Raw genomic sequence first — 144,179 nt, forward strand, 5'->3', positions numbered from 1 at the left:
AATTAATGCCCCTAGTTTTGTTACATTGTTAGAAATAAATACGATAACGTCTTTTTAGTTCTTTCATGATTCGCTGTTTCTTCTGCACGTCTGAAATATTTTGAACAATTATGGCACATAACAGAGCAGTAGTAAAATATTATTTCTAGAATGGCGCAGACGCAAGAAATTCATTACAAGCATTGTGCTGTTATTGATTTCTTGTTTGCTGAAAACAACATGCTACAGATCCATAGCCTAAACGATTTTGAACTGTGTTTGGTAAAGATGCTGTTGTTAGGGAAGTATTTTTGGGTGATGCGGAAGAGCATTCAAGCGTCAGAAACTGCAGAAACTGACCTCCATGTTCGGCCACGTTCTGGACGTGTTGTCAGAGCCACTGCTACTGACAGCCCGAGAGCTTTTACCAGCAGGGCCTACATGCTCTTACACGACACGGGTGAATGTAAATAGAACATTTTAAGGTCCACGTTATCATGCAGTCGTGCTTGGTGTAGCACGATACCCTGCCTGAGTTCCCTCAGCGTACTACTGTCATTATTCTTGCCGGAATACAGACATTTCAGAAGCTTATTACCGCTAAAGCAGCGCGGGACAAGCCTGTTCATGCTACACTGGACTGTTAGTAAGGATAAAGGTAGATGGGTTTTTGAGGTGCGATCACTGTCCACTACAACCCTGAAAACTACAGTTCTTTTCACTAATATCCCTCTTTCTGATACCTGGTATCATTTTCGTAGAGGCTGTTTCATATCCTTTGATCGTCCTAAAATTATTCATCACGATTATTTACTTTTCATTGACTAACTGTTGTACGATCTAAACTTCTAGATTAAACACTAGGATCTGCCATCGCTGGTTCCGTTAACCCTCGCTGGGATGTAAATAACGGTACATCTTACAGTTATCAGTAGTTCAATCTTTAGCATTTTCTAGATTTTAGATCGCATAATGAATTTAAATGCGTCACATGTATCATTATGTATTATAATGTATCACAATGAACGTGCTGGTACAGCATTAATCATCCGTATGGCATTGAAGAGCCTGTATTCCTTTCTAATTGTGTTACGAAAAATTAAAAAAAGTGAATAACACGAGGAAACACATGGGACAAATCTCTTCTCCGATTAAAATTGAGACAAATGTAGGACAGTGTGATGGTCATTCGCCAGTCGCATTCGATTGTGTCCAACAAAGACTCGGATCTGCTGAGTTGTACACTGAAGTGCCATAAAAACCGGTAGACATTTGTATTCAAATACAGAGATATGTAAACAGGCAGAATATTGTGCTGCTTTCAGCAACGCCTATTTCAGACAAGTGTCTGTCGCAGTTGTTAGATGGGTTACTATTGCTACAATGGCAGCATAGTCGGCGCACAAGCTGTGGGACACAGCATCTCCGATGTAGCGATAAAGATTGATTCTTCCGTGTGACCATTTCACGAGTGTACCGTGAATGTCAGAAATTCCGTAAAATATCAAATCTCTAACAGCGCTGCGGTCGGAAAAAGATCCTACAAGAACGGGAACAACAAGGACTGAAGAGAATCGTTCAACGTGACAAAAGTGCAGCCCTTCTGTAAATTACTGAAGATTTACATGCTGGGCCACCAACAAGGGTCAGCGTGCGAAACATACAACAAAGCATCATCGGTCATATTCGTGTAGCCATAATGACTGCACGACACTAAGCTTTACGCCTCGCCTGGGCCCGTCCAGTCCGACACTGGCCTGTTGATGACTCGAATCATGTTACATGGTCGGGCGAGTATCGTTTCAAATTTTATCGAGCAGATGGACGTGTGCGGGTATGGAGATAAACTTACGAAACCATGTACCCTGTATGTCAGCAAGGGACTGTTGAAGTTGATGGAGGTTCTGTAATGCCGTGGGGCGTATGCAGTAAGAGAGATATGGGATCCCAGATACTAGATACTACTCTGACAGGTGACACGTACGTAAGTATCCTGTCTGATGAACATCTATTCAAGTCCATTGTGCTTTCGGACGGGCAATTCCAGCATGACTATGCGACGCACCACACGTCCAGAATTGCTACAGAGTGGCTCCGGGAAATGGACATTTTTGAGCATATCTGGGATACCTTGCAACGTCGTGTCCAGAAGAGATCTTCATCACGTCGTACTCTTACTGATTTATGGGTGGGTGTCCTGAAGGATTCATGATGTCATTTCTCTCCAGCACTACTTCATACATTAGTCTAATCCATGCCACGTAGAGTTGCGGTACTTCTGCGTGCTGACAGGGGCTCTACACGATATTAGGCAGGCGTACCAGTTTCTTTGGCACTGTAGTGTAAACTCAGTCTTCTGAGGAAGAAGGACATGGGGAACTGAAGTGAACTATCTTTCGTTAGCTGATTATTACGCCGCAGTATCAATTCAGAAAAAGCAATCATATACATCAGGCTCTTCAAAAACGTAGCCAGCCAAAATGGGACTCGGGATCTCAACTGAACTAAACCAGCGACAAACGAATACGGTGAAAAACAATTCCTTGAAATATGTATGGGATGCAGTGAAATCGACTACATAAGTAAAGATCAGAGAAAGCAACATTATAGTGGAATTACCATACTGATTGACGAAAAATTTCTGCATTATACGTTGCATCTTCTGGAATGTCAAAGTAAGGCATTACCGAACAGAGTATCTGTATGAGAGTGAAGGACTCACCGTGAACTAAACCCGGGAAGAGTTAGAGGTTTAGGAAAGGAGAATTATAAGGAAATCATGGACGCAGTTAGCACTGAAAACGGATGGAAAGTGGGAAGCAACGTGAAAGTTACCAGAACGTGGGAAGAGTTTCGGCGACAATGTAGGAGAGGTTGCTCACATGTCGAGTACAACAATACACAACGAAAATAAATTAACTAGGGAGGTATTCCACTATCTGTAGACAAAAAAAATGGATTAAGGAATACAACGAATCATAATACTACAGAAGCGATTGTATTATGGACAGAAGCACAAGATATGGAAATGTATTATCAGTGAATATTATGTGGTGGTAGAGAGAGGAGGCAGCCAGAGGCAGGGGTGTAGCTCAGCCACCGGGAATGCGCAGGCCGTAACGCGCGGACGTTTTTACAGGCGACGTGCACCGACTGCAGGTGCGGCAGCGGGCAGCGGCTTCTCTCGCTGCTGTCAGTCCCACAACCTCGCCTATCTTCTGTGTCGGCAAAGCGGATCATTATTCATTATTATAATTCAGTCTCTTGTGATAAAGACAGAGAAGACAATGAAAATCAAATTTCCTTGGGAAACCTTTAGAGGCCGGCTGTTGCGGCCGAGCGGTTCTAGGCACTTCAGTCTGGAACCGCGCGACTGCTACGGTCGTAGGTTCGAATCCTGCCTCGGGCATGGATGTGTGTGATGTCCGTATGTTAGTTAGGTTTAAGTAGTTCTAAGTTCTAAGGGACCGATGACCTCAGATGTTAAGGAGGAGGAGGAGATTAGTGTTTAACGTCCTGTCGACAACGAGGTCATTAGAGACGGAGCGCTAGATCGGGTGAGGGAAGGATGGGGAAGGAAATCGGCCGTGCCCTTTCAAAGGAACAATCCCGGCATTTGCCTGAAGCGATTTAGGGAAATCACGGAAAACCTAAATCAGAATGGCCGGAGACGGGATTGAACCGTCGTCCTCCCGAATGCGAGTCCAGTGTGCTAACCACTGCGCCACCTCACTCGGTCTCAGATGTTAAGTCCCGTAGTGCCCACAGCCATTTGAAACCTTTAGAAACATGTACTGTGGGCGTCAAATCTGATTCTCGCATAGGCGTCAGCTAGCCACTGCTCTTACAAAATTGGCGGACGTACTAAGTTAACCTATAGACAAAGACAGACGTCATTGAAGCGCCATTTGGAGTTCGGTGCAGCTTTCTATAGTGACTACTATGACATTCTACTTCCTTAACTCACAAGTCAAAACTTTCACGGTATGTTGAAAGTTTCTCGGGTACTCAGGCGGGTAGCGTCATCCAAGTGGCGCGATATTTCGGCAAGCCGACTTCTTGCAATCTTCAGGCGTTCTTGGGTTCTGATGGGTCTCTGACGCTGACGCTTTACAAACGGGCCTTGGCCTTGGCCCGAGGTGTAGGAGTTTTGACTTATTACAGTCTTTCCTCCCGTTCCTGATGATGCGATGATGATGTGGCCTCACGGTATGGTTTGTCCTCTCGTTGTCCGGTGTCTGTCCTGTCCTGGCTACTAGCAGGCAGGCATACTAATGGACTTTGATGTTTTAGGTCTTCTTTGTCTCGCGAGAGACGTTCTGCAGCGCTGTCTGCAGGTCTGCGGACAGCTTCCTCGTGCCGTCGAGAACCTCGTTCCTCAGCCGCACGACTGCGTTCTGTAGGATGTATTCCCAGTCGCGGGACGTGAAGACCGGGTTCGCGTTGATGGTGTTGAGATCTTTCTTGGTGACGAACTCGAGCAGAATTGCCCGATGCCCGCCACGTATCTCAAACGGCCTGTGTAGGTGCGACGGCTTCCGTACCCCTTCCGCCTGGGCGAAGAGGTACGGGTTCTTCTTGACATTGAAGCACCCATCCCGTACCATGGTGGCAACCATCTTCAGCACGTTTGGCATGTTCGTGCTGTCCGGGAAGGGTATGTCTGTGCGAAGATTGCCATCCTCTTCTTGCTTCCCCTTCTGTGTTGCCTTCCCGCGTGGAGTTGGAGAAGGGGAGGACGGTGCTACGTCCACGGGCGTCTCCCCGGTCTCCTGTATTGCTTCAGGTTCCGGGGCGACGTCCGTCTGAGTGGCCACTTCCATCTGCGACGGTAGGTCCGTCTGCGTGACGGCGTCCACCCCCCACCGCAGGGGAGGTGGGCGAGGGGGCGGGAACCATCTTCTTATTCAGAACCCGCAGCTACTCGCGCAGCTGCTGGAGCTGCCGATGAACTGCGACAAGTTCTTCTTTGAGCGCGGCCCGTTCTGCCGCGAAGGCGGCTTGGAGGCCGGCCATGGCGTCGTCAGTGGCGGCTTCGTGTCGCACCCCTCGCCGGAGCGGGGGGGGGGGGGGGGGAGGCGTCCGTTGTGGCGCTAACACCGCCGCAGGGCGTGGTGCGGCGGGCTGACGGCGTGACTCCTTGAGGGAGCCGCAGCAACGTGAGTTGGCGGCGTGTGGCCCGCCGCAGTCCGCGCAGCTGCTGGCCACCCAACGAGGCTTCGTACAACTGCGCGTGTCGTGAGCCGCCGCGCACTTCAAGCACGCGACGACGAATCTCCACCGCCTCTTTGAGGATATAGTCGCAGAAGGTTTTCGATTGCTGTAACACCTTTGTGCCATCGTAGTTCATGTCATGTCCATGTGAGAATCAGTGCTCTGCGACGGTGGACTTGGTTGACTATGCGTTGTCTATGTGGCGTTTATGTTCACTACATCTCTCGTGTAGCGTCCGGATGGTCTGGCCTACATACATTTTCCCGCACTGGCAAGGAATGCTGTAATCTCCCGGTTTCCGGAGCCCTAAGTCGTTCTTGACTGATCGTAATAATGTTTTCGTTTTGGATGGAGGGCAGAACACCCACCTGACATCGTATTTTCTGAGTATTCTGCCAATTTTTGCCGATGTGTTCCCGACGTATGATATAATCGCCGTCGCAACCGGTTTGTCTTCGTCCTTGGAGGGCTCCGGTCTCGGCTTCTTCGTTCTTAAGGCGCGTTTTATCTGCCGGTCGTTGTAACCGTTCGTGCGGAATACGGCCTGCAAGTGCCGCAATTCAGCTGCTAGGCTGTCACAGTCCGAGACTTCGCGTGCTCTGTGCACCAGTGTGCTCGGAACACCCTCTCCTTGTGAAGAAGCATGACAGCTGGAGGCATGCAGGTATAAATGTGTATTGGTCGGCTTACGGCAGAAATGTATCCTAGTGTGCCATCTGGTCTTCGCTTGACGAGCACATCCAGAAATGGATGCTTGTTGTTTTCTTCTACCTCCATCGTGAACTTGATATTCGGGTGCAGCGATTTCGGATGCTGCAGGAAGTCTTGGAGGCGTTGTCATCCGTGCGGCCAGATTACGAATGTATCGTCTATATATCGAAAAAAGCAAGAGAGCTTGTAGACTGCCGACTCGAGAGCTTCTTCTTCAAAAGCCTCCATAAACATATTGACCACTACTGGAGATAGCGGACAGCCCATCACTACTCCATCTGTTTGTTCGTAGTAGTTCGCATCGAACAGAAAGTATGTTGACGTAAGTACGAATTCGAAAACTTTCGTTACTGTTGGGCCCAATTTTTCTCCTATTAGGCTTCAGGAATCTCTTAGAGGTACCCTAATAGACAGGGATACCACGTCAAAGCTCAGCATGTGGTCTTCTTGGCCCAATCGCAAGTTCTGGAGCTGATGGACGAAATGCTCGGAGTTTCTGTTGTGGTGCTGACATTTGCCCACAAAGAGACTGAGCATCGACGTCAGGTGTTCTGCTAATTCATATATTGGTGCTCCAGTGTTGCTTACAATCGGGCAGAGAGGCAATCCATCTTCATGGATTTTAGGTAGTCCGTAAAGTGTAGGAGGTGCAGCTGCTCGTGAACAAAGTTCCTTCACTGCCTTCTTATCTTCGAAGGTGTGCTGGAAATGAAAGTCTTCCTGTTCACTCTGTTGGTAGGATCGTCTTCTATTCTTCAGTAGGTGTCGTCTTCTGATAGGTCATACAATTTTTCCTTGTATACATTACATGGTAGTAGAACCGTGCAATTCCCTTTATCTGCTGCGAGGACGACAATCTCGGCAACTTCTCGGAGCCGCTTCAGTGCTTTCCTGTCTTCCTTGGAGATGTTTGGCTTCGGGGAAGCCGTCCTGGTGAGTACACGGCATGTTTCCCGTCGTAATTCCTCTGCAGCGTCACGTGGAAGTGCAAGAGCGGCCTGTTACACTGAAACGTCCCCTTTGAACAATTATAAATGACTGTGCTTAAACTGACACACAATATTTTTAGCGCAACGCAATCTGACTTTCAATAATCCCTACAAAGGAATAGCCCCGACTAACATTAACCTATACCTTTCACAAATCACTTACCTCATAAAAATCTTCGCTACTCTAAATACTGCAATACAGCGAGCGCCACTACTGCCAGCTAAATAAAAGATTCAAACTACTGAAGGCACTAACTACTGATAGGCATAGTTAGCAAATGAAAGATTTTAATAGAGAACAAACAATGTATTTACTTTAATAGTGTTGAAAAATCATAATATACATAGCAGTTCATGACATCCAGTGTTACAAATTTCAACACTCCGCCATTTCTCTCCCCACATCCACCACTGCTGGCGGCTCACCTCCAACTGCGCAACGCTACCCGCTGTTCACATCCAGCTGCCGCTGCCCAACACTGCAATGGCAGACAACAATGCAAACTAGCCACAGACTGCACACGGCACAGCCAATGATTTTCATACAGAGCGCTACGTGGCGTTACCAATAACAAAACCTAGACAGCCTACTTACAACACCTCACTGATGAACTGTTCTGTTGGTAATGTTGTCGGTATTCGTGTGAAATTGAGCCCCTTTTCAAGTACGTATAAGCTACCATAGTCATTTACTTTCCATGAACAATAGATATAGTTCTCTGTGGTCCTTCTTGCGGTGGTTTGGCTGCAAGGCTTTTGTATTTGGCAGTTTGTCTGCAGGTGCCCGATTGCCAAACACTGTTGGCTTGAGACCAACTAACTGCAAAATGGTTGAATTGACTCGAAGCACTATGGAACTAACTGCATCTACCCACTCCCATGAGTCAGGGGAGAGAGTCCAGGCGAGCTGCAAGTGGAGTGAGAAGAGTTCTCTAGACGTCTCGTCGAGTCTGCGCAGTGTGTACCGGATCCTCTTCCCGACCAGGTTTCCCCTAGCTCTTCCTGTGATCCGGTTGCCGGCTGCTGTTCTGATATGTTGAGTGACCTTCGAAAAAAATTGTATGATTCGGTCCTCTCGGCATCTCAGTAGAAAGACAAGGAAGGCCAAAAGGCACTCCTTCCAGTTACGAAGCTTGTGCTGGTTCTTGATTTTGCTGTGCCTCTCCTCCCCGTAGAGGTATTTGATGTGTGATCTGAGGTTTTCCCGGCGTACAGAAATCTTGAAAATTTCTCGGGTATTCAGCCGGGGCCGGCCGCGGTGGTCTCGCGGTTAAGGCGTTCAGTCCGGAACCGCGCGACTGCTACGGTCGCAGGTTCGAATCCTGCCTCGGGCATGGATGTGTGTGATGGCCTTAGGTTAGTTAGGTTTAAGTAGTTCTAAGTTCTAGGGGACTGATGACCACAGATGTTAAGTCCCATAGTGCACAGAGCCATATTCAGCCGGGTAGCGTCATTCAAATAGCGCGATATTTCGGCTAGCCGACTTCTTGCCATCTTCAGGCGTTCTTGGAGTCTGATTGATCTCTGATGGATGCCGATATATAGTATTTCCTCTTACCTTAAATCCTGCCAACGACATGTAGCGATCAAAAGGAACCAAGTCACCACGGTGAGATGCATTATAAAGATTTGTGTAGGCATCGGTACAGGCTTGAGTACTTTATGGCTATATGTAAATTATTTGTCACCTCTTCTCACAAACTGCAAGTATCACTAATTTTCTGATGACAATTACTTAATCATAAGTCCAACAAACCTCTGAATAGCCATTTAACATAAGAAAACGCGGACTAACCGACCTTACGACAGAGGACACTGAACATACACACACCAAAAAAGGTTTGCATCACCCCGGTTCCCAAAACTCCTGAAGATAAACGTTGGCTGTGGATATTGTATCACGAACATAGTTACTTTGACTGTTCAGATATGTCACTAAACTCGCCCAAAGATGTAAACAACCATGCATGAGCAGCGCTTATTAAACGGAGGGCGTCCGACGGCCGATTAGTTACAGTCATTCCACCGAGAAGGAGGTACACGGCTCGGGTTGTCTGTAGTTCAACAATACCGCGGTTCAACTGCGTCCTGAATGTTACTTTGTGCCAGGGCAGGCGCTCAACAAAGGAAGCGTACAGGCATATCGGAGTGAATCAAAGCAAAATGTAGGACATACAGAGGGATAGGAACCGTCGATGACATGCCTCGCTCAGGCCGCCTAAGGGCTACTACTGAAGTGGATAACCGATAACTACGGTTTATGGCTCGGAGGAACCCTGATAGCAACGCCACCATGTTGAATAATGTTTTTCGAGGAGTCACAGGACTATGTGTTACGACTGAAATTGTGCGCATGCAGTGCGATGGAGATGGGCACAACAGCATGCCGAATAGACCGCTCAAGATTGGCATCACGTTCTCTTCACCGATTAGTGTCGCATATGCCTTCAACCAGACATTCGTAGAAGACGTGTTTGGAGGCAATCCGGTCAGACTGAACACCTTAGACACACTGTCCAGCGAGTGCAGCAATGTAGAGGTTCCCTGCTGTTTTTGGGATGGCGTTATGTGGGGCCGCCGTACGCCTCAGGTGGTCATGGAAGGCGCCGTAATGGCGTGAATGCCATCCTCCGACTTATAGTGCAACCATATTAGCAGCATATTGGCGAGGGATTCGCCTTCATGGTCGACTACTCACGGCTCCATCGTGCACATCTTGTGACCAACCTCCTTCAGGACATCGCTCGACTAGAATGGCCAGCATGTTCTCCAGACGTGAACCCTAGCGAACATGCCTGGGATAGATTGAGAAGGGTGTAAGTAAGCTGTTTAGGTTTTTATGTTGGTAACGCCACGTAGCGGTCTGTATGAAAATCATTGGCTGTGCTGTGTGCAGTCTGTGGCTGGTTGCATTGTTGTTCGCCATTGTAGTGTTGGGCAGTTACATGTTAACAGCGCGCAGCGTTGCGCAGTTGGAGGTGAGCCGCCAGCAGTGGTGGATGTGGGGAGAGAGATGGCGGAATTTTGAGAGCGGACGATCTGGACATGTGTCCATCAGAAAAAGTAAATTTGTAATATTGGATATCATGGACTGATATATATATATATATTATGACTTTTGAACAATATTAATGTAAATACATTGTTTGTTCTGTATCAAAATCTTTCATTTGCTAACTATGCCTATCAGTCGTTAGTGCCTTCAGTAGTTTGAATCTTTTATTTAGCTGGCAGTAGTGGCGCTCGCTGTATTGCAGTAGTTCGAGTACTGAAGATTTTTGTGAGGTAAGCGATTCATGAAATGTACAGGTTATTGCTAGTCAGGGCCATTCTTTTGTAGGGATTATTAAAAGTCAGATTGCGTTGTGCTAAAACTGTTGTGTGTCAGTCTAGTGATGATCAGAATAAGCAAAGAGAAATGTCTGAGTTCGTTCAGTTTTGCTCAGCTGTTTGAAAATCAAATAATGTAAGAGGTTTATCAGCACAGTCATTCCTTAATTTTTCTAAGGGGACGTTTCATATGTCGACTCTTAGCCGAGGATACCTCACTGGAATCTTCTGATTTTTTCCTGTAGTTTCTGTAATTAGTGTAACTATTGTTTATTGCTAGCGCGTAATTATAGAGAGAATTTCCTTTGTAGTTGTAGTTTTTCATTGTTGTACAGTAAAACAGTTGTGGCATGCATGTAAATTTGCACCAAGTATTTCGCAGCTGCGCTTCGAACTAACGAGATATAAATTTCAATGTTGTGTTAATGTGTTTCCCTGTTTTGTTCTTCAAATTGTGCTTTTCTGTGTTATCATGTGGAATATTGTGACAATTATGGCGTGTGAAAAACGCAATGCTAGGCTCCAAAGTAAACTAAGAAATTACAGTGAAGACGAAAGCAGTGTGTTAGCGCCACCACGTAATGAATTAACTAATGTTCAATGGAGTAATTTGGTAATTCTGCGTAGGGAAATGAAGCGGGCTGCAAATAATGGTGTAGACAGTGAAACAATTAGTGAACAGGGAAACATTATCGATCGATCGGTCGGCAACCGCTCGCCTCAGGAATCCGAAACGACAGGACACAATCTTGAAAATACAGTAGATTCAGGTTTTGCGTCCTCACCGTTTTCTCAAATAAGTCAAGACACATTTTCTGCTTTTCAAAATGCTAATATTGCCTGTTGAAATGCTCTGCCGGATAGCACTGAGGAACATGTTTCAGACACCAGTGCATTGTTATTACAGTTAATGCAACAAATCGGACAAAGGCTACAAAAGTTAGACCCAACTCTTGAACAAACACGTGAAGATTTAACTACTGAGTTACATAACATCGAATCGAAATGTCAAAAAGTCTGTAATGACGTGAAAACACAAATTTGTGAACATTTTCAACCTAATTTTTCGTGGCATGAAAATGCATTACAGAACCACGAAGCAGCCATAAAAGAAGTGCAAACTATTGTTCACGAAAATCATGAGACCTTGCGGGCCAAAACTGACTCAGTTGCATCCACAGATTCGGTTACGCTACTTGCAAAAACTAACGAAAACTTAAAGGACACAGCAGATACTCTGAAAATTGGTTCAGAAAGACACATGGAGGAAATTAGCTCATTATCAGAGAAAGTAGTCGAACTTTCGGACCAGCTAAATAATTTATCTACGAAGGTAGATGATAATCTGAATGAAACAAGACCGGTAGTCTTTAATGACACAGAAGAATGCGAACAAATTAGGAAATTCAAACAAAATCAGAATTAAATTAATACGCAACACAAAAGAGAAATCCGGGAAGTACAAGATCTGTTGACACAGGTAAAACAAGAATTACATGTTTTAGGGGACACTTGCGCTCCAATACGGGAAGAGTGACTTAGAAATACGGAAAAGCCACAAAATCATAACACAGGGCATTTCGGAACTTATAAAAGAAAATGGCAAGGTGCACCGAATTTTGAGATGGAACCGTCGACACAACGTAACAATGACACAATGATTTTGACTATATGCTGTTCATTACTACACGTAAATTCAAAACGTTTAAGAATTTTGGCAACGACATTCATCCACAAGCGTGGATTGTTGTGTCCCTCTCATTGTTTTCCTCCCAACTTGTCATTAGAGCACAGATTAGAATTTATGTGTGGCTACTTAGAGAATGGACCAGCTGTAAGAATGCGATCGGTCATTCACGATTGTCACAGTGAAGGTGAATTTTATCATGCCTTCCTCTCAGCATATTGGTCTCAAGCTACACAAGACCGAGTAAAACATAGCATCATAATGATGAAACGTTTCGAACAATCTGAATTTTCCAGTCTTCTCAAATATTTCGAAGACATGTTACGTAAGAATCAGTATCTTTAAAGCCCATACAGCGCCTCAGAACTCATCCGCATTTGCTTAATCAAATTGCCTGATAATTTACGACATATTATTTTGGCAGCACGTTGCAAAGACGACATTGAAGCTTTTCAGGGACTGTTACAAGAATTGGAAATTGACACTGACAATCGCGGAACGCGAAAACAGGAACACAACAATTACAGGTCACATTCGTCACAATTCCGCGATGACAGAAATAATAACTGGGCACGACAAGGCTATTCTTACAACGCAGATCGTGACCAAAACAGACACCACCCGTATGACAACCGTTGGCAGAGTAGTAATAATTACAGAGAAAGATCGCATTTCCATAGTAATGAATGTGACAGAGACAACCATAGAAACAGACAATATGGGAACCAAAACAATTATTATGAAGGGAGACTGAATAACTTCAGACACAACGGTCCACCGCGCAGATACGACTCAGGGAGAAGTTCTTTACCACGTGACCGACAAGAAATTAATTACAGAAATTACCGACATACACAACATGATAACTGCTTTGAAGTTGAAACTCTGCGTACTAGAAAGAGTAAAGGATTGCACCACATTTCACATGTAAAACGGTTTATTGAGAGATAATATGTTTTTTAACTTAGTCTTTGCCATAAGATTTTTCACTTCACGCTACTAGTACAATTTGTCACACTGAGAAACTGCTAACATGCAACAATGTTTGGAGTTAAATATCCAGTCAAGAGCCAAGAGAACTTATTTAAACAGAAATTACGAATGCATTGTTATAGTGAACAGACGACGCAGTGTTGTTATTTGTACATTATTCCTTGTTAGTTGCAAGATTACGTAACGAATATACGGATTACATACTTAGAACATACACTGCTAATGAGATTTTACTGCAATATTTTGGTTTAATTGAAAATACATTATGGATTTAAAGTGCTTTCTGAGAGATACCAGATGACACAGTAAATAGTTTATTTGACAGCTACACGACAATATCACGACGCTATTAATGTGAGATACAATTTACATTGTTGCTTTTGCGGTGTATCTGTTTTATATCTGCACAGTTTTTCTGAATTCTTCTGGAAAGTAAAACACGTTTTAGTAGTAACTTTTGTGCTATAGCTGCAATGAGACAGCCTTTTCCGTAGCACAACAATACGTTACAGTACAGTACTTTCTTCATCACGGCAATAAGCGTAGTATCAACGATATCTATACGCAAAGCATTTCACTTTTGTTTATGATGAGGTGAGTACATTGATTTCTGCAGAACTTTGCTTACAGAGGACGAAACCTATGACACTTCGACAGAGTTATCTTACAAGACGCACAGTTTAGCGCTACAGTACACGTATTTGAGTGATTAATTGTGTGCTTAAAACATTTATTTTTTAAGATTTTTGAATCACAATGATACAAAGAATGCTTTCGGTGATACATTTCTTTAGATTGCTGTAATCTGTAACACCTGAGGGTATAATTACATTAAACCTCAGGGGAGTACACGATTAGTTTGTGTACCATGTGTTTGGCAAGCACAAGGAGCCCTAGCTAATATGGTATTTGCTTATACAACTTTACACATCGGTACCATATTTCTCTAACACAAAATTACACAGCTATCTGAATATTTAACAAAGAAACAAAATATTTCTTACTACGTTAGTGACAGATGTTTACGCAATTACACAGTTGGATAACTTCACACTTAACAAACTGTAGTTTGTCTGTACGTTGTGAACTGTTAATATTTTTTCGGAACCATTGTGATACTATGAGAGCTTTGAATGACGTATTTGGTAAGGGATCATGATTTTGGAAGTACGTTTGAGGTAGATGATTTTATTGAAGGTTTTGAAATTATTGCAGAAACCTACGACGTTTTTGAGATTTGGCTGAGGTTTTATGATATTATTACGATGACGATGTGTATTATGCTGTTGAGATATGTTTATGATCAATAAGCTGAAAATTTGATTATGCTACATATTTACTACGATGAAATATTGAAGAAGTGTAGACGAATATGTATATGTGTAATAAGGTAAGGAATAATGAGTAGTGGTTAGGAACTCTGATTTGTGAAAAAGGATGTTGGAAACCAAGAATCGTACTTTAAGAGTTATTAAATGTGTGTATATGCGTGAATGTATCACAATGCCGTAGAAAATTGTTTCTACACATTTGTAACGCAAATTCTCAACCTGTGAATTTTTTTTTTTTAAATGAGACTGTCACTGCTGACGTAAATATTTCGGTAAGAAAGTTAAGTGACCTTCATGTAATGCATCGTGGGCGCCCAGCTGTGCCACCTGCCTGGAGAAAAAGGCATTAGGTGGAGAGAAAGGAGGCCATTATCCTCACTATTGACATTTCTTTCTAGAAAGCATCACATATACGACACGCTCAAACTTTAAAACACATGATTACACTATGGAGCTCTTAATTTATGATATTTACTAAAATGCCTAATTAAATAATGAGTAACATTTTACATCTATTGTCTTTCTAATTGAGAGATTTTTTTACTGCCTATTTTGTTTAATATCTAGTTTCTAGCTGCACTGCAGCATTCGTTAAAATAAAATTTAATAGATATACTAATGACAAATATTTTCTGTCTACAGATCCATTAAACAATAATTTTATGATCTACTATCTTAAAAAAAAGGGAACACAAATAGACATTTCCCTTCACAGGAATTGCATAAAAATTTCTTTTACGATTTGGTAACTTGTCTGCTAGAGTAAGTTATCGTGATGCATCACCTTAGTGGTAAAATGTGACATAGGTATTAAACATGGCCATTTTTAGTGTACTATTATTTCTGCTTGTGGGTTTGTCATGTTTAGATATAAGTTATTGCATTTCCTGCTGCTGTTTTCCAGGCGTAGTGCTACTGAATTTCACTTTGTATTACTCTGTTAAGCCAGTTTTACTACTGATTTATTTTTCTTGTTTGCAACACATTGCCTTATATTAGTGATAATGTTGCATTTGCTTTGCTAATTTATATTTATTGCTGCTTGCTTCGCCAATTTGCATTTTTGTCGTTGCTGTTTGTGTTAATTGTTTTGTGCTGCTGCATTGCCTTGTCCCTTAGTTTAGGATCTGAGCTAAGTAGATTTAAGTTACCTTAAGAGGGGGTAGGCTATATAATGGATTGAGTTGTGATGAATTGGAAGAAATGCATTGACAAGTTATAAAAAAAGTGAAATTAGAGGGAACATCTATGAACTGAAGTTTTGGGTTGGACTGCAGTACCAAACGTCTCACTGAAAACAAATCCTGTCCTGTCCTGTGTTATTCCACTATGTGTCTGTGTACCTTGTGTATCTGTGTTCTTCCTGTCTTCATATTTGTCTCTGATAAGAGATATGTTTTAGAATTTTTATAATAATGTGTTATTTACTTTGTAAAGTTGTTTAGACATTATTTATTCTGTTCTGTTTCAATGCTCATGTGTGAAATTATTGTTTCGAAAACTATTCTCATTATTTTATTTATTTATGTCATAATTCCTATAACACTGATGTACATGTTTATTTCTATTCTTTTGTAAAGCCTGTATAACTACAAATGTTATCTGTATTTTTATGTTTTTAATGATGTTTTCTGTACCTTTGTGATTGTATTCTCATGTTGTAAAATTGTAATGGACACCAGTTCATCAAATTAAGTAACTTGTAAGCATACATTTCACTACACACGTTTCTGTTGGTCTTAGTATATGCACGATATATGAAAAAAAGGGACTTTTAGTGCTCGCACGTGTGTTGATAATTCAGCAAGGGACTGGTTAACAGCAAAAAGTTTGTGAGTGCACAAGTGGTGGTTTATGGACTTGCTATATAGTAAAAGACTCTTCGATGGTGATTGTGCACCTGCACAGTCGCAACTGATGGCTGCTGGCCGTCTCTACAAGGCCTACAGTGGGTCTGCACGAGGCCCACCAATACCATAGTCTCTACCAGGACTACAGTGGGTCTGCTCTGTGATGACCTACCTACCAATGTTCTTCAAAACTTCGACTGACTCTGCTGTAGGTTTGCTCTGTTGTTGCCCATTACCTGTCTGCATGTCAAGAGTCGGCACTGTCTTTCCGTTGGAAGGACAACACTACTTCTTCAAGACTGCATGGAAATCCACTACTTCCGTGTTCATTTTCTTTTACTGCTCAGACTTTGAGAAAAAGAAAAACCACTGCGATTTTACTGTGATGAATGATCGGGACTGTCTTAATGGATTGTGAGAAAATTGTAGCTTTTGACCAACAGTGTATCAGTAAGTGTGTGCATTTGATTTCTTTGTTATTGTAATTATATAAAAGAATTCTAATATGTATTGGCCACTGCCCAAGACAATTTGTAAAAATTTTTGTGGGCAGCATGGGGGGGGGGCAATGTAAGTAGGCTGTTTAGGTTTTTATGTTGGTAACGTCACGTAGCACTCTGTATGAAAACCACTGGCTGTGCTGTGTGCAATCTGTGGTTGGTTGCATTGTTGTTCGCCATTGTAGTGTTGGGCAGTTACATGTTAACAGCGCGTAGCGTTGCGCAGTTGGAGGTCAGCCGCCAGCTGCGGTGGATGTGGGGAGAGAGATGGCGGAATTTTGAGAGCGGACGATCTGGACGTGTGTCCATCAGAAAGAGTAAATTTGTAATATTGGATAACATGGACTGAAATATATATATTATGACTTTTGAACACTATTGAGGTAAATACATTGTTTGTTCTGTATCAAAATCTTTCATTTGCTAACTATGCCTATTAGTAGTTAGTGCCTTCAGTAGTTTGAATCTTTTATTTAGCTGGCAGTAGTGGCGCTCGCTGTATTGCTGTAGTTTGAATAATGAAGATTATTGTGAGGTAAGTGATTCATGAAAGGTATAGGTTATTGTTAGTCAGGGCCATTCTTTTGTAGGGATTATTAAAAGTCAGATTGCGTTGCGCTAAAACTGTTGTGTGTCAGTTTAGTGATGATCAGAATAAGCAAAGAGAGAAATGTCTGAGTACGTTCAGTTTTGCTCAGCTGTTTGAAAATCAAATAATGTAAGAGGTTTATCAGCACAGCCATTCATTAATTGTTCTAACGGGACGTTTCAAGGGGTGTTTATGGACGACGTAACCCACCAACCACTCTGAGGGATCTACGCCGAACTGCCGTTGATTTGATCAACATGTGGATAGTATGCCACGACGAACGCAGCCATGCATCTATGCATGAATCCTTTCTTCGTCGAGTGTTTGGCTCTGTTACACTTCTAATATAATTTGCTCCTCAGAACACTTTCCAGGTGTTTCATTTCGCGTCTGAGGTGCTGTGGCTCACACACTCGACCTGCTCGCGTTACGAGCGTATTAATCTTGCCTCATTTCTGGCTTGCGTGGTGGTTTGATAGTTTGTGCTGGTATTGGTTTGTGTGTGTCGGTTTTCTATACACGCTGTGTCCCAGGTTTTCGCCATCCCTTGTGACCAGTACACCTAGAAATGGCAGTTTTTTGTCCTTTTTTACTTCCATGGTAAATTTTATGTTTGTATGGAGGCTGTTCAAATCTCTCAGGAAGTCAGCGAGCTGATCTTCACCATGGCTCCACACAACGGAAGTATCATTGACGTATCTGTACCACACCTTAGTTTTGCAAGTCGTCAGGTCCAGTGCCTGTGCTTCGAATTGTTTCATGAAGATGTTGGCCACCTCTGCACTAAAGAGGACTACCCATGGCGACGCCTTCCAGCTGTTCGTAGAGACCGCCATTCCACGCGAAATAGCTCGTGGTGAGACATGCATGGAAGAAAGTTTCCTTTAATTTACGTCTATGGCCACAAACATTTTGTTAACAGATTACAATTTTCGGTCTTTAACGACCATCATCAGATCTGCAGCAAAATGGGAAAAACGTACATACACTCGCAAACTGTATACAGCTTAAGAACAATACGTAGACCATAATCAAAAGTAGTACTGACAAAATTTACATTTGTGCTCTTTTAATATGAAGAGGCATACCTGTCTCATAAAAGCAAAGTCCTAATGTACTGCAGCCATAGTGCATCGTCAAATGTTAAATGCGGAATCAGCACCAGCATTGTCAAATACATATAAGTAGGCCTAACAACACATGGGCGATTCATGTTGGCAGTAGTACTACTGTTTAAAACAAGCTGCCGTACAGTACCCACAAGATGTTTGTGTTGTAAGTTCACTAGATATCGGTAATGTCAGCATACACTAGTTTTCAGTAATTAATTGAAACAGCGAAAATAAAGGGGGAAAAATAGTTGAAGTCTTTAACAAGCTTATAACGTATAAAAGGCATTACAGTAATAAAAGGCAATAAAAATAAGAACACGCCTAAAGTAATATTGTTAAAAATGGGAAGAGTTAAGAAACAATGGTTGGCATGTGCTCTAGTGCCAATATTCTAGATAATGACATAAATATTAAACACCGTTGATAGTGCACCGGGTAATATTAAACAACCATAAAACAAATCCCTAAAGGAGCCACAAGTGAAAGAAAACATGGTGCTGCACATAATCAGCGCCCTTTTTTTTTTTGCGTTAACGCCAGAATTCCGCACAGGCGGGAAGTAGTTGGAGGAACGTGTCCAGCAGAGGGCCCCTCGTACCCAGCGGTACTCCGTTGCAAGAAAAGAATGATAAAATTCCCTAACAGTGGATGAACCACATTATCTGATTAATGCATTCTATGAAATGAATAGAAAAGGAACAAGAACATATTTGAGTCATGCCAAAACCGTATGAAAACGAAGTAAATATGTGATGCACTCAATACTAGGTGAACTTATCAACACACTACATGTAACAGAGGCGTGCAGTGATTAGACTAAATTATTGTTAAATAAAGCAAAGTAGGCATTCGGCACAAAATCATTTTGCCAGTTAAGCAGCTCAGTTGGTTTTCTATTTTTGGCTTTATAAATTTCAAGCTCCTATAACAAATTAAGAGCTCGGCATTGGTACATATAGTCTGCGGACTCGATCTCGGCTCCAGTTCACCACCGGCAATGGAGGGTGAAGCTTTGACAATGCCAGCCACTCTTGTTGGCGAAACGTTAGTAAAATCATCAGATGAACGTCGGCCGAAGACCCGGGACAGAAGCCAACAGGCAGACTGTCAACAAGAGGCCACGGAAGCCTTATCAGTTTAATAGCTCGCTCTGTTCCTCCATAATACCCATAGTAACGTATAAAAAGGCGCTCAAGTTGACGCCGAATTACTTGACTGCAGGAGACTTATCAAACCGTCCCGCACTGCGGTTTAGTGAATGAAAATATGTGCTTACCGAATACCGGACCATATTTACAGCGAGAGTCAACACTTCCTTGCCGACAGAATTCAACATTCGCTCTTAAAGGAACGAACTCGAGAGCTATAAAGATAACTTCCGGTGTATCCCAAGAACGTGTGATGAAGCCGTTACTCTATACAATGTGAAGAAGTGATACAGTAAAAATGTCGGAAAATTTTAAAATTAGTCTCAGAAGATGCTGTTCCTTACAAGAAAGTAGCAACGCCATAATACATCATAGATTTGCAGAATAACCTGCAGAGTACTAATGAATGGCGCAGGCTCTGGTATTTGACCGTTAACATCACTAAATATAACATATGGCGAGTACATAGGAAGAGAGATCTACTACCGTATAATTACAATGTTGGTGACAAATTACTGGAAAGAGTATCTCGCGTAAAATATCTAGATTTGAATGTCCAGAGCGAACTTAAGTGGAATGAGCGCATAAAACAAATAGTGAGAAAGGCAGATCCCAAACAGATTCATAGGAAGAATATTCAGGAAATTTAACTCATCCACAGAATATGTGTGTTAAAAGACGCTTGTTCGACTGATTCTTGAGTGTTATTCATCAATCTGGGACTCTTACATGGAGGGATCAATTGAAAAGGTACAGAATATCGAACAAAAACTTCCACGTTCCGTCATGGGGGAGAGCATTACACAGATATTCGAAAAACTCCAGTGGCAGACACTATAAGAGAGGTGTTGTCCATTATGTAGATATGTACTATTGAAATTTTGAGGAAGTAATTTCCGGTAAGAACTGGACTTCGAATTACTTGATCCTACATACACCTCACGAAATACCCAAGACGAGAAAATTCGTTATATTAAAGCTAATACAGAGGTCTACCGTCAATCATATTTCCCACGCGCCATTCGCACGTGGGACAGGGTAGGGGGGAATGAGTTATCGGTACCAGAAATACCCTCCCACACGAGTACTGAGTACTGATAGAGATGTAAATGTAGAAAAGGGGCTAGTATATGGCAGCATGTCTACGGCAAAGCTTAAGGTTTTGAAGGGGCTAAAGGCTCTCCGGCGGAAATTACAACTGCTAAAATTAGAATAGCTACGATAGTCTCTCTCTCAGAAACGTTAAAACCAGGAACCGAACGTCTTAAAAGGCTCTCACAAAATGCCGTTGGGGGCTGGAGCAAAGTAGAAGAAGAAGAACAAGAACAAGAAGATGCAGAAGGAGGAGGAGGAAGAGCAGGTAGAGGAAACATTGTTACCGATTACATTAACGAACACAATGATAAAGAGATACCATATACTGCGTCAGCAACGATGTGCCATATATGCTAGGTAGTCATCCTACATGTTTTGTATTTAATTATTTACTCGTCAAGTTCTGTAGGACCAAATTGAGGAGCAAATCTCCAAGGTCAGGACCGTGTCAGTACTTGAAATTACAACATAAACCTAATAGCAGGTAAAATTAAATGTTCATGAACCTTAACAAAGTCAGTCCATAAGTTTAAGTAAACGCTATCAGCAATACAATAAAAATCAGCTTAATTTTTCAAGGAATTCCTCGACAAAATAGAAGGAGTGACCTATGAGGAAACGCTTCAGTTTCTATTTGAAAGTGCGTGGATCACTGCAAAGATTTTTTGAATTCGATGGGGAGCTTATTGAAAATGGATGCTGCAGTATACTGCACACCTTTTTGCATAGGAGTTAAGGAAGTCCGATCCAAATGCAGGGGCTGCCAGCCGATGTGGCCGTGCGGTTCTAGGCGCTTCAGTCTGGAACCACGTGACCGCTACGGTCACAGGTTCGAATCTTGCCTCGGGCATGGATGTGTGTGATGTCCTCAAACCTTTTAAGTAGTTCCAAGTTCTAGGGGACTGATGACCACAGATGTTAATTCAAATAGTCCTCAAAGCCATTTGAACCATTTTTTTTAACCAAATGCCGGTTTGATTTCAGCCGAATATTAACCGAGTGAAAGTTGCTTATTCTTGGGAATAAACTAATATTGGTAACACGAAACGACAATCAGGAATTTACGTATTGAGAGGCCAATGTCAAAATACCCAGGCTCGTGAACAGAGGTCGACAAGAGGTTCGTGAACTAACACAACTTACTGCCCGAACCGCCCGTTTCTGAGCCAAAAATATCCTTTATGAATGGGAAAAGTTACCCCAAAATATAATACCATATGACAATAGTGAATCAAAATAAGCAAAGTAGACTAATTTTCGCGCCGAACGATCACTCACTTCTGACACCGTTCGAATACTAGAAATGGCAGTATTAAGTCTTTGAACAAGATCCTGAACGTGGGCTTTCCACGACAGCTTACTATCTATCTGAACACCTAGAAATTTGAAATGTTCAGTTTCACTGATCAGATACCCATTCTGTGAAATTAAAACGTTAGGTTTTGTTGAATTGTGTGTTATAAACTGTAAAAACTGAGTCTTACAGTGATTTAGCGTTAGTTTATTTTCTACAAACCATGAACTGAGGTCATGTATTGCACTATTTGAAACCGAGCCAATGTTGCCCAAAACATCCTTTACTACCAAGCTAGTGTCATCAGCAAACAGAAATATTTTAGTGTTACTCGTAATACTAGAGGGCATATCATTTGTATAACTAAGGAACAGGAGTGGCCCCAACACTGATCGCTGGGGCACCCCCACTTGACAGTACCCCACTCAGACCCCACACCACAGCCGTTATCAACCTTGTGAATAATGACCTTTTGCCGCCTGTTGCTAAAGTAAGAGATGAACTAATTGGGAGCTACTCCCCGCGTTCCGTAATGGTCCAACTTCTGGAGACATATTTTGTGATCAACACAATCAAATGCCTTAGATAAATAAAAAAAATATGGCAAGCGTTCGAAACCTTTTGTTTAGCCCATCCAGTACCTCACAGAGAAAGGAATATAGCAAAGAAATGGTTCAAATGGCTCTGAGCTCTATGGGAATTAACATCTGAGGTCATCAGTCCCCTAGAACTTAGAACAACTTAAACCTAACTAACCTAAGGACATCACACACATCCATACCCGAGGCAGGATTCGAACCTGCGACCGTAGCGGTCACGCGGTTCCAGACTGAAGCGCCTAGAACCACTCGGTCACACCGGCCGGCAGAATATAGCATTTTCAGTTGTTAAATGACATATAAAGCAGAACTGTACATTTGATAGCAAATCGTGTGATATAAAGTGTGGTGTCACCGCCAGACACCACACTTGCTAGGTGGTTGCTTAAATCGGCCGCGGTCCATTTAGTACATGTCGGACCCGCGTGTCGCCACTGTGTGATCGCAGACCGAGCGCCACCACAAGGCAGGTCTCGAGATACGGAATAGCACTCGCCCCAGTTGTACGACGACTCTAATAGCGACTACACTGACGAGCTTTTCTCTCATTTGCCGAGAGACAGTTAGAATAGCCTTCAGCTAAGTCCATGGCTACGACCTAGCAAGGCGCCATTAGCCTTACATAGTTTGATAGTGATCGTATGAAATGTCTCATCAAGAACGTTGTATTCACAACATAAAGTGATCAATTATCCGTACACACACAGCCTTTTCAATAACTATTGCAAACACTGATGGCATAGAAATAGGTCTACAATTATCTACATTATCCCTTTCTCCCTTTTCATAAAGCGGCTTTACTACTGAGTACCTTAATCGCTCAGGAAACTGACCATTCCTAAAGGAAAAATTACAAATATGGCTAAATATAGGGCTAATATGTGCAGCACAGTACTTCATTATTCTGCTTACACTCCATCATAACCATGAGAGTCCTTAGTCTTCAAAGATTTAATTATTGACTGAATCTCCCTCTTGTCTGTATCACAGGAGTATTTCAGACATAAGTCTCGTAAAGGGAATTTGCCAAGAAAGTTATATGATTTCTTGTAGAAGTTAAATTTGTTTAATTCACCAGCAATGATCAGAAAATGAGTGTTAAATACTGTACCTATTTCTGATTTATCAGTAACGGAAATATTTTTACTGCGAACTGACTTTATATCGTCGACCTTTTGCTGCTGACCAGACACTTCTTTCACAACTGACCATATGTTTTTAATTTTATCCTGTTAATTAGCTGTTCTATTTGCATACCACATACTCTTTGCCTTCCTGATAACATTTTTAAACAACTTACAATACTGTTTGTAATGGGCTACTGTAGCTTGATTGTGACTACTAACATTTTTATATAATTCCCTCTTTGTTCTACATGATATCCTTATCCTACTAATCAGCCATCCAGGCTGCTCATTACTGCTAGTAACCCGTTTAGAATGTTCTAATGGAAAGCAACTCTCAAAGGGCATGAGAAATGTGTTAAGGAATGCATTGTATTTATCATCTATGTTATCGGCACAATAAACATCCTGTCACTCTTGTTATTTTAGAAGGTTTAAAAAACTCTATTGCTGTTGAATTAACGTTCCTACATATTTTGTAATTAAATATGACATTGGTTTGAGTACAAAAGCCTTTTAGTTTTAAAGTTTGTGAATCATGGTATGAAAGGCCATTCACGCTTTTACTAACAGAATGCCCATCTAGTAAAGAAGAATGAATAGAAATATTGTCTATGGCTGTGTTACTGTTCCCCTGCACTCTAGTTGGAAAAAACAGAGTTTGCATCAGATCATATGAATTTAGGAGATCTACCAACATCCATTTTCTTGTACCATCATATAAAAAAATTATATTGAAGTCACCACATATAACTAGTTTCTGGTACTTCCTACAAAGTGAATCAAGAACCCTTTCGGCCTTGAGCAGAAATGCTCTGAATTCGGAGTTAGGGGACCTATAAACAACAATAATTAGAAGTTAAGTTGCACTAAATTCAACTACTGCTGCACAACAATCAAATATCTGCTCAGTGTAGTGTCGTGATACGTCTATGGACTCAAATGGACTACTGAATTTTACGTACAGAGCCACTCCTCCACCCCGCAACGAACTCCTTGAGAAACAGCCAGCTAATCTGTAGCCTGGTAAAGGAATCCTCTGAATTGCCAAATTATTTAAGTGGTGCTCTGGCATACCAATAATATCATAGTCAAAATCTATCAGCAGTTCACTAACGTTATCTCTAATACCTCATATTTTGATGAAATATACTAACTCCTTCTCTACTTGGAAACATTACATCCTCGGAAGGTGAGCCCTTAGTTAGAGGGACTTCCTTTAAGCACGTATACCTACCAGCTGAATTCAATTTGATAAAGCTGCACCTCTAACACCAACTACTACAGGAATTTTTCCGTGAGTGATAGCACCACCACCCACTACACTGTCATCTATAAGCTTAGCGAGCATCCCTTTCCTATACCTATTGAGGTGCAGGCCTTGCCTAGTGAAACCCGATCTACTGATGCACCCAACTGGCACCACAGAGATGTGACCCATGCCCTCTGCCATCAACGTCCTCCCCAGCCGCACGTTAACGCGCCTAACAGCCGCATTAAGGTGAGGTCGATCATGACGCTGAAACAGTTGCACGAAATGCACATTAGAGCCACCAGTTTGAGTAGCTATTTTAACCAGGTCACCACCTACATCATATTCCCTGTCCCTATCGAGACTGTTCGCTGCTCCACCTACTATCACTACCTGATCCTCCTCCGTAAAATTCTTACATAACTCCCCTACGCTGTCAGTCACGTGAGCCTACCCTGCACTAGGCTTCAGAGTGCTGGTGACCTGGTACTCACTCCCCAACACTTCCTGCGACTGATGTCTCACACCTCAACCGTGAGAACTACCTAGCAGCAGAACCTCCTTCCTTCTGATAGACGTTGCAACTAACCTAGGCCTCCTAATTGCTGAGGACTGCTGCGTGTTCCCTACATCCTCAACTACACGAGGCTCCTCTCCACTCAACTCTGACAGTTGGTCATATCTATTGCATATAAGCAAAGCAAAACTGTCTGCACACCTCCTCTTCTTAGCTGCCTTCTTGCCAACTGCCAATTCCCATTCCCCACCACTCATCACCCTCCTCAACCTATGTAGTTCCTCCTCCGCGTATTGTAACGGAACCTGAAGGGCACAGATCTCACGCTCCTGCTCCTCTATCAATTTATTTCTACTACAGATTCTGCACTCCCAGGAGAGGATCTCACTAAAATGACCTCTGGCCTCCCCACTGCATTCTCTCCAATGAAAATACTTTGAACAAATGCCACACCTTAACCCACTACTCACAGACATACGACAGAGCCCACACTTAACACTCACGGTAAAATTTTACAGTTACTGAAAAAACTATATGTCTACATTACCAGCCGGCCGCGGGGGCTCGCGGTTCTAGGCGCGCAGTCCGGAACCGTGCGACTGCTACGGTCGCATGTTCGAATCCTGCCTCGGGCATGGATGTGTGTGATGTCCTTAGGTTAGTTAGGTTTAAGTAGTTCTAAGTTCTAGGGGACTGATGACCACAGCAGTTGAGTCCCATAGTGCTCAGAGCCATTTTTTTTCTACATTACCAAAGTTCAGTTACAGCAGAAGAACGATTTAAGAACTAACAATAATAGTCTCGAAATTCTCTGCCTATTAAGAAAGCCACTACTCGTATTAATACTACTACACCACAGCTAATACCAATAAAATTTCACAGAATTATTAGGTAAAACCAAGAAATTGAAACGGCCACTGGAACACTAAGTTAAGTTAAACACTGAATGAAAATGTTACTGAAATATTTCACTAGAAACAGTAATAAACATCAGTTGAAAACTGAAGCAGGAAATTTAGTAAACGACTTCGACGCACAGAAAATCACAGCGAGCGAACGATTACAAAAGTTTGTTAACTCGTTATTTCGCCACAAACGGCACACAACACCGCTGAAAACTATTAAATTTAATAACCGTATTACAGAGCACAAATAATTTTGTCAGTACTTAGCTTTATAACCGCTACAGCTGCAGTGCACGCCGCAAAATGTAAACACACTACTGAGGCGCAAGGCTTAGAGGAACGACGCAAGCACACTCACGATAATAGACCACTCTAGTCAATAATACAGGAAGAAAGACTGAGATTAATGAAAATCCACTAATAAGTTACTTTTATGGCAAATATTAACTCAAATAAACTTTAAAATAACTAAACGAAGTCTAAAATTTTATAAAATACTAACGAGCAATTTGAACAGCAGTGTAGCACACGTGACGTCACACCGAAGATTGTACTGGCAATTCGAACGTTCTTACAACACAACATTTATTTACGTGAATCTACATGGAAATGACTGAATAACAACGAAAAGTCACAATCACAATGCCAGTAAGAACTTCCTACTAGAGGCAACAAAAGATATCTTCTAAGTTTCCGACAAGATTCTGTTGTAACACACATACACTAAATTCCAAGTCCTATTCCGATGGTGAAGGCATAGTCTTTCGTCGTGATGTCCTTGAGGTCGATATTCGGCGTGAACTGACGTCCGGTGATGGTTCTAGCCTTTAAATAGTATTTTTCAGCCAATCAGTAGTGAGTGTAGTAATACTACCCGCTGGCCATCTCGAACTCCCTATGCAGGAAGTAGTATGCGAAATGTCTGTTTCCAAAACAGCCAATGTTTACCATTGCTTACGCCTTTGAGCATAGGCGACCTCGGTCCTGTGTCGTGTTAGATGTGTTGCCGGCCCGCAGTGGCTACCTTGGCGACGGCGTAAAACCCCTAGCCTCTGGGAAGAGCTGGAGCGGCACGGGCGACCACGGGGGAGAGGAGCACCAATGTAGCCCGTTGCTATGTGCTGATCGGCAGCTAAGTCGTCCTGAAGGAGGCGGTGGAAACCAGCTGCCGGTGAAAACGGCGCCGCTTTCCGCGAGGTGCAGAGGGAACGTCGAAGTGGTGGTGGTTACGAGGCGATGGTGGGCTGGGCAAGCGGCATGGGAACGTCCGTGTCGTCCAACCGGGGCGGCGCCGAAGAGGGGCAGGGAAGGGGATCCCGGAGAAGGTCCCAGGGCTACCCCAACGCCAGAGGAGGCGACGGCGGCGCATGGCTAGCAGGCAGTGGCTGTTGGCCATTTCCTGGAAGATCCCCTCCCCCCCCAACTAAGGTGAGGGCCGCAACATAGGTCTCACGGAATGGGGCAGGTGCCACCCGTGGCAGGAGGAGATGAAGCAGGGTCGGAGGCTGGCGACCATGGAGTAGTTTGGCTGGACTTTTGTCACCAATAGACGTGGTACAGGAATACTGAGAAATAACGTAAGAGCCTCTTCTGGAGAACGGCCCTAAAATGGTTCAAATGGCTCTGAGCACTATGGGACTTAACATCTATGGTCATCAGTCCCCTAGAACTTAGAACTACTTAAATCTAACTAACCTAAGGACATCACACAACACCCAGTCATCACGAGGGAGAGAAAATCCCTGACCCAGCCGGGAATCGAACCCGGGAACCCGGGCGTGGGAAGCGAGAACGCTACCGCATGACCATGATCTGCGGACAGAACGGTCCTCCGTGTTCTTCTGTGTATGAGTTTTAAATGTGCGAACAAGGTGCTCAGTCTCTCCATTGGATAGTGGATGAAACGTTGGGGTAATGACATGGAGGATACCATTATCGTGGCTGAATTTTACGAACTCTTGACTGCGAAGTTGTGGGCCATTGTAAGTAGTTAAGGGGACGGGAAGGCCTTCAATGGAAAATATTTTGGACAGGGCCATGATAGTACTCTCTGTGGTGATAGAGGATCATCGGACAATGAAAGGGAAGTGGAAGTAGGCATCCATTACGAGCAACTAGTAAGTGCCGAGGAGTAGTCCCGCAAAATCCACATGGATGCGTTCCCATGCGATGGAAGCGGCCGGCCGGGATTGCAAGGACTGCTGCGGAGCGGGAAGGGCCTGGCTACAATGCTGACAACCCTGGTCCATGTGATCCACATCTGCCGTCATGCCCACCCAAAGGACATGGCGACATGCGAGGGTTTTCATCCGGGCAATACCCCAGTGACCTTGATGTAAGACGTTGAGAATCAAGGACCGCTGGGAAGTTGGTTCGATGACTCGTGGAGTGATATCATGTTCTGCATGGAGGAGCACCCCGTTGACTGCCACCAATTGATGGCGGATGGAGAAGAAGAATCAGATGCCAGCCTGGGCGCGAGGTGGAGGAAGCGTCAGCCAGCAGTGTTGAAGATAGCGGTGCACCAGCTGGAGGAGCGTATCGGCGGTCGTCACTGTGGCCACCCTCTCAGCTGTGACTAGAAATGCAGCCAACGCATCCTGTATGTCGTCATCGACCTGAAAAATTAGTAGGTCAGATGAATCGAATGCCAAATCCTGGCTGGAGGGGAGCCGAGACAAGGCATCAGTATTGGCATGATGGGAAGTGGGCCGGAATTGGATGGTGTACCTAAAACGCGAAAGGAATAGTGCCCATCGGTGCAGGCGGTGGGAAGTCTTCGTGGGTATCTGGGCTGACGGAGAAAATATGGCCACGAGAGGCTTATGATTAGTGATTAAGCGAAAATACCTACCGTAAAGGTACGGGAGGAATTTGGTACAGGCAAACACGATGGCTAGGGTCTCCTTCTCAATTTGAGAATATTTCAGTTGAGTCTCGGTAAGGGATTTAGATATGTACGCCATGGGGCGTTCTGATCCCTCGGGTACACGGTGCGAAAGGACAGCTCCAAACTATGGTCTGATTCGTCCGTAGCCAAGAGGACAGGAAGAGAGGGGTTATATGGCATGAGACACTCCGCAGAGTGCAACTTCCGCTTTAAGGTTTGGAAAGCCGATTCACAAGCCGGGGACCAATGAAAAGGCACGTTCTTTCGGCGTAGGTGATGGAGGGGCACCGCAATGTAGGTGGCGGAGGGAATGAACTTTCGATTGTAAGCAATTTTACCCAGGAAAGACCTCAATTGGTGGACGTCGCGCGGACTAGGAAGTATTACACTAATTCCCATTCTGTGTTGATCTGGATCTTCTTAGTAATATAGCTTTTCTTGTAAACAGCCTGCGTTGATACACCGACAAAGAACGTAAGTTCATTCTCTGTGCTGCATTGCACACCAGACACAGTAGCTGCTTTCTGCTATTGCATCACGTTTCCACGTAGGTTTCTTGTTTTGTCGCTACGTTTTCAACTGACGATTGCTGCTTTACTTTACTTGGACTGTGAAATATTCCTGGTCAGAGTTGACGTTAGATAATGGCGAAATAATCTGTGATTAACGTTAATACTCTCGCGTATTTCCGAATTCTGCTTGGTCCCATTTTTGTGCTAACCAGAGGTCAACAGCTTTATATTAGGCCCTTACAGAATCAAACCACAAACGGTTTCGTTCGCACAGTTTCTTCATCTTCGTCCTGGTACTGATACGGCTGCTGTAAACTTATTTCCCAACACGGCTTCTGCGTCAACACTTCTAGAGTTTTACATCGATTCGGGAACTGCACTTCTGCCGCCCTGATATCCATTTTCGCAATCGATATTCGCTTCTATACAAACGTTCTCCCGTATTTGTCAAGCTCACCGGTCACTCCACTACGCACCCACAGCTGAATCGCTAAGCCTTTGAGATGGCACAGCGATCGAGTCACTTGCTGATCTGCGCGGGCATTGCCTCTAAAAGAGAATAAGGCAGTAGCAGTCAGCGAGACAACGACGTTTCAAGTGGCCATTGTTCGTAAACGTGGATAAATGTAAGGAAGTGACAGAATGTCAAAAATGGGCACTTATGTTTGAACGTACAACTTACTTGATACTTAGCTGGATATTGCGTTAACTGTTGTAGTATTTCTCTCTTCTAGTTGGAAAGTCTTTTGCGCTAGTTAATAGATAATGGAAAATCATTTGCTAATGCAGTGTGCAGGAAAGTCTTGTTACTGAGTCGTAAGTTTTGTAACTATTCAATGTAACGGACACGTTGGAAAACTATAATTTTGCAGCAGAGACTTTGCACTTTTTTCTACTACGTACTTAATTTAGGTGGGCTAATAAAACAAGTTCCAAAGAATTAATTTTCATGAATTACATTTTTAAACACCTCTACTTTCACAAGGTGCTGCTCCTCACAGTATCGTCGGCACCAGTAAAGAAATAGTGCTATCTCTTTGTTAAAACTATTACGAAGGTATTTATAGCCTCCATTCGCTACATACACTAACAACTGATTTACATAATCATTCAAGTAATGTACTGACGTTCAGAAAACCCGTATTAGATTGAGCTATCAATATCTAATCAAATCCAAGATGTAAGCAAAACAGTACAAAATAATTCCCGAAAGTCGTTTTTTGTCTTGGGAGTCTGTTTCACAAGTAAATGTGCTGAGTGACACGTGGCTGCCGCAATGCTCTGCGGACGCCCAGGAGACGTCAAACGGGGAGCATCGCGCTGTGGGTGGGGGCTCTCTTTGTTAATCAGAGGGCTGCTCTCATTACTACAAAGCGCCATTAAGAGAACATCTCCGGCCGTCAGCTCAATATTTTTGTTTATAGATGGCTCTCAGGCACTCGCTGAATCCCTCACAACTTGCCATTAACTGGAAACTATTTCAATGCTTTGAAGAGTATCTTTCAAGTTTTGAAATATTAATTACATACGTAACATTCGTGATCATACGATAAATAGTTCGTACTGGTTTCAAGATGTCAAAAAAATCGGCAAATAATACGAGATGTGCGATAAATATTTTTCTGTATGATTTATTAACTAAAGAGATACGGAAGAAATTATGTTCATTTAAACGTGATGTGACTATTCTTTTAAAGAAGTTTGAGAGCTCTTCTGGCTGATGTAATCTTTTTAAGACTGACACAAGTTTAAAGAGATGCCAAATTAAGCACATGGTTAGGACCCGGCTTCAGTCTCAAAGGATGCTGCCTTTACACAAAAAAGGGTTTCTGCCTTATTTTTTTAAGAACTTCGCTTATCATTAACAACTGTCATGTACCTCTATTTCTCTTTGCAAAAGCTGAAAAAGTGTGTTAAAACTGCATTTTAAAACATTTTTATAAGAGTGTTAGTTGGAGACAATCGCATTTGAACATTAGTTCCGATCAAATGTAATGATCTTCTTTAGTTCTAAAAATAAAATAAAATAATACATTAACAAACAACTAGTTCTGTAGATAATACAGATGGAAAATATTTAAAAACCAAAAAATTTCTAAATAACACCTGAGTAAAAAGACGACATAGATTGAAACTGTCCAAAATTCCAAAATTCAAAATCGTACCTCATTAATCGAAAGTCGTGAAATGTCGAGTTCTTTAAAGAGAACGTAGTACAAACTTCGGATAAAGAGAATGGCACAATAGTACACCCGTTACAGCGTTCTGTGGCATGTAACATCTTACTAAGTAACAATATGCATCATATATCGTGGATGATGAGTTGCTGACGGAGGAAGAACGGAGGCGGAGAGAAAAAGCACTGAAATTGTGCTGTCAAAATGTAACAAATGGCAGTCTAAAAGACGTAGAAACATTACTTTAAAAATGAGAGAGAATTTAAAATGATATATGTATTATTAGTACATGATATGCTTTTTAATATTTATCATTAAATGTTAACGTTTATCTAGAACATTAAGCGTTCCCAGTTTGCAACAGTGGGCGTCTGAGGTGTGTTATGCTTGTGTGCATTGTGCTCAGTCTGCCTGCGGCCACACTGCCCCTTTTTCTTCGTTTGTTCCATTTCGGGCTTCGAGAAAAGTGACCACAATGATTTGACTTATCACCACTCAAAAGCTTTCACCATCTTCCCCAGAAGTCATTCAGTGAAGCTTAACTTCAAGTTTTTTATTTTAGTTAAACAATAATTTTTTCTTGTAAGAGAAAAGCTCTTTTTTCTTTTAATCCTTCATTGTGTTGATTTTCAAACAAAATTAATCTTCTTCCTTAATATTTGAAGGTTTGATGGTGCAAAACCTAACTAAATGAGACGTCATTCATCTTCTTTCAACGTGAACGTAAGATTTTAGTTTATAACTACAGTAAAGTGTCCATCTATTTTCTGAAATTAATGCGGAAAACTTTCTCTGTCCCTTCTGGTGAACGAGATCGAAAACCGGTTTTTGTTCATAACTGCTTAAAAGGGAAAAATTACTGCTTCTAATCTCAAATCTTCATGGCGAGTTCATGTCAAGACAATGTTCTTATCATCCCTTTTTGTTAGAAGTGTTCTGAAACGTTTCACATGCAAGAAAAATTTTAGTTTTTTTAGTTTATTTGCTTTTGTTTATTGTGGTAGAGAATTTATGGTGCCTTCTGTCTGTGTTATCTACAGAAATTTTTATTTCTTAGTTTATTATTTTATTTTATTTTTCGATGTGAAGGTGGTAACTAAAAGTGACCGAAACTAGTTACCAACTGTGACTATTTGGCACTGAGACTTTAAAGGATTTAAACAGTTGCCGAACCTTTCGTGGCAGTATGGCATACATTATTACAGGGGCGGGAAAATGTTGCACTCGGCTCATGAGCGCACAACGCTGCACGTGTGCTGCTCGCTTGCAATCGTCGACCGTGGTAGTCGCGACAGCCGGCAGGTTGCGTCAATGTAGTACCAGGCTAAGCTGCGGACATTGATGCGAAGCGACCACTACGTAGTGAACGTTGTATTTCAAGAACCGGAAAATGCAGAGTGAATCAAGGAAACGGAGAAGTGGAGATTGGCTATCTTTTAAAAAGGAATGGGAGAATCATTTTTTCTTTGAGCAAAAACGTGAAAATTCTAAATGTTTAATGTGTGGCAGTATTCCCGCTGGTCAGCGGAAGTTTAGTATTGAACGCCATTATAATAAATATCACAAGGACGTGTACAATTTATTGTCGGATTCTGAGTGGATGGGAAAATTGACTGGCCTTAAAAAGAGCGATCTGACGATACTAGATGAATCTGACGTAAGTTACTGTTGTCACGAGAGATCTGCGACTTTCTTTCGACATGTCTCTCATCTAACTGATTTAAAATTTTATGGAACACTGTTTAAAATTTTTCAGGACGACAACAATGATAGCCCGGCGGTACGTGCAAGTTATAAGATTGCGCTTAATATAGCGAGAGCTGGAAAACCACTTGCTGAAGGTGAGTTTATAAAGGAGTGCATCAATGACGCTGCTGATTTACTTTGCCCACTGAATAAAAATCAGTTTCGAGCTATCACTCTTTCTCAGCGGACTGTAAGTCGTCGTATAAGTGCCATGGCAGGTGACGTTTACCGTCAATTAAGGAGTACAGTGCAGAACTTTATTGCATTTTCCATCGCACTTGATGAGTCCACATATATTTCAGACATCACACAATTAGTGATTTATTTCCGCCGCGTGGACATCGCTCTGCACATAACAGAGGATTTTTTAGATATGACATCTTTAAAAAGCACGACTACCGGCGCAGACATCCTAAAAGCCGTTGAAGGAGCTGACGATTCAGCTGGCTTAAACTGGGAACGTTTGGTGTCAGTGACATCAGACAGAGCACCTGCAATGAAAGGGGAACAAATGGGATTTGTTAGACTGCTAAGAAAAAAGCCTCAGCCTACAGAAGAGTCATTGTACAGCATCCTCCGCATTTTGCTCCAACACGTACTCTGTGCAAAAGCAGCAAAACTGGGGTACGTCTTGCAGTTGGTTAATCGGGCAGTCAATTATTTGAGATACCACGGTATTACACATAGTTTCACACATATTTAGCTGAAATTGGAGAAGAGTTCGGTGACATACAATACCATACTGAAGGCCGCTGACTTAGGTTCGGTAACGTACTCAAAAGATTTTTTGAGCAGACAGTACCAATAAATCAGTTTTTAAACGACAAAGGAAGGTACGATCCCAAGTTAGAAGATCCAGAGTGGGTTGCCAACCTTACATTTATAGTAGACATTGCCGGACACGTGAATGTGTTGAACACAAGTTTGCATGGAGAAGATCAGCTAATTTGTGAAATGGCTGAAAAGCTGCAAGCTTTCACTAGCAAGCTTGAGCTGTGGGAACAACAGCTCTCGTCAGGGAACGAACTGCATTTCCCTTCTCTGTCTACTGTGCGAGAATAGAATCGCAAGGAATATGTTTCCGTACTTAGTGCAATAAAAGAGGAATTTCTCAAGCAATTGGGAGATTATCATATTTATCCCAACTTCTGAATGATTCTCAAGACCACTTGCTGTTTCTATAGATGATATTCATCATAATTTGCAAATGGAATTAATAGATCTACAGTGTAATTCTCGTCTGAGAGACAAGTTCCGTTTGGCAAGACATGTAATAGACTCTTATCAAGACTTTCTACAGCAAGAGTTTCCTCCTCTCCATTGTGAAGCCGCGAAGATAATGTCAATGTATGCTTAGACATAAGTTTCAGAAAAATTTTGTCTGTTATGAAAATTAATAAGTCTCGGTCAGGAGCAAACATCAGTGATGAAAATTTGCCTAACTGTTTGCGTTTGTCTGTATGTAGAAATTTTGCTCCAGACATTAAACGTATTGTACATTCCACCTGTGATAAGTAAAACGTATCGTAGGTAATAGGTACTCTTTCAAAGCATGATTTCTTTCAAGCACTCCTACAAACGTTATGCCTTATTCAATAAAGCAAGCTCGGAACAAAACGCATTACACAGGAAGGAGCGGTGAGACGGTATGGCGGGGAGGGGAGAGAAGGGGGTGGCCAGCTTGCCCCTGTATGCACCCAGAACACCTATTAACTGCACACGAGCGAGTGCACCGCGCACATGCAGGATTCCTGCCCTCCCCTACATTTTTAGTATTATTTGATTCCGTGATAATGCACCATTGTTACGATATCTCGCTAGTTACAGAAAAATGATTTACCCTGATGAGCATCTTTCTGCATTTAAGCTTACTACCGAAGCAATTAAACCCATGTTTGTACAGAATTAACTGCCATGTTTCCACGCGTATAAATTGATCAGCAAAAATACGAGAATCAACTGTATCTATACTTCCTCTGATGCTATTATTTTGCAGTAAAACGTAAATTTTTGGAGCTAGTCAGACACAATGGCGGTAAACGAAGCAACGCGAACTTCTGAACAAGTTTAAGATAAAGTTTTAACACTTGGTGTTTTTCCTTCAGTTGTTTTCCGCGGATTTATGTCTGATTCATACGAATGGTTGGCTTTCCTTGTGGCACGTTTATTGGAATGTGGAGCTGCTACCTAAGTGGATAACTTTTTATGCTTTATTTCTTCAGTTATCACACCAAATTTTTTTCGAAGGTGCTGTTTGCCAGGATTTCTGATATCCAGGTCTGCAGAGTTCGCAGTCTTCTAGTAGAACTTCACTGAAGTTTCTCGATATTGTTCTTTTAGCCGCAGTACATCAGTCATTAGGTGCAATTTCCGTGATGGGTCCTCCCGAGAAAGGTTGAGCTCTAGTCGCAGAGCTCTCTTCTGAATTCGGTGCAGACGTCGGATGCGGGTGTCGGCAGCACTGCCCCGAGGAACTGCTGCATATTCAAGGGGAAGTTGTATGAGGCACTAATAGATAGTAAAATCAGTGTGGGTGGGGAGAGTAGAATCTAGGCTGAGAACTGAATATAGGTCCCTGAGTCGTCCGAGGACCTTGAAGCTGCTTCTGCGCGTTGGTGCCACGTGTGTCCATCGTGACTCCAAGATGTCGGGCACATTTTGTCCAGTTCACGGCTGTTCCTCTGACGATGACGGGTAACAGAGTTGCTGGCACCGCCTCTTCGCAGAGATGATGGCCTCCGCCTTGTTGGGTTGAAAGTTGGCAGCCATTTTGCCTCTAAGTCGTCACGTTGATTTATCTCCGTCTGAAGGTTCCGTTGGAAACTCCGTGAATTAAGGCTTTTAGTGCACAAGGCGGTGGCATCAGCATATAAGGCTACCTACACCCGTGGTGTTGTGGTGATATCTGATGTGTACAGCGTATGTAGGATTGGGCCAAGCACCGACCCTTGCGGTATACCGGTGGTGAAGGTACGACGTGATGATTCTCCGTCGTTAGCACGGACATGAGAGGTACGTTCATCCAGATAGCTGCGCAGCAGTCTCCCATGTGTTGTTGGGACTCGATGTTTTAGAAACTTATACAGTAATCTCTCACTTTACACAAAGCCGACAGCTCTCGTGACATCGAGTAACAGGGCTCAAAAGAACTCGTGGTGGTGAATGGCCTCCATTGCTTACTCCGCAAACCGCAGTACTTGGTAGGTTGTAGGATGCCCTTTCCGAAATGCGAGTTGGACATCGGCAAAAATATTTTCAGCTTCTACATGGTCGAGGAGGTCACGGAGGAAGAGACGCTCGAACACCATGGATACACCAGAGAGTAGATTCATCGACCAAAAACACTGCGGGGAGCGGCCGTCTTTCCCGGCTAGGGTATGGCTACAATCTCCGTGTGCTTCCGTACTGCGGGGAAGTTGACAGCCCCCTTTGTTGCGTTGAAAAGAGCCGCCAGGTGGTTAACATACAGTGGTGGCAGGTAGAGAGGCATGCTATTGGAGATGAGGTCCGTGCCTCCAGCCTTTCTTGGTGTTTGGGCGGTGCAGCTGTCATCGGACCTTTTGGCAGTAATATGTTCTAAGTCTTGTTTCTTTACTTGTGCTTCCAGGGAAGTTTGCAGCGTTTTGTGAACCAGATTGACATGTGCTTAGTCGATCAGATCGTCGACTAACCGGAAATTGTCTGCAGAGCCATTTTCATTAATTACGGCTGACAGATCGGCTGATAGTCGACGTGTTGTTGTTGCTGTTGGTTTCGTCCCGGCGGCGAGGTCTCCTTGACAGAGTCCAAGACAGTGATTGAAAAAATGCGGCAGCGCTGTATGAACTTCTTCCTCTGTTGGGTCAGAAAATTTTGAGAGGTCTGCCGAGAGACGTTCTTGAAATATATCCCAGTTGGTGTACTTTGGGTCAATGCCCATCCTTGGGTCTGGCTTCGTCGTCGAGACAAAAAATTACCTCTAAATCGTTCGATGCATACTGATGGCAAAGCAGTCGCATTCACTTCATACAATGGTAGAGCAAAGCAAGTACCTATTAGTAGACGACAAATTATGGAGGAAAAAATTTAAGACAGGTCAATCGCAACTCTTCTGTGAAGCATGTTGTTCCACAAATTCTGATCGGCAAGCGGACAGTACCTTTGTCGTGGTGTGTTCACTGTTGTCTCTGTCGGACCACATATTTTGTCAAGATCAAAACTGTCTCACAAATAATTAAATCCTTCGTTTAACGTGTCCCAGTAATTTCCGAAAGAAGAAACAAATGTTATTCTCTGCACGTTTTCGTGGCCCATAGCGTAGTTTTCCTGAATAAAGTGCTCGGCCACGGCTGATTTATCAGATCCTTACCCATCTTTCATGGTGGATATCCATTATCCTCCGCCACACACCGTTGGGTGGCTTGCGGAGTATCAATGTAGATGTATCCTCAGATGGTTTTGCAAAATTTGCATGTGTTTTCTGCAGATGACAGTATCAGTAATCATATATGCCCTATCTACATATTTAGTCTGGACACCATTGGTCTGTGAAGGATCATTACGGCTGTTCTGTCAGAGCTACATATGTTCTGGCGTCGACTTTCAAAAGACACCATGTCCTACGGTGCTGCCGGTTTTAGATGAACCATTGTCTTGACAGTACTCACGACTCCAGAGAGCACCGCACCACAATCGATAAGCCACGCTCGAAACACTCGTAGCGCAGTAGCTGTATGGGTTAGCAATACGAACTGTACCGAGGTCCGCCAGGGGCCGCAGCTGCCAACCCATGAGAATCACGTTTGTCGACAGAAATTGGTCAATGCCTCGTTAAATACCGGACCATTCAGCTACGGTGGAAAGTTCTCTTCAGTGCGCCGAATCGTGTATTGTCTCCAGTTACCGCCGAGTCTACAAGTGTCCATCCGTCATCTCCGAGGCTTAGGCCCCGTAGACATCGTAGGTTAGTTCTAGTCTCTACGTAGGCATCACTCAAAGGCACAGTGACTGGACATTAATATTTTAGAGAACTTGAAATAATTCCAAACGCATAATTGAGCTGGACATTTTATATGGAGAAGCATCATATAATTTGAGTATTACTTCATATTTAATAAATATCATTTTATTACCTAATGTACTGAATATCTTTGACTGAAGGTAACCTATGCCGTCCTCCTGCATTCTCAACAACTATCGCATCCAGGAAAGGTACACATTCGTCCTTTTCCATATCTATGGTAATTTGTATGAAGTTCAGACGGACCAAGATTTGTATAAGGTTCTTCTCACTATGGGGCAACATAACGGGAGTAGTATACACTTTCCTCCAAAAGATATCAGGCTTAAAACCTACACACTATAACGCCTCCTCCTCAAAATCCATTGAACATTTCTTTGGGTGAGGACGACGCATTTAGGAGTAGTTCTAAGGCTCTTTATTGACTTTTCGGTGTATGGAAGCGTCCAACTCGCAAGCAGCCACTGTCCTTTTCATAGTTTCGTCTATTGACTGACAGAGACCGCCAACAGTTGAAGAGGGACGTAATGTGTAATAGGCAGACATGTACCCAGACCATCACACAGGAATTCCAAACTGCATCAGGATCCATTGCAAGTACTATGAGAGTTAGGTGGGAGGTGAGAAAACTTGGATTTCATGGTAGAGCGGCTGCTCATAAGCCAAACATCACCCCGGTAAATGCCAAACGACACCTCGCTTGGTGTAAGGAGCGTAAACATTGGACGATCCAGCAGTGGAAAAACGTTGTGTGGAGTGATGAATCATGGTGCACAGTGTGACGATCCGATGGCAGGGTGTGGGTATGGCGAATGCCCGGTGAACGTCATCTGCCAGGGTGTGTAGTGCCAACAGTAAAATTCGGAGGTGATAGTGTTATGGTGTGGTCGTGTTTTTCATGGAGGAGGCTTGCACCCATTGTTGTTTTGCGTGGCAGCGTCACAGAACCGGCCTACATTGATGTTTTAAGCACCTCCTTGCTTCCCATTGTAGAAGAGCAATTCGGGGACGGTGACTGCATCTTTAAACACGATCGAGCACCTGTTCATAATGCGCGGCCTGTGACGGAGTGGTTACACGGCAGTAACATTCCTGTCATGGACTTGCCTGTACAGAGCCCTGACCTGAATCCTATAGAACCCTTTGGGATGTTTTGGAACGCCGCATTCATGCCAAGGTCTCATCGACCGACATCGATATCTCTCCACAGTGCATCACTCCGTGAAGAAAGGTCTGCCATTCCCCAAGAAATCTTCCAGCACCTTACTGAACGTATGCCTGCGATAGTGGAAGCTGTCATCATAGCTAAGGGTGGGCGGACACCAAATTAAAATCCAGCATTACCGACGGAGAGGACCACGAACTTGTAAGTCATTTTCAGCCAAGTGTCCGGGAATTTCTGAGCACATAGTGTATTCTTCATTCTCTGATTGATGTCTACCGGTGTGTGTCCTTCGGCAGCCACGGAAAGAGTAAATGCACCTTAGTCGTGTTTGTATGCTTTTCGTAATAACGTCGCCATAGTTTATGTTTCCGCATTAATAACACGCACGTTGGAAAGACACCAATGCCACACTACTCTTTTGCCTGCATGTAGGTGCTTGCACACCGGACTCTGAGTCGCGCTATGTTGCCTATGCGCTATGGGTGGCTAGGCTGTACGGAAGAGTCTTCTTGGTATGGAATGGGTGGTAGCTGTCGAAGTGGAGGTATTGCTGGTGGTTAATAGGTTTGATGCGGCTGGAGGTACGGATGTAACCACTATTAATAAATGTTCCATAATACCCACATAATTGTAGCCTACGCGATTCACATCGAATTTGAAATGTAATTTCCGTGCGATGAATAGACAATAACTGAGATGTACAACATATGTAACGATGTCGAGACACTGTTTGTTAGTTTGTGTAGTCGATTTCCAAGATAAATAATTAAAATTGTATACGTACATAAAACTATTAAAATCAATTATCGGTCCTGATGACCTCTTATTGTATACGTCCACACAATTCAACCATCAGTCTCTATGTATTTTCCTTAATTCCATCGAAGATACTGGTTTGGATCCCACATCATCCAATTTTTGTATACACAGTGTGTAGCAGTTCCGCTGGGACTGTCGCTATGAAATGGAGGTGTCATGGATTATCTTCACGTATAAACGTCGTAGATTATGTTCAGAAAATCACTATAATAATTCAAAATAGTCTACGTGCATCAAAACACACATGAAATAAATTAAAATTTTTTTGAAACAGTCATTGTAATCCGTGTTTGGGGTTGCATTTAGTACTGCAGTACAGTTTTCTTACACTTCCGTAAGTGCGTCATAACGGTGTCCTTTCATTGCCAACTTCAATTTGGTGAACAACCAGAAGTCGTACGAGGCCAAATCAGGCGCATATGGTGGGGGATCCAAGACTGCGTTCCACTTTCCGTTCAAGAACTCGTACACAAACTTGGGTTTGTGGGCTGGGGTGTCATCACGGAGGAGAATCCAGAAACCTTCTTCTCGGTATTCGGGTCGAATTCATAGAATTCAACCCGAATCTGGACGACTCAAACAATCTGATGTTATCTCATTACTCTACTGACTTTTCCGAAGAATGTCAGACAAGTACAGTTACATTTGCTGCCAGGATGCCGGCTGCAGCAATACCAACGCTTTGACTTTCTACTGAGCTGTTTTCGAAACTTCAAGGATCAAAGCACCACAGCTCGTCAGAAGCAGTTCTTACGCAGCTAGGACACAGTGTGTATGTGTAGAGCAAGTACTGGAATGCCATTCTGCAAAGCAATACGATCAAAAAGTATACCAACAGCAAATGCTTCTTGGTGATGACAATTATTCATACAAGTAGCGAGAACCTTTGGGTAAACGATTGTGAAAACACACGTGATCCATTACCATTAAATAATCACCGAGCGAGGTGGCGCAATGGTTAGCACACTGGACTCGCATTCGGGAGGACAACGGTTCAATCCCGTCTCCGGCCATCCTGATTTAGGTTTTCTGTGATTTCCCTAAATCCTTTCAGGCAAATGCCGGGATGGTTCCTTTGAAAGGGCACGGCCGATTTCCTTATCCGTCCTTCCCTAACCCGAGCTTGCGCTCCGTATCTAATGACCTCGTTGTCGACGGGACGTTAAACACTAATCTCCTCCTCCTCCTCCATTAAATAATCTTGAGCTAAAACGAGCATCCAAGCATGTACAAGGATTAGTGAAGTCGGGGTTGACACACCGAGTCAGAATATAGTAACTCCCAAATCCACCAAAAATAAACGAAAAATGTATCTATTCAGAAAGCAGATAAAAATTCACTTGACGCCTCCCTGAGAGAGGATCTCCACTCCTTCCAAATTAACATTGTAAGTGAAAACTAGATGTGGCTTGAATTCAGAGAAATAGTCTCGACAGAAATTGAGAGATTTACACCAAATAAATTAATAAACGATGGAGCTGATCCTCCATAGTGCACAAAACAGGTCAGGACACTGTTGCAGGAACAACGAAAAAGCTTCAGAAATTTAAAAGGACGCAAAATCCTCACGATTGGTGACCTTTTACAGGAACTCGAAACTTTGCGTGGACTTCAAAGCGAGATGCTTCCAATAGTTTGCACAACAAAACATTGTCTCTAAACCTGGCAGAAAGTCCAAAGAGATTCGGGTCCTATGTAAAGTACGCTAGCGGCAAAAAATAGTCAATGCTTTCTGGATGCCATAGCAGTGGATACACTATCGGTGAAAGTGCTGCAGAAGCCGAATTACTAAACACAACGTTCCGAAACTCCTTCACCAAAGAAGACGAAGTAAATATTCCAGAAATTCAATCAAGAACAGCTGCCAATGTGAGTAATATAGCAGTAGATATTCTCGGAATAGTGAAGCAGCTTATATCACGTAATAAAACCCAGACTTCTGGTCCACATTTATATCAATTAGGTTCCTTTCAGAGTATGCTGATGCAATAGCTCCATACCCAACAATCATACACAACCACTCGTTCGAGGAAAGGTCGGTACCCAAAGACTGGAAAGTTGCACAGGTCACACCAAGGTTCGAGAAAGGCTATAGGAGTAATCGACTAAACTACAGGTCCATTATCATTAACGTTGATATGAAGCAGGATGCCGGCCGCGGTGGTCTCGCGGTTCTAGGCGCGCAGTCAGGAACCGTGCGAGTGCTACGGTCGCAGGTTCGAATCCTGCCTCGGGCATGGATGTGTGTGATGTCCTTAGGTTAGTTAGGTTTAAGTAGTTCTAAGTTCTAGGGGACTAATGACCACAGCAGTTGAGTCCCATAGTGCTCAGAGCAATTTTTTTGAAGCAGGATTTTGGAAGGTAAACACTGATCAGACAGAACGTTATTACCACCTAACTAACAGCCGGTATGTCCACCTTTAGCACGGATAACAGCGGAGACACGTCGAGCCATGGAAGCAGTGAAGTCTTGGCAGGTCGCTGGAGTGAGTTAGCACCACATCTGTACACATAATTCGCCTAATTCCCGTAAATTCCGGGGAGAGCGGCGATGAGCTCTGACGCCACATTCAGTCACGTCTCAGATGTGTTGGATCAGGTTCAGATCTGGCGAGCTGGGTAACTAGCACATCAATTATAGCTCGCCACTGTGTTCCTCGAACCATTCCATATCACTCCTGACATTGTGATATGGCGCATTATCTTGCTAAAATTGCCACTGCCATAGGGAAACATGGTAGTCATGAAGGGGTATACGTGGTCTGCAAGCACTGTGCAATACAGCTTTGCCCTCTTGGTGCCTTGCACGTGCTCTAATGAACTTATGGTTGCCTACGTGAATATACCCCGGAACATTAGGGAGCCGCCGCCAGCTTGCTCCTTCCTGCTATGCTGCTGTGAAGGAACTGTTCCCCTGGACGACGACGCATTCGCTCCAAACCGTCGCATGATGAAAAACTTATCGGAATTCATCAGACAACGCTGCGCTATGTAATTGCGCTAACGTCCGGTGCCGAAGGTCACGAGCCCAGTTCAGTTGCTGTTGACGATGTCGTTGTGTTAACATTGGTACATGCATGGGTCATCGGATGCGGTGGCACATCGTCAGTAGTGTTCGGTGCCCTGTGTGTTTAGAGACACTTGAACTCCGCCCATCATTAAAGTCTGATGGTAGTACAGTCACAGTTCGCCGCCTGCCCTGTTTTTATCACTCTTCAAAGTCTAGGACGTCGGATATCTGTAATGGGAGGTGACCACCAAACCCCACGTCGTCTGGACGTGGTTTCACCTTGGTTTCGCAACGTGCAGAATACACTCACCACAGGGCTCCTCGAATACCCAACAAGTTGTGCACTTTCCGAAATGCTCGTTCCGAGCCTCCGGGCCATGACAATCTACTCTCACTCAAACATAGGTAGATTGCGCGCCTTCATCCCCATGGATAGCACGCTCTCTGATACCACATTCACCGTGTGCGTGTTTGACTACCATTCACTTCTCGCCAGGTGACGCTGCTATCGTCTGGATTGGTTTATATCAATAGTAGGTTGGTCTAAACGACTCTGAGCACTATGGGACTTAATATTTGAGGTCATCAGTCACCTAGACCTAGAACTACTCAAACATGACTAACCTAAGGACATCATACACATCCCTGCCCGAAGCAGGATTCGAACCTGCGACCGTAGCAGCAGCGCGGTTCCGGACTGATGCGTCTAGAACAACTCGGCCACAACGGCCGGTTAGGTTGGTCCCATAATTTTCTGACTGATGAGTGTATTGTGTTCGAACATTGTGAATATCCTCGAACAGAACGGCAATTGTGACACACTCAACACGGATTTAGAAAGCACAGTTCTTGTGAAATGCAATTATCTCTTTACTCAGACGAACGGTTGACTGCTATCAACGAGGGATTTCAAATTGATTCCGTATTCGTAGGTTGCCAGAAGGCTTTTGACGCCGTACCTCTCAAGGGGCTTGCAATGAAATTGCGTGCTTATTGAACATAGTTAAGTTATGCTACTGCATTCGTGATTTCCTGCCAGATAGATCACAGTTTGTTCTCACTGACCAAAAGTCATCGAATAAAACCGAAGTGATTTCTGGCGTTCTCAAAGTTAGTGTTATAGACCCTATGCTCTTTCTTTTTTATATGAACGATTTAGGAGACACTCTGAGCAGCCGTCTTACGTTTTTTACAGATGATGCTCCTGTTTATCGTCCGGAAAGGTCTTGAGGAGATCAAAGCAAATTGCAAAACGATTTAGGCAAAATATCTGTATTGTGGCAAAATTGACAATCCACCCCAAATAATAACAAATGTGGGATCATACACATTAATGTTAAACGGAATCTGTTAAACTTCGGTTACCCGATAAATCAATCAAATCTAAAGGCAGTAAATTTAACTAAACACCTATGAATTACAATTACAAGCTACCTAAATAGGTAAGAACACATAGCACATGTCGTGAAGGAGGAGAACCATACTCCGTGTTTTATTGGCAGAAAACGTTGAAGATGCAACAGATCTACTAAAGCGACTGCCTACACTCGCACGAAAAGATATAGGTGTTCGTTTGTTCCACCCGCTGTTATATGGTGGAATGACAGAGAATTGTAGAAACAATAGTGCAGCAAGTATAATTGAGAATTAATGTGAAGACGGTTCTGTGAACCGTCCACCAGGCACTTAAGTGAGATTTGCGCAGAATCCTTGTAGATGTAGCTGCAAATGGGTAAAGACTCTGATAATAACAAGTCTGGTCAGATGACCTTCTGGTCAGACCTCCTAAATTTCATTAATCCATTTGTGAACTCCTTGCCCTATTACAGTGTTTTGTGTGCACTGTGACGCGGTTACCGAAGGACTAGGAATAGGTTGCGGGAGTGGATCCAGCAATGACAATGAATATGCATAATTGTTTTAACGCAGAGTGTTAATCTATGCAGTTAAACACAGACTAAGAGAGGAAATCTAACGGTGTATATTTATTAAAGTACCAGCTGGGATGGCTATAAAATGCGAGATGCCAACCCCAAACAAACAGTACTGCCCTGCCAAGACAACTGTGAGGAAGATCATGGTAACAATGGAAGTTATCCTAATGTGGAGGGTTTTCATAATGTATGATTGACTTTGTTGTCATTTTGTATAGAACGAAGACGTATGTGTTGACAAAGTAATATAGACAATTAAGACTTTGGCTTTCAACCCTTACCTAACAGCGCTTAAACATTTTCTGTGTTAGTAAACATCTCAGAATACGTTATTTGACATGAGTACACCGAAAGTATGAGCTTAAACTACGTATTTCACCAGTTATTTTAACGAAACTATGCCGCCAATGGGTAATACATTCATCATCTACATTAATCTGTTAATTATTCGACTAGAACTCTCTATTTTTAAAGTAGGTCAGTTGTATTTTATAACTAGAGAGTATTTGTTCACTTAAAAAAGTAATAATGCTTGAGTATAAAATGGAGAACATTAAAAGCCGCGGGGTAAGGACAAACGTTCATCGGACCTCAGATAACGTTGCCAGGCAGCCCTGATGGTGCTAGGTCTAATCTCCCCCATAGCAGCGATAACATACGGATGGTATTCGCACTGAACTCATCGACAGCAGTTTCCCACAATGGGCATTAGCTATCCTACAAACAACAATCGAAATAAGTAGTCTAAATTGTTATAAAGGGCTTAAAAAGGTATAAAAACCTCGAGACATAATGTTAGTTGTTAATGTTGATAAAATGTATGCTGCCCGTGTTGCGCATAGTGTCCTGTTACCCTGTACGAGCGAACATCTCGTGATTTCGTCTATAGTAATTTCAACTCCAATCCACTTGTGTTGCTTTCCTTTTATGGAATCGCGCCACCTTACACTGCATCCACAACATTCGTAAACCAAATAAAGGTTGTCTCACCAATCACACTCCACCGTAATAAATCGACTTAAGCTGCGAGTACTTAGTACATGTCAGCAAACTTTTATAACACTACAATGTTGTTTCTAGAATTAGCAGTTTAGCTACATAATGGATAACTTCCAGCCTATGCCACAGTCGAATCTTGCACTTGGAACCAACTGTAAAAATACTGCTAAGTAATTTGAAATATAAAATTTTCATACCTATAATGTGGACTGGGAATAAAATTACCGTTTCCTCATCCACACAGAACTAGTTGGAATATGACAATGTCCTTTAGTCGCAATGTGTCTCTAGAATGTACTGCCTTTCCCCTATTACAGGTTACGGGTACGTGATGTCATTCGTTCTCCTACATCTCAGTCGTTACGTTAAGGACCTACAGCCACTTTCAATAGAATATTTCGATTACTTCATCTGTATAATGTATTTTTATTTCTAAGTGCATATACCAAGTCATTTCTCTGCTATACACACGTTGTTGCAAGCGACACCGACAAACTTGTATGCTCTGTGAAGGGTGTATTGAGTAACAAACTGATGATAGCAAACCGTGTCCGGAAACGTCATCCAAGGACGCTACAGAACGTAGAAATTATGGGCGTCGACACCTGCTGTTAGGTCACCAGTTCTGCAGCAAACTTGAGTTTTTGCGCTAACGAACTACAAGCGGAACGTTGGACATGTGTTATTTGTTATTCAGTGATCCCGACTGATCGCTGCGATCGCCGTTGGAGAATATGTAGCTAGCTGCTGCGGATACTGGCCTTGTCTCCTATGAAGGCGATGATCCCTCTGGTCCGTGGCTGACGGTTTCAGACAAGAATTTCCATCCGCAATTTATGTTTCTCGTAGAACCCACTAAAATCTTTCATGTTTTTCTGTATAGAGAACGTAAGAGAAAGATGCCGACAGCGTCGAAATTACGAAGGCAAACAGCTGCCTATGCAGCAGCATTTCCCATTTACACCGTTAGAGTTTGTGGCAATCAGTTGCGTTCAATGAATACCGACAAAGTTCTCGAAAATTCGGTGCATTTATTTAATGTAAAGGAGAGAAAATGTCATTGAAAGGAAACGAGGGAGAAACATACAGGGTGTTTCAAAAATGACCGCTATATTTGAAACGGCAATAAAAACTAAACGAGCAGCGATAGAAATACACCGTTTGTTGCAATATGCTTGGGACAACAGTACATTTTCAGGCGGACAAACTTTCGAAATTACAGTAGTTACAATTTTCAACAACAGATGGCGCTGCATGTGATGTGAAAGATATAGAAGACAACGCAGTCTGTGGGTGCGCCATTCTGTACGTCGTCTTTCTGCTGTAAGCGTGTGCTGTTCACAACGTGCAAGTGTGCTGTAGACAACATGGTTTATTACTTAGAACAGAGGATTTTTCTGGTGTTGGAATTCCACCGCCTAGAACACAGTGTTGTTGCAACAAGACGAAGTTTTCAACGGAGGTTTAATGTAACCAAAGGACCGAAAAGCGATACAATAAAGGATCTGTTTGAAAAATTTCAACAGACTGGGAACGTGACGGATGAACGTGCTGGAAAGGTAGGGCGACCGCGTACGGCAACCACAGAGGGCAACGCGCAGCTAGTGCAGCAGGTGATCCAACAGCGGCCTCGGGTTTCCGTTCGCCGTGTTGCAGCTGCGGTCCAAATGACGCCAACGTCCACGTATCGTCTCATGCGCCAGAGTTAACACCTCTATCCATACAAAATTCAACCGCGGCAACCCCTCAGCGCCGCTACCATTGCTGCACGAGAGACAGTCGCTAACCATACAGTGCACAGGATTGATGACGGCGATATGCATGTGGGCAGCATTTGGTTTACTGACGAAGCTTATTTTTACCTGGACGGCTTCGTCAATAAACAGAACTGGCGCATATGGGGAACCGAAAAGCCCCATGTTTTGCAGTCCCATCGTCCCTGCATCCTCAAAAAGTACTAGTCTGGGCCGCCATTTCTTCCAAAGGAATCGTTGGCCCATTTTTCAGATCCGAAACGATTACTGCATCACGCTATCTGGACATTCTTCGTGAATTTGTGGCGGTACAAACTGCCTTAGACGACACTGCGAACACCTCGTGGTTTATGCAAGATGGTGCCCTCCCACATCGCACGGCCGACGTCTTTAATTTCCTGAATGAATATTTCGATGATCGTGTGATTGCTTTGGGCTATCCGAAACATACAGGAGGCGGCGTGGATTGGCCTCCCTATTCGCCAGACATGAACCCCTGTGACTTCTTTCTGTGGGGACACTTGAAAGACCAGGTGTACCGCCAGAATCCAGAAACAATTGAACAGCTGAAGCAGTACATCTCATCTGCATGTGAAGCCATTCCGCCAGACACGTTGTCAAAGGTTTCGGGTAATTTCATTCAGAGACTACGCCATATTATTGCTACGCATGGTGGATATGTGGAAAATATCGTACTATAGAGTTTCCCAGACCACAGCGCCACCTGTTGTCGAAAATTGTAACTACTGTAATTTCGAAAGTTTGTCCGCCTGAAAATGTACTGTTGTCCCAAGCATATTGCAACAAACGGTGTATTTCTATCGCTGCTCGTTTAGTTTTTATTGCCGTTTGAAATATACCGGTCATTTTTGAAACACCCTGTAAGAGTATTTTCTTTAACAGACAACAGGAAACAAATGTCAAGCAGCAAATATTACTACTTATTCTGTTGTTAAAAGGAAGTAAATAAAGAAAGTGTTCAAAATGCCTGTCTTCAGCATTGCAGCATTCCTGGTATCTGTATACTACTGACTGACGCACTCGGTCAAAGATACCGGGCATGGTGCGAACAACTTCACACGCTGCATGTATTCTTGCAAATAAGAGTTCCGTTGACTACACAGGGGTATCATACACGACATTCGTCAGATGATTCCACAAGAAGAAGTCCAGCGTGCTGACATCGAGCAACCATGGCGCCAAAATTTCAAGGTCACCTCCACCAGTCCTGTGATCTGTTCGATCGGGATTCTGGCGCTTAGACTGACGTGTGTGATTGCCCCATCGTGCAGGAACCACGTATTTTGACGGACAGTATGTGGCACCTGCTCCAGTAATTCGAGCAGAACTTCTCAAACGAACGTTGCATAGCTATATCTTGTGTCTCGAGGAGGAAGCATGATGAAGTAATCCTGTACCACGCTAGCCCACAAATTTATAGTCTGTTGTTCTTGATGACTTCGTTCGTAGGCTGCGTGGGGATTCTCTTCCGTCCAAATACAACAATGGAGAGCACTGAAACACCCTCACGGTAGAAGCACACCTCGTCCGTGGGCCAAACACAAGCAGCGTTCTACGGCTAGGTGGTGCAACGCTGCAACAACCACTGTCCAGACTCCACACACGGAGCAAAATCGTGTAGCTTTCAGCGCATATGCTTTCTGAAAATGGAATGAATGCGTTTCCTCCTAATGCATCATATTCCAAACCACAATGTGGTTGCTTTGCAATACGTGTACCACATGACTGACTGCGGATGGGTCTGCGTCGAATCCCTTTAATACGTCCGTTTCAAATGGTAGCGTGCATACGCTCAGCACTCCATCTCCGCTACTTTGACGTCCATTGGAACCATCTGTTTCACCCAGGCGCTAATGAATAGCAGCAAACGGAGATTGGTTTGCCTGACGCATGTCTGGATATCTTCGTTTGCAGATGTGTACAGCATCCTGCCCATTTCCAATCGCCTCTCCATAAACGAAATGCATATCGTTCTGCTTATACCAAGTGAAGTTCTCTATGATATGGCGCAACAGCAAGAGGCAAATTATCGCATAGGTTTATCTTTTCCCTCTGTCGCCAATGTCGTAAGTTTTCTGTACACTGCTGTTGGGACAGGCGTGGAAGCGTTCCACGCTATCAGACTTCCAGAAAGTTGTCAGGAACGTTGTGAAACGTCCCCTCATCATTATTTCAGGGGCCCGCATCTCGTGGTCGTGCGGTAGCGTTCTCGCTTCCCACGCCCGGGTTCCCGGGTTCGATTCACGGCGGGGTCAGGGATTTTCTCTGCCTCGTGATGGCTGGGTGTTGTGTGATGTCCTTAGGTTAGTTAGGTTTAAGTAGTTCTAAGTTCTAGGGGACTGATGACCATAGATGTTAAGTCCCATAGTGCTCAGAGCCATCAGTATTTCAGGGTACAAAGTCGCATTTCCTATCGAAGGTGTGGCCTAGTGGCAGGGCGCTGGCATCTACAATTCAATGCCATCTCTCTCTCTTTAGTACAGTAAGTGTAGATATTTTAGATACTTTCGTCTGCAGTTGTCATTCCATACCAGACTGGAAGCGTGTACTGATGCTGGCAATGGATCTTTTGAACACAGCTTGTGGTGGTCAGTGATTTCGTTACTGGTCAGAATGTATACAGCTAGTGTAAGAACGTGTTATTTAGTGTGTGGTAGCACAGGTTTTGTACAAGTATCGGTGAGGGAACTTTTCAAAATACGATATCTCGTGGATAAAAGGCTCTAGAATTCTGTAACAGACACCACTGACATTTTAATTTACCCTACATCTAGTTTTTAATGTCAACAGCTAGCCACACGAACCGTACAGAAACGAAATGCATTCTTCTTACTCTCTCCATACAACATGAGCATGTCAACTATTTCTGCATTGGTAAATCCTATCGTACACTCACGACCTATTACTTGGATGGACACACACTAACGCACTAGCAACTCGCAGTGTACTCAGCGAACACACAAGTACAGCATAAGCAAATATAAGAAAATGGTTCAAATGGCTCTGAGCACTATGGGACTCAACTGCTGTGGTCATAAGTCCCCTAGAACTTAGAACTACTTAAACCTAACTAACCTAAGGACAGCACACAACACCCAGCCATCACGAGGCAGAGAAAATCCCTGACTCCGCCGGGAATCGAACCCGGGAACCCGGGCGTGGGAGCAAATATAAGAACATCCTACCTAGCAACTACACAGTTTAAATGGAGCAAAGAAGCGTCGGTGCGGAAACTTTTCAAAGTATGATATCCCATAAACAACTCGCACAGCAATCTTGCAACAGACACCACTGACATTCTAATCTATCCTAATTTTAGTTTATTGATGGTGATGGGCACTGTTCTGTTAAAAAATGCGTAGGTCCACACAAAATATACAATTTCTAAACATTATTACCATTTGTTTATTGCCTAAAAAACGCGCTTATTGCCTAACAACGTGAGCCCCTGACTACCAATTCATTGTGTGAAATCCGCTCTTCAGTATTACTTTCCATTCTCGTAGATTTTGCGGTAAAAGTTTTAGGTGATCTGTAAAAGGTGGCAAATGTCGACTAGTTTCTCTGTATTAATTAAAAAACCTCCACATTTTTTCAGGTGGCCTGAAACATTCCTCAATTCTTGGTGCAGTTCTTGTAGTCATTTTTGGAGAAGATGGTGCTCTGGTACTAATAGTTCATTTCCTTGGAACGAAAGCTTTAGCTTTCTAGGAAGGTATCCAGTAAATCTCTAGAAAGTTTAATCTAGAACTTACGATACAACAAATTACGATTACTTCCACTGTATTACCATTTCGTAACCGGATTTTACCGTATTATACACATTTCTTCCATTAACTCCATGATTACTCATTACATGTCACATGTTTTTTACGTTGGTTAGTACCTCCAAGTACATGTACCAAGAGCAAATCTCACTTTCCCTGAGCTGCCGGTGAGGTGTTGAAATGTGGACATATGGGTGAAAAACAGTTAGTCTATACTGACAGGCGCAATAATCTGTGACAGTGTGTGCCAGTACTCCGTTCTGAGCCTTCTGACGAAGAAAAATCACAACCACAGATTTGGAGATTTGGTACGATGTAACTTAAATTTTTTACCGCTATTTATGTATGTAGGCTCCAGTAGCTTACATTTCGAGATATCGGTTGCTATTTCTACCATCCAGCTGTGATACAGAAACATAACCCTGCCAGATTATGTACACACGTGGAGTCCTGTATGGGGTGGACCCAGCGAAGCTCGAAAAGTTTATTGGGTGGAACCAGCGACGTTATGTCTGAGGTAATACCCGAAGGTGGATCCACGACCATTATGCCCAGTAAATCGTTTGGGGTGGATCCAGATGCACTGCATCGGGGGTAGAGTCCAAACATGGATCCACATGCGTTACGTCCAGTGGGGCATCCAAGTGTTGAATCATTCTGTGGTAAGTCTAAGGTATTGATAGAAGATTAATCCAGTGGCGCCAAGCCCAAGGTAGTGTCCGGAAGTTGAATCACCCACACATGAACTAAGACAGCTTCCAAATGTGGATTCACCTGCAGTACGTCAGGAGGGGGGGGTGGAGGGGAGAGGGGGAGCGGGGACGGGGGAGGACGGGGTGGCTGCTTGATCTTTAGTGTTTACTAACACGTGTAGTCCGTTTTTCTGCACAGTTTGAAAATGCGAATACAATATTTGTACTGATAAAAAATTAAGGTGTCGTTTAGGGCATCTCCAGATCTGCGGCTACGATTTTTTTTTCAGAGGTCTTGGAACGGAGTACAGGTGCATACTATCATGAAACAGGTAGTAAATATACATCCCCCGTTAAGGAGAGCGCTAAAACTCAATCCATTTTCATGACTTTTTTTCTGTCTCTTCCTTCTTTTATTCCCAAAAGCCTCTCATATATCCACAATGTTTCTTCTTCCTCTCTTTTGTCCTCCTCTTTTCTGTTTTCTTCTCTTTGGGCGTTTACTGAAATTCCTGTTTTCTGATTTTTCTACGTGTACTTTTCCCCGTAGCTATGTCTTTTGTGGATATGTTTAGTTTCTTGAGATCTTCCACGGTTTCCTTGAAGTAGTTGGTTTTTATTGTATTAGTTGTCACTACGTTAAAAATTTTATTGCTAAATTTGTTTTGGTTCATCCGATTATGTGTCCGTAGAACTTTGCTCATCTTTTCCTGATATTGCTTGTAATCGTCTCTGTCTGTTCCTACAGTTCTTTTTTCTGGCTGCTTCTCCAGAGCCCTTCTTCCAGAACTGGCTCGTAGATCTTTCTCAGTATTTTCCTCTCTTGTTTTTCCGTCTCCTTAATTTTCGTTCTTCCCTTGGTTACTGAGGCATACAAAATGGTTCAAATGGCTCTGAGCACTATGGGTCTTAACTTCTGAGGTCATCAGTCCTCTAGAACTTAGCACTACTTTAACCTAACTAACCTAAGGGCATCACACACATCCATGCCCGAGGCAGGATTCAAACCTGCGACCGTAGTTGTCGCGCGGTTGAGGCATACAAGGCCTCTGGTAAGACCACTGTACTGTAGTGTCTTAATTTAGCATTGATGAAAATTTTTCTTTTGTTCTAATGGTTCTATGTTAATTTGTATACTTTTTGTAGTTTTGTGATCCTTTCTTCATTGGGTGTTGCGTTCAGTCGTGTTTTCTGTATAATTTCTCCAGGGTATTTGAAATTATCTACTTCTGTTATCTTTCCATACTTTGTTACCAGTGGGTGTCTGTCTACGGATTTTGTGTCCATGTACTTCCTTTTCCCATATGAGATTTGTACTCCTGTTTTGGCTGATATTTCTTTTTGTGTTTCTAGAGCTTCCTTGTCTTCTTTTCTGTTATTTGGTATGATCGCTATATCATCGGCAAAGCCCAGAAATTCTATGTCGATGGTTCTATACTTGTGTCTCACCATCCTTATCACACTGACTCCTCCGTCCCATGTCATGATTCGGCGGGGTCAGGGATTTTCTCTGCCTCGTGATGACTGGGTGTTGTGTGCTGTCCTTAGGTTAGTTAGGTTTAAGTAGTTGTAAGTTCTAGGGGACTGATGACCATAGATGTTAAGTCCCATAGTGCTCAGAGCCATTTGAACCACCTTTATTTCTTCAAGTGTGTTCAATAATGGTTTTCAATCTCTGGAGTCGTAGGCCTTCTTGAAGTGGGCGTATCTTATCGTGACGTTCCTGGACTTTGTTGTTGCCAATAGTTTTGTCAGACACCAGATTTGTTCACTGCATGATCTTCGCTTTCTGAACCCTCCTCGGTGTACTCCTATCTCTGGATCTATTTGAGGCTCTACCGATTAAGCATCCTTTTGACAAAATTTTCCATGTCACAGGCAGTAGTGAAATTCCTCTGTTGTTGATTGGCGACTCCATAGTGTCCTGTGCACTACGACCAGATAATGGGTATACTTGGAAGGTTCAAATGGTTCAAATGACTCTGAGCACTATGGGACTCAACTGCTGTGGTCATAAGTCCCCTAGAACTTAGAACTACTTAAACCTAACTAACCTAAGGACATCACACACATCCATGCCCGAGGCAGGATTCGAACCTGCGACCGTCGCGGTCGTGCGGTTCCAGACTGTAGCGCCTTTAACCGCTCGGCCACTCCGGCCGGCATACTTGGAAGGAGTGACAGCATTGGTCGTATATTTTTGTTTATTATCGCTAAATCGATTTTCGGTCACTTAGTGACCATCTTCAGTGCTGTAATTATAACTCAAATTAGTAAGCACTGGTGTCAATAAGCTTACGGCGATCACATAGAGTCTATGCCGTAAGCTTATTGACACCAGTGCTTACTAATTTAAGTTATAATTACAGCACTGAAGATGGTCACAAAGTGACCGAAAATCGATTTTGCGATAATAAACAAAAATATACGACCAATGCTGTCTCTCCTTCCAAGTGTCCTCTGTTGTTATTAGGTCTGTTTTGTCTCCTTCCTTGTGGAGCGAGTATATTATCGCTCACTTCCATCCTTCTGGTACCTTTTCTGTTTCCCAGATGTTTTTGATTATTTTGTGTATTTTGGGTGTTATGTGTTTGTGATCCGATTTCCATATATGCTGAAGCGACAAAGAAACTGGTATACACATGCTAAAAACAGAGATATGTAAACAGGTAGAATAAAGCGCTGCGGTCGGCAACGCTTATATAAGACAACAAATTTCTGGCGCAGTTGTTTGAGCGGTTACTGCTGGTACTGGCAGGTTATCAAGATTTAAGTGGGTTGAACGTGGTGTTATTGTGGGCGCACGAGCGATAGGACACAGTATCACTGAGGTAGCGATGAAGTGGGGATTTTCCCGTACGACCATTTCTCGAATGTAGTCTTGATATCAGGAATCCGATAAAACATCCAATCTCCGACATCGCTGCGGCCGGAAATAGATGCCTCGTTTAAAATTGTATCGAGCGAATGGACGCGTACGGGTATGGAGATAACCTCATGAATCTATGGACTCTGCATGCCAGCAGGTGACTGTTCAAGCTGATGTAGGCTCTGTAATGTTGTGGACAGTGTGCAGTTCGATGGATACGGGACCCCTGATACGTCTAAATACGACTCTGACTGGTGACACGTACGTAAGCATCCTGTGTGATCACCAGCATCCATTCATCTCCATTGTGCATTCCGACGAACGTTGGCAACTCCAGCAGGACAATTCTACAACCCACACGTCCATAATTTCTACAGCGTGGCTCCAGCAACACGTTTTTGAGTTTAAACACCTCCGCTGGCCACCAAACTCCCCAGACATGAACATTGTTGAACATTGCTGTTCAGAATAGATCTCCACCCCCTCGTACTCTTACAGACTTATGGACAGACCTGCAGGATTAATGGCGTTAATTCCCTACAGCATGACTTCAGACATTAGTCGAGTCCATGTCACGTCGTGTTGTGGCACTTATTCAGCGTATATAATGTAGATTAACGAAACTTTGGGAATACGTTTGTATAGGTAACATATGTGTGTGATTAACATTGCAAGATCACAGGTTAATTTTACTACTACATAATCCACTACAAATGTGAAATGCTGGTACATTAATAACCCGTGTAACTAACAGAAAGTTGAGAATGTTGAATACGAACATGCAAATAGGAGCTAAGTGCGTTGTATAGGTGCCGCATGTCAGTTTTTGGGATGGGGTTCCATGCCTGTTGCACTTGGTCAGTCAATACAGGGATCGTTAATGCTGGTTTTGGATGACACTGGAGTTGCCATCGGATGATGTCCCATATGTAGTCGACTAAAGACATATCTGGTGATTGGACAGGACAAGACAACATGTCAACATTCTGTAGAGCATGTTAGGTTGCAACAGCGGAATAAGGATGTGCTTTCTCCTGTCGGAAAAGACACCCAGGAATGATATTCCTGAATGGCAGCAGAACAGTTCGAATCGTCAGACTGACGTCCAGATTTGAAGTCAGGGTTTGAGGAATAACCACGAGAGTCTTTCTGCTCTCTTACGGAATCGCAGGAACGGCTATAGCTCGAGGTGGAGGTCCAGTGTGTCTAGCACGAAGACAGGCGTTGAATTGGCCTCCTTCTAACCACCACACGACCATCACTGGCACTGGGGCACAACCAGCTTCCATCAGAAAACACAACAGACCTCCATCCTGCCCTTCAATGAGCTTTCGCTTGACACTACTGAACCCGCAGGTCGAGGTGGTCTGGGGTCAATGGAATGCACGCTAGAGTGCGTCTGACTTGGAGCTGTTCTTGACATAACCAGTTTGTAACAGTTCGTTGTGTCACTGTGATGTCAACTATTGCTTAGATTGCTGTTGCAGATGCAGCATAATGCGCCAGAGCTCGATGCCAAACATTTTGCTCTTCCTTCTTGGTAGCGCCCTATGGCCATCCGGAGCCCGGTTCTCTTGCGACCGAATATTCCCGTCACCATTGGTGAAAGGAATGATGTAGAGTGGCTGCATTCCTGCCACATGTTTCTGCAATATTGCAGAAGGAACATGCAGCTTCTTGTAACCCTATTCTAAGACCTCATTCAAACTCTGTGGGGTGTTGATAATGGAGCCTTTGTCGATCTAAAGGCATTCTTAACTGACAACAGCTAGCGACGTCGAATCTCCGAGGTAATTAACGTTCACAACTGTTACAAAGCGCATTTGAAACAAACCTGATCTGCATCCTCGTAGTGGCACTACTAGCTCTACTCTCATGTGACTGGTGCGAAATTTGAATAGACATCATCTTCTATCTATGTCGCACAAATCCCTCTTCGTGTTGCGATTTTTTCTGTCATTATATATATGAAAAAAAAACAAGTTGTTGACGTGTTATGTGTCCTCTTATCACGAGTCGTTTCATTGCTGTGTAGTATGATTTCTAAAATACCCTTTAAGTGGATTATGAATACTGTGGTATTCAGTCTCAGCACATGCGGGCTGCAACTCATATGTACTTGGATTCATAAAATGTTTGAATGTAATGTAAAGTGGCATGATTACACTAATCGAAACAATGCACATGGAAAACACACTGATGCTACTGTGGATGAAATCACTTGAAGTTAGCTGATGCAGGATAAAAGTGCTCTGTGCCCAACACAGATAACATAAATTTTATCTGCGTGACTTAGATCAACTATATGATACTTTTGCTAGGCGTCTGCCCCACTTTTTAAGCCATTTTAACCACTTTTCTGGTTGCTCTGTCCGGCTATCTCAGAGGTGCGTAATTTAGTGCTCTCGACACATATACAGTTGACTGATTCCGAGGAGAGTTAGTGCACGTAGGGGGAGATGGCCAGCGATGTGATTAGCGTGATTGCCCTTCCTACTATACTGCTGCTGTGTTGAAGGTTAGGCCCATCGCCGCTCATTCGTCAGGGCCGCCTGGCAGCATTATCTGACGTCCTATAAGCGCCTATCGTGGTCCCACGGTTTTTATTGTTCTACATTTTTCCACTCACGTGTTATGATTTTTTTAATGAACAAAGATGCTCTTGATGTAAAGTGGAACTGGTCTACACTGAAATAAATGAGTGTTCCAATGGAATAGGGTAACAACTTCCTGTAGACGGTACACGTATTACCCGTAAGTTACATACACACATTTTAGGCTCTGTCTACACCACATCTCTTTTCATCAGGCAGTTACTGATCATGAGTTAATTGTGTTTGACAGATGGGGATCTAATACATACTACACTCCTGGAAATGGAAAAAAGAACACATTGACACCGGTGTGTCAGACCCACCATACTTGCTCCGGACACTGCGAGAGGGCTGTACAAGCAATGATCACACGCACGGCACAGCGGACACACCAGGAACCGCGGTGTTGGCCGTCGAATGGCGCTAGCTGCGCAGCATTTGTGCACCGCCGCCGTCAGTGTCAGCCAGTTTGCCGTGGCATACGGAGCTCCATCGCAGTCTTTAACACTGGTAGCATGCCGCGACAGCGTGGACGTGAACCGTATGTGCAGTTGACGGACTTTGAGCGAGGGCGTATAGTGGGCATGCGGGAGGCCGGGTGGACGTACCGCCGAATTGCTCAACACGTGGGGCGTGAGGTCTGCACAGTACATCGATGTTGTCGCCAGTGGTCGGCGTAAGGTGCACGCGCCCGTCGACCTGGGACCGGACCGCAGCGACGCACGGATGCACGCCAAGACCGTAGGATCCTACGCAGTGCCATAGGGGACCGCACCGCCACTTCCCAGCATATTAGGGACACTGTTGCTCCTGGGGTATCGGCGAGGACCATTCGCAACCGTCTCCATGAAGCTGGGCTACGGTCCCGCACACCGTTAGGCCGTCTTCCGCTCACGCCCCAACATCGTGCTGCCCGCCTCCAGTGGTGTCGCGACAGGCGTGAATGGAGGGACGAATGGAGACGTGTCGTCTTCAGCGATGAGAGTCGCTTCTGCCTTGGTGCCAATGATGGTCGTATGCGTGTTTGGCGCCGTGCAGCTGAGCGCCACAATCAGGACTGCATACGACCGAGGCACACAGGGCCAACACCCGGCATCATGGTGTGGGGAGCGATCTCCTACACTGGCCGTACACCACTGGTGATCGTCGAGGGGACACTGAATAGTGCACGGTACATCCAAACCGTCATCGAACCCATCGTTCTACCATTCCTAGACCGGCAAGGGAACTTGCTGTTCCAACAGGACAATGCACGTTCGCATGTATCCCGTGCCACCCAACGTGCTCTAGAAGGTGTAAGTCAACTACCCTGGCCAGCAAGATCTCCGGATCTGTCCCCCATTGTGCATGTTTGGGACTGGATGAAGCGTCGTCTCACGCGGTCTGCACGTCCAGCACGAACGCTGGTCCAACTGAGGCGCCAGGTGGAAATGGCATGGCAAGCCGTTCCACAGGACTACATCCAGCATCTCTACGATCGTCTCCATGGGAGAATAGCAGCCTGCATTGCTGCGAAAGGTGGATATACACTGTACTAGTGCCGACATTGTGCATTCTCTGTTGCCTGTGCCTATGTGCCTGTGGTTCTGTCAGTGTGATCATGTGATGTATCTGACCCCAGGAATGTGTCAATAAAGTTTCCCCTTCCTGGGACAATGAATTCACGGTGTTCTTATTTCAATTTCCAGGAGTGTATTATCTGTCTGACTATAGTTTCTGTGATTTATCGTGAGAATGATTGAACAAACTTGTGCTATTGGTGTATTCATAGAGAATAATGTATTTTGAGACGCTTTCTACTACAGAAGATGAATAAGCCCGGTATTCTGTGTTACTTTGCCAAAACACGCGTCATATTTCTGCTTAAAAAGATATAAATCCACGTTCTTCGATTAAGTCCTCGAGGTTGGGATGTACAGTTCACAAGGGAGTGGTGTTTAACATTTTACAGACATATTCGCTCGTACTTCAGTAACTTTGTGTTTAGTTGTGAAGAGTAATAACACGCCAAAAAGAAAAAAAAGGCATGTTGCTAATCTTTGCTGGATCCACTCCCACACTCTATCCTGTCCCTAGAGTATACATGTCACAGCGAACACAAAACAGCGTAACTAGTCTAGGGGTTGGTGGTACAATCAAATTTCGATGGTACGAGCAGAATTTTATGTGACCAGATGCGTTGTCATCATGGGTTTTACACAGTGGTTTCTGTTACAGGTATGAATAATCATCATCACCAAAAAGTATTTACTGATACTGCATTCTGATCATATGTCGGTCTTTCTCCTACATATATACAAATAGCAAGACCGGCTGACTCAGCATTTATACCAGCATCTTTCAGATAATTGGAGTAAGTACATACAGGTTGACGTTTGACTTGTATGGATGCACATAATTATACGTAATCAGGCCCAATATTAATTCGTTAAAGAACTATGCTTTGTATGTCTGTTGCTTTAATTATTTAACAGTGAGATCGATTGTGCAAACTTGTAAATAGAAATGCTGCCCAACCTGTTGCAGTGTTTGTCTTGGTGGAATTTCGTGGAGTTAATCTGGATAGCTGTATATTCGTCATAAGGAAACTACATTTCAAATTCTGTATGGAATGAGTACGCATTCCAATAACTTGGGTTTAACAGAAAAGTCTTTAATTTTGGGAGGAAACGGATGACTGGCTCTTTGTCTCTGCGTAAATCGAATCATCATCTAAGTTACTGTCCGCCCCAGTAGCTGAGTGGTCAGCGTGACGGATTGCCGTCCTCTGGGCCCGGGTTCGATTCCCGGCTGGGTCGGAGATTTTCTCCGCTCGGGGACTGGGTGTTGTGTTGTGTTCATCATCATTTCATCCCCATCCGGCGTGCAGGTCGCCCAATGTGGCGCCGAATGTAATAAGACCTGCGATATGGCGGCCGGACCTGCCCCGCGAGGGGCCTCCCGGCCAATGACGCCAAACGCTCATTTCCATTTCCATCTAAGTTACTGGTGTCGGATACCTGCTATAGAACGAAGACTTGGTGGGATAATGAGACTGGGAAACCATGGCCGGTAAACGCGCCACTATCCCAAAGGTTTCTACTAGTGTTAAAGAGTACAGGAAAACATAGTGATAATCATCGTGTCCATGTCGGTAAACGTGAGAGTGCAAAGAACAGCTATACCCCTCTGAAACAACGGAAAGGAGTGACTGCCTTACTGGCACAGATACAGATCAAATTTGGTCTTCCTGATACCTGAAGGTACCGTTCTGTCGAGCAGACTTAAGTCATTCACTATCAGATCACATGTATATAGTCTTCAAGTTTGTCAACTGGGAAGTAATATGAGTTTCTAACTTGGTACGTTACCATGACGTCACTTCCAATCATGACTCCTAAAAATTTGGAATATATATTGACATTACAAATAATAAATCGTGTAACAAGTTTGGTTGGCTCTTGATGTTTCCGACATGTGTGTTAGACGAAGCTCTAATCCTACGACAGGTAACATTAGGTCTGGAAGTGTGTCACAGGTCCAGCACGCTATGATGTTGTCAGTACGCTGTCGTACAGTATCAATGAGTACCCATTATGATGATTTCTAATTTGTAAATGGTTATTGCTTTCATAAGCCCTCTCAAGAAATGATTCGGATAGTTGTAGTGTGTTAAGTAAACAACATTCTGTTAAAACATTTTCTCGTCTGCCTTAGACCACTAGCAGGTTGGATTAATAGATGTAGCATACAATTATGACACAAGATACTTCAAACGTATGTTTCCTAATTAGTTGTCCAGCAGAGTTTGGCGAGAACTGTCGCCTAGCTCCTCCACGTAGGGCTATTTACTGGAATATGGGAAGCCAGCACAGGGTTTACATATGTATACATCCGAACAAATATCAGTCTAAAACGTTAGCTAATTCTGTGCACAATTCGCTAATTTCTTGGTGCTTTTTTAATGATCATCCGAACTCAAGGTCGTTGTATTTTTATACATTCATCACGTGATCATAAAGCCTATTCTGGTTGTGCCTCTAGAACACGCACACTCGGCAAAACACCGTATAGTGTTCCTCATCAATGCCTAAGGAGGGTGTTACAGCTTTCTTTCCAGAATTAGATGAATCAATAACTGGTTTACTACTTGCAAACGGCAGAGTATCATACAATTGAAATCAGTGAGTGTTAATGTAATAAACATTAAGGAAATAGCTGGTTATAGTCTCATCGACGATAACATTGCCGTAGTTCTCCGATAATTACAGAGATTCGTCACAAAGAACATTAAAGTGTGTACAATAATGCTCTGTAGCAGGATGATTCGGCTTGTCACGAGTTATCAAGTCTTAGCTTCAGACGGTCACAGATGCCGGAGTCTTGTGCGTGTGCGAGAGATTCCCCGTATAACGTATAGTTTTAACGGTCACACACCGGTTGTAGGCGCTGCCTTTGGCTACCGCAGGCGGTTTGGATCCCGGGACCAGCTATGGAATACAAGTCGCCTGTGCCTGATTCCTCGCGAGAAGAATTCTCGACCTTTAACTACATGAATGTAGATCGGCGATTCCCCGTTTATCAGTTTTGCTTAGGCCGTTTTACCAGCAGTTACTGGCAACCAATGCCAATGTGTGTTGAAGCCATCACGATGCTACCCCAAGGTAGAGGGTTAAAATGAGCGTATGGTATAGAGGCGCCAATATCTCACAAGGAATTCCTCAAGTGTGAGGACGCAAAACGCTTGTGATGTTTACGGCATTCGACGCCCTACATATTGTTTGCCATGCAACCACTGTGTTGGTTGCAAATGAAAAACGAGGTATCCTATGGAGACTACAGCCTGAGGCTACAGAGAGTACTTGAAATGCATTGCCGACCAGTAACTCACATCAGTGATATAGAGCTTGTGGTGTTGATAGAGAGGAGGGCAATGGCAACGATAAACAAACAAACGTTGTATTATATTTACAACAGTTGCCGAGGTTGACATTTCGTCAGAATGGAACCCAGGGAATTTCGCAGAGTGACGAAGAAGTGGCAGATAAAATTTTAGCGTTTCTGCAACATGAGTCAGTGGAATGTGTAGTATCATATAGGCTTGACTGCGTGGAAAATAGATACGAGGAGTACACGGATGACGGTACATGCTTCGCAAGTGGAAGTGACATTCAAACAGGTGTCAAGTCATGTAGTTTATCACCCATGTCGGACAAGGAGCCACAAATGCCGTCTCCAGTGAAACATAGTAAAGGACAAACGTTGTCGAAGGAGAGGGTCCAAAACATAATTACGTATCTGCAGTATCATGAGCAGCATAGTAAAAGAATAGTTGCAAACAGAATTCGAATAAGAACGCAGAAATGTGACCGTGCTCATCGTTATGAAAACTATGGATATTCATGGGAAGCCAAGGCTTAATTGTTACAAAAACTGGTGTTTGCGCGTTTCAAGGATGCCCCACACAGTACAGTATGTGCGTGATAATGACCTACTGCCTTATACACATCAAACTGCACGAGATGTAGAGTACCGTGATTTGAAGGTAAGCAGTGGATGGTTGCATAACTTCAAACAATACTACAGAATTGGAAGAAATAAAGTGATGAAATTTCAAACAAAATGTCAGCTTAACAATTCGCATCAAACTGCTGAATCAACCTAAAGATTTGTATGAGATAAACAAACTTTTTCCATCGTCCAGTAAGGTATTCCTTTTCAACTCCAACCAATAGCCATTTGAAGAGGAAACGTATATGAAAGAAACCATGTAAATTAGAGGCGCCGAGAGAGTTGTATTAGGATCAACTAACATCAATTCCTTAACGTATTGGTATAGGATTATGCCAACTGTTAAGCTGTGTGGGAAATTAGCTGGAAAGGTATTTACTATGCTGGGAGAAGTTGGAGGTGTTCTGACACCTACGATTCTTTTTCTTCTGCGTGAATTTGCAAGGGAAGTGACAACACTGGCGTACGAGAACACAACTATAGTGTGAGCGTTGCTTTTGGCCGGTAGCTGGTAAAGGTAACTTTCTGTTGTTTGATTCGTGGTTTGCGTAGAAGACTCATTCTCCTTTAGAGCAAACTATTCCTTCTAAAAGGTGTGTGACGTTCAAATGCATACCAGCTGCAACTGCTGGACAAATTGTGCCTCTGGGTGTTTCTTTTTTCCGTCCCTGTAAAACATACTATCGCACTACCCGCAGCTACGCCTGAATGTGAATATTTGTTGATAAATAAAGCTTTCCATAATTTATTAAACAATAATGCATCTAGTATGTGATTTGGAATGTTGATTTGGGGTGGAGGGGGGTAATGCTTTGTGGATACACAGAAAACGTTTTGACGTCGTTAAAGTAGAGTGATTCTCGTTTTTTAACACACACTAGGACGTCGCACATTAACCCTTAACTCGCGAGGTGGCTTTTCTGTAACGCATACCACGGGGTGGGCTTTCTGGGACCCCTATGTTTAAACTGCTATTAAAGAAAAAAATCATTGGAATTTTTAATTTATGCTGTATAACATTTATTTTTACAGTTTGCTGTGTAAATGCTTCTAGTTTATTTTATTGCACTAAGCAAAGCCTGTAGCATTTTACTATTAATCACACAAAAGCACACAATTTTGTGTGGTTATTTTAAGTAGCAGACATGAATAGACTGGTAGAGTACTGAATTTTACATTCTGGAAAATTATAGTTTCTATAGAAAATAAATTTCTAAATGAAACAAAATTCCAGGGTTATAATTTGCGCATAAGATTTTCATCCGATAGGTATAAAAAGAAAGTCTGTCAAATTTACAATTATTGCTGGGAACTATGTTTTTCTTATCACCACTCAGAACACATTCGATTTTAACAGATACTTTATGTATTTCATTGAAGAAACAGACAGATCCCCATCACAAATTTCCCTGAAGTTCTTCCTCTGAATGATAGTCTTGTTCGATACCAGAACTGTGATCACTGGCTAATGTAAAATCGTCGTCATTTTCGTTTATTTCTTGATGTATATCACTCGCACCTTCCTCAACAGACCGACTAACAATATTATCAGACTCGGGAAGGTTGAAACTGACACATTCATGCGAACACATTTTGAGTTATACAGTATCGTACTAAGGAAAACAGGTACGTAGTTTACAAGGCGCGGTCTAGGAGAATCCAATACCCATCAGTATACACGTGCCAACAATAAACCCAGTAGGCGATAACGCAACCGACAGCGAAACATCGTAGTCTTGGCAATTTGAGGAGGGTAGGGGGAATATAGAAGCATTCCACCACAAATGGCCTTGGAGAGCGAGTTCGAAAATTTTAGCGTAGTTTGGGAGACCACAAATCGTGAGTTAAGGGTTCATTAAAACATAGAAGTGATGTCCCAAAAGTTTATTTGTTTAAACGTCGTGTTGCTTCAGATTAATTGCAGATACGTATGTTTTTATTCTGCCTCGGAGCGCTGGTGTTTCATGACTATCCCATCCATATGGTGAACAGAACATGTAAGGTGTCACCCACGCATGAGCTCTAGTATTAAAAGTGTGATCGTTTTCAGAGGTGATTGCGCCGGCCCCTGTGGTCGAGCGAATCTAGAAGCTTCAGTCCGGAACCACGCTGCTGCTGCGGTCGCAGGTTCGAATCCTGCCCCGGGCATGGAACTGTGTGTTGTCCTAAGGTTGGTTTGGTTTAAGTAGTTCTAAGTCTAAGGGACTGATGACCTCAGATGTTAAGTCCCATAGTGCTCAGAGCCATTTAAACCATTTTTAGAGGAGGTTGAGCTTGTCTCTTAATGGTCCATAGGGAAAGAGGGGAGGGGACGGCTCTGAAACTGGTAGCAACGTGTATCTGAAAAGCCCCATACAGATTTCGTCTGCCAAACGCGTAGGTGTGGGCAAGTTACGCCCAGTTCGTTGGGGCTGGGTGTCCCTCATATTTATTCAGTTGAGATGCTCCACTACCAGTAACTCCTACCACACAACACCGCGTGTCAACAGGCGGTAATTCACCAGTCTAAAGGAAACCGTACATAATGAATAGATCAGTGCTCATGAACGTAGGTTTACCATGACATTGTGATATGGGTTATCATTAAATGGAGATTTAATCTCCAGACATCTTAATAATCCGACTGTTGTGTAAACTCTGTAGACATATACGTTAATTCTGGATAACAGCGTTATTTTATACCAACGGTTACACAACTTCCGATCAAATTTCCCTAGTGCCGCTATTTAACTTTAATTGTGTTCAGCGTCTATAATCTTCAAATTGTAAATTACAACGTTATTTATGCTGACAACAGAGGGCAAAACGAAGATGGTTGTCAACCACATGAAAAAGCAAAAATGGCGACTGCGGAAGAAGAGGCCCAAAAACAGCAAAGAAAGCATGAAATAGGAAAGAGAATGGCGTAATTTCACTCTCCGAGAGCTGAACGTAATGATCAATAGAAAAAGAATAAAAGGATTTGAAAAAATGTACCATAAATAAGCCACATCACCTCAACTGAGTATACATCCAGTCTGTAAGGCACTGTCTTCCAAAAAACACGTACGGCTGTAGATGAACATCTTCATGTGGAGAACACTGATATTGGTGTACATTTATAGCATTAGGTGATTTCCTTATGAAAACATGATTGCGTTGTGTTCAACAAACTATTTAAGCTTAATCAGCTCAGGATCTACGAATAAATTATCATACGTGACATCTTAGCGTCAGACGCATTAGTTAAGATACACAAGGGTGTGGTCGGAAGTTACGTTCTTACATCCTGCCTATTCCTTGTATAATTTTCTTTTATGCCAGATGATGTGCCAACAGTAATTAGAATACGATAATAATTCACCACTTAATCTATGGGGTTCCCCGTATCTGTGAGTAACAGCTGACAATACTCCGAAAAGCAGCACCTGCAGTATGACATTGTTGAAATTTTTCGTGCGAAATTTTTCTTTTATTCTGGCTGAGGGGCGCAGTAGTAAAGGGGTCCGTGACACGATTAAATTCTTCTCAATTCTGCCACTTTCCTCCAAGATGACGATCATCGGGGAGAGCCAAAGGAAATATGACGCCGAGAAAGAGCTCCATAAAAATGAAAGTGGTAGCAGGGAGTAGCGCGAACAAGCCGGCCTCCTGGAGCTGTCACACCGAATCAGGCCAAGAGGGAGTCGCGAGTTTCCATTATTCCTCCAACTTCGTAACGTCACGGAGCTGCGCTGCCTCCAGTAGCGAGATTTTTGCCTCCCTTCTCTCTCTTTATGAATGCAGATGTGGAAACATATCGGGGGGCGGCTTACCCGCAGTGGCTGGCCGCGATATCAGCGTCGTCGAGAGGAGCAGGGCAATAAAAGTGGCCGTCCTGCCTGGGATCGTGGGCGCTGGGGGTGGGGGCGGGCCGCTTCCAGGAATGCGATATGACGTATCAAGTAGGGCTCCCGCGGGGACGAAACAAAATTACGCCACCGGAGTTCCCTCCCCCTTACGCACTTGTAAATTTTCACCTGAGCACAGAGTTTCCCCTTCTGTATACGTCCGTTTCGAGGACACAGATTGTAATGTAGCTCTGACTATATGCGTAGAGGTGAAGAGAGTGAACACAGCAGGAAGACGGCAGACAGTAAATACACGAAAATAGCACTGGAGACAGCACGTTACAGAACGGTGTTGGAGATGAATGGAGAACCAAAGTTGAATAGCCTACGAGCCTGGATCTGGCGCTGAAGTTATCTTATCAGTCTACATTGATTATCACAGCGGGAATGGTTTTTGGTTCGTAACGCTAGGCTTTTTTCAGCAACGTCGTTTCCTAAGTACGAATAGTTTATAATTTATCTACATGTAAGCAGGCAAAGTATGGAGTAACAGGACAGTGTGCTCTGTTTATCGGTTATATGCTTGGATAAAGGCTGAAAAGAATTGTGTTTTACTAGAAGGTCTAATAAAGTTCTCTACCTTGTTATAATATGCTCCCACATGATACATAGCTTGAGAAGGGGCAGAGGATCATTTTAAACTAGTAAGTGATATAGTGAGGCAGCTGTATTACAGTATATTCCCTAGATAGCATTTTACTATCGATAAGCCTAGAGGAACAGTCATGCAGACACGCAGTGAAAACATACGGTGCTCCAGAGCAAGTAAATGAGGGAAATAATAAAACCGTTAACAGAATGAAATGTAACGGAATTCTCTTTATTCACAAGTGAAACATCGTGTGATAACTCCCTATTCATGTGCCAATGTGTGGCCAGCTCTATAAGTGGAGCGGCGACTACTTGTTGGTCAGCGACTTTTTTATAGTCTTACCTTACTGTGGAGATTGCTGATGTTGTCGCACGTCCGCTGGTGTGTGCTGAGTCCAATGGTAGTCCTACGTTCATCACTGCGCTTTGAAGAAATGAGTACAATTTACATACTGATGAAGTCTGGAACCGCGCGACCACTACGGTCGCAGGTTCGAATCCTGCCTCGGGCATGGATGTGTGTGATGTCCTTAGGTTAGTTAGGTTTAAGTAGTTCTACGTTCTAGGGGACTGATGGCCTCAGCAGTTAAGTGTCATAGTGCTCAGGGCCATTTGAACCATTTGAACCATTAAAGGTCCGTCAAGATAACAGAAAAAAAAAAGGAAACTGGAAAAGCCTTGATAATTGATCGATGTATGAAGGAAATATAAATATGGTCAAGAAAACAAAGGAATGCCGAAATTTATAGTCACAGGAGACAGAAGTAACTGAGGAGAGCACGGAAGGCAAGGCGAAATATCCGAAGGAAGGATGTGAAGAAATCATTGAGGAAATGGCCGTCTGGTAGACAGATTCAGTATACAGATAAGCCAAAGAAACTTTCGGCAAAGTTGAAACCAAAAACTACAACTTGAAGAGTGAAAAACCAACTCCATGAAAAAAGAAAACAGGAGAATGTCCATCTCTGAAAAGAATACATTAAAGATGAGGTTGAGTGAGTGTGTATTGTGTGTTTCGCAGGAAATATTGCAAGATGAGGGCGTCTGACGACAGAGCTTGGCCCAGAAATGCATGGCACGCGATTTTTCAGTTAATGACAACGATGTAGCCGTGTATGCTACAAAAGATACATCTGAATATGGCACTACCGGAAACAGGTAGTGTGAAAAATAAAAACATTTATACGCAGTTTGGTGGCAAAATGTCGTTCTTCATATTTCCGTTGAAGATCTTAACGGGAGTGAAACAGTCTAGTGACATGACAGAAGAAGAAATGGGTATTCGTTTGGAGTACATATAACATCCAGTAATAGTGTCACAATTTGTCCACCTCTGTAGCCAAGTGGTAACACCGGCTGACTAACATGCGGAGGACCTGCTTTCAATTTCCGGTACTGTTAGGGATTTTTCCTTCGTGGGAGGACTGGAACGGCGTGCACTCAGCCTCTTAATGTCAGCTGAGTAGCTACTTTACTGAGTAGTAGCTGCTTCAGTTCACGAAAACTGACAACGACAGGGAATGCGGCACTTGAGAGGCAGATCTGCCGTTGAGCTTGACAACTGGCTGCTTAAGGATAATCACGATACTGACGTAAAATTTATCGACATAGGAAAAGGTTTCATATACATGATGGAAAATCTCAGTAAAATAGTTATAAGCTGTACGGAAATACGGATGATATTCATTATGCTTAAGGATCAAAAGGAAATCATAGGAATGGATTATAGTAACTAGATAAATTAAGAAGAGCAGAATACAAGCATGCAGTCTTTCCTCTTATAGTTCAAGATCAACTTCAAGAACTGAATTACCGAAATGAAAAAATGCCTCATAAGGGATTTTAAAATTTGTAGTGAAAGGGTATTAATCATAAGATCCGCAGATGGAACTGCTGTCCCTCTTGAAACTACGAAAAGTGTATCAGAATATGGCCGAAAAGCCTAAATCCAGGAACTTTAAAACTCATTTTACCTGCTCAGCACTACCCCACACATTTTCATCAGTGGTATGAGAACGACAGAAGTTGTTGACATGAGTGGAATACATAAAATCGCTTGTAGTTGAATCAGATTCTGTATAGGACAGACTGGCACGGCAAAAAGAACCTGCTCGAAGAATCCCCTTAGAAGTGGGAGACACCATATTTGCGGAGCATCTGCTTAATTAAAGCCATAGTTACAAGGCCTATGAAACATCCTCAAATGATAGATGATAAACCGTTATGAAACAATGGAAGTCATAAACATACAGCTGTTTGCTCAAAACTGGTTCTCAATTATCAGACGCCGGCCGGAGTGGCCGAGCGGTTCTAGGCACTACAGCCTAAAACCGCGGGACCGCTACGGTCACAGGTTCGAATCCTGCCTCGGGCATGGATGTGAGTGATGTCCTTTGGTTAGTTAGGCTTAAGTAGTTTTAAGTTCTAGGGGACTGATGACCTGAGAAGTAAAGTCCCATAATGCTCAGAGTCAGAGTCAATGATCAGACACAGGATACTTCCTCACCAGTTTTAGCTGTAGATTATGCATATACAAGCATCCAAACCACTTTTTAAATCGCTCCACTAACATAAATGGCACGTATATTACTTTATCTCAGTTAGTGTGGTTTCAATTGTCCTATAATTTTACTTGTGTGGTTAGACTTTTTTCACTTTCTAGTTTACTCTTATTGTGAGTTTTGTTGTAATACTATTTTTTCTACAGGTATTATTATCTTGTTCAGATCTGCCCCTGAGCCATGTCACCAAAGGTTTCTGTGTTTTGCTCAGTTTGTTTGTTCCATCTGTGAGTTCTTAAGGGTATCATACATTTCATCTAAGCTACATGGCTTTTACTTCAAAACTTTATGGGGTAATTTCCTCTCACGAGGAGTCATATACCGGAAAATAATAATTTTCATCATTGACACAAATCTGAGAGACTTTCTGAATGCAATTGGTGTAATATCTTTGATCACAGAAACTTCACAGAAAAACACATTTATTTTTGTACCTGATAGGGCCTAATTGCCGAAGCCTGGTAATTTAAATAATAAATATTGTAAAACAGTAGAAAAGTGCTGTATGATTTCCATTCATAATGAAACTGAGACTGTGTTACGGGCCTTGTTTGATCGAAACAACAGTAGAGTACTGCATACATGTGGTGACACCCGTGAGCAGTGTACACTCCCCGTCACTAGCTTCTGATCATCCTCGTCCCTCATGAGTAAAGTGCTGTCCGTCGAATTACGTCTGTGTTTGGCTGAATTGTATTGGAGTACTGGACATATAACGGCGTCAGTACCCATGTGTCTGTACCCTTGGTAACCTCTATTGTTACAACATGTCTGTTGCAAAACTGTATCATTTTTGTAGTCTAGTTCTTGGCGTCCATTATCACTTTAGCAGCCATAGCCTCTCTATCTCCTGTTATCTGAGTTGTCTAGATGGGCAAGCGTATTAATTTCCCATTTCTACTGTATGGTTCTCGAATGCAAGTGACTTCAACGCTGAACTCTTGGCCCAGCCAGGGCAGTTCCGCACTTACAAGTCTACTCCTCCCTGAGCTGCAAAATCTTCACGACTGCCTTGTATTCAGGTAGCACTTCACACCCGTCTGTTCTGGATCAAACGACACTCTCCCGTGAGCCATGAAAAGGTCTTGGCACATTTTCTTGATAATGAGATCTTCTGAACCCCCTCCACAGACTTGCCTCAGGAGATTAACAAACACGTTCCCATCATTCGGAAGGTTTGGCTATCGAAGGATTATCCTATACGTGTGCCCTATTGTATGGAAGCAAATGGAACAACCAATCTTCATGTGTTAATCGTATAACTAATCTTTGTGCAGTTTGATGGATATCCCTTTGCTCGAGCCTACTGAGCTTTAAGTTCAATTCAGACCACTGTAGTTAGCTGGTTTTTCATTATGTACTTCTTCACCTATGGGTTTTTCAATTCAGACTTAATGTAACTAGTCAATTTCCTGCTCATGACTACATACTTGTCCGTCCTTTATGTTGTTCATCACGTGTTTATGCACTTCCATCTGTGCATATTTTTATATTCATTAAAATTAATGCAGTCTGAAACGGAGTCCACTGTAGGAGCTCATGTCTTAGAGTACGTGCAGTTATCGGATCTACCTTACCCACAATATACATATGGTGCTGATAATCTGTATTATCAAGATATGTGTCTTGAAAAGCCTGCGTATGTAATAATGATGTTCTTTAATTTTTACTGTTTAACATGTCCTTCTCATCCTAGGTGTAAAAACGTCCGGTTCTGGATTTAGGACGTACTGCGTATTGTGGCTGGAATTCGTAGTACAGTTATAGCCCACAGTTGGTCTTCTGAATTTGTCTGTTCCACAAATAATCTGAGGGGCTCTGCAACCCCTAACAGTGTGTTCCAGATCGTAACACTTAAATCATTTTGCTACTACATTGTACTCTTTGACTCCTAGAGACTGGAAATCTAAAAATACTCTTGCTCAATAAATGGTTTCTAACTCTGGGACTTAGCCGGCCGAAGTGGCCGAGCGGTTCTAGGTGCTACAGCCTGGAAGCACGCTACCGCTACGGTCACAGGTTCGAATCCTGCCTCGGGCATGGATGTGTGTGATGTCCTTAGGTTAGTTAGGTACAAGTAGTTCTACGTTCTAGGGGACTGATGACCTCAGAAGTTAAGTCCCATAGTGCTCAGAGCCATTTTACTCTGGGACTTACCTCAACAATGATATTTGCAATACATTTTCCTCGTGGCCCGCCTTTATATCTCAGTTTCACTTCATTTGCAAATTCCTATCTGGATTTGTGTTCTTGCAAATCTAGCTCCTATAGTTCATCCAAGAACTGATAATCCTTATAAGTTGTTGGAGTCTTACAGATTTCCACTAGTGACCTCTTTTTTATGGTCTCACGCTTACTTTCTGAAATGTTACGACTATTCTTCAAAACTCTTTCACACTCTTCGTTTCCACTACGAGAACGGATTCTGTTTTCCTGATTGATCTTATCCTCAGTTTTTCTTTTTTTGGGTCTATGCACGTCGTTACTTTGTTTAGCATGACATTTATGTCTTTGTTCTTGAGGATTTAATGAAGAGAGTTGTATTATATTTTGCCATGGCCTTTTCTGCTTAAGTGTTTATACTTGCCTTCCCTGTTGGATGGTTCAAATGGCTCTGAGCACTATGGGACTCAACATCTTAGGTCATAAGTCCCCTAGAACTTAGAACTACTTAAACCTAACTAACCTAAGGACATCACACACACCCATGCCCGAGGCAGGATTCGAACCTGCGACCGTAGCAGCCTCGCGGTTCCGGACTGCAGCGCCAGAACCGCACGGCCACCGTGGTCGGCGTTCCCTGTTGGAGTTGTTTATTCTCTGTCTATTTGGGGTGTTCATTTTCTATGTTGTCTCCTAGAAGCTTCTCTTTATTTTGCCTCTATTTGGGGATATTATTAACGACTAGAATTGTGATCTGGTCCTCGAGTTTGTTGTTCTCTCTATTTGGTCTGTCAATCCGTCCCTCTAGATGTGCTCGTCCCAGTGCACCCATGGACCCAATCTCCTGCTGCGCTGTGGCCCCAGTCTGTACCTCAAACTTGCACGCAGTCTGGCGTTCTCATTACTTAGTGCCTGGTCTTTCCCTTCCATCTGCGACTGGGCAAATGTGAATAAGATTAATCTGCGTTTCAGTTTTTGTACACATGCCAAGTGGAAATCTCTTAGCCCCCAATTTCTGGGTAGGTTTACAGATTGTTTCATCTAAGGCAGATAGTTTCACCACTGGAGTAGCAAACTCAATACACAGAAACTGCTCCTCCTTCGTTCTCTGAGCACCTTCCTGGGATGGAGAGCGAGAACATCTCACTATTGTCTCAAGTGGTTGTGTTGATGGTATTTCCGACACCCGAAGAGGTGCTGCCTGATCTGCCACTAAATGGAGCAGAAGACGCTGCCGCCACCGGCTGGGGCTGCATTTGTTGCTCCAGGTCTCTCACTAGGCACGAGAATGGAGCAGTGCACAGCAAAGTTCATGCACTGACTTCCCTGTTACTTCGTTAATGGAAGCAATAGGAGCCCATGCGAACTTACAAGTTTAACGGCGACTGCGCTACTCCACAACAAGATGGTTGTTGACTCAAGCTGCAATGTTACGGCGCGATCGTGGTCCGTTCTGTGTACGATGATCCAAATTCGATGTTTATACCACGAACAATCTTCGATCTGTGCACCATTAAAGGTTACGTCGTGATCCTTATCTGTATCATAATCAAAGTACCTTCTCTGTACTACGATCGAAGTTCGAGCTACGAAGCACCTTTCAGCGCGAATACAATAGCAGCCTACTGTAGCCTTCATGCTACACTTTCATGCAGAAGAAGCACCCAGCGCAGAAGAAGAAGAAGAAGAGGAGATTGTGGATTGTAATGACCACTACACACGCGAAACCAAAAGCTAGCGAAGAGCAATCGACAGACAGTACGTTTTCTAAGATTTTCGCTTAAGCTATTACAAAATACACTAGTTCAAAACAAAGTTCGGTGTACCACTGTCAAACTCCCACACAACACTCGACTAAAGACTGAGCTGACACGAACGATCGACTGCTAGCGTAGCCATCTTCTTCAGAGGGCAGTGCTGGGGGAAACCGGAACGCTCAGCAGACTCAACTGTGGGTGCGCGCACCGGTGGCGAAAATGTAAGTCAGGTTTATAGACGGCAGTAAGCAAAATCTTGAAGCGACCTCCGAGAAAGTATCATGAAAGGAGGTGAGTAAACAGTTGCAGGGAGCAGTAGAGACAATACAAAGGTAGAGATGAGTGGTGGGGCAACCCGTATTCTGGCGCACTTTCGATACCAAAATGTCAGATTAACTATGCAAACTAATTAAACTGGTCAGTTCATTACCACCTCCAGCTGATGACGTCATGGGAGTTCCTCGCCCAGCATGTGTCCCTCCATTCAGCATTATGGCATATCAGCCCCCGCACTCCTATGATATCACTCCCCCCTCCCACACACACACACACACACACACACACACACACACAAACACACACACACACACCCTTCCACTGGAAATGACAGGAAAAGTCGCTCAGTACCTGTTTAGAAATTGGACTGGGAGGAATTCATGATGGTAGGCTAATACATAATGCATAGTTTACACAATTTGCTTAAGAATATTGATTATTTATTTCTGACATCACAATAACGCTGGTGCTGAAACAATTATGACACTGTGTGGAATATTGTTTATTGGTTTATAAGATCACAGTATATCTAGAAATTGCCACTGATGTTGGAATATTGTTACTGTGTATTTAGCGTGCAGAATATTGTTTAAACAATTTAGACTATGTTAAACTATAACGTTACTTTTTCTTTTTATTATAACAGCGAAGGGAACCACGTAACTACACTGTTACACATCGCACTAAACATACCTGAAAAACTTTCTTGTACACTCTCCATCCACCAGAGTCGTGGCCCCTGGAAGCAGCCATGGGCTGGGATCGCGTCGACAGCTACGACCCAAGACGTGCCTACTTCAGGGCAGCTCTAAGCACTTCCTGTCACGTAGGAAAATCCCAAGCCTTTCACTGTGGCATACCAGCGCATGTGAGAACTCTTCCAAAGCTAATGCTTGACTGTGAATCGATCCAGCCATACTGCTGATACTAATGAAGTGATTGACTAATTAATTTATTGTCATGCGATTGGGATATAAGGCGGACACAGTAGCTCACCAGTCCCAGTCGCGGTCAGTCTCTGGAAGAAGAACCATGAAGCATGAACAGCAGAAGTTGAGATCCTCATCTGCCTCTCCATTGCATAAGAAGCGTAAAAGAAAGTACTTATTACGTGTCATTGATACTATTAAGACATCTAGTGATTCCTCCTCCTACTCTTTTTTGTTAAGTTCCCTTTCTTTTTCAACTCCATGTCATTGTCTATCAATATTTATTATTTATTCTTATTTCAGCGGCCTGTGGTGTATCTGGACCAGCAGAGGCCTCACCTGACCGCAATGTTGGAGTAGGACAACGAACTGATATTATCTATCCCATTAATTGATTTGCGTAATAAAGACAGCCAAAGAGTCTCCGACTCTGAGAAGAACTGTGCTGGGGGCCCTACACCACATGGTGCAGTTCAGTACTAGTCTCCGACATTTGCACAATCTCGGAACATTCTCGTGTTACTGCAAGAAAAGTGTGTTGATGTGCTGAATGAGAAGCTGATGATTCCTCCCAGTGCTCTACTTAAGCTTCTAATTTAACAGTTAGTAGTTCAAAGCGCTTAACTACTAGTATAGAAGCATCAATGGGCAGTGACTGGCACGTTATGTTAGAGACTAAAGATGCATCGAGAAGAGTTAAAGTGCAGTTAAGAGCGTTGGAATGGGATGAACTATGTCATGCAGAACCCTACATCAGCCAACAGACGACCTCTGAATATTCTCCATCTCTGGACATTTACTGCGCTAGACCGACGATGTCTATAACACAACTCTACGACGGGGTGACACTCATGGTGGGATCTGGAGGTCGATCCATTTATCTGCAACACTCTACGGTCACAAACTTGTTCGGCCTAAGGATGGTACTATCTCTTGTTCTGGAGAGACTGAACTTTAGTCTGTGGTGTGTTCAAACTGTGTATAAAGACATTGTGAGCCACCCCCATACTTATAGTGTGTTGGCAACTGTTTAGAGCAGTGTATTAATACGGTGTCAAAAGACGAAACTAAAAAAACACCTATCAATTTGAGAGAAATACATACGGAATTTACAGCATATAAGAAACAGTTATTCGGAAATACTTTACAAAATGAATCAGTTTCTTTTGTTGTTGATCAATTGCAGCCTATATATCATTGCTAAAATGTAAATAAAATATATGTAAGCCCTAATCTTTGTTGTTTTCCTTACTTAACTAATCTGTCATGACATAGTGTAAGGTGTAGCCACTGTAGCTCAGTCGGTAAGATAATTGCACTGTAGTGACTACATATTACTGTTACTACAAGCATTCATTTTTCTATAAAAGCTCATTGCACACCAAACCCTCTCGTAGTGGTATATGGCCCGGTGGCTGAAGCATCAGGACTTTATTGTAAGTGACTGGCCCTGTGACAAAGGAGAAGAAGACCGGAAGAACAACAAGAAAGTGAACAGTAGAGTGGTCCCACTCAATAACATAAGAGCGATAATTGTAGGGCCGTCCAACTGTGGCAAGGCAAATGTTCTCATTTCGCTACTAGCACACCTGGATGGAGTTCTCCTTGGGTATATATGTGTATTTTCAAAAACGCTGTTTCAACCCAAGCACCAGCTAATGATATTGCAGGATGTTGATGGTGTAACATACAAGAGATTCAGTCAAAACAGTCAAATTCCCCCGCCAGAAATAGTAAAGCCAAACACTGTGTTCATAATTGATGATGTTACTGTGGAAAACCAAGATCATATTCTATGATATTTCTGTTTTGGTTTTCATATGGTTGCTGACATATTTTATTTTAGTCAGGCATATTCCAAAATTCTGAAACAGCTGGTGAGGGATATTGCAAATTTCATTATAGCTTTCAAAGGAACCGACAGACCATTCAATGATTTTGTAAAGATAAGTTAAGATTGCTGGAATCACACATAATATGGGTTTCTAGTTATTGACAAATCAAAAAAACTGAATGACGGCATGTATAGATGGAACTTCCAGGGGTTTATATATATATATGAGTATGTTACTATACGTCACACCAAGTTTAAGTTCTCACACATGTCAGACATTCATCCGTAGAGGATAGATGTACATAGACAGAGAATGCATCTGTACAGAGATGGAAAAATTAGGTCTCCCGCACGTTAAGTTAAGGTGCTAGGGACGTATGCCCAGGGTCTTCTGAGACTGGCAAACGAATCAGATGCTAGACTTAAGGGACTAGAAATATACGCCCACATCATTCTGAGAAAGAAAGCAGGTGATTTAGCTGCATAGGTTAATGGAAGCGAATAGAAAGTATATGACTTAGTTGTATAGGCTATCTAAATGTATATAACTATCAACGTATGAAGCAGCCCGCTTAGTACATAGCAAGATGTTAACCAAGCATAAAGCCATTTATTTATTTATTTATTTATTTATTTATTTATTGTTCCGTGGGACCACATTTAGGAGAAGCCTCCATGGTCATGGAACGAGTCAATACATGAAATTACAACACGATTGTAGAAACAGATAAAATGAAATATAAGAAACATATTCAGGCGACAAGACGTTAGTTTAAATAAAGAAAATCAAGAATGTAACACTGGAATTTGCTTAATTTTTTAGCTCTTCCAGGAGCTCCTCGACAGAATAGAAGGAGTGAGCCATGAGGAAACTCTTCAGTTTAGACTTAAAAGCGTTTGGGCTACTGCTAAGATTTTTGAGTTCTTGTGGTAGCTTATTGAAAATGGATGCAGCAGAATACTGCACTCCTTTCTGCACAAGAGTCAAGGAAGTGCATTCCACATGCAGATTTGATTTCTGCCTAGTATTAACTGAGTGAAAGCTGCTAACTCTTGGGAATAAGCTAATATTGCTAACAACAAACGACATTAAAGAAAATACATGCTGTGAGGGCAATGTCAAAATTCCCAGACTATTGAATAGGGGTCGACAAGAGGTTTTCGAACTTACACCATACATAGCTCGAACAGCCCGTTTTTGAGCCAAAAATACCCTTTTTGAATCAGAAGAATTACCCCAAAAAATAATACCGTATGACATAAGCGTATGAAAATATGCGAAGTATACTACTTTTCGTGTTGAAATGTTACTTATTTCAGATACTGTTCTAATGGTAAATCAATCGGCATTTAGTTTCTGAACAAGATCCTGAACATGGGCTTTCCACAACAGCTTACTATCTATCCGTACACCTAGGAACTTGAACTGTTCCGTCTCGCTTATAACATGCCCATTCTGTCTGATTAAAATGTCAGTTCTTGTTGAATTGTGGGTTAGAAACTGTAAAAACTGAGTCTTACTGTGATTTAGCATCAAATTATTTTCCACAAGCCACGAACTTATATCATGAACTACATTGTTTGATAATGTTTCAATATTACACACAAGATCCTTCACTACCAAGGTGGTGTCATCAGCAAACAGAAATATTTTTGAATCACCTGTAATACTAGAAGGCATATCATTTACATAAATAAGAAACAGCAGTGGCCCCAGCACCGACCCTTGGGGAACGCCCCATTTAACAGTGCCCCATAGGGACTCAACATCATTACCACTCTCAATATTGCGGAGGATTACCTTCTGATTTCTGTTCTTAAAGTAGGAGGCGAACCAATTGTAAGCTACTCCCCTTACTCCATAATGTTCCAACTTCTGCAGTAATATTTTGTGGTCAACACAGTCAAAAGCCTTCGTTAAATCAAAGAAAACACCTAACGTTCGCTACCTTTTAATTAATCCGTCCAAAACCTCACAGAGAAAAGAGACTATAGCATTTTCAGTTGTTAAGCCATTTCTAAAACCAAACTGTACATTTGACAGCAAATTATGTGAATTTAAATGCTGCAGTAACCTTGTATATACAACCCTCTCGATAACTTTAGCAAACACCGATGGCATAGAAATAGGTCTATAATTGTCAACATTATCCCTGTCTCCCTTTTTATAAAGTGGCTTCACTACCGAGTACTTTAATCGGTCAGGAAACCAACCACTCCTAAAGGAAAAGTTACAGATATGGCTAAGTACTGAGCTAACATACGTGGAACAATACTTCAGTATTCTGCTAGATACCCCGTCATATCCATGAGAGTTCTTGGTCTTTAGTGATTTAATTATTAACTCAATCTCCCTCTTGTCAGTATCATGGAGGAGCATTTCAGGTAACAGTCTCGGAACACCTTTTTCTAAGAGCGCTATATGATTCCCTGTTGGGACTAGGTTTCTATTTAGTTCACCTGCTATATTCAGAAAGTGATTATTAACTACTGTACATATATGCAACTTATCAGTAACACGGACATCCCCACTGCGCACTGATTCTATATTCTCGACCTGTCTCTGCAGACCAGCCACTTCCTTTACGACTGACCATATGGTTTTAATTTTATCCTGAGACTTAGCTATTCTATCTGCATACCACATACTTTTTGCCTTCCTAATAACTTTTTTAAGCACCTTACAATACTGTTTGTAATGGGCTGCTGCATTTAGATTTTGACTGTTCCTAACGTTTTGATATAATTGCCACTTTGTTCTACAAGATATTCTTATCCCTTTAGTCAGCCACCCAGGCTGCCTGTTTGTGCTAGTACCCTGTTTTGAACGTTCTAACGGAAAGCAACTTTCAAAGAGCACGAGAAAAGTCTTGAGGAAAGCATTATATTTATCGTCTACAGTATCAGCACTATAAACATCTTGCCACTCCTGTTCCTTGATAAGGTTTACAAAAGTCTGTACAGCAACTGGATCTGCTTTCCTAAAAAATTGGTAACTGTATTTAACATGTGTTGCAGCACAAAAATCTTTTAGACTTAAAATTTGTGCATCATGATCCGAAAGGCCATTCACCTTTTTGCTAACAGAATGCCCTTCTAATAATGACGAATGAATAAAAATATTGTCTATGGTTGTTCTACTGTTCCCTTGCACTCTCGTTGGAAAGAATACGGTTTGCATAAGATTATATGAATTAAGGAGGTCTACCAGCATCCTTTTCCTTGCACAATCACTTATACAATTTATATTGAAGTCACCACATGTAACTAACTTTTTGTATTTCCTATAAAGTGAACCAAGAACCTCCTCTAGCTTTAGCAAAAATGTTGTGAAATCGGAGTCTGGGGATCTATAAATAACAACAGTAAGAAGTTCAGCTCCACTAAATTTAACCACACCTGCACAACATTCAAACACCTTTTCAGTGCAGTACTTTGAAACATCAATTGACTCAAATGGGATACCGTTTTTCACATACATGGCTACTCCCCCACACCGCAAAGAGCTCCTATAAAAGCTGCCAGCCAACCTGTATCCTGGTAAAGGAAGCCTCTGAATTATCTCCTTATTTAAGAAGTGTTCAGATATACCAATAATTTCAGAGTCAACATCTATAAGCAGTTCACTAACTTTATCTCTAATACCTTGTATATTCTGATGAAATATACTAACTCCCTCATTAATCGGATACCCAAGCTTTGTAGAAAGTGGTTTCTTTGTTAGAGAGACTTCCCTTAAGCAGGAATACCTATCAGCTGACTTCAATCTAAAAAAGGTACAGCTCTAACACCCACAACTACCGGAATTTTCCCATGAGTGATCCCACCACCCCCACCTATGCTGTCACCTATAAGTTTTGCCAACCTCCCCTTCCCATACCTGTTGAGGTGCAGGCCATGTCTAGTGAAACCCGTCCTACTGATAGACTCCACCGACACCACTGAAATGTGACTCATGCCTTCTGTCATCAGCGCACCCCCAAGTCTCATGTTATTACGCCTGACGGCTGTATTAAGATGAGGCCGATCGTGACGCTGAAACAGTTCCACGAAATGCACATTCGTGTTGCCAGTCTGAGTGGCTATCTTTTCCAGGTCACCATCTATGTCATACTTCCCATCCCTATCAATACTATTACCAGCCCCACCCACAATCACTACCTGATCCTCTTTAGTAAAATCCCTACATAACCCCCCTATGTTAAAAGTCACCTGAGCCAATCCTGCATTAGGCTTCACAGTGCTGGTGACCTGGTACTCACTCCCCAAAACTTCCTGCAACTGCTGGCCTACACCTCTACCATGAGAACTACCTAACAGCAGAACCTTCTTCTTTCTCTTAGACTTTGCAACTGTCCTAGCCACCGTAACTGCTGAGGTGTGCTGCATACTTCCTACATCTACAGCTACTAGAGATTCCTCTCCACTAGACTCTGACAGTTGGTCATATCTATTACAAACACCAATAGTAAAACTATCTGAAAATCTCCTTCTCCTAGCAGATCTCTTGCCTCCCATTCCCCAACCCCCTTCTCCCTCCTCATCCTATCTAGCTCCTCCTGTGCGTTTTTCAACTGCACCTGAAGGGCACAGATCTTACGCTCCTGCTCCTCTATCAACTTACTCTTGCTACATAACCTGCAGTTTCAGGAGAGGATCTCACCAGAATGCCCACTGGCTTCCCCATTGCATTCCCCCCAGTGAAAATACTTCGAACAAGTCTCACACCGCAATCCACTACTCACGAACCTACGGCAAAGCCCACACTTCTCACTCATGATAAAATTTTACAATTGTTGAAACAAGAAAACAACTTTATCTAAGTTCCGCTACTACAATAAGAAGATGTTAAAAACTGACTACAATTATCACAAACTTGCTCTACAAGGGAAGTAACTACTATTATTGACAATATTAATCAACAACAAATGAGAATATAACAAAATACTAACACAGAAAGAAAATCAAACGTCTAATGACAGTAACGAAACTGAAAGCAGTTCGCAAAAATTTCTTCCGAAGTTATTTCACCGGAAAACACCAAGAACACCGGTTGAAGACTACTAAAGTTCCTAAATAAACTACTATACACGAACAATTAATTAGTACTTAGCTTTCGATGCGCCGCTACAGCTGCAACTGGTCAGCGCGGAATGTAAACACGAGTAAGAGGTTAAGTTGCTCGATACGAAACAATCACAGATATCAGGCCACAACACAAGAAATGCAATGGTGAATGAAGAAACCACTAATAAGTCACTTATATAGTAAATATTACCACAAAAACAGTTAAAATATATATCTGAAACCTAAAAATAGAAGAAAACTTAGAGAGCGATCTCACACGCAGTCACGCGCTTATGACGTCACACCAAAGGCCGTTCGAGAGAAATTACGGTTCCTAAGGTTATGCCTTTTACATCGAGAGCAGAAACTGAGAGAAACTTTTAACCAGTTATTGAATCTCTCGATGAACCCTCAGCGAAATTATACAACGACGTCGATGACGCTGTTGTTGGCATCATTAACCGTCGCAACGACACTAGGATAGAAACAACATTCGATGTCAGTGGTTGAAAGTCATAGATGTTGAGCATTTAGCCTATAATTTATAATTTAAAAAACAACGCAGGTAGGCGATAGGGAATTTCAAAGAACACCAAGTCAACAGAAGCTCATTTTTCTGATACCCACAAAAAGAGTAAAATTTTCGTCCAAAGATCTGGAGATGTATGGTGAAATACTACAATTGAGTGAAGTACACCGAAAAGTGGGAAACGAATGCTGTGCGAAGCACAGAGCCATTATAAAGCCATTATTATTAGACGGTCGCCAAAGCAGTGGTGATGGTATCAACATTCAGCATAAAACAGTCCGCAATTAGTCTCCTCAGTATATATACTACGGCAATCCCAAAGATATGCAAGAGTGACTACAGCTGCTCATAGCATCAGCTACTGCAGGAAATACTGCACATTCGAATCAGGTTGTCCCAATAATTTTTGAGCTTAGAGAGAGAGATTGCAAACTTCCTACTTTCTTTTCTAGTCAGGACTTTAATAAAAATGGCAAAGGTAATGTTAATTAGAATATAGGGAGGAGCTATGATCTAAATATCATTACATTTATTCATTCTTAACATCACAAGACAACATATGGCTAAACAAACATCGCACAAACAGTTTTATTTTACAAATGCTTCCACAAGAATGGGGTCTATGGTGGAAAAAGTGATCAGCTGGGGATCGACACACTACAGTAACCAGAACACTGATCGCTTTATCTGACTTCATACACTTGAATCCGGGGTATGGCACCAATAACTACGCCACAATCAAGCACCTGTACTCTACTATTCGAAAAAGAAAAATATGGTTCGAAATAATAGGGTGCTGAGAAACATATAATGGAACCCTACGCCGTAGCAGTGAATACTTTAGCCTTCTGCTGGTCAGGGCGGTACACCACGATGCGTTCGGCAACTGAAGTCATAGACGGTAGCGGTCTATTATTAATGGCGCGCGTCCAAAAAATGCAAGTACGCGGTCTCGTGTTTGGCTAATCCACAACGCAGGTACTTCACTATGAGCCTCTGATGCCCTGTGGATTCCTTGTGCAGGTGGACCCGTTTGCTGGTCTGCCAAACCAATTTGACTCCGTGCCACGACTGTGTGTGTGCACTATGTCAAATGTTCAGACAGCCGCCTCAGAGCAAATAAGTACACCCACGCATCACTGGTTGTGAGCATAATGCTATAAGCAGTACCTCTGACGGTTCAGAAGGCGACTGGCACGGGCTCGAAGTGGCACACTACCAAAGGACGTAAGTCTTTCTTTACTAGCGAAGCGCCAGTACAGGAGTGTCCACTTCTTTTTCTCCCTCTTTCCTCGCCAGCTTCGTAGCGAAGGCAAATTTACATCTTAGACTACTCCCACTGTAGCACAAGCCAATCAAGAGCTGGAGCGTGGCATTGGAGGCTGAGAGAGCTACTCTAGCTCTGCATACACAGATTTCACCAATCAGAGACTTGAAAGATAATTGGGAGAAAAGATTCAGTTTCGCAGCCTCTTCCCCACGAATTTACGCCGTGTCTTTTGCTAACAGCATGACCTGGTAGGAACGACAGACCTCCTTAAAAAGATCATTACATCCACTCTTGAATCTGTTTCGAACTTTCCAAAGAGCAGCCGCAAACAGGTCAAAAGCCTCGTGCCTTCACAAATATGTTTTGTAACAGATTCTGGACGTCTGGGCGCCAGTAATCTGTCCCACGGAAATTCGTTGGAAGCTCACAGTCATCTCATCGGCATCCTGCCTAACAAGTGCCCATCCTCCGCTTTATTGCTGGTTTTCAATGCTCTGCCCATAGCAGTGGCGGCTCCCCGTTGCTAGTCAGCCTACCTGCACGCAGCCGCCGATCGACCGGCACCATCAAACGTGTCTTCACAATGGGACCGCGGAACACGGCAGTCTGACCTATTCTCTGCTTTATTGCCGGTCTTCAATGGTCTGCCCATTGTTACGGCGCCTCCTCGGCGCAAGTAAGCCTACCTGGACACGTCCGCCGACCGACTGGACCCACTGAACATGTCTGCGCAATGAAACCGCAGAACTCGGCAGTCTGCAAATGTTTTCATGCACGTTCCTCAGAATAAGGCCCCCCCTCGGTCGTCAGTCGCCGTATGCTTTTACTACAGTCGTTTGAATCGGCACTCTATTCCTTTGAATGCCGGTTACGCTTACCGCTATTCCTTTACTACAGCACACAAGGAAGGGCAATAACTAGTGCCCACCATTTGATCTGGATGTTTGAAGTCAGATCGTAATCAGGTATAGCAGCAAAGTAATAACGATCAACTTCCGTAAGATCATTACGCAGCATAACACCGACTCAGAAGTGAGAGAGCACTCCCATCTCTCAAGGTATAATCCAATGACTATGGAGAAAGTAGTTCGAGTGGTGCACAAGCCAGCACACAAAACATACCCCCGTAGTCATCTTACTGTTAAATACTAATGGATTCAAATATATACCAATGGTTGTTCATACATACTCTAAATTTGTCTGGGTATTACATGTTAAAACCAAAATGGGAGAAATGTCCTGGAGGTGTTTCAGCATTTGTTGCAGTGAGCGACGCATTAATGCCCAGACAACCTCCAAACCCATCATGGTGAGGAGTTTCTCAATATGTAATTTAAGACTGTGATGCAGCGCTATGGAATAGATCACTACTCAAGGTTCACCCACTTAAAGGCGAGTATCGTGGAACGTCTGAACAGAACAATAAACGACCGACTGTGGAAGCATTTTAATCTTAAGATCTCATACAAATGGACAGATAAATGGCTCATAGCACTATGGGACTTAACATCTGTGGTCATCAGTCCCCTAGAACTTAGAACTACTTAAACCTAACTAACCTAAGGACATCACACATATCCATGTCCGAGGCAGGATTCGAACCTGCGACCGTAGCGGTCGCGCGGTTCCAGACTGTAGCGCCAGAACCGCTCGGCCACTCCAGCCGGCATGGACAGATATCTTCCCAGAAATAATTGCACAGGATAATCCAACCAAACATAGTACAATAAAAATGAGATCAAGCGAAGTTCATGATAATGGACTCGAGGATACAGTGTACCATCGTCAAAATCGTATGAACAAGGGTCTATTTCGACATGAAGTTTATTGTTAGCTTGTGTGATAATCGGAATGCTGTTGTAAGCCACCATTCCAAACAGCACAGTACTCCATTCCTCGTTGCTTAAATCAATCACTGGCAATTAACTCGCACTTACTATTTCCATCAGTGGGAACAGGGTAGAATATCGATGAAGCTATTTACATCCCATTAACAGTTTAGGCTATGTACTATCTGCAGTTGTGTGTTGTAGACAAGAATAATCATACTGTCGACATCCGCTGAGAGCAAATTACTGTATAGCTGCATCTAAAGCGGAATCAGCATTGACACTGAGCATGCAGAGACCCAGAAGCGGAGGTGTCCTTCAGCCAGCGGGACCAGTTGAAGGTGGAATCGAGGACCTATAACATATTGGACTGGAAGCGTTGGCAGTGAGCTTCAGGCAGTCAGCGATTGCAGCGGTCCCATATTGTAAACGAAGACAGGATGGGCATAAGGTACAAAACCAAAGTGCACTATGCACAGCATAGCACTTTAAAACAGAACAGCAAAATGATAACACTTGAAAATTATGAGTTTCTTAAACCAGTGGGTCTGGAGCCACGAAATGACGATGTTCGATGTAATTGGTCCAGTGGAATATGACTAGTGTATTATATGCTACGAATCCTTCTTGCGTAAACGTTATGCATCAACAACATTTAACTAATACGATGAAACTGGCATTGTTATCCAAATTAAGACGCATTAACCCTCCCATGAAAGAGTTTCACTAATCTTGATGTATCATTTACAAATACGGTTGTACTGCTACAGTAACATCGAACCTTACACGTAATGCTTTAGCGGTCCTGTTTCATGTGAAACGATATGAACTTGATGGAGTCGAGATTGGGCATACATGCAATGTATATACAACATCATCTCTTAAAACGTATGACTCTGCTTCTCCTTCGGATTCGAACGATTTAGAAAGTGCTCGATGGTTCATTCACGAACCAGTGGATAGAACAGTTAAAAAATACAAGAAATGTACTAAGAGCATACCGTTGAAACTACTTATGGGATACTTTGAGGAGGTGTGGCGAATTGTTCTGAATGCTAAAAGGGAACATATTCTGTTACAGAGTCCGAAGGGTACCGACTCATACATTCAAGGAGCTCAACAGATAACGAGATAACCATCAATAAGGTAATATGGAAAATGCCACACATCACAGTCCTGGATAAGCTGCGATTGAAGCTTTTAAAAGCTCTGACTGCCGGTGTATTTCTGTCGTTAACTTTCCGTTCATGAGAGGTTTTCGAGTACCCAGTGCTACCGACTGCAGACAGACAAACGTGGTATATTGGAACCACCGGTCAGCCGGAGACGCCCAGGTTGATCATACTTGCGTTTCAGACTAATAGGTGAGGGAATATAGCAAATGATTCAATCAAATTTCAGAATTTCATGTAAACTAATCCCAGAGTCCACCTGAACTCTGAATTCTACGCATATAGTGACTTACACATGCAGTGGGAAGAAAATGTGTTCCGTCTACCATACGAAGCGTATGAAAGGTCCTGTGCTTCATACTGCAAAGAGGATGGAATTCTACTCAGTTCATTCAAGTTCAACGAACTGCCGCTAATTATCGAAACAGACTGCTCAAAATAAAACAAAATAATTGTATCTGGACCTATACATATAGGAACTGAATTAGAATGTGGGAAAAATCTCCAGGAACATTCTGTAGCGCATTCCCTAGTTCAACATGGCTGTGTGATTAACTACTGCCCGCACACTGATGACGGGCAACAAGCTGTATAAATGACCAAGTGTTGCGCCACACCCAGAGAATTCCCCAATGGCATCTCAAGATGTGAGAATCTTTCCAGATGCTCCGGTCTTCTATTATGGTGCGCGTAGACGGTTCATATTTTAAGATGTGGCATTCGCAGAGTGCACAGAAGATGCAGGTATAATAGAGACATTCCCAGTCAACATCGCGTCATGAAGGTCTTTTAAGCACCTAAAGTGCGCAATAACACGGAACAGTGCAAAGTGATTAACACATATCTACCAGTGAATTCACTGGTAAGATTCTGCCATACCGTTTAAAGGTATGGTGAGGTCGCTTCAATCATTCGACCACACAGATACTATCATCTACTTGAAGGGCATAGAGGGATACCATGGATGCATGCAGTTCTTAAGTTTGCTGCTTTTCAAGACCTGGAATTCTATTGGTGTCCTGCTCTCCATTGCCTCAATAACAAGACGTATGAAAATTGTGTATCTGCATCTGCTTTTGAAAATGTAAATATACTTTTAAACTGGATGATAAATAAATGAATTTTGTACCTAACAACCTATGTGTGATTTCTCTTCAACCTGTTCCCACTTTGAATACATGGCTTTCACCAGATACTATACCTGTGGCTTTCTTCGAGCACAGGAGATATAATTTTAGACTTGCTTGCTATATGCCTTTGGAAGCAGACACAGTCATGTGCCTCCTTCACCAATAAGGTAATTCGTTCTGCACAATAGGCGTAATCCCATGCAACCATTCAATACATTTCGTTACATTCGTTCTTATACTTCACCTCCTAAACAGCACTCGTATTCAGAAGACTAATGTAATTTTTGTCATGCACATCGTTTATATAAACAGTGCGATAGGGGATAGGTTATTGTAAGTAGCAACAACAATGAGGTATGGTAACGAATTTTTCCATTTCTTGAATTCACACGCACACACAATTTGATTTTTTGGATAAAGTTAAGTTTTTGAGTTAGTGTTAACTTCTTTAGGTACAGTTCAGTTCTTGAGAGATAATTTGATTGTGTTAGTGTTAACTTCTTTAGGTACAGTTCAGTTCTTGAGAGATAATTTGATTGTGTTATTTCAATGCAGATATCCCTTTAACTTGCACAAGACAACAGTAACACAGGCCGAGAATATATTTTAGACATTTTTTGGGTAACACTGGATGTTAATAACTGGAATATTTTTATAAATCTACAATAAAAATTAATGCTGACATACTTTTCTACTACAACTAAATACCACAGTCGCCACAGCATGGGTGAACAGTAATTCTGATGGACAGTGTGCACTGAGAAACAAATCAATGTTGGACAACTAGCGGCACTTGAAACTTAAAATCTATTCTGTGTCCATGCCGTGATGGTGCTTATATATATATATATATATATATATATATATATATATATATATATATATATACAAAGTACACATGCACTTTATATCAACAAATATGAAAACAAATAATTTTCCTTTATGCTTCTCTTCATATTTTTCAACTACTTTTACTTTTTTACAGGTGGAAATAGATTTTTGTTGGTTACTTATAACAGGTAAACAATGGCAATTAGTAAACAGATATAAATATGTTAATTTCATCGTTATTACAGAGACCATTAAATCAAAAAACTTAAAAATATAGCTACTGTAATTATAAAATCAAATACTAAAATAATGAATTAAAATCTAATCTTAAAGATAGCTGGTTTGAAGCTTACTATTATAATTTAAAATAAATAAATTGTAGGTTAACAGTGTTAAAGTCTATTCCTTACAGAACAAATACGCTACTATTTATATTTACAAAATTAAATGTGTACAAATTAACTTCAAAAAATTAAGTTTTTCTTAAGAAACTATATGCCTTATAAAATGATTAACATTTCACTTGTGCAATTAACTTACCATAATTTTTTACACAATAACTATAAATAATTTGTAAATCAACATACATCAAGACAAGCAAAACAATAACTAAAATTCTGGTAGCCCTTGATAGAAAAGGAGCAATAGATTAAATGCAGTTCGTTAAAATAAATTAATTATTTTATACGTCACTTACATTATCAGTAAACAATAATATAAAAAATCAATTCTAAAAAATATGAGTAGACAGTTAAGGCAATAAAATTCTTTCTATTAATTAAGTAAATAATCAAAATCTCAAAATTATCAATAAACAAGACATCCTGATTTCCACAGAAAAATTTTCAGTGTAAGTGAAACACCTTTGTAATAACATCTGGAACCTCGTCCTGGACACACTTCCAAATGAAGCTTTCATAGAATTTCTAATACAATATACAACATTGAGAGTGATAGGTGATGTGTACACACTTCAGAGCCAGTCTCATTTAATTTAACTGAATTGAATTACTATGAAATCCACATTCATTATCAGTACTTCACCATCATATCAATTATAAAATAAATCTACTGTATCCTTCCTCCTCTTAATCAACCTGTAATATTTTATAATTATAAATGGAGAGAATTATAATTCTAAACATATTCTCTGATGATTGACATATGCAAACATATAAATGAGTTAAGTAAATCGTTAATTATCAATCATGGAGTAGGGTCTCCTGAATGGTTCTTTGGATTGGAAGACCTTAGCTAATTGTACCCATGGTAAGTAAAATTAACAATTAAAATTATAGTGTATTTAATGCTAGATTACTATTTAAGTTTCATGGATTCATGAAGAGAGCCATAAAGATATTTTGAGATTACAACTTAGAAATTCACAATTTACTCCAATTACACAAATAACTGGTCTAACAAATAATATTCTCTTGCATCTGTCATAAAACCATTGCTGCAGGCATGAATTTTGCCAATAATAAATCAGCTACTAAGTCCAAGATCACTCAGTAATTAAATCAAATTACTGCAGAAAGAATGTTTAATTTCTAACAAAATTTGCCTATAACACAAAGAAAAAGTGAATAAGTAAACAAGAATAAAACATCTTCAAAAAATAGTATAGTATGTTGCAACAAAATCGTTAATGACTTAACAAAACATAAAAATGTCAACAGAGTGATAGAAAAAGTCAATTAGAAATGAAACAATGAACAAAGGCCTATTATGAACACAATACCTTACATATTACATATAAATAAAGGTAAATATAGAAAGAGTAACCAATAAATAGATAATAACATTGTTTTTGACAGTTAACGTTCTTTTCTATTAATAACAAATAAAGATTGTGTAACATAACGCATACAAGACAATACAACAAATACCTTAATACAATAAGTTAATATTATAAAATTAATTAATCTAAGTGACATAATTACTAATTATATTGATATAATACAATAACTAATTAGATTAATAACTTAATTCAATTATTTCTAATTAAACAGTTATTAGGTGCTACATCATAGAATTATAATATAAATATTTATTTACATATAATTAAATAACTTATTATATAATAATTCCTTTCCCTCTAATATCTTAAGTAGTTATAAGCATAGTTACATATATAGCTTAAAAATCAGTTAATATTAACAAAGTAAAACAATAAAAATGTTTAATATATTCAGATTAAATAAATCATAAAACATTAATATTCGATTATGATAATTGAAATTAATCAATATCAAAGGAAAACAAATATATACAAATTTAAAAAAAATTAATTTGTATATTAAATTACAGAATGATGTGCTTGTTTAAATGATTATGGGATGATTGATGGGATAAATGAAGCAACTAATAATTACCTTCATTAACATATTACATAAAAATCAGACTACTGACCTTGGTAACAAAGACTAATGTGCATCTTGCACCTAATGTAACATAAATATCTAAGCTACTTATGCTGATGGGTTCATACACCATTCATAGAAGAGCCAGTCCTCCCCTTTTAAATGGCCAACAAATCTGCAAATCTTCTCTTTAATGATGAGTGCAATGGTGACCATTTCATCAAATTCTTGAATTCGATTCTGAACAGAATTAGTGATCAACTTACTCTCTTTTTCTCTCTATTATTAAGGAATAAGAATGTTGTTGTTGTGGTCTTCAGTCCTGAGACTGGTTTGATGCAGCTCTCCATGCTACTCTATCCTGTGCAAGGTTCTTCATCTCCCAGTACCTACTGCAACCTACATCCTTCTGAATCTGCTTAGTGTATTCATCTCCTGGCCTCCCTCTACGATTTTTACCCTCCATGCTGCCCTCCAATACTAAATTGGGGATCCCTTGATGCCTCAGAACATGTCCTACCAACCGATCCCTTCTTCTGGTCAAGTTGTGCCACAAACTTCTCTTCTCCCCAATCCTATTCAATACTTCCTCATTAGTTATATGATCTACCCATCTAATCTTCAGCATTCTTCTGTAGCACCACATTTCGAAAGCTTCTATTCTCTTCTTGTCCAAACTATTTATTGTCCATGTTTCACTTCCATACATGGCTACACTCCATACAAATACTTTCAGAAATGACTTCCTGTCACTTAAATCTATACTCGATGTTAACGAATTTCTCTCCTTCAGAAACGCTTTCGTTGCCATTGCCAGTCTACATTTTATATCCTCTCTACTTCGACCATCATCAGTTATTTTGCTCCCCAAATAGCAAAACTCCTTTACTACTTAAAGTGTCTCATTTCCTAATGTAATTCCCTCAGCATCACCCGACTTAATTCCACCACATTCCATTACCCTCGTTTTGCTTTTGTTGATTATAAGAATATAATAATCATTTAATCATCAGTGAAATACTTTATCGTCCTTGCAGCAGCATTGAAAACATTATTATTTTCAGTTCTGCTGATTCAAATAAAATATCTTATAGGGTGGGAAAGAGACTTTATCTCATCAATAGTATTTAGATCTAGTGCACCATTCCACTTTCTGTTCCCAGAGGTTATAGCGGCGTCAAGTCGAGATAACTGTCTAATACTAATAACAAGACCAAAATTAACCCCAATAATTGTATTCCGATTTCGCATTTAACTGAGAACATTTATTTGAATCCCTATAATTCTAATAATTATTATTGGAGCAGCAAGAGGTTTAAACCAAACACAATTATGGTAACTTCTAGCATATTCAGCAGTCAGCCACCTAGGATGGATAATTAAATCATTAACTGTTAGAGAAAATACTTGAGAAATATACTCTATCATCTAATCACTACCAAGATTAATTATAGTCTATAATCTAAGCAAATAAATTTATTGTCCATAAATCAAATTCATTTGCTGAGAAATATAAGAACAAAAATCAAATTTTAAATTTTTTTACCTCTACTACATTTTTCCCAAAATGAATTGATATGCAATGTCTTACGGAAAATAACATTTCTACTCCTATAACAATTATAGTAGTACTAACTACTATTACACTTTACTAGATTTTCAGCACTCATTATATCATGCAGCATGAACTCATGATCAATAAAAATTAAGTTCTAATAATTGAGATTCATTCTTGCTAATGGCAGTAATAATTTCCAATTTAGGACTGATTTCGACATCAATTTTACTATAATAAAGTACATAAGTTAATTAAACTAATAATCTACTAGTTATAATTAAAAGAATATTCATTTAGGGCTTAGTAAAAGCTTACGCCTCTATATTTGCAGACTGGAATCGTAATTGGATTTAAGACCAATAACGATAAGAGAGAAAATATCTCTTTGGTAAATTTACAGTTTATCACAAAAAAGATTATTTGCAACAAACCATAAAGATATTGGTACTTTATACTTTACATTTGTAGCATGAGCAGGAATAGTAGGAACATTGATAAGAATACTTATACTCGCTGAGTTAGGACATCCTGGATCTTTCATTGGAGATATATATCTACATACAAATTAATCTATTTTTCTTGTTTTATGCTTTCTCCACACATGGTGCTCATATATACATGTGTACATAGTACACATAACTAAATAAGTAAAAACCAAACACACACATGCCATACAAGGATTGGAACTTTACTAGAGGCAAGTATTTATTTAGAGCTCGTACAAAATAGATATGTATTTCAAAGTTTTACTGAGCTTCAAAGTAATGATCAGTGTTGTGTGTAACTCATTGTCAGTGATGTGGAAGTAGTAAAATACTCTTAGAAGTGCCAGTTGTGTTGACAGTTCAAGTTGCGTGGTCTATTGCCCGACAAAATTGTAGAAGCTCCGGAGTGAACGCAGTGAAGTGTTTCCTTCAGTTTAGAAATCGAGTTGAAGTTACGAGGCTTTACGTCAAGGGAATGCAGTAGGTAGTATAGCACTAAGCAGCCCCATGAGTCAAACAAATCAGTAACAGCTTGCACACTACATGCTTGAGCAATGTCCTGAAAAATGATGGTCAGGTCCTGCAGAAGGTGTCATCACTTCTGTCTCTAAGCTGGTCGTAGGTTGTGTTCCAAAAATAAAGAGCAGAGAGACAGAAGTGAAGACACTTCCTGCAGGACCTGAGCATCAGTTTGCAGGACAACCCTCAAGCACGTACAGTGCAAGCTGTTACTGATTTGTTAGGCTGATGGAACTGCTAATTGCTATACGACCTACTGCACTTCGCTGACTTGAGCCCTAGTAAGTTCAACTCGATTTGTAAACTGAAGGAAGCACTTCATGGCATTCGCTTCAGAAGTGCTACGAATTCGGCTAGCAATAGACTGCACCACTCGAACTGTTAACACAACTGGCACTGAGTATCCTACAACTTCCACATCAATGGCAACGGACTATACACAATGCTGCTGACTTCTTTGAAGGTCAGTAAAACTTTGAAACATGTATCTATATTGAAAGAGCTGTAAATAAATAGTTGCCACTATTAAAGTTCCAACCCTCGTACTTCCACTATCGTAAAGGTTCTTAATACTCTCCAGACATACACACATTCTCTCTAAAGCTAATTCTGTCCCTCTCACTCAATCAGAGTCCCCCACCCCTACCCCTTCTTTCTTTACAAGAGACTACTGTGACTATGGGAGACGCTCAGTCCTGTTGACACAAATGACACTTTTGTCGTCAGGAGGCGGCAGGCCGATTTTAGAATTTAGCACATTGTAGACCATGTGTCCCCTCCATCAACTACTAGTTTGCAACTTATCATATGCTGTGGCTACAGTGCAGCACCATGATGATTGCTGTACAGTGCGGGCTTTCAAGAAGAAATGCGGTGGGGTGTGGTAGCACTCAACTACGTACCCTCCAACTAACAGTTGCCATATTAAAAGATTTGGCTGGTTTCATTGTCTTTGGGCTGGCATACGTAGTTGCTGCATTATCGGCCAAATACTGCTGAGACTACAGTATACAACAAGAACACACACATGAATCGAATGGTCGAAGGCTTTCTACCACTAGGCAATTGCGAATCTTAATGACTTTAAATGATGAGTACGACAGTAGAAGTACTTTTGAGAATGCGGTATATTTCTGCAAAATACTTACTAGTGTCGATAGTCTAGCAATTCAATAAAATGTAAGTTGAATAACAGGGAAATAGTAGATTTCTACTTCATGTAATTAGTTATGAACAACAACATAGTTCGCGAGATATTCATTTCTGAACACATACTACAACTTCACTGCAGAAGCCACAGAAGTCATACAACAGCACAGATCGGCACTCCAAAATATTTCTATTCTGTGCAACCACGCAGAAACCGCTCCACACTCCCAGTCCTTCCTCGCGACCGTGCGTCCGTTTCGCCTTTGGGTCCAGCACCTCACGTATCCTGTGCGACTCTTCTTCACACTGACCTGTTCAGAACTCCACGTGTCCTCTGCAGAAACGATGCTCCCCCCCCCCGCCCCACCGCCTCCATATGTCTCTCTCAGTAATGAGCGCTGTGATTGGCTGGAGCGCCCCTCCATGTCTCTGAGCCAACATATACTCACAAACATATTGAAACATATCCAAAATACTGGATTTACATTTAAATAACTTGAAATTTAATAAATATGCCTATGGTTGAGCCATAAACACGTTCTAACACACATAGATTACTAAATATACTTATAAGCATGCTGCTACCGTTTTTTTCGTGTCACTGTGGAGTACTTATGGCCTGACGCGATTAGTAGTAATCAGCCACTTCGCCCTCCAATAACTTGTGTGCTATTCAAGTTACATGCCTGTATTCATACCAATTTAGGTTTACACTAACAGCTTTCTAAAGACACGTTGATCGATGAAATTGGATGAACCATTTAGATTTTGGAAATTAATTGCTGGGTGTTACTTGTATAATTCACAGTTAGATACTAAACATTAAGCTAATGAAAATATTGAAACTCTGATTACACCATCAGAGTCGTTGTTCAAATGTTGGTAACATACGTGTTTCCTTTTGAGGTATCATGATTCATCTGGCTAATATCAATTTCTATACGAACTGTGATGTCTGCCATTAAGGTTTCACAAAGTCCGGCATCTTTGGCACTCCCGCCATGTCTCCTTCATCAACACAGTGTCACCATGGAATTCTCAGCCACACTGCTGGACCCCTCTTGCTTCAGCCAGCGTCCGGCACCACATGGTCAGCCTGCCTAGCGGCCCGCGCTCGCTTAGCGTCCCGTGCGGCCACTGCTTCCTCTGAACTTAGAATATTTTCAGGGCGCGACTACTTGCCCGTTACCTCACAACAAACATTGCAAATAGCCATTGATAAAGAGGGCTCGTTATGCCATAATGACGCACTCCCTTACCCCGCCTCTGGATGCTATCTTCCTCTGTGTGATATGCATACATTTTTGACCACGCACAACGAATTCCAGAATCGATAATCCATTTGCTTCTTCTTTCGTAAGGCCAACAACCTTTTTCTTCTGTGGAACAATACCATAAGGATTATCGGCCATGTATGAGGAAATGTCGAATTCATTACTTTGGTACCTCATTACTTCATATGCATCACAGTTTTTCCCCCAATAGATGAAGCTCTCTGTATCCTTATAAAGTAATTTATATTCTGCGAAACGAGTTTTGACGAACTCATAACGAAAGCGGTAAACATGTCTAGTATGCACATAACCTCATAAAAAGGCTTCATAAAACGTGCTGCAGGCTTCGTCGTCTCCACAGCAACGACATTGTTATTGAACGTGGTGACCCGCAAAAAATTCGGTCTTGTAATGCATCTTTTTACCCCATAACGACCGTCCAATTCGTTTCTAATCAAAATTTCACGTCGTTCCCTCAAATTCTCCATTTTCGTGAAAAATTTAATTATTCATTAATTTATAAAAATCTTTCTCAATCTTATATAGCATGGAAGCTCTCTGTCTTTTATTCAGATCAATATACTCCCTGAACCAGGATGACTGCTTGAAGGAGACAGCCAGTGTGATTCTAACCAGCTCCATCACCAAGGTGAAACACTACTGCTGATTGCGATAATGAATAATGTATCTCCGCTTATTCCGCACCGTTGTCATCAGTTTTGGGGTGGAGTCTCCTTGCAAAACTAGTTCCTCTGGACACAGCGGCAAATCGGCGTGCGCATCGTGCAAAGTAATACCGTATGTGAGTTCTACCTCCACCACGTACTGTACATCAGTTTGAGCCACCATACTCTCTCCCCTTGACTTTTTTACCCAATCCCTTGCATTCAAGCGCCCATCGAAGCTCCCCAATCGGCAGTGATTGTTGCATGGCGTTCACATTGAAGTTACTTAAATCCAAGTACATGATGTAACTCGAATCAAGGGATAAATAGAACCTGTCACCCATCCGTGAGTTATTTGTATTGTTGTACCTGTGGACACATTGACAACGTCTCCCACGGATACCTCGCCCAATGAAAGGAAGCATGTCAGCATTAGTCTATATTTCGATGCTGCACTTCGTTTTCTTGAGAAGTACGTCCCGAGACAAGACAGGTGCGTATAATAAAAGGCAGGATCCACAGAATATTTATTCATTTCTCATATGTGGGAATTTCTTGAAAACACCAGCAAGCAACTGGACGCATGTGTCCACGTAGAGTGGAGACGTCCAATTCCCGCCTGACATTCAGGGCATGCTCATACTCTGCATCCGTTACGGCATACTCCGTAAGGTTGCTGCAGAATACAGTTATGTCGGGTAGTCTGGTTTCGTTGAGATTTGCCAAACTATCCAGATACTCGTATCGGAAAACCCTATTTCTCGTCAAAAGCTGAAACTTTTTCTCATCTGAAAATGCAGCTCGTGTGGTATGCATATTCTCCCGAGGTAGTGTTTCAACGACTTTCTGGAGTAGTGCCTGCATAAAACGTAGCGTGTGAAGGAAAGGGAACGTAATTCTCGGCGTCATTCGTTTGTAGAATGAATTGCTTTTCTAGACGCTCTCAGGTATGACACTGACCAGATTTTTCTGCCAGCTGAAGTCAGCCAAGTGCTCAACAAGAAACTGAGCGTCATACCCACCTAAATTATGGAAGGAAACGGATATATCCCTTGGTAGCCGGTACTAATTGCACGTATTTTGAGCTGCGCCACGGAACTTTCCCCGTAAAAAGACATTGATCTCTATGAGGAGTTTCTGCTTTTCTGCTTAATGGCTAACCTCATATAACACCGTTATTGAATCTTCACTCTCCTTCGATTTGGTCATGTAACGTTGTCGCTGTGTAGCTCATCAACCTGCTGTGAAAGGTTTCCAAGCTCAGAGAACAGTCCAACCGTACAATCATCCCCGACATAAAATTTGTATCAGTTAAGAATTCAATCATAGGACGATGTAATTTGGTACCCGGCCGCATACGGTACGTACACTCCTGGAAATGGAAAAAAGAACACATTGACACCGGTGTGTCAGACCCACCATACTTGCTCCGGACACTGCGAGAGGGCTGTACAAGCAATGATCACACGCACGGCACAGCGGACACACCAGGAACCGCGGTGTTGGCCGTCGAATGGCGCTAGCTGCGCAGCATTTGTGCACCGCCGCCGTCAGTGTCAGCCAGTTTGCCGTGGCATACGGAGCTCCATCGCAGTCTTTAACACTGGTAGCATGCCGCGACAGCGTGGACGTGAACCGTATGTGCAGTTGACGGACTTTGAGCGAGGGCGTATAGTGGGTATGCAGGAGGCCGGGTGGACGTACCGCCGAATTGCTCAACACGTGGGGCGTGAGGTCTCCACAGTACATCGATGTTGTCACCAGTGGTCGGCGGAAGGTGCACGTGCCCGTCGACCTGGGACCGGACCGCAGCGACGCACGGATGCACGCCAAGACCGTAGGATCCTACGCAGTGCCATAGGGGACCGCACCGCCACTTCCCAGCAAATTAGGGACACTGTTGCTCCTGGGGTATCGGCGAGGACCATTCGCAACCGTCTCCATGAAGCTGGGCTACGGTCCCGCACACCTTTAGGCCGTCTTCCGCTCACGCCCCAACATCGTGCAGCCCGCCTCCAGTGGTGTCGCGACAGGCGTGAATGGAGGGACGAATGGAGACGTGTCGTCTTCAGCGATGAGAGTCGCTTCTGCCTTGGTGCCAATGATGGTCGTATGCGTGTTTGGCGCCGTGCAGGTGAGCGCCACAATCAGGACTGCATACGACCGAGGCACACAGGGCCAACACCCGGCATCATGGTGTGGGGAGCGATCTCCTACACTGGCCGTACACCACTGGTGATCGTCGAGGGGACACTGAATAGTGCACGGTACATCCAAACCGTCATCGAACCCATCGTTCTACCATTCCTAGACCGGCAAGGGAACTTGCTGTTCCAACAGGACAATGCACGTCCGCATGTATCCCGTGCCACCCAACGTGCTCTAGAAGGTGTAAGTCAACTACCCTGGCCAGCAAGATCTCCGGATCTGTCCCCCATTGAGCATGTTTGGGACTGGATGAAGCGTCGTCTCACGCGGTCTGCACGTCCAGCACGAACGCTGGTCCAACTGAGGCGCCAGGTGGAAATGGCATGGCAAGCCGTTCCACAGGACTACATCCAGCATCTCTACGATCGTCTCCATGGGAGAATAGCAGCCTGCATTGCTGCGAAAGGTGGATATACACTGTACTAGTGCCGACATTGTGCATGCTCTGTTGCCTGTGTCTATATGCCTGTGGTTCTGTCAGTGTGATCATGTGATGTATCTGACCCCAGGAATGTGTCAATAAAGTTTCCCCATCCTGGGACAATGAATTCACGGTGTTCTTATTTCAATTTCCAGGAGTGTATTTTTCTGTGAAGGTGGTCTGTCAGGCTGTAGGGTCATCATCACCGCGAATCGCAGGAGCGAGGAGCCATTCAAAGTCGGCTTACACCACAAACGGGAATCGTTTCTACTGGTAATCATTTTTAAACTTAATGAATTAGTTTTTCTCATTAGGCAGGATAACACCAACTGGGTCCTTGGAAGCGCAGTTTGCTAGATGCGCAGCAAAAAAATTGTCTGAAGAAAAATAAGTGAGGCAGCTTAAGCAAACGGGCTTTACTTAAATATCTGTTGACATTTAGGAAGAAAGGAGGTGGGATATGCCTTTGATTAAAACATAATGGTAATTGCTTTCCTCCTTACTTTTCTCATCTGAGAATAAGAGCATGTTTACACGCATCTTACCTTCACCGTCAAATTTTGAGGGGGCCGATGACTGTACATTTTTCTATTCCTCTGACTTGCGTTTCTCTAGGTCATAAAAATGAACCAATATTCCGATATTCTGCGCCTGAAATTTAGGTATATCTTGGATCTTGATGTGGAACTCGAGAGTGTCGAAGTTATAACCCCTCCCTCCCCCCCCCCCCCCCTCGGGATTGTACTTTTGTGCATCTGGTATATACCAGTACGCTGCGGATATTGCATGTAATTGTTTAAATACCAGCATTAATTTTGAGGTGTATTGTCATTTCATAAATAAATTGACAATTTTCTTAAACAAATTGTATTTACCTACCGTAGTGAGGTCCTCCCAGTATAACACACTAACATAGACTGAGAGATTTTTCCCACCATTTCCAGGGGCAGGGGATGTGGTCGGTGGGTGACATCTTAGTCATCTGTCGCCTGCTCTACCTGATAACCTTAAAATGGAGATTTCGTATGGTTGACTAAATAATTTATGATGGGATCTTTTCTGTCGTCGTAGAACTCGAAGAACTATCTCTGCGACGCCTAACATGAATTGCTGAAAAGTTCTAATGGGAGCTAAATGCAGGCACTGTAAGCATGTACAGTTTGTCTCATTTATCTTGACCACCCTAAATAACTGTTTGTCCAGATGCAAATTACAAAATGTTTCAAGAAAATGTTCTTTAGCCGTCAGGGGGACATCAATCAGCATGATTACCTTCGTTGTAGCTTTGTTTTTTACGAAGATTTGATCAGCGGTATGACTTTTTGAAATGGCACCCCGTATTTTTTAATCGGTAATTAATTTACTCTCCTAAAGACCTATTAAAAAATGTATCACAGTGTACCATTCACTAAAACACAACGTTATTAATTACATACCACAACACTGACTTTGAGCCCGGGATCACAAACCTGACCACTTGCTGGAGTTGTCAGAAGACAATTGAAAACCAAGTAAAAACATAACACATAATTGACTTTGACTCTCCTGTACCATTGGCCAGGAGTAGAACATTCAAAGGCGCTCTAGCCGGTAACGCTGGACACCGATACATTGGTGCATTCGTTGAATAAATGAACTATTTAGTGCTTCCAGGGTTGCCTGCGGAAGAGAATTAAAAGCAGGCACGATACGTTCCTGTATGTCCTCTGGAGTTGTAGGAATATCGTGATAGACAACGTCTTTAATGCATTCCCAAAGAAAAAAGTCTACGGGATTTAAATCAGGAGACCTAGCAGGCCAAGTAACTGTTCCTCCTCGACCAATCCATCTGGCAGGATACCTTCGGTTCAGAACACGGCGTGCACAAAAGGCATTATGTGCTGGACATCCATCGAGATGATACCACAAAAGTTTTCTGGTTCTTAGGAGCACTTCATGCAGTAGAGGAGGAAGAATTCGTTTGAGGAAGTTGGCATACGCTGTGCCGTTTAGACTACCATTAATGAAATAAGGGCCAATAATTGAAGTACCAAGCACCCATTGACGCTGATGTTCGACCTGTCTAGGCCATCGTGGGTTGCCACTGGACCAAAAACGCATGCTCCTTGTATTTAGCTGTCATTTGTTTGAGAAGGAATATTCATCAGTAAATAGAACGTTGTAGAAGACGTTCGGGTTGGCGAGGATTTGTTACTGTGCCCACTGACAGAATTGTGCACGATTCTGGTAATCATTCCCATGCAATTCTTCATGTAGGTGCCGGCCGCGGTGGTCTCGCGGTTCTAGGCGCGCAGTCCGGAACCGCGCGACTGCTACGGTCGCAGGTTCGAATCCTGCCTCGGGCATGGATGTGTGTGATGTCCTTAGGTTAGTTAGGTTTAAGTAGTTCTAGGTTATAGGGGACTGATGACCACAGATGTTAAGTCCCATAGTGCTCAGAGCCATTCGAACCATTTTTTTTACATGTAGGTGTACATGGTAAGGATAGAACCGGTGACGTGTAAGAATGCGATGTGCACTGGCTTTAGGAATGCTAGTCTCGTGTTCAGGCTGTCGTGTGCTCACATGTGAATTCATAGCACGGAATCGAGAACAGTAACTTCGGCAGCTTCGTCTGTGCGAGTGCTACAACGATTGCGTTGTCGAGGACTGAATTTTCCCATTTCCTGAAGCGTTGCAACAATAAGAGAAAACATCCGTCAGGAAGATGGGTTCTTGTCAGGCTACCGCACTCTGTACAGTTCCACTCCCTGCATAGCATTTCGCCTACCTTCAATAACAACAACAACCATAAGAGAAACGTTATGTCGATGCAGAATGTAGGAAGGACAGCTTTTACTGTATGCCTACTCTACACAATGGTTTTAAAATGACAAAACTACTGTACTAAATGTACCCGTACATAAGAAACCAGTATTGCAATTACTGGTATGCTAACTTACTTTCCACATAGATGTGTAGTATTTCTACCTCCTCTTCGTTGGTGTACATTCTACTCACACAACTCGTACACGCAGTCAGGGGTGATGAACGCAGATTTCTTACGATCAGCCTGATCTACTTCGATTTGCCAGTATCCCGAGTACACGTCCACGGCTGAGAAAAACTTAGCCCCCTTCAGACAATCTAGTGTATCGTCAGTTCGTGGAAGAGGGTAAACGTCCTTTTTAGTTACCTTGTTAAGCTTCCTGTAATCAACACAAAAGCACCTACTGCCATCCTTCTTCCTGACGAGAACCACTGGTGACGGCCATGGGCTCTGCGAAGGCTGAATGATGTCATTCTTCATAATTTTCTCTACCTCGTCGTGAATTACTCGACGTTCCGTTACTGACACACGGTATGCTCTCTGGCTTATTGGTTAATGGTCTCCAGTGCTAACCCGTTGCTTCACCGTCGATTTGTCTAATTTGGTCTTCACCTGTGGATTGAAGCATTCAGAGAACTTTTGAAGAATGGCAAGTAGCTTCCTCTGTGGTTCCTTGGGCGATCTGGTGATAGTGGAGCTAGAAGATCTTGTCTCTTAGTGGTAGCGCTAATTTCGCCCACAGACTTGGCACGGGAGGTATCTATGACGCTCAGCTGTTCTGCAGTTAATGGCTCAGCGTTTGCTATACACATTCGTCTTGGAATGATATGCGGTTCTCAGCGACAGTTAACTATCCAAAATTCACCGCATCCGTTCTTAAACGAACGACAGAGGCTGGGATGACCAACTTTTCCTTCAGTGGTATGCTTCTCTTACATTCCACTTCAAGATCCATGGGTTGATGCATGGCATGACAAATGCCAGCTATCTTTCTGGCGCTGACTGCGGGAATGATCACTTCATCCAGCACACATAGTCTCCACACACGTATCTTCCTGTTCACAGTATCTCATCTCGTCAGGCATAATTTTCGAGGGACCACAATCTACAATTGCTTGTGAAGCTTTCAAAAAGTCCCATCCCAGAATGACGTCGTGGCTACAATCTTGTAAGACGATGAATTCTAAGAGCTGGGTATGGCCACTTATACCCACACGAATGACACATCTTCCTGTAGGTTTTACATATTTCCCAATTAGCCACCTTCAGCAGAGATGTTTTGCTGTCGACGAATACGGTTTTCTGCAACTGGCGACGGTACTTCTCCGAAATGACAGAATATGATGCCCTAGAGTCCACAAGAGCTTGGGCTGGTCGGCCATCCATGAGGATATCAACGTAGTTTCCTATCATTTTTGGAGTGATTGACGGTGGAGAATTTTTCTCTTCGGCGGTCTCACCTCCAAGGAAGGTCGCACCCTTTAGTTTTCCAGGTTGCGGCGGCTAGGTAATCGGCTGGAGCTTCTAAAAGGCGATGGAGACCTTGATCCGCGTGTTGGGGAGCGTCCTCTCCAGCGGCTAGCTTGCGGCGATGGTGACCTACGTCGTCCTGCACCCACATCTTCTTGTACATCTTCGTCGTCCCGGAGTTGTATGCTAAGATCGGACTGCTGTCTTCAGGCGCGTGCGTCATCAAATATCCACCGCCTTTCTCTACAATAGCGCACCACATGTCCCGGTCGTCCTCAGTGGAAACGTACTGGTTGGCTATCCTGGGTCTTCCAGACAGCCGGCCGGAGTGGCCGAGCGGTTCTAGGCGCTACATTCTGGAACCACGCGACCGCTACGGTGGCAGGTTCGAATCCTGCCTCGGGCATGGATATGTGTTGTGTCCTTAGGTTAGTTAGGTTTAAGTAGTAGTAAGTTCTAGGGGACTGATGACGTCAGAAGTTAAGTCCCATAGTGCTCAGAGCCATTTGAACCATTTTCCTCCGGACATCAGTCTTCCTTGGCGCCCTAACGGGTTCCTCGTGCGGCGTTGTGGGAACGTAACTTCGCATGGGTTTCGACTTTTTTACCGTTTTAAAGGGAAATGAAGGCTGAGAGGTTGCATTCAATGTCTGTTCCACTTCCTCCCTTATTACCTCTTGAAGCGTCTAGGTTTTTTGCTCGCCGTGGAGTCTAAGTGCCCTCTAAACTTCCTCTCTCACTGTCTGACGAAGTAACTTGTGAAATCAGTTTCTTCGTCCATCACAGACATCGATACGACGTAGGCAAGCCGTTCATACTTCTTGTGTTTAATTCTGTTTTGATGCATTGTCTCGATATACTGGCACCATTTTATGAAGTCGTCTGCTGTTGAAACCTCCTTCCGGAGTAGGGCTTGATACATGTCCTCAGCACACCCTTCATGAGATGGGCAACCTTGTCTTTCTCCTTCATTCGAGGATGCACTATTTTACACAGCTCCAAGATGTCTAGAATGTAAGATGCTGTACTTTCTCCTGAACACTGCGCCCTCCACTTTAGTTTATCTTCAACATTGTACTTCTGTCGTTGTGTGTCGCCGAAATACTTGCGCAGTTCCGCCTGGAAAACTTCCCAGCTTGTGAACCTCTCCTCGTTGTTCTCATACCATTGTTTGGCAGTGCACTCCAAGTTGAAAAATACGTTAGCCAAAGACATGGTGTCATCCCATTTGTTAAACTTGGCTACACGCTCATACACCTTCAGACACTTGTTTGGATCTTGGCCATCGTCGCCAGAGAACCCGGAAGGATGTCTCATGTGGTGGCACAGAGTTGCTGTCATCGTGACATCCACTTCTTCTTCTGTTTCCGATAGATTGCGACCTGTTGAATATGGATCGAACTTGGGTTTCTCGCCACGTAAACGGCGGCACTGTCGTGGCCTGATTTGAGTCCCTGTGTCGTCGATAATGTGCGGCATCACAAGTTCCAATACCCAGCGTCTCCGCCAGAATAATATCACGTAGAGGAAGATGTAAATAGATGAATGACGGGCACTTACTTCACTTACCGAAGGTTTATTCAGCACTTGCACATATAAGAGCGCGGAGTGAACTGCCTCTGGCCAGAACACATGCGGTATATATACAGCACCAGAACATTCCGTTACAGTGATTCATGGCATTTGTGAATACTTCAATAATGTACTCGAACCGAATATAGAAATTAAAATTGTACAGTGTAGGTGAGTTCTGAACTCATGACCTTCGATGCAACCGTGTAGTATCATATCCACTACATCACGGCGCTACTAGGGCCCTTTTATTTAAACTACCGATGGCTACCTCAGAAACGCAACTCCAACACTAGGTGATTCCAGTTACTGTGAATACAACCCAAATTCTCGCAACTTCCTGCAGTGTCACCATTATGTTGAAAGCTGTTACTCGAGACCGACAATATGAAATACACAAGGCAAGGGACTGAATCACTTCCGCTAATCGTGTTGCTGGGGACGAGAGAGACGAGTGTGCATTGTGCTTCAACATGCACGAGGCGTCCACCCAAATAATATGCGCTCAGCGCTCTGATTTCTGGGAACGGTCAAAGCTCCAGCGTTGCCACATGATATACCAGCACGTTTCAGGTTTCAAATATGTATCGATCCTGCAGACAGATTCGGCTCGTGAAGGATCGTCTGTTACTTGCAGGTAGCAGACGGTTGTGCGATTTATTAAAAGCTATCACTATAAAAGGCGACTTTCATTTCTCTCCCAGTCATTTCAAAGAATGTCACAGAGTTTTTCCACTCAGCATATAACGGGAGACATTTGGGCAGTTGTTTGGAATTTCTGTCTCGTAAACAATTTAAATTACATTCCTTTCACAAAATTAAGTAGTCAGAAGACAATGAATTGTTATTATTTAAACAAGAGACAAACCCAAACACACAAGGTTGTTTCAAAAACTAACAGAAGTGATCACTCATTGTCCCTAAGCTCAAAGCACATTGAGGTGATTAATTCATCTACCGCCTTCTACAGTTCCTTCAATTTTTGCACTTAAAGGTAATCCAAAAGTCAGAGTGTAATTGAGTATGTCAAGAAGCCCCCTACCCCTTTTCACTTAGTAGCCGATGTGATTTTTCACAATAAACGTCATGCTCAATATTTTCCGTTTCTGGATTATATCTATAAATCGTTATCTATTTAGAAAATATGTTGTTAATAAAAGTCAAAAACAATGACAGGAAGTTTAACTTTCTCATTTCTTGTGGTGATCATAACGTACTCCCCTTCTACGCATCCACCCAATCCATACTACACATTTTAAAAAAGCGTTGACACTGCTAGGGTTAATGTTATGGATCACCATTTTGTATTGCCATAAGTAAATTGTGGTCAGTGACGATTCCTGTGAAGTCGAAAAAAGAGGCTTTCTTGTGATCTTTCACGGGACGTTTCTGGTCCACTATCTATTTTATGAACCGAGCTGAGCGATAAAGTACAGTGAGCAATAAGACTTTCGGGAAAACCTGGAATCTAATCACCGTTCGGCCATCCAGATGTACGTTTCCTGTAGTTTCCCTGTATTCATGAAGGCGAATCTCAGGATCACTCATTTGAAAAGGAAGGTTTAGGTGTCTGGCTCCACAGATGTCCAGTCTAAGCGTATGTCTTGTTATTATTGACTTAATAGGACTCTACTTTAAACCCAAATCTTCTTCGCTTCCTTTATTTTTAATTTTATACGACGATAATACATGTCGTAGGTAGCCTACTATGCTCAATAGGGCTTACTAACCTTTTCTTTCGCGCATAACATATACATTTGTTTCTTGCGTTGGGGTTGAATCTTTGTTGCTCCCGAAGGAAAGCACGTAAATGATTCTGTTGTTGATGAACATGGCGGTCCGTAAAATAACTTGAATTCATGTTTGCAGAAGACTGTCCTCAACGAGAGTTAATAATGGGAACTCTATTTTAGCATTTCCCAGTCCACAATGCCTCTTTCTCGCAAATGCACGAACACATGAGCAATTCACGTTGAATTCATAAACTTTTCTTTTTTGCGAAGATGGCAGAACGAATAGTTAAAACGAGATTAAACATCTTTTTAATTTCTTTACTTTGCGTTTTCATTCGCCCCAGACCACGGATAGCTCGACACAGTCCCTCCGAGTACGAAGAAGTCTGTTATTGCTACTACTGATAGAATAATGCTAGCCGGCCGCAGTAGTCGAGCGGTCCTAAGAGCTTCAGTCTGGAACCGAGCAACCGCTACAGTCGCAGGTTCGAATCCTGCCTCGGGCATGGATGTGCGTGATGTCCTTAGGTTAGTTAGGTTTACATAGTTCTGATGACTTCAGATGTTAAGACCCATAGTGCTCAGAGCCATTTTTTTGAATAATGCTAGTCCACAAGTTCAGTCCGATCTGTCATACCGGTCATTCTCGCTTTAAGATATGGGTGGCATCACACTTTTTCGATCATGTCAAGAAATGTCTCGAAAGTTCACGAAATTTATTAGCTTTGTATTGTCTCCAAAGTATTCATACGGTTCAACAAAGTACACTGACCCATTGCTACAATTAGCGCCTCTATGATTCGTCAACTTTTCATTAAAATTTGGAACCAAGCCGTCATTCAGTTCTGGTCATTCCAACTGCAGCTGTAGGAACGGCTCCGATACGCGCTATACTGGAGGAATGCTTGGAGTAGGTGTGACAATGACGTGATTAGCATGCTCCAGCGGCAACACCGATTAGCGGTGCATAATTGGACGGGGCGCCATTGTGCTTCCCCCTCGTTCGTGCTTGCAGATCCATTCAGCACGCCGCTCCCAGACACAGGACAACTCTACAAACACCTTTCTGCCTTCAATCGTAGGAACGTTGCTATTCACAATATACATAAATGACCTTGTGGATAACATCAGAAGTTCACTGAGGCTTTTTGAAGATGATGCTGTAGTATATCGAGAGGTTGTAACAATGGAAAATTGTACTGAAATGCAGGAGGATCTGCAACGAATTGACGCATGGTGCAGGGAATGGCAATTGAATCTCAATGTAGACAAGTGTAATGTTCTACGAATACACAGAAAAAAAGATCCTTCATCATTTAGCTACAATATAGCAGGTCAGCAACTGGAAGCAGTTAATTCCATAAATTATCTAAATTATCTGGGAGTAGGCATTAGGAGTGATTTAATATGGAATAATCATATAAAGTTGATCGTCGGTAAACAGATGCCAGACAGATTCATTTTAATAATCCTAAGGAAATGCAATCCGTAAACAGAGGAAGTAGGTTACAGTACATTGCTTGAATATTGCTTACCAGTGTGGGACCCGTAGCAGAAAGGGTTGATAGAAGAGATAGAAAAGATACAACGGAGAGCAGCGCGTTTTGTTACAGGATCACTTAGTAATCGAGAAAGCGTTACGGAGATGATAGATATACTCCAGTGGAAGACTCTGCAGGAGAGACGCTCAGTAGCTCGGTACGGGCTTTTGTTGAAGTTTCGAGAACACACCTTCACCGAGGAGTCAAGCAGAATATTGCTCCCTCCTACGTATATCTCGCGAAGAGACCATGAGGATAGAATCAGAGAGATTAGAGCCCACACAGAGGCATACCGGCTATTTTTATTTCCACGAACAATACGAGACTGGAATAGAAGGGAGAACCGATAGAGGTACTCATAGTACCCTCCGCCATACACCGTCAGGTGGCTTGCGGAGTATGGATGTAGATGTAGATGTAGATGTAGATGTAGAAATCTTGGCCTTCGGTATGCTGAAAAAAAGTATCAGAAATTGGCAACAAGCGCTGGAGGAACTAGAACTACAATGAATATGATTTAAGGATAGGGCGCAAAAGGGAAATCAGACGGAACACTCACAGGAATTCGACGAGACCTAACACTAGTAAGAAGGACTTGTGCTTAAACGTAGCTACGTGCTGACTGCTTACGTTACTAGATTTCAGCTTGAATGCTACTCTACAAATAATAACAAAATTAATAAATAGACTGATGGAAATAAACATAACAACAAGCAGGGGTCGTGTGACATAAATGAAATTTGGTACACGTTTTTCTACGTCTGAAAGATGAAGTTTATTCAAGTTTTGAGCCAGTGACATAAGAGTAGCACTAGTAGCTCTACTATGAGAATTAAGGTCAGGTTTCCTATAAATACACGCTGTAACGGTCGTGAGCGTCAGTTACATCTGAGATTGGACGTGTTGAGTGATGTTACTCAAAAATGCTTTTAAGGTGACAAAGACGCCATTATCAGCACCTCACTGAGTCTGAACGAGGATCTATAACAGGTTTACGAGAAGCCGGTTGTTCCTTCCGCGATAAGTGAAAAAGCCTTGCAGAAATGTAGCCACGGTACAGCACGGCTGGCAGCGGTGGTCAAGAGACCGGGCTCCAGACGGCCACGTACCACTACCAAGAGCGAAGACCATCGTGTTCGCCGCAGGGCTCTGGCGTAGCATACTGCATCTGCAGTGATACATGGACTGTTACAAATCGATTACTTCAAGAAGAGCTCTGAACCAAATGATCCCTAGCGTGCATTCCACTGACCCCAAGCAACCGTCACGTGCGTCTTCACTGGTGTAAAATGAAAGCTCACTAGAGGAGAGGGTGGAGATCTGTTGTCTTTTCTGATGACAGCTGCTGGTTGTGTGTTGGTCAGAAGGAGGCCTACAAATAATCTTTCTGCGTGCTAGACACAGCGGACTATACCTTGAGTCTTGGTCTGGAGGGCGATTTCATACGACAGCAGGAGAACTCTGACCCTGACTGCTAATTTGTAAGTCATTCTTATGATTCCACATTTTGTTCTGTCATTAATGAACGGCAACTTCTCTCATCACTAACTTTTCATTTATGACTATGTAAACTGAAGTAACAGATATTCTGGTAGCATACGATGTTTGCTCACATGTTTGTTAGGGATATGGCGGCTAAGGAGGGGAAGAAATCCAGTGTGCACTCCGTGTGCATTCCGGGTGGAGTCATTCTTGATGTGGAAAGGGTCCTTCCGGATGCCATGAAGAGCACAGGGTGTAGCCAGCTGTAGGTGGTGGCACTAATGCCGTTTGTCGCTTTGGATCTGAGGAAATTCTCTCTGGATTCCAGCGGCTATCTGATTAGGTGAAGGCTGCCGGTCTTGATTACGAGATGAAGACCGAGCTAACCATCTGCAGCATCGTTGACAGAACCGACTGCGGACCTTTGGTGCAGAGCCGGGTGGAGGGTCTGAATCAGAGGCTCAGACGGTTTTGCGGCCGTGTTGGCTGCTGATTCCTTGACTTGCGCCATAGGGTGGTGGGGTTTCGGGTTCCGCTGAATTGGTCAGGTGTTCACTACACTCAGCTGGCGGCTACACGGGTAGCGGAGACTGTGTGGCGTGGACTGGGCGGTTTTTAGGTTAGAAGGCCCTGGGAAACTACGGGGTGGGCTGCAATCTCAAAGGATGCATGGCAAATACAGGAAGTGCTTGGATCAAGGAACAGTCGGAATTTTAGTTGTAAATTGTTGTAGTTGTGGTGGGAAAGTCCCTGAGCTTCCAGCGCTAATAGGAAGCACAGACGCTGAAATCGTTACAGGTACAGAAAGCTAGCTAAAGCCGGAATTAAGTTCAGCAGAAATTTTTACGAAGTCTCAGACGGTGTTCAGGAAAGATAGATTAGGCAGAATTGGTGGTGGAGTGTTTGTGTCTGTCAGTAGTGGTTTATGTTGTAGTGAAGTCGAAGTAGATACTCAGTGCGAATTGGTATGGGTGGAGGTTATACTTAACAGCCGAACTAAGTTAATAATTGGCTCCTTCTATCGACCCCCAGACTCCGATGATATAGTTGCTGAACAGTTCAGAGAAAATTTGAGTCTCGTAGCAAATAAATATCCCACTTATACGATTATAGTTGGTGGGAACTTCAACCTTCCCTCGATATGTTGGCAAAAATACTTGTTCAAAACCGGTGGTAGGCAGAAAACATCTTCCGAGATTGTCCTAAATGCTTTCTCCGAAAATTATTTCGAGCAGTTAGTCCACGAACCCACGCGAATTGTAAATGGTTGCCAAAACACACTTGACCTCTTAGCCACAAACAATCCAGAGCTAATAGAGAGCATCATGACTGATACAGGGATTAGTGATCACAAGGTCGTTGTAGCTAGGCTCAACACCGTTTCTTCCAAATCCATCAGAAACAAACGCAAAATAATTTTATTTAAAAAAGCGGATAAAGTGTCACTAGAAGCAATCCTAAGAGACAATCTCCATTCCTTCCGAACTGACTACGCAAATGTAGAAGAGATGTGGGTCAAATTATAAAAGCTATAGTAGCAAAAGCAATTGAGACATTCATACCTCATAAATTGGTAAGAAATGGAACTGATCCCCCATAATACACAAAACAGGCCCGAACGCTGTTGCAGAGGCAACGGAAAAAGCATGCGAAGTTCAGAAGAATGCGAAATCCCGAAAATTGGCTAAAATTTTCAGACGCGCGAAATTTGGCACGGACTTCAATGCGAGATGCCTTTAATAGGTTCCACAACGAAACATTGTCTCGAAATTTGGTAGAAAATCCGAACCAATTCTGGTCGTATGTAAAGTACACAAGCGGCAAGACGCAGTCAAGACCTTCGCTGCGCAGTGCCGATGGTACTGTTACCGACGACTGTGCCGCTAAAGCGGAGTTATTGAACGCAGTTTTCCGAAATTCCTTCACCAGGGAAGACGAATGGAATATTCCAAAATTTGAAACACGAACAGCTGCAAGCATGAGTTTCTTGGAAATAGATACCTTAGGGGTTGCGAAGCAACTAAAATCGCTTGATACGGGCAAGTCTTCAGGTCCAGATTGTATACCGATTAGGTTCCTTTCAGATTGCGCTGATACAACAGCTCCCTACTTAGCAATCATATACAACCGCTCACTCACCGATAGATCTGTACCTACAGATTGGAAAATTGCGTAGGTCGCACCAGTGTTTAAGAAGGATAGTAAGAGTAATCCATCGAACTACAGACCTATATCATTGACGTCGGTTTGCAGTAGGGATTTGGAGCATATACTGTATTCAAACATTATGAATCACCTCGAAGGGAACGATCTATTGATACGTAATCAGCATGGTTTCAGGAAACATCGTTCTTGTGCAACGCAGCAAGCTCTTTATTCGCACGAAGTAATGGCCTCTATCGACAGGGGATCTGAAGTTGATTCCGTATTTCTAGATTTCCGGAAAGCTTTTGACACCGCTCCTCACAAGCGACTTCTAATCAAGCTGCGAGCCTATGGGTATCGTCTCAGTTGTGCGACTGGATTCGTGATTTCCTGTCAGGAATGTCGCAGTTCGTAGTAATAGACGGCAAATCATCGAGTAAAACTGAAGTGATATCGGGTGTTCCCCAGGGAAGCGTCCTGGGACCTCTTCCGTTCCTGATCTATATAAATGACCTCGGTGACAGTCTGAGCAGTTCTCTTAGGCTGTTCGCAGATGATGCTGTAAGTTACCGTCTAGTAAGGTCATCCGAAGACCAGCATCAGTTGCAAAGCGATTTAGAAAAGATTGCTGTATGGTGTGGTAGGTGGCAGTTGACGCTAAATAACGAAAAGTGTGAGGTGATCCACATGAGTTCCAAAAGAAATCCGTTGGAATTCGATTACTCGATAAATAGTACAATTCTCAAGGCTGTCAATTCAACTAAGTACCTGGGTGTAAAAATTACGAACAACTTCAGTTGGAAAGACCACATAGATAATATTGTGGGGAAGGCGAGCCAAAGGTTGCATTTCATTGGCAGGACACTTAGAAGATACAACAAGTACACTAAAGAGACAGCTTACACTACACTCGTTCGTCCTCTGTTAGAACATTGTTGCGCGGTGTGGGATCCTTACCAGGTGGGATTGACGGAGGACATCAAAAGGGTGCAAAAAGGGGCAGCTCGTTTTGTATTATCACGTAATAGGGGAGAGAGTGTGGCAGATATGATACGCGACTTGGGATAGAAGTCATTAAAGCAAAGACGTTTTTCGTCGCGGTGAGATCTATTTACGAAATTTCAGTCACCAACTTCCTCTTTCGAATGCGAAAATATTTTGTTGAGCCCAACCTACATAAGTAGGAATGATCATCAAAATAAAATAAGAGAAATCAGAGCTCGAACGGAAAGGTTTAGGTGTTCGTTTTTCCCGTGTGCTGTTCGTTCGGGAGTGGAATGGTAGGGAGATAGTATGATTGTGGTTCGATGAACCCTCTGCCAACCAGTTAAATGTGAGTTGCCGAGTAATCATGTAGATGTAGGTGTAGATTCTGTATATATCAGTAACAATAACCGTAGTGGTGTAGTCTGTAGCAGCTGATGACCTGCCACTTCTTGGATTGTCCTCAGTGCTTACTCGACGCCCAAGAAAACGAGCAGACCACCGTGTATGCCACGATCCACTACACTATTTCCATACCTCTCGCAAAGCGTTGTACATATCCGTTGGGTTCATCCCACGTAGGAATTCGATTTTTACGTAGGAGCTCTGATCACTACGTGTAATCCGTTCCGACTCGGTTTCAGCTTACATTCTAAAACTGAATTACCCAGGGCACAGTAACGCGAATCAGCAAAGACATATACGGATGCCACTCCTGAAATGTAGCTCACAACTGACATTAATTTCAACTTGATTACACCACTATAAGGGGTGCGTATGCGCAGTGTGTAGGACTTTTGAAATAACACAGCGATTTTTTTAAAGGTTAAATGTGCGTCATGTAACGGAAAGAGTAAATAACTTCCTCAATAGTTAATTTCTTCTTCCTTCTGTTGTTGGATCTCTATCAGACTTGATTATCATGTTTGTACCATCAGCAAATAACATTAACTGACTTATGAATATAATATGGAAAATTATCTATATATGGTAGGACCAGAGGCAATCCGATCGTAGAAAATTGTGAAAAACTGCTCATTATGTACAACCACTCACCCTGAAAACTGCATGAGCTAGTTAATAGGTCCCTGTGTTTCCAGTTATGTAACGATGAAGTTAACAAATTACTTATCTTACTTTGAAAGTCATTAATCGCCAGTATCACGGAAAGAATGGTGTAAGTGGAAAATTCTAATGCTGTACATTGATCACAAAGATCCTAGGAAAATTTAATTTTTATATTTGTGTACTGCAATATACTTTCACTGAAATGACAGCTGGTTTGTGCACTCGGAAGTCCCTTTTAGAATTCAAATTGTAACTGGTTCAGGATATCACGACTGAAAATATGCTCAACCATTCCAAAGTAAAATACGTTTCTGAAAACTTTTGAGAAGGTAGTTACTAATGCTTGTTCCAAAAGTTTTCTTATGTAGGAGTCCAACAGTGATACATTTTTGTTTGCATGGGAAACTACCTTTCGAAAATGATGTGTAGCTGAATACAATATTAGTTCTGGAAGAAAATAATTTTAATATCGTGTATGAAGTATGGTCAATCATATGACAATTTTCCCATTAAAAAACATTCATTTTCCTGGTTCCATTTTAAGAAACTATAATAACAGCATATTGAATTAATCATTGTGGTACTGGTTCTTGGACATAGCGGTTTGTTATTTCATGTTCGTTACCTGTACTCGGTTTACTTATTGTGTTAAGGATGTCATCGTTAAGAGGTTTGGTATATTATTGTTGTAACTGAATATTTTGTCTTTCTCCCAAATTTCCCTCAAACAACTACCAAACAAGTTTTAATTTTTTTAAATTTACTGATTTCTCCCATAACATGTAAACTGTTTTAAAATTGTTTAAGCACTTACCAGTATAGAATGGCTTGGGTAATCCCTAGAAGATAGATATAGTGCATTTATGCATTATTATCAGATATATCTTTGCTGACAGTGAGATAAGTCTCCCAAAATGGTAGGAATTGTCTGGGCACGGTCTCAGAGCGTTGTCTGGAAACACCCCTCCTTCTTCACGGCTGCTGTACTTACCTAAGGGTATTTACCGGAAATCTTCCTGATGGATTCACATACATCCGTAGAACAACTCTAGCAAGTGACAGAATCCAGGAAAACTTGTCATGATCTCTCCTTGCTGCTCTTGATTATGTGTCGACCGTTGGCTCTCGCTACTCGGAGACTCGAAAGGACGTGTCGTTTTCTGCTGCTGTGCGGCACCTAAGTTGTCAGAGAACCCAACGCGTGAACCGGAATGCTGAGCAATACTCCACAGTTCACCACAGCACACGCTACTTTATCATATAACCTGAGGACTTTCGGATAGATAAGTCGGTGGCATGATGGAACACCAACGGGAAGAGGTCCACTCCTGGTCGTAGCCTCTGCTTTAATACGCGGCGAGCTGGATGAGCAGCGTCTCTGATGATCGTCCATCCTGCCGGCTTCCTTCGAAGCATAAGTCAATTTTGGTAGGTGGATCCCAAGCGGAAATTGGTTACTGAAGTCGTTGTAGTAATCAAATCAGTTTGGTGCTTAACATAAAGGTAGCAGGAAACGAACCACGTACCACAGAAACAGCACATTCTATTGAAACTACATGTTTGCATTCTCCACTTATCTAGTAGCGGGGTAATGTTAGAATAAACCACAGACAATGTTGGCAGTAAAATAAGAAACTATTAACTGTCTTTTGTTAACTCAATGTACATAATACACTGATGTGCCAAAACATTATAACCACCTGCTTAATAGCTTTTTTACCCATCTTTGGAACGAAATACGTCACTGATTCGGCGTTTCACGGATCTGACAGTTTTTTGGTAGGTTTTTGGAGGTAGGTGGCATTAGATGTCTACATACAAGTTATGCAATCTGCGTAAATAACGGGACGCTCATTTGTGTACACGATAGCGGCGCCCATTAGCGACCCAGAAGGTTGCCATAGAAATTACATCAGACAAATTTGGTCACCGAGATATCAACGTGAGACCAATCTAAGGCACCGCAAATCACTGTAGCAGAGTTCTGGCTCCGAGACACGAACAGTTAGACTGCTGAAAGATGGCATCGCCGTCGGGGAAGACATCAATCAGGACTGGATGTAGATGGTTGCCAGCTATCAGTGTGTTTTTGATTACTACAACAGGTCGCATGCAACCGCAGAAGAAGGTCTCCAGTGGCGTACACCGCTCCATCAGCCTGCATTCGTGGCGTGCTGCAGTTTCCGAGCCACCGCTCACTTCGATGAAAGCGTTTATGGAGACAACCAGTGGCGCAGTGTAGCAAAAATTGTAATTTACGCGAAAAGCCGATGCTGTTCCATGGATTCCGATGTTTCCTTGCTCACTGCAATCGTAATTGACAATGTCGGTGGGTCAATATGTGAACACGTAGGAGTCATCTGCTCAACAACGTGCGATGAACAGTGTGCCCCGAAACACTTGTGAGTGCATTCGATGTGTGTTCTTTCGTCTGAGATGCCACAGATCAGCATCTATCCTACTTTACAGAGCAGACAAACCTCTGAACCCCATGAAGTGTGAAGAGTCGTGGACGTCCAACCATTTAGCGTCTAGTGGTAGTCTCACTGTCCTTCTACGTCTTTCTACAGATGTTCATGACAGTAGCAGGTGAACGACCAGCTTCGCCGTTTTCGTGACACTGGCTCTGCGTATTAATAATCTGCCCTTTCTCAAAGTGGCTTATCTCAATGGACTTCCTACTTGCAGCCCATATTTATGCTAGGGTGATCCCTAGTCCGTGTCTGCTCCGCTTTGATACTTTTGATACCGCGTCACGTGCCCGCCACGCCACCAAGCGGTATCCAACATCGCGGTGGGAAGTGATTATAATGTTTTGGCTCATCAGTGTAAATACGAAACTTTACTATGATGACTAGGCGTGCCACTGAAGTAAAAGTACTGAACACAGGTCTTCCTTAGATAATGGTTTGCTTCTGAGTGCTCTACCGACTTGTTTTCCATTTTACGCACAAAATTGCCACCACCGAGCCAGCAATCTTCTTCAACTGCTGCGAGTCTTCCTGTAATGTGGACTCTGTCTCTGGAATACCACTAGACAGAAACCAATCGTCAGTCTTAAGTCACAAGGGAATAGTCCTGTCCGACAGTCGAAACCTACCCAGAGATTTGATATACAGGAAGAATGCAACGAAAGAAATGCTCTCTCAGACTTCTAGCTGTTAAGACGCGTGCAGTGCAAGTATTGTTTTTGAAATTGTTTAATTTACTCGTATTTGTCTCATTAAGAACCGATTATAATGTCGGTTTGTGTAGCCCTTCAAGCCTAGCGCGCAATCGTCAGTGACAAGAGAACGTAGTGCCACATAGTGCTAATATCCGGAGTGCACAAGCGAATTCGAAGCTCCTAAACCCCATAACAGCACATGTCACTAATATTCTGAATAATAGGCATTTCGTATCGACAGTTAAACTGTTGTATGCGTAATTCTTACAAGGTTGACTAGCAGAGGTAAATAAATTAAGGTAGTGTCTGATGTTACATTACAGACGAATTTTATCAATCGAGGCTTTAAATGATTGAAATAAAACATTTCTCAGGCATACATAATTTTATAACAATGCCTGTAGCACAGCTATTATGATGATTTTTGAATAATGTATCTACATCTACATCATACTTCGCAAGCCATCTCATGGTGTGTGGTGGAGGATACTTTCTATACCACTATCTGATCCCTCGAAGCCTGTTTCACTAGTGAATAGTGCGTGAGAAGAATGATTGTCGGGAAGCCTTTGTATTGGCTCTAATTTCTCGTATTTTCTCCTCGTGGCCAATACGCGAGATGTATGTGGGGATTGGGGAAGTAATACGTTGTCAGACTCCTGCTGGAAAATGCTGTCTCGTAATTTCAATACTGTTGTGAATTGGCAGGAGCCAATTCACGGGGTTTGGAGGAAGCCGAAAGGCACGCGTTTAAGCTCACGCAGGCTGGCGTGAGGTCTAGAACATTACAAGGAAATGAGAACTTAGGAAAACGGACGCAGTTGCTGTAATACTTAAATTTAATCAATAATTGGAGAACATCGCTCTTGTTTAGACATTATTACAATCTGAATATAAACTGGTATTGGCGCCTTGCTAGGTCGTAGCAAATGGCGTAGCTGAGGGCTATGCTGACTATCGTCTCGGCAAATGAGAGCGTATGTGTCAGTGTAGCATCGCTAGCAAAGTCTGCTGTACAACTGGGGCGAGTGCTAGGAAGTCTCTCAAGACCTGCCGTGTGGTGGCGCTCGGTCTGCAATCACTGACAGTGGCGACACGCGGGTCCGACGTATACTAACGGACCGCGGCCGATTTAAAGGCTACCACCTAGCAAGTGTGGTCTCTGGCGGTGACACCACGAATACAAAATCTCACCGTGATGCACAACGCCTCTCTTGTAACGTCTGCCAGCAACTCCCTATTACTCTCGCCAAGTAAACGATCCCGTGACGAAACGCGCCGCACTTCGTTGGATCTCCTCTACCTTCTCTATCAGTCCTACCTGTTATTGATCCCAAATAGACAAATAATACTCACGAATCGGGAGAACAAGCGCCTTATAAGCCACTTCTTTCGTGGATGGTTTACATTTCCTTAACATTCTTCATACGAATCTGTCTGGTATCAGCTTTTTTTCACACTATCTGTTTTATATGGTCACTCCACTTAAAGTTACTCTGGATACTTACGCCTAGATATTTTACGGCAGACGCTGTCTCCAGCTGTTTTTCATTAGCAGTGTAGCTGTACAGCAGTGGATTTCTTTTCCTATGTGTGCGAAATATGTTACATTTCTTTACGTTCAGGGTCAACTGCCAGACCCTGCTTCATTCACCAGTTCTATGCAGATCGTTGTGCACATTCTCACTATCTTCTGGCGTTGCTACTTTGGTATAGACAACTGTGTCATCAGTGAAAAGCCTTAAAGATCATCCGAAGCTTTCTACTAGATCATTTATATATATTGTAAACAGTAAAGATCCTATCACACTTCCCTGTAGTATTTCGGATACTACCTTTACATCAGTCGATTTATTTCCATTAAGAGCGACGTATTGAATTCTACCTGCAAGAAAATCTTGAATTCAATCGCAAGGCTGCTCCGATACTTCGTAAGCTCGTATTTTTTCAGTAAGCGGCAATGCGAGACGGTGTCAAATGCCTTACTGAAATCAAGGAACACGGCATCAACCTGAGCGCCTTTATCCACTGCGCTGTGGATCTCGTGAAGGAACAAATGGCTCTCAGCACTATGGGACTTAACATCTGTGGTCATCAGTCCCCTAGAACTTAGAACTACTTAAACCTAACTAACCTAAGGACATCACATACATCCATGCCCGAGGCAGGATTCGAACCTGCGACCGTAGCGGTGACGCGGTCCAGACTGAAGCGCCTAGAACCGCACGGCCACACCGGCCAGCATGAAGGAACAGAGCGAGCTGAGTTCACAGAATCTCTGTTTACGGAATCCATGTTGATTTTTGTAGAGGAGATGTTCATTTTCCAAGAATGTCATAATTCCTCAGCATGAACATGTTCCATAATTCTACAACAGACTGACGTCGCCGATTTAGGTCTGTACTTCTGTGGATCTGTCTTACGGGCTTCCTTGAAAACGAGAATGACCTGCGCTTTTTTCCAGTTGTTAGGTACCTTTCGTTGCTCAAGCGATCTACGATAAATTACTGCTAGAAGGGGAGCAAGTTCTTTCGCGTAATCTTTATAGAATCTTATAGGTATCTCATATACTCCTGACGCTTTTCCACTACTAAACGATTGTAGTTGCTTTTCAGTTCTGAGATCGGTTATCTCAATAACTGCCATTTCGACGTTCGTACGACGATCGGAAGGGGGGACAGTGTTACAGTCTTCCACGGGTAACAACTTCAGAAGATCGAATTCAGTATTTCGGCCTTCTCGCCGTTATCTTCGGTTTCGGTGCCAGTGTGGTCACTGAGAGAACGAATAGATTATTTTGATCATTTATCTATTTTACATACGACTAAAATCTCTTAGGGTTTTTACTCAGGTCGGTTAACAACGTCTTACTTTCAAAATCATTGAATGCTTCTGTCATTTTTCTCCATACGCTCGTTTTCGCTTCTTTCAGCTTTCGTTTGTCAGTTAGGCTTTTACTTCTCTTGAATTTGAGATGCAGTACTCTTAGTTTACGTAGCGCTTTTCTAACACGGCTATTAAACGATGGTGGATCTTTCCCGTCCCTTAACACCTTGTATTGTATTATATGGAACTGGGGACCTAGAAACGACGAAGAGGCTTCGTCACCGCCGTAGCACCCAGTGGTACACAGCAGGCTACAGCAGTACACTCACCCCACCGCCGCCCGAAACCGAACCCAGGCCGGCACACCGGTCTCGACACTAATCTGCCTCAGAATGCGTTGCAAACACGAAGGTGAAAAAGAAGTTTTCGCAACCTGCGGTATACGTTAAAAAAAAAAAAAACTGAACGAGAAAAAGATTTGCCACATGGGAGGCTTGAACCGTGAAATGTAATTAATTGCAAAACTACTACGTTACTGATTACGCTATTTTTTTTATCCCTCCAAAGCACTTATATAAGGCATTCAATAAAAAATGAAACAATATAAGTCATTTCGGCAAAAAAAGGGTTAAATCAGAAAATCGTATATGAAGGAAGATGGCGTTAATTTTAACGTGCCCACACCTTTTTTCCTCCGTCACTTCTACATCGTGTTACATTTAAATCAAAACAAGTGTGTCCACAAAAAAAGAGGGCGGTGGGAAGGGGGGGGGTCAGTTCACACAACGCCTTGTCGATGAAAAATAAGATAAAGCGTATTAGAAAAAAGCTCTCGTTAACGTGGCATCCTGAACCACGTCCAAAGGGCTGTGGCCATATATTGGGAAAAGGCAATGGCATCTGCGTCATATCCACTCACCATCACGTAGTGGACATAACGTCCAACAAGCCACATGATGGCATGGTTCTTCGATCGGGGAAAGAAGGTTGAGTCTGGACGCACGAGAATCTCCCACGAGATAGCCGCCTCTGACGTCCTGAGAAGAAATGCCAGTTGTCGGCGATGCCTTCTCCAATGGGCATGATCGCAGGAGATCAACCGATGATATAAAGTATCAGTTTCATGGCAACGATTGCAGCAATCCGTCACACTGAGGCCAATACGAAAAAGTCGCACGTTGGTCGGTGCAATATCATGAACAACTTGGTACTACGTGGACGCCACTTCCATTGGGAAAATCGGGCGGCTATCGTTAGACCAAACGATCTTCCAATTCGTTTCTGGCGACAGGGCTTCCACAGAGGGAATGGTATGAGGAATTGCCCAGCGGCATAACAACAATTTTAGGGAGAAATTCGCTTGGAAATGATATTTACTCCTAAATAACTGACTTAAAGAAAAATTTCCTTAACGTGCCTTAGTTTATAACTAATCCTACCATTTTCAACTGGAGGTGTTAAACTCACTGGTCGGATACGGTCATGAAGGCGAGCTGTAAGTGACTGGGGGGCACGTAGATATGTTAAAACGGTGCGACGGATGAATAAGGCAGAAACCTCAACTCGAATGTCAGGGAGGCCCAAACCTCCCAGCAGACGGGGGCGGGCGCATGCGAAATATAGAGTTGCGCCAGATAAACCTGCCAGTTAAACTTTGAAACACTCGGTACGTCATCGCAGGAAGTGGAAAGATTTGTGTAATACAATAAGCCTTATTTAAAACACATACGTTTCCATGGCCCGGACCTTATGAAGAAGTGAGAGAGAGCAACGCTCGTGTTCAATGAATGCTCCCTCAATCTTATACGTGACAGACTTCCAGTTTATCGTAGCCATCTTTAGCGGACAACTGTCAATTATAACACCTAATGATCGATATCGGATGACCTGCAAAGTACCTTGGAATTTCAACATGAGGCGTAGCGCACGTATAACGATCCTGCCTTGCAGGCGGTTAAGTGGGAGATATGTCTCAGAGCTGGATAGTGACAGATGGTGAAACGTCCCCTTTGAACTATTATGCATGACTGTGCTTAAACTGACGCACAATATTCTTAGCGCAACGCAATCTGACTTTCAATAATCCCTAAAAAAGAATGGCCCTGACTAACATTAAACTATACCTTTCACAAATCACTTACCTCACAAAAATCTTCGTTACTCGAACTACCGCAATACAGCGAGCGGCACTACTGCCAGCTAAATAAAAGATTGAAACTACGGAAGGCACTAACTACTGATAGGGATAGTTTGCAAATGAAAGATTTTAATAGAGAACAAACAATGTATTTACCTTAATAGTGTTGAATAATCATAATATACATAGCAGTTCATGACATCCAGTGTTACAAATTTCAAAACTCCGCCATTTCTCTCCCTACATCCACCACTACTGGCGGCTCACCTCCAACTGCGCAACGCTACGCGCTGTTAACATCCAGCAGCCCAACACTACAATGGCAGACAACAATGCTAACCACCCAGAGCCTTCACACAGCACAGACAGTGATTTTCATACAGAGCGCTATGTGGCGTTACCAATATAAAAACCTAAACAGCCTACTTACATAGCCCCATGCACCCCACAAAAAATTTTACAAATTGTTATCGGCCGTGGCCAATACAGATTTGAAAAAATTTTTCATAATCATTATTACAATAACAAAGAAATCAAATGCACACACTTATTGATACAATGTTAGTCAAAAGCTAAAATTTTCTCACAGTCCATAAAGACAGTCCTGATCGTTCATCACAGTAAAATGGCAGTGATTTTCTCAAAGTCTGAGCAGTAAAAGAAAATGCACATGGAAGAAGTGGATTTCCATGCAGTCTTGAAGAAGTAGTGTTGTCTTTCTAACGGATAGACAGTGCTGACTCTTGACATGCAGACAGGTAATGGGCCACAACAGAGCAAACCCACAGTAGAATTATTCCAAGTTTTGAAGAATATTGGTAGGTAGGTCATCACAGAGCAGACCCACTATAGTCTTAGTAGAGAGTATGGTATTGGTGGGCCACCAGAGGTGCAGACTCACTGCAGTCCTTGTAGAAATAATGGTATTGGTGGGCCATCAAAGATGCAGACACACTGTAGTCCTTGTAGAGATGCCCAGCAGCCATCTGTTGTGACTGTGCGGGTGCACAGTCACCATTGAAGAGTCTTGCGGATAATATAGCAAGTCCATAACCACCACTTGTGACTCACAAAGTTTTTGGAATTGTCCTTAGAACCAGCAATGCTGTTATCCAGTCCCTTGCTGAATTATTAACACATGTGCAAACACTATCAGTCCCTACTTCTCACATATTGTCCATATACTATGACCAACAAAAACGTGTGCAGTGAAATGTAACTTACAAGTTAATAATTTGATGAACTGGTGTCAATTACAATTTTATGACATAAGAATACAATAACAAAAGGTACAAAATACGTCATTAAATAACATAACAGTACAGATAAGATTTGTGGTAATGCAGGCTTTACAAAAGAATAGAAATAAAATATACATCAGTGTTACAGGAATTATGACATGAGTACATACATAAAAGATCAGAATAACTTTCGAAACATCAACTTCACACATGAGCATTAAAACAGAACAGAATAAATAACGTCTAAACATCTTTGCAAAGAAAATAACACATTACCAGAAAAATTCTACAACATAACTCTTGTTAGCTAAACACATTAAGACAGGAAAAACATAAATTCAGATAGTGTAAAAACACAAAAGTACAGGACCGGGTTTGTTTTCTGTGTGACATTTGGTACTGCAGTCCACAACAAAACTTCATTCCATATATCTTTCCTCTTATTTCAACATTTATTTCCACCAAAAAAACTCTATCCAAGCATGCTTTCTGTTTTTATATTTTCACATATTTCTTACCTCATTATTTTCGTTCCATTATCTTACCTCATAATTTATTTCCAAGAAAATCCTACCAAATCTTGTTGTCTCTAAACCCTACTTTTATGTTCATATCCTCTTTCAAAATACTTTTTTGGCCAAACCATATTCTTACAGCTTCTCAATGCATTTCTTTCCATTCATCACAACCTTATCTCTTATATAGCATACCCCATCTTAAGCTAACTTAAATCTACTGAGCTCAGATGCTAAACTAATGGATGAGGCAATGCAGCAGCACAAAACAATTAATACAAACAGCAATAAAATAAATGGAAATTGTCAAAGCAAGCAGCAATATTACAACTAATATAAGGCAATGAGCAGCAAACAAGAAAAATAAATCAGTAGTAAAACTGGCTTAACAGAATAATGCAAAGTGAAATTTAATAGCACTATGCCTGGCAAACAGCAGCAGCAAATGCAATAACTTATATCTAATCATGACAAAGTGCAAGCAGAAAAAATATTACACTAAAGACAACAATGCAGATAAGGGAAATGTATAATCACATCTTAATGTCTATGTAATTAAAGTGGTGCACCACAAAAACTAATTCCACAAAAAATTACCAAGTACTTGAAAAGAAAATTATATATGCAGTTACTGTTATTAGTCCCTTCTTATTGTTCTTTCCATTCCAAGAGCTCCTTTTTCGAAGAATGTGGATCATAAAGTAATTATTTAATAGATCTGTTGACAGAAAGTGTTCACATTAGCAGATGCATTTCATAAAAATATCATTCAATAGTCATGTGACATTTCATAAGTTAGTAGAAATTCTCTCAACTCTCATAGAAAGACACTTGTCATAATCAGGTGTGCAGATGTACGAATATTTCCCATCAATTCATAAGCATTTCAGTAAGTAGCACAAAGTACAAGTAATCATGTTTCCAAGTAATGAGCGTGTCGTATTTGCGACGCTTTCTACAAAGAAATGTCAATAGCGAGGATAATGGCCCCTTTTTTTTCACCTGTGCCTCTGAAAGGCACACACAAATGGCTTTTTTCCAGACGATTGTCAAGCAGCTGGGTGCCCACGACGCATTACGTGCAGGTGGTCACTTAACTTTCTTACCGAAATATTTACGACACCAGTTTGCACTACAGTGACAGTCTCATACACAAATAAAATTTCACAAGTCGAGAAATTACAGTAGAAAAGTGTAGAAACAAAATCCTATAAATATAACAGTGTCCAAAAAATTTTCGACAGCAATGTAACACATTCACGCATGTACACACATTTCATAATTCTTAAAGTACGATTCTTGGTTTCTAACATCCTTTCTCACATATCAGAGACCCTAACCACTGTTCATTACTCCTTACTTTATTACACATATACATATTCGTCGACACTGCTTCAATATTTCATCATAAGAATTACGTAGCATAATCAAATTCCTCATGTACAGTAGCATCATCTTATTGATCATAAACATACCTCAGCAGCATAATACACAACGTCGTCATAATAATAACATCATAACACCTCACTCAAATCTTGAAAATGTCGTAGCTTTCTGCAATAATTTCAAAACCTAAAGAAAATTCTCTGCTCATTTAAATAGCGTCATCTACCTCAAACGTACTATAAAAATCATGATCCCATATCAAATACATCATTCAAAGCTCTCATAGTATCACAATGGTTCCGAAAAAATATGAACAGTTCACAAAGTACAGACAAAATACAATTTCATAAGTATGAAATTATCCAACTGTGTAATTGCGTAAACATGTGTCACTGATGTAGGAAAAAAAAATGTTTGTCTCTCGGTTAAATGATCAGATAGCTGTGTAATTTATGTGTTAGAGAAATATGGTACCGAAGTGTAAAGTTTTATAAGCAAATATCATATTAGCTAGGGCTCCTTGTGCTTGCCATACACATGGTACACAAAGTAAGCGTGTACCGTCCTGAGGATTAATGTAATTATACCCTCAGGTGTTACAGATTACAGCAATGGAATGAAATGTATCACGGAAATCCTTTGTATCATTGTACTTCAAATATCTTTAAAAATAAATGATTTAAGTACAAAATTAATCACTCAAATACGCGTCCTGTAGCGCTAAATGTGCGTCTTGCTGTAAGATAATCTCTGTGGAAGAGTCGTAGTTATTGTCCTCCGAAAGCTAATTTCTGCAGAAGCCAATGTACTTACCTCATGATAAACAAAAGTGAAATGCTTTGCGTATACATATCTTAGTTATTACGCTTATTGTCGTGGTGAAGAAAGTACTGTGCTGTAATGTATTGTTGTGCTACGGAAAAGGCAGTCTCATTGTAGCTATACCACAAACGTTACTACTAAAACATGTTTTACTTTCCAGAATAATACAGAAAAGCTGTGCAGGTATAAAACAAACACTGCAAAAGCAACATTGCAAATTGTCACTCATTAGTAGTGTCGTGATAAAATCGTGTAGCTGTCACATAAACTAACCACTGTGTCATCTGGTATCTCACTGAAAGTACTTTAAATCCAGAATGTATTTTCAAGTAAACCAAAATATTGCATTAAAATCTCATTAGCAGTACCAGTATATGTTCTAAGTATGTAAGCCTTATATTCGATACGTTATCGTGCAACTAACAAGCAAGAATGTACACACACAATAACACTGTGACGTCTGTTCACTATAACAATGCATTCGTAATTTCTGTTTAAATAAGTTCTCTTGGTTCTTGATTGGATATTTAACTTCAAACATTGTTGCATGGTAACAGTTTCTAAGTCTGGCAACGCATACTAGAAATGTGAAGTGAAAAGTTTTATGGCAAAGACAAAGTGTACACACACAATAACACTGTGACGTCTGTTCACTATAACAATGCATTCGTAATTTCTGTTTAAATAAGTTCTCTTGGTTCTTGATTGGATATTTAACTTCAAACATTGTTGCATGGTAACAGTTTCTAAGTCTGGCAACGCATACTAGAAATGTGAAGTGAAAAGTTTTATGGCAAAGACAAAGTTAAAAAGCAGATTACCTTTCAATAAACGGTTTTACATTTGAAATGTGGTGTAACCCTTTACTCTTCCTAGTACACAGAGTTTCAACTTCAACGCAATTATCATATGCTATACGTCGGATTCTGTAAGGTCCATTGTAAAATTGAAGGAATTTGTGACTCAAGTGTTTCTTCTTATGTGACAATGAATGAGCTTTAATGAGAACTCTCTGACCAATATATAATTTCTTTGCATTTGCTTTACCGTGTAGTTTTCTCCTTTTGTCTGCTGCAGATTTTATACACTCCTGGAAATTGAAATAAGAACACCGTGAATTCATTGTCCCAGGAAGGGGAAACTTTATTGACACATTCCTGGGGTCAGATACATCACATGATCACACTGACAGAACCACAGGCACATAGACACAGGCAACAGAGCATGCACAATGTCGGCACTAGTACAGTGTATATCCACCTTTCGCAGCAATGCAGGCTGCTATTCTCCCATGGAGACGATCGTAGAGATGCTGGATGTAGTCCTGTGGAACGGCTTGCCATGCCATTTCCACCTGGCGCCTCAGTTGGACCAGCGTTCGTGCTGGACGTGCAGACCGCGTGAGACGACGCTTCATCCAGTCCCAAACATGCTCAATGGGGGACTTATCCGGAGATCTTGCTGGCCAGGGTAGTTGACTTACACCTTCTAGAGCACGTTGGGTGGCACGGGATACATGCGGTTGCGCATTGTCCTGTTGGAACAGCAAGTTCCCTTGCCGGTCTAGGAATGGTAGAACGATGGGTTCGATGACGGTTTGGATGTACCGTGCACTATTCAGTGTCCCCTCGACGATCACCAGTGGTGTACGGCCAGTGTAGGAGATCGCTCCCCACACCATGGTGCCGGGTGTTGGCCCTGTGTGCCTCGGTTGTATGCAGTCCTGATTGTGGCGCTCACCTGCACGGCGCCAAACACGTATACGACCATCATTGGCACCAAGGCAGAAGCGACTCTCATCGCTGAAGACGACACGTCTCCATTCGTCCCTCCATTCACGCCTGTCGCGACACCACTGGAGGCGGGCTGCACGATGTTGGGGCGTGAGCGGAAGACGGCCTAACGGTGTGCGGGACCGTAGCCCAGCTTCATGGAGGCGGTTGCGAATGGTCCTCGCCGATACCCCAGGAGCAACAGTGTCCCTAATTTGCTGGGAAGTGGCGGTGCGGTCCCCTACGGCACTGCGTAGGATCCTACGGTCTTGGCGTGCATCCGTGCGTCGCTGCGGTCCGGTCCCAGGTCGACGGGCACGTGCACCTTCCGCCGACCACTGGCGACAACATCGATGTACTGTGGAGACCTCACGCCCCACGTGTTGAGCAATTCGGCGGTACGTCCACCCGGCCTCCCACATGCCCACTATACGCCCTCGCTCAAAGTCCGTCAACTGCACATACGGTTCACGTCCACGCTGTCGCGGCATGCTACCAGTGTTAAAGACTGCGATGGAGCTCCGTATGCCACGGCAAACTGGCTGACACTGACGGCGGCGGTGCACAAATGCTGCGCAGCTAGCGCCATTCGACGGCCAACACCGCGGTTCCTGGTGTGTCCGCTGTGCCGTGCGTGTGATCATTGCTTGTACAGCCCTCTCGCAGTGTCCGGAGCAAGTATGGTGGGTCTGACACACCGGTGTCAATGTGTTCTTTTTTCCATTTCCAGGAGTGTATTTTCAAGAGCCAAATCAATTATGTCTTTGTGTCGAAGTTTACGTGTATTCTGGAAAGGTACAAGCTCTCTGATTCTGTTCGGTGGTTCTTCATTCTTCAGTACAAGAGTAGGTGGTAAAGCAGTGGAATCATGAGGCATTTCATTCAGCACATTTTGAAATAAGTGTAAATATCTTTCCCAATGCTGATGCTTTCTGTGACAATAAAGTCTGCAAAGCTTAATGATTTCTTTCATAATCCTTTCAGACGGGTTACAATTTGGTGAGTACAATGAAATAAATACAGGTTTGATTTTATGATTCCGAAGCATGCGTGACCGAACAGGAGATCTGAATTGCGGTCCGTTATCTGAAATGACTTTAGCAACGTGGCCAACTTCACGTCAGAAATTTTTAATAAAGGCGTTGGATACAGACCGTCCAGAGGCTTTACGTAACGGAGTGAAAGAAACAAATTTTGAAGTAAGTTCAACAGCGACTAAAACGTACGAAAATCCATTCGATGTTCTGACAAGGGGTCCCAAGAAATCAACAGCAGCAAATTCTTTTAATTTAGATGGAATAATAGGAAACAACGGAGCACGATGTGAGATAGTAGATGGTTTCGCCTTTTGACAAAGTTTACAAATAGACAAGACTCTTCGAATTCTCTTTCCCATATTGTTAAAATAACAAGTCGTTCGAAGAATATGATAACATTTTCGTGGACCAAAATGTGCGTAGCTGAAATGAATGTACCGAATGAGCTTATTAACAAAATCGTCTGGAATGCAAAGTACCCATAGCTTGCCATCAACAGTGCAGCGTTTGAAGAGTATGTTGTTTCTAACCAGATAATAATGCCGAATCTGAGTGTGTGTCTTTTCATGCCATTTACTTTTGATGTCCTTCCAAATCGGATCTATATCTTGTTCATGAGCAATGTCCTTTAAAGATATGGTGATGAAGTTTTCAAAGGCGACTTTCTGAATGTAAAGAATACTAAAATTTTTCTCGAGGTTGCTTCTGTGTTACTTTTCTCAAGCCCAGCCGGTGCGTGTGACAGTGCGTCCGCAACAATGTTCTCCTTGCCGGGAATGTAGACTATTGTGAAGTGAAATTCTCGCAGAAACAATGCCCAGCGTTTTAACCTGTCATGATATAATTTTGAAGACATAAGAAATTGTAATGCACGATGATCACTGTATATTTTTACGTGCTTACCAGAAGGAAAGAAACGGAAATTGTTAAATGCCCAAACGATAGCTAAAGCTTCTAATTCAGTAACGGAATAGTTTTTTTCAGATTTTGTTAGCACTCGGCTAGCAAACGCAATGGTTTTCTGAACGATAGTGTCATTTTCTATGGCTTCTTGAAATAAATGGGCACCAAGACCGACTTTAGAAGAATCCGTGCTAAGGCAGAAATCTTGTGACAGATCTGGGTGAGCTAGTATTGGCGCGTTAAGTAGCGATTCTTTCAAACAATTGAATTCCAACTGTGCTTGTTCGTCCCAGTTCCAAATAGTATTTTTTCCAGTGAGAGAACAAAGTTTTGGTGTAACTAGAATTTGCATATTCAGAAAACGACCTTAAAAACTTACGAGACCTAGAAAACTGCGGACTTGTTTTTTTTGTGGATGGAACTGGAATGGCTTTGATTGCTTCTAACTTTTCAGGATCCGGCTGAATGCCTTCAGAAGAAATAATATGTCCCAAAAACGTCACCATTTTCCTACCGAATTCAGACTTTTCCAAGTTAACTGTAATTCCAGATTCTGCAAAAATATGTAACACGCTGTTGAGGATGCGATTGTGTTGTTCCCATGAGGCTTCTGCTATCAGAATATCGTCCACATATAAGGTGATGTGACGTTTTAAGAACTCAGGTAATATGGAATTTAGCCCGCGAATGAATGCTGCCGAAGAAATGTTCAAACCAAAAGAAAGTTTCCGAAACTGATAACAAACGCCGAAACAAAGGAAAGCTGTGTATTTTCTACATTCTGGATGAAGTTCGATCTGATAAAAGCTGGATCAGACATCAATAGAAGACAACACTTTTACACCATTCAAATTTTGAAGTTGTTCTAACGTTTGCGGCCTGTCTGTTTCAGGAATGATGATAGTATTGATTTGTCTCGAATCTAAGACAAGCCTGATCGATCCATTTTTCTTCTCAACAACATGTAATGGATTGTTGTATGAGCTTACTGCAGGCTCAATAATGCCCTCGTCAAGCATAGATTGTATTTCTGTTCTAACACGGTCCCTATAATGTGCTGAAATTACATATGGTCTAACACAAAATTTAGTATGCTCACGAACACGAAATTGGTATTGAAATCCCTTGATTGTTCCTGTTTTGTGAGTAAAAACTGTGGAATGTGCTTGTAAAATCTCAAAAAGGTCTTGCCTATCACCGTCATTACAATTCTGAATTGTTTGAATTTTATTCTGAATTTACTCGTTAGTATCAAATGCGCCGTCGATATCATCCCTGTCAGTACTTGCAGAGTGATTGTTAGTGTCAAGTTCCGTCGAAAATTCCGAACTGTTCTAACAGGAGGTAAATCCGATTAATTTCTTCATCATGGTTTGGGAGCCAATCTTCAAATTTCAAAGCTATTGACCTGCCTTCTTTCTCTAAACTTAATTCAGCATCATGAAAGTTTAAGATTACTTTGTATTCATTCAAAAAGTCTACTCCCAAAATAATTTCCGTCGACAATAATGGAACAATAAGAAAGTTCATAGAGAAGCTGTGGGTTTGACAAAAGAATTCTAAGTTGGTTTGTTGGCGTGTACATCTACTATTTTTCCAAAGATTGCACCTTGTAATTTAATCTTACGTAACGGAAGTGTGGGACAATGGTTCGATTTGTTGCATTTGCTAAAGGCTGTTTCACTAATTACTGAAATGGGACTGCCAGAGAAAAGTACTGCCGTAAATTTTACGTCATTTACTGTAATGTGAATCACAGGATATTCAATGTTGTTATGTTTTACGTCATGCTCCTGGAGTAAGATGTCCCTAATATCTTCCATTTTTGCGTAATTACTAGCTACGGCAGCTGCGTCGTCAGTTTCGTAAGTACGTTTTGTGGCTGCCAGCGGTATCAGTCATTGCCTATTGTGTCTTTGTTGGCGCGCGTCGTTATTGGGATTTGGAGACCTAACTTCTACAAATTCACCTTGTCGAGAGGGCCCCGCTCTGTTTGAATCCCGCCAGTTCTGATGCAATTCAGCTCTGTCGTTACGATCATATCGTCTGTCGTCATGTCGGTAGATTCCATAGTTTCGTTCTTGTCGGTCACGTGTTGGAGAATTTCTCCCTGAATCGTAACTGCGCGCTGGACCGTTGCCTCTAAAGTTATTCTGTCTCCCTTGATAATAATTACTTTGGTTCCCATATTGTCTGTTTCTCTGATTGTCTCTGTGATAGTGATTACCGCGGAGAGTTGATCTTTCCCTGTAGTTATTACTACTCTGCCAACGGTTGTCATACGGGTAGTGTCTGTTTTGGTCACGATTTGTGTTGTGAGAATAGCCTTGTCGTGCCCAGTTATTATTTCTTTCATCGCGGAATTGCGACGGATGTGACCTGTAATTGTTGTGTTCCTGTTTTCGCGTTCCGCGATTATCAGTGTCAATTTGTAATTCTTGTAAGAGTTCCTGAAAATCTTCAATGTCGTCTTTGAAACGTCCTGCCAAAATAATATGTCGTAAATGTTCAGGTAATTTGATTAAGCAAATGCGGATGAGTTCTGAGGGGCTGTGTGGGTTTTACAGGTACTGATTCTTGTGCAACATGTCTTCAAAATATTTCACAAGACTGGAGAATTCAGATTGTTCGAAATGTTTCATCATTATGATGCTTTGTTTTACTCGGTCTTGTGTAGCTTGAGACCAATATGCTGAGAGGAAGGCATGATAAAATTCTCCTTCACTGTGACAATCGTGAATGACCGATCGCATTCTTACAGCTGGTTCATTCTCTAAGTAGTCACACATAAATTCTAATCTGTGCTGCAATGACCAGTTGGGAGGAAAACAATGAGAGAATTGATGAAGCCATGCTCGTGGATGAATGTCGTTGCCAGAATTCTTAAATGCTTTGAATTTACGTGTAGTAATGAACAGCTTATAGTCAAAATCATCGTGTCGGCGAGTCGCACATCGCTCATTGTTACTTCGTTTCGGCGGTTCCATCTCAAAATTCAATGCGCCTTGCCAATTTCTTTCATAATTTCCGAAGTGTCCTGTGTCATTATTTTGTGGTTGCTCCGTATTTCTATGTCCCTCTTCCCATACTGGAGCGCGAGTGTCCTCTGAAATATGTAATTCTTGTATTACTTGTGCCAACTGATCTTGTACTTCCCGGATTTCTCTTTTGTACTGTGTATTGATTTGATTTTGATTTTGTTTGAATTTTCTAATTTGTTCATGCTCTTCAGCGTCCGTGAAGACTACAGGTCTTGTGTCATTCAGATCATCATCTACCTTTGTACTTAGTGAACTGATCTGAAAGTTCGGCTACTTTATCCGTTAGTGAAATTATTTCCTCTGTGTGTTTTTCTGAACCAAGTTTCAGAGTGTCCATTTGTGTTGAAATCGTATCTACTGTGTCCTTTAAGTTTTCCTGAGTTTTTGCAAGTTGCATAACCGAATCGGTAGATGGAACTGAGTCAATTTTAGCTTGCAAGGTGTCGTGATTTTCATGATTAATAGTTTGCAGTTCTTTTATGGTTGCTTCGTGATTCTGTAATGCATTTTCATGACGCGATAAAATAGGTTGGAAATGCTCACAAATTTGTGTTTTTACGTCATTACAGAATTTTTGACATTTCGATTCAATGTTATGTAACTCAGTAGTTAAATCTTCACGTGTTTGTTCAAGTGTGGTGTCTAACTTCCTAAGATTTAGTTCCCTTGTGTCTAACTGTTGGTGTGTTTGTCTCTGGTGTTGTTCCATTGTGTCTAACTTTTGAAACTTTTGCTGTGTTTGTCTCTGATTTTGTTCCATTTGTTGCATTAATTGCAATAATAATGCATTAGTGTCTTGAATGTGTTTCTCTATGCTTTTTGGCAGTGCATTTTCGCCGGCAACATTCACGTTTTGACAAGCAGAAAATGTGTCTTGACTCATTTGAGAAAACTGTGAGGACCCAAAACCTGAGTCTACAGTATTTGCAATATTGTGTTCTGTCATTTCGGATTCCTGAGGGGAGCTGTTGCCGACCGATCGATCGATAATGCTTCCCTGTTCACTAATTGTTTCACTGCCTACACCATTATTTGCAGCCCGCTCCATTTCCCTATGCACAATTACCAAGTTACTACATAGAACATTGGTTAATTCATTACTCTGCGGCGCTAACACACTGCTTTCTTCTTCACTGTCATTTCTCAGTATACTTTGAAGCCTAGTATTACGTTTTTCACACGCCATTATTGTCACAATTTTTCACACGACAACACAGAAAAGCACGATTTGAGGAGCAAATTAACAAAACACATTAACATAGCATTGAAAATAATATCTAGTTAATTGCAAGCGCAGCTGCGAAATACTTGGTGCAAATCTACATGCATGCCACAACTGTGTAAAACAATGAAAAACTACAACTACAAAGGAAATTCTCTCAATTATTAAGCGCTAGCAATAAACAAAAGCTACACTAATTACACAAACTACAAGAAAAAATCAGAAGATTTCAGTGAGGGATCCTCCGCTACAGGTCTACATATGAAACGTCCCCTTTGAACAATTATGCATGACTGTGCTTAAACTGACACACAATATTTTTAGCGCAACGCAATCTGACTTTCAATAATCCCTACAATAGAAGGGCCCTGACTAACATTAACCTATACCTTTCACAAATCACTTACCTCACAAAAATCTTCGTTAGTCGAACTACTGTAATGCAGCGAGCGCCACAGCTGCCAGCTAAATAAAAGGTTCAAACTACGGAAGGCACTAACTACTGATAGGGATAGTTAGCAAATGAAAGATTTTAATAGAGAACAAACAATGTATTTACCTCAATAGTGTTGAAAAATCATAATATACATAGCAGTTCATGACAGCCAGTCTTACACATTTCAAAACTCCGCCATTTCCCTCCCCACATCCACCACTGCTGGAGGCTCACCTCCAACTGCGCAACGCTACGCGCTGTTAACATCCAGCAGCCCAACACTACAATGACAGACAACAATGCAAACCACCCACAGCCTTCACACAGCACAGCCAGTGATTTTCATACAGAGCGCTATGTGGCGTTACCAATGTAAAAACCTAAACAGCCTACTTACAATGGTGACGCGAGACTAGACGCGCACGTAGTTTATGTACCAGCCGATAGAGGACAATATTAGATATATGGAGTGTGATTTTAGTTTCGATTGTGCCCACTAGAGTGCACTAAAGTAATATAATGTTTTTCATAAACTGATCTAGTATTTTCATAAAGGGTTAATATGTCTTTTTGTGTATGTAAAATGTGTAAATGTGTTTTAGCAGTATGAATGATGCGCGAGTGTAGTTTAAGGTTAATATGAAGATAATTGTTTAACGAGTTATGTAGTGGGATTTAGTGTGGGAACATTTCGAAGAAGTATGCATGTGGACAAACTGTATTTTTGTAGAATAGATTTGTAAAGTAAGTTTATGGTGAAGGGAATATTAATTCAGGTATAAATAACAATAGTAAATAACTTTATGCATAAGCAATACTTCAGCATATTAGATAATTACGTCGGTAAAAACTGCAATCGCTAGATTTACTATTTTGCTATTGGTTATTGATGAAAAGCGCGGACTGACGCGGGAGAATGTTATTTTACTATTGGCTATTGAGTAAACTGACCAGTGGTACAGCAGTATTCTTCGCTCGCTTTTCTCTGCTGGTAGAGAAGACTTAGAGTATTCTAGAGCCTAGTCTTGAAACAAAATAATGGCTCTGAGAACTATGGGACTTAACATCTGTGGTCATCAGTCCCCTATAACTTAGAACTACTTAAACCTAACTAACCTAAGGACATCACACACATCGATGCCCGAGGCAGGATTCGAACCTGCGACCGCAGCAGTCGCGCGGTTCCGGACTGAGCGCCTAGAACCGCGAGACCACCGCGGCCGGCAGTCAGGAAACAGTTCGCACGTGTGTAGTAGTAGTTCCGATGGAAACGATAAGTTGCCCGATCTACCAGTGTTTCATACATCAAAAGTGTGGTAAAGTGATGGCATAATTATTCCGATGGGTGTGTAGAAATTCCGAGATTTTTTAGTGAATTTTGTGACGAGAAAAGACATATATCCGCGTGGCGTATTGAGCAGGTCGGTGGCTAAAAACTGTGACTGCATTTGGTACCGACTGACTTAATATTTGACGAGCATTATCAATCAAAAACAATCAGTATTTTTGTAGCTATTACGTTTTCGGGAAACGCAACACCATAAACTTGTTAACGTGAGTGAAAGGGATTGTGAGTGACTGTGTTAAGACTAGCACGGGCTTGCCAGTGATACTTGTTCACCTAAGTTTCAGAATATATCAATTGAGGACAAAATTTCCAACCCTTCATTTCGTATGAAAACTTTCTCCCGAAACGTAGATTAGTGACTCTTATTGCAGCCTGGTTCACATCGAAGTACAGTAGGTTTCGCTCGGCTTCCCTATTGATGATATGCTGAGACAATGTTCACAGGTAGGTGCAGGTTCCTCGTAAATGGACGGAAGGAAACGCGCCGCCGCAAACAGTGTCAGATCCACGCAAACTGAGTAAACGACATTTATGGTCATTAACGCGCGCTCCCGTAGGACGACAAAAAGCATCCAAAACTATCTTCAGCAGTGGTATATCATCAGGGGTACGGAGAAGTACAATAACGTCATTAGCATATGCACGAACGGTAAACCTTTCTCCCAGCAGCGACAAGCCTCCCAAACGAGCAGGTGTAGATTTAAATAAGGGTTCCAGAAACACAACGTAGAGTGACATAGATAATGGACTCCCTTGAAGGACGCCCTGACACACCGCGATGGGGGAAGTAAGACGGCCATTGAAGTCAATGGGCGCCCGAATACCAGTAATTATAGAGCTAAGCAATCGTCGTGCAGCATCGTTAAAACCAACAGTCGACAATACTCGCATGAGAAATCCATGATTGACGCGGTAGAACGCTTGGTGAAAAGAAAAGCGCATGGCACGGGAATGGTGGAAACAATCGAAATTAGATCACGACACTCAGCAACTGGAGTCCGGAGAGTACGACGCGGAAGACAGATTCGATGGCTCGCGATGATTGTAGTGAACAACACCGATAGTCTGCTATTTACCGCTCGCGCCGGTATTTTGTAATCATGGTTGAAGAGGGTCATCGGGCGGACCTGATCCACTCGCTAACGTCACGGCTACTTGGGAATCAGGACAGTTTTAGCAACCTTAAAGCTGTTCGGGATAAGGCATCCGTGGAATACTTCATTCACCATAAAAGTTAACGTATCTCCCATCAGGGTCCAAAATCGAATAAAAAATTCTTTGGGAAGGCCATCGAAGCCAGGTGATTTGTGGGAGGGAGAACGAGCCACAATATCAAGTATATCATAGCGATGGAATACAGAGAAAAACTCTTCCTGGAGAGCTGGCGTAACAACACTATCAAAGCGAAAGGTAAAATCAACAGACGGTAGACCGTCTGAATCCACTTCAGTTTAAAGTTTGGAAAAGTACTGATAAAGTTCAAGCATGATATTAGATTGGGAGGACCACTCACGCCGATCTGGAGAACGAATGGTAGTAAGACACGTCCTTTGAGATCTTTTGTGAAGTCGAAGAAGATGATAGAGAGAGGTCAACACATCCTGTACGACTGAACGAGGCTGGGAACACAAGCGGACACCATCCATTTGCCTACATTTCAGTTTGTAGAAGGTTTGTCTTCACACGGTGGACGTCTACGACACTCAAAGGGGCATCGCGAACATTATCGTTAAGATCGCGAAAGACAGCATAACAAAATTCCCTAGTTCGCCATATTTCAGCCGATTTTTCAGCGCTAAAATGCTGGAGTATTTCGAATCCGATGTTTAGCAAAAGTAACCCACTATTCTAGAATTGAGGGATAACGCGCCTGGGACTGGATTGTCCGCCTCCATACGTATCCAATGATGCCTTCCAGACAGGGGTCCGAGAGACGTAGAGTGTTTAGCTCCATAGAGGGCGCAAAAGATGGATCCGCATGCGGGACGTGGTTGAAAGTCATTGAAACAGCACAGTGATCAGTGAAGCTGGCAGGAATTACGCCAATCCATAGAAGCTGACTACAGATGGAGCCAGATAAATGAAAGCGGTCCAATCGGCTACTTGAAGTAGCTGTAAAAAACGTGAACCGCACCAATGTAGGATATCTGCAAAACCAAGCATCTTGGAGATGCAAAGACGTCATCATATCATTAAGTTCACGACAATGTGTGAAACTGCGGGTCTGATCTGCACGATGTAAGATGCAATTGAAATCGGCCACTAACAAACACTTGGGCGGGTTCCGTCGGAGCAGATAAAAAACTTCTTCCTTGAAACTTCCTGGCAGATTAAAACTGTGTGCCCGACCGAGACTCGAACTCGGGACCTTTGCCTTTCGCGGGCAAGCGCTCTACCATCTGAGCTACCGAAACACGACTCACGCCCGGTCCTCACAGCTTTACTTCTGCCAGTATCTCGTCTCCTACCTTCCAAACTTTACAGAAGCTCTCCTGCGAACCTTGCAGAACTAGCAATCCTGAAAGAAAGGATACTGCGGAGACATGGCTTAGCCACAGCCTGGGGGATGTTTCCAGAATGAGATTTTCACTCCTCAGCGGAGTGTGCGCTGATATGAAACTTCCTGGCAAATTAAATTTGTGTGCCCGACCGAGACTCGAACCCGGGACCTTTGCCAATCGCGGGCAAGTGCTCTACCATCTGAGCTACCGAAGCACGACTCAAGCCCGGTACTCACAGCTTTACTTCTGCCAGTATCTCGTCTCCTACCTTCCAAGATTTTCGGGAGTGCTAGTTCTGCAAGGTTCGCATTCGCCATACCCAACCCTATCATCGGATCGCCACATTGTGTGCCGTGATTCACCACTCCACACAAAGTTTTTCCACCGTTCAGTCGTCCAGTTTTTACGCTCCTTATATCAAGCGAGGCGTCTTTTGGCATTTACCGGCGTGATGGGTGGCTTACGAGCAGCCGCTCGATCATGAAATCGAAGTATTATTACCTCCCGCCTAACTGTCATAGTACCTGCAGTGGAACCTGATGCAGTTTGGAATTCCTTTGTGATGGTCCGGATAGATGTCTGTCTGTTACACATTACGGCCCTCTTCAACTGTCGGCGGTCTCTGTCAGTCACCAAACTGGGTCGGCCTGTACACTTTTGTGCTGTACGTGTCCCTTCACGTTTCCACTCCACTACCACATCGGAAACAGTGGCCCTAGGGATGTTTAGGAGTGTGGAAACCTGACGTACAGACGTATGACACAAGTGACGTCCAGTCACCTGACCACGTTCAAATTCCGTGAGTTCCACGGAGCGCTTCGTTCTGCTCTCTCACGATGTATAATGACTACTGAGGTCGGTTATATGAAGTACCTGGCAGTAGGTGTCCTCACAATGCACCTAATATGAAGAACGTATGGTTTTGGGGGTGTCCGCGTACTTTTGACCACATAGTGTATATTCCTGCATCTGTCAGTACATGTAAGGTCAATGAAACAAAACTAAGGAAGATGCACTCATCACGCCCTTCTCTCCTCAACGTCCCGAGGTGGTGGAAAGAAATTATAATTCTAATCCTCCCCACCGGAAGCTGAGGAATCCTCGTTTTTCTTTTTACTACGCGCCGCTGAGTGTGAAGGTTGAAAACGCTGTTTCACACCACTCCGTGAAAACATACACTCTTGATGTGGAAGGGTTGGGGGCATGTCAAGCTCCTATTTGGTAGAGAAGTCATCTACACTGCACTCATCGGAAATCGGGGAGCACAACTTAGAACGACTTACAGCAACATCAGGTACAGAAGAGACAGGTAATGCAGGGCCGGTGTCGGATTGCAGCACCTGATCATCAGGATGAGAACCTGTAGAGTCCCGTTGCCCCTCGGTCTCAGCGTGGAGGAGGAGTGGTATTGTAGTGGAACACTGTAAAGACTGGCCAGCAGGCAACGTCTCTACGGGAACATTTGAACTCGCAGTAACCGTCGCGTCTACAGGTGAAGTGGGGGATGCAGATACAACACACATTTCATCATCAACAGAAGAAGCTACGTCATCTCTGGTAATACTGGAATCACAATTAACGTCAGTAGACAACTCAATACCGCGAGAAGGTGCACCATCTGTCAACGCTGCATCAGAAGAACGAGACTGGAGAGGGACGCTCTCGAAATCTGTACCGTCCTCAGCCCACCGGCGTTTGAGTTGCGCTGCACTAGCCGTCGTCCGCTCATGGACAGAGGCCCCACCGAGACGCGCAGGTAACGGTGGAAATTCGCCAGGAGTAAGGGGTAATGTTGTCCCAACATCGCTTAAAGCTGTAGATTGACTGTCAGCAGACTGCGAAGACACTATGTATGCTAATGTTAAAGGAAGGCGTCTTTGATACGACGGCGTCAGAACAATAGTACGGAGCGGACAATCGGATCAGAGATGACCGCTTTCGTTGCAGAGAAAACGGGTTCCATCTTGCCCTGCATACGTAACATGGCTCCGGCAAACACAAGCTGTTAAGTGGGAAGGAACATTCTTTTTAAAGCACATGTTCACAGTCGGGGTACCATTAGAACACTGGAAGCGATGTTGTGCTGACCAGCGTTCCCATCGGATATACCGTATTACACCAAACGGAAGCCACGCTCTTTCAAGAAATGAATCGTCCACTTCAGGAGGAAGGTTATAAACTAACCAGAGTATATTCGAGTACTACATTTTCAAGAAGGATTGACTAACGGAACCATCTCGACGTGTAAACAACGCTTTTGAACCAACCCGAGAGAGAAGCCGTTCTACCTGAACGGGATCATAAAACTTCACAGAGAATTCATACAAATCAGAATCAAAGTAAGCAGTATCTACCTGATCAGGTGTAACACGGATAGCCGGTCGTTGTTGCCGAGCGGTTCTAGGCGCTTCAGTCTCGAACCGCGCGACCGCTACGGTCTCAGGTTCGAATCCAGTCTCGGGCATGGATGTGTGTGATGTCCTTAGGTTAGTTATGTTTAAGTAGTTCTAGGGGACTGATGTCCTCAGATGTTAAGTCCCATTGTGCTCAAAGCCATTTGTAACACGGATGATATCAGCCAACCAATCGTCAATTTCTAAAGAGCCGGGCTCAACACGACGCTTACTGTGGTTCCTGGCATGTATGCCATCCATGTGCCGACTGATCATAACAATGTGCCGCTAGGCTGAAGGCTACCTGCCGTGTGACGACCCCTGTAGTTGTTTCTGTGTACTAATGGTTGAAATAGCTCTAAGCACTAAGGGACTTAACATCTTGACATAGAACTACTTGTACCTAACTAACCTAATGATATCACACACAGCCATGCCCGAGGCAGGATTTGAACGTGCGACCGTAGCAAATATGATATCAAGAGCTGCCTTTTTTACGTGACTTCGGTTCCTCCGAGAAACTGTCAACGCTTTGGTCTTGAACACGATCGACTGTTAAAAACTATGTTGTCTATGTGAAAGGTTCCAATCGATATAACATTCAGAAACATCTTCTGCAATAGTTACCAGTTTGTTTTGGCTTCTGTCCAAACTGTTTTAATTTATCAATTGCACGTTCGCATTTGTTGTTCTAAATTCATTTTGTGTCCTTCCTTAACAGTCTATGAAGTTTACAGAATCAGATTTTCAATCTGCAGCGGAGTGTGCGCTAGTATGAAACTTCCTGGCAGATTAAAACTTCGTGCCCGACCGAGACTCGAACTCGGGACCTTTGCCTTTCGCGGGCAAGTGCTCTACCACTGAGCTACCGAAGCACGATTCAAGCTCGGTACTCACAGCTTTACTTCTGCCAGTATCTCGTCTCCTACCTTCCAAGCTTTTCGGGAGTGCTAGTTCTGCAAGGTTCGCAGGAGAGCTTCTGTAAAGTTTGGAAGGTAGGAGACGAGATACTGGCAGAAGTAAAGCTGCGAGTACCGGGCTTGAGTCGTGCTTCGGTAGCTCACTGGTAGAGCACTTGCCCGTGAAAGGCAAAGGTCCCGAGTTCGAGTCTCGGTCGGGCACACAGTTTTAATCTGCCAGGAAGTTTCAGTCTATGAAGTGTTTCACGTGTGGAGGCTCCATGTGGACTCAAAGTCCTGTACCAAATAATTGGGTCTAGTACAACAGTAACTTACTAAGATCTTTTATGGAAGACAGAAAGTAATTAATTGCTGAGAAGTACGGTAGTGCTTGCCTTATCCTGTGTTCTGACAGCATGTGTCTCACATGCTAAACTTCGCAATGATAGAATATGCACGTTAATTGTAACTTCTCAATTTTACTGCTTGTAAAATCTGAAAAACAGGTTCCAAACCATCTAACATTTCTCCCAGAGCTCTGCCTGAGAAAATAATGCCATTCAGGTAGTTTAAAGTGTCAGAAGTTTTTTCAGTTAATTATTCTAATTATTTCTGGAACAACTTCGGTGCACTGGCAATCCCAGATGGCGATTTATGATCAACTTAATTAGTTAGTTAGATGTTTCATACATCATCTGAACGATTCTTTTATGGAAATGATGTGGAACAAGTATGTATGGAACATGTGTATAGCTGATTAACTTTAACATTATTGAACACAATATTATTTCAGTCCCACTCACACAACCACACTGAAATATTTTTGAAAGTGCAGTTTTGATTAAAAATACATCACTGGAATAGTAGAAGTTGCCCAGAGGAAATGATTTTAAATTAGATTTAAGACTAGCTTCACCACCTGTTAGAAAATTAATGTTATTGGAACAATGATAAAAAATATTTGTTGCTGCATATTGAACTCCTTTCTTAGCCACTGACAGCTTTAACAATGCATAATGAATATCTTTTTTCTCAAGTTTAGAAGGTTTGTCCGTCACTGTTCTTCTCATATTGTGATGGATTATTTATGACGAATTTCATTAGCAAATATCGGAAATGTGACAGCGCAGTTCTGATGCCTAGCTCCTTGAAGAGGTACCTACATAACGTCTGTGAGTGAACACCACATATCATTCTTGTAGCTCGCTTTTGTAGAATCAACAGTCTCTCCCAAAGTGATGTGTTAACGTAGAAAAATTTCCGTCTGCCATAACTGATTCCAAATGTGGAAAACATGTCAAGCGGTTGATATGTTTCATTCCAAGACTAGCAACTGTACGAAAGGCAAAAGTAACTGAACTTAACAGTTTGATGAACTCAGAATATGCTTCTTCCAGTTCAAGTTTTCATCGTAGTGTGCACACATGAATTTTTAGCATTCTCCCTTATTTACTGACTCCTTCTCAGGAGCTACTTCAGTTGTTGCTAAGACCCTATTTGTTGTACAGAAATGAATGCCATTTAGTTTCCTAATTTTCCAGAGAGTTCAGCTTCAGAGAAAAAACTAATAATTTTCTGAAAAATATCAATTACCAAACCTTCTGTTGCTTTCTGCCTCATGGA

Source organism: Schistocerca serialis, chromosome 3, assembly GCF_023864345.2.
Source record: "Schistocerca serialis cubense isolate TAMUIC-IGC-003099 chromosome 3, iqSchSeri2.2, whole genome shotgun sequence".
Taxonomy (NCBI): Eukaryota; Metazoa; Arthropoda; class Insecta; order Orthoptera; family Acrididae; genus Schistocerca; species Schistocerca serialis.